General features: G+C 42.2%; 1 protein-coding gene and 1 pseudogene across 1 annotated transcript; one reads left to right on the forward strand and one right to left on the reverse strand.

Annotated features, from left to right (window-relative positions):
- Positions 1 to 9,471: 9,471 nt before the first annotated feature.
- LOC145403998 (SCAN domain-containing protein 3-like) lies at positions 9,472 to 65,979 on the forward strand (annotated as a pseudogene).
- Positions 65,980 to 138,207: 72,228 nt separating this feature from the next.
- Positions 138,208 to 138,963, reverse strand: LOC145404004 (uncharacterized). The gene is made up of 2 exons (XM_080275608.1): positions 138,589 to 138,963; positions 138,208 to 138,255 (listed from the first exon to the last, which is right to left on the reverse strand). The coding sequence occupies exons 1-2, from the start codon at positions 138,961 to 138,963 to the stop codon at positions 138,208 to 138,210; spliced, it is 423 nt and encodes a 140-aa protein (XP_080131734.1).
- Positions 138,964 to 144,179: the final 5,216 nt, after the last annotated feature.

Below are 144,179 nucleotides of genomic sequence, written 5' to 3' on the forward strand. Positions count from 1 at the left end.
TGGGAGTTGTGAATGTACATCAACTACTAGGTTCATTCCGCTCTCCTGCCGCTCTTTCATAGCACGACTCGCAGACCTTTGAATGCGACCTATGTGACTGAGGTGGCTCTAATGCTAAGTTATGACGGTGTCAAGTTGTGCTGGTGCTAATTTATGCTGGTACTATTTTGTTCTAGTGCTAATTTGTGCTGGTGTTAATTTAAGCTGATGCTAATTTGTGCTGTGCTTATTGTACTGTTGCTAAGTTGTGCTGGTGCTAATTTGTGCTGTGCTTCTTAGTGCTGTTGCTAAAATGTGTTGGTGCTTGGATGTGATAATGCTAAGTTGTGTTGGTGCTAAGTCGTGCTGGTGCTAAGTTGTGCTGGTGCTAAGTTGTGCTGGTGCTAAGGTATACTAGTGCTAAGTTGTGCTGGTGCTAAGTTGTGCTGGAGCTAAGTGTGCTGGTGGTAAAATGTGCTGGCAGTAGGGTGGATTTGCCTTTGTAAGACGGCCTTTATCCCACTTTGCTCTCCAGTAGACAGTGTTGTGAAACAGAAGGGCAAACTTGTCTCTGCATGATTCAAGTTACATGTGTGTGTGTGTGTGTGTGTGTGTGTGTGTGTGTGTGTGTGTGTCATTAGCACTGTAACAATGTGAAAGTGCACAGTCTGTGAGTCTTGCAGTCTTGCATAACTTTAACCCTCCTTAAGGACACCTGGGTCTGACAGACCCGGACAATTTTTTTGATGGGATAATTCACTAACTTACAGATGCCTGCGATCCCTGTCCTTCTCAATAGCTTCCTAACTTTTTGTGTCCATGCAGGGTGTAGGGGATTACTTTCGTGTCTCTCTATGTTTTCTCAATATATCACTCAGAACTACATGTCGGGTCTTTGAGACGCAGGTGTACCTGAGGAGGGGGGTAGAATTTTTCACTATGAGTTTGCAAGTTGATTTTATGTTGTGTGGGACCCACTATGCCCATAATGAAGGTCCTCCATCCCTCAAGTTGTGACACAAGTGCTAAGCTCATAGTGTTCTTTGTGTATGGTAACCGAAAAAAAAACAAAAAACATTTAGTTTGGCATTCTTTTTCATCATCACCATCATCATCATCATCCAGACCTCCTTTCCCACCCTAGGGCGGGGTGAGGAGTATTAATGTCCAGACAGCCCAAATTTGCCCAATCCAATGGGCCACGCTTCCATTCACTCATCAGTCAAGCCCCCGGAATCGTGGCTCTATCGGACACGCCAAAAACATTCACCACGATCTGTAGCTTCACATAAACGTATCCGACTGAGTCAATCCGGACGCTGCCACGTTAAAAAGGGGTGCCAAATCCTTGACCATGCATTTCTCCTCACAACATTAATCCAGCCAGCTCAATCTCTTGTCAGTTCCCTAGCCTCACCGACTTACAAACCTCACACACTCATCCACCATATCTCTCCACCTTCTCCTTGGCCTACTTTGCCTCCTCCCTCCTTCAGTTTCATTCAGATATACCTTCTTCACCACTCTGTTGTTATCCATTCTCTCCACATGACCATACCATCTCAGTACACTCTCTTCGATTCTGGTGTCCACCAACTTCCTCACTCCACATCTTTCACGAATCACATTATTTCGCATCCTATCCACCCCCTGTACTCCACATACATTCCTCTGCAGTCCCATCTCCACTACTCTTACTCTTGACTTTTCATTTTCATGCCACACTATAATCTCACATCCATAGGTTAAAGTTGGCGCTAACACTACTTCATGTAAGCCTCGTGCAGCTGCAACACTCAAGCCTCTGTTTCTTATCAAGTCCTTCATTGCACCAACTACTTTTCTTCCTTGTGTCACATTATTTTCAACTTCTTTTGCACATTTTCCTCTCTTTTCTATCACTCTACCCAGGTATTTGAACTCTCTCACCAATTCCAGTCTCTCTCCATTCACTGTAACATCGCACTGGGAGTCATCTTCTCTCTCAGTAACCATCACTTTAATCTTTTCTACATTTACTCTCAGGGGACGACGGTCACACACATCAGCAAAATTCTGCACTAGCCTTCCAAGTTCTTGTCCAGTGTTTGCAAGCAGTACTGCATCAGCAGTATTCAATAAATTTGAGATATTCCATCCATCACCATTCATTACCAACACCATCCCTCTCTCCATTACTCGTGTTATTATTTCTCTCATCATCCCACTCATAACTATATTGAACAACCATGGGGACATCACACAACCTTGTTGCACAGTCACACCGATCGTGAGCCATTCACTTAGATGCCCATTAACCCTTACACATGCTTCACTACCATTGTAAAAACTTGGAGGCACCTAGCAGCTTACCATCTACACCGTCCATACGCAAAACTTTCCACGATCCTTCTCTGTCCACTTTGTCGTATGTTTTTTCCAGATCCATGAATGCCATAAACACCTTATGGTCCTTCTCACAAGCCCTCTGTGCTATCTGTCTCACTGCAGATATGTGATCCACACATCCTCTGCCACTCCCAAAGCCACCCTGTTCATCACTCACTAGGACTTCTGATATCTCTCTTACTCTCTCTATAATAATTCTTCCATATACCTTTCCTCCCAGACTTAATAAACTTATGCCACGATATTTCTTGGACTCACTTTGCTCACCTTTAGTTTTCTACAGGGGTACAATCACAGCCTTTTTTCACTCTGTTGGCACAGTTTCCCTCATCCATGCCTTCTTACATATCCTCAACAAGCACTTCATTCCACTCTCTCCACTACACTTAAGCATCTCTGCATGCACCTCATCAACCTCAGCTGCATTCCCATTTTTCAGCCGCTTCACAGCACTCTTCACCTGTGCGAGTGAACGTCTCCTGGCACTGCATTCCTTCTCTGCACACCCCCCAAAACAATCATGTTTACAGCCGCTTTGTTCTTTCTGTTCCCATTCATCAGGCTTTCAAAATCTTCTTTCCATCTGACCCTTACTTCATCCCCTTGGGTTAAAGATTTCTGCTTTCACTTCTACATTTCCGCACCTCTTTCCAGAATAACTTCCTATTTTCAGAGTAGTTCGCATTCATTTTTCTTCCTAGCTCATCATTTATCCCCTTCTTTTTCCTCTTCAGTAGTCTCGTTACGTGCTTCTTGCTGTCAGTATATTCAGTTCTTATTTCAACTGAACGTCTTTCCTGTAACCACTTTAGCCACTTCTTTCTTTTTTCCTCAACTGCTCTCTTAATCTCCTCATCCCACCATGCCGTACCTTCTTCTTTGTTGTTACTCTTGCCACACCACACACCGCTTTAACATTCCTAACTATGGAATCCCTATATGCATTCCACATGCTGTCCAGATCCATTTCATTCCAATTCACTGACTCTAACTCCTCCTCAACTTTGGTCCTGTAATTATCTGCCATTTCTTGGAGCCTCAGCTACTCAACTTTCAGTCTTTCACCCTGACTGCTCCTCTCTCTCCTGATCCACCTCACTCCTCTCAGTTTGATCTTGCATACCACAAGCATGCTGTATAATCTAACAGACCTCCATATCGTCCTCTCAAGGCCCTTGTATCAGTAACCATTCCCATCACTGACCTCTCTATGAGTACGTAATCAATCAGGCTTCTTTCAACATGATCCCCATTCCCTCTATACCATGTATATTTATGGGCATCTTTGTTTTTGAAATACGAGTTACAAATGCACAACCTCCTCTCCTGACATATGTCCTTTAGTTGCTTTCCATTATCATTTTCTCCCGGTACTCCATAACAACCTCAGGACCAGTGCCTACTCTTCCCTTCATATCCCCTAGTATGATCACCTTGTAGCTCCTAAGCATTTCTGCCACTACTTCATCCAGCTCATCCCAAAACCTGTCTTTTTTCACTCCTGCCCTCACACGGTGCATATGCTACAATTGCTGCCATTTTCACCTTTTCAAACTTGAACTTGACATACATACACCTCGAGCTGACACATTTGTAGTCTCTCATTGCACTCTGCCACACTTCATTCTTCAACATAGCAACTCCTTCCTTGCATTTTCCTCGCCCATGCATGCCCAATCTTACACATTTCACACCCTTCCAGTTCTCCACTTCGCACCCTTTCATCTTCGTTTCAGACAGTGCCATCACGGCATATCTCGCATTATTAAACACATTCACCACTTCCACCCTCTTTCTTTCCTCATTTTTTTTTTTTTTCATATTTTTTAAAATATCTGTGGAGTTCAGTGAATTAAACCTTATTCACATAGTTTTGTAACTGATAAGACGTAATACATTGCAGGGTAATCAGGAATTCATTGTATAAAACATGTGTGACGCTACAGCTTTTTAAAAGGCTGGATCTGATAACTAAGTTGTAAGGGAAACTGTAGGTCAACCTGAGGAGAGTTAAACTCCCCCCATGCCCCCCACACTCATAATCCTCTCGGCATATTCTTTCCTTGACTTTTCATGCCTCCCACTCCTGCTTCTTATCTTTTTATTCCCCTCGGCCACTCGTCGCTTTCCTTCACTTTTTCCGCTTTCTGTCTCATTCAGACCAGTCCCTCATTCTACTGTAGTTACGAGCAAGCGCAGGGAAGCGATGTTTACGTTCAGCTGACAAATGAGAGGGCCGACACGACACGGCCTGATGGCGATGGTTTTCAGAGGCTAATAATTTTTCCACTATGTGAAACAGAGAAGAGATTCTTTCAGTAGGTAGTAGATGTATTAAAGAAATTTTGTTTTTAGATAAATATTTACACATGAGACCAAAGAAACCTCTTGGAATCCCAGATCTCGAGAAATGAACCAAGGACTTCAATTGACATGCTCCATTATGAAATCGATTTAAAGCACTATATGAAGTGACAAATGTGGGGTATGTTCTGTTTTTCAGCTTGATGTGCTGATTGCGCCTGTGCGCCTGCGCACTTGTGTGCGTGTGTGTGTGTGTGTGTGTGTGTGTGTGTCTGTGTTTTAGAGAGAGAGAGAGAGAGAGAGAGAGAGAGAGAGAAAAGTGAGAAAGTATATATTTTAGCTCAATTATTCTTCTGTTATTTTCCAACCACCTCGCTACAAATGTTGAAAGTTTACACCAAGATGAAATTATGATGGTAGGCGTATGTACATACGGTTGCACGCTCATCATGTCCTCACAAAGCGCACTTTACTGGTCTCTCTTGTGTTAGTTTCCTCTGTTTTTGCAGTTTCCTTTTACTGATTCTGTATGTTGTGTATCATATTAATAAAGGGAAAAGGGTCATCCGAGTGCTTAGTGGGAATACTGATCCTACTAGTATACTGGTGTTGGAAGACGCAGCTGCAGACCAGCATTCAGCTGGAAAGCTGGGATGGGAGCATTATGGATATCAGTGTCACTGTAGACAGATTTGGACCAAAGTGCCTTTAGATCCTAGGGACGAATGTGCTGTCTGGATATAATACCATGTCTTATCCATTTTCTCACGGAAAGGTCAGTACCCTGAAAAGCTGCGGACAAGAAACATCCATGGCCTACACACTGCACTAGGATTGGAGGATGCCTTTCTTGAAGACTCAATGGAACCGGGTCAGGAATTGTTCGCAGCACTCTATGGTGTACCTGAAGGCACATGCATGAACGAAGCCAGGTACGAGATATATTTGAAGAAATAAAATACTAATCTTCCTTTAATAAAACTGCTTCCTCCAACAAAACCCCAGTCTGTTGTATGACGTTCTACGAGCCCATCTTTAGATGATGATATAGAAGGGAGAAGACCTGCAGAATCCACCCACTGATGATATCACTGAGTATGGGTGAGAGTTTGCAGACAGACTTCCATCGCCTTCCATAGCATTAACATCCATGGCTTTACCTGATAACATGGGTGTGGTCAGTTGCAATTGCAAAACTGAAGGAAAGTAATGTAGTACCCATGGATACAGCTGTCGATCATGTAAGGTATCCTGCGTACCACTGTGTCTGTGTTGGAGGAACAAGTTTTTGTAAACCTCTCACCAACCAGGCTGAAGGCCAGAATAGAGGTCTATTGTGGGAGGATGATGATGATAAGGAACGAGATCTGAGTCGTATTAATGAGGACAGTGATGAATGGGTAGAATAAGTGAAATACTCCAAATTAAATACCAATTCAAGCTGTAACTGTTGATCCATCTTTTTCACTCAGTACATTAACTTGTCATGATTTGTAATTATCAGATTTATATGTTTATGTGTTAACATCTTACATTCACTTAAGGTTACCTTCACCCCCCAAAAACAGTAGGTTTAAACACACACACACACACACACTCATATATATATATATATATATATATATATATATATATATATATATATATACCCCTTAGGGTAGGGTTTTTTTTTCAAGAATACTCCCCCAGTATCCCTGCTTGTCGTAAAAGGCGACTAAAACGGTTGGCGGAGGGTTAGTGCCCCTCCCCGGAAAACAACTAACTAAAAAGACAAACAATAAGCCTCGGACAAGGACTGACCAAAAGATGACGACCAAGGACCGGACAAAGGACCTGGTTATCGGAACTTGGAATGTTAGGGGAGCGAATGAAGAAGTGAAAGAGAGAGAGATTGTGCAGGTGCTTGAGGGTGCGAAAGTTGATGTATGCGGAATAACTGAAACGAAATGCAGAGGTGAGAGTGTGAGAGAATGGGAGTATGGATGGGGTATATGTGCAGGAGTAGGTGAGAATGAGATGGCAAAAGAAGGAGTATGTATAGTTGTGAGTAAAAGATGGAAGAAGAGCATAAGAGAGTATGGATCAGTTGGGTCAAGGATGGTGTGGGTAAGATTGAAAGTTGGAATACAAATGTGGGCGATTGTGTGTGTGTATGTGCCAACGCAAGATCATGCAAGCAGAGTGAGAGAAGAGTTCTGGACAAATGTGGAAGTGTGCATGGAAAAGTTTGGATGGAATGAGAGAGTGTTTTTGATCGGTGATATGAATGGTAAAGTAGGAAATGTGAAGGTGGATGGAATAGTTGGTGAGTGGGGTGTGCCTGCTGAGATAGATGAGAATGGCAGTGCGTTAGTGGACATTTGTGCTGGGAGGGGGTTGGTGATAGCCAATACCCTCTTCAGGCATAAAATGATCCACAGGTATACATGGCGAGTGATGAGAAGGGTGGGTGGTGAACTGAATGAAAGGAAGGCAATGATTGATTATGTGTGTGTGGATGAAAGGATGCGAAAATGTGTAATGGATGCAAGAGCTTATAGAGGTTGGGGTTGTGGACTTTCTGACCATTACTTGGTGGTGGCCAGAATTAGGATCCAAGTAAGATGGAGGAATAGAAGAAGGGAGGGACGGGAAGAAGGAGTATTTGTAAGGAGAGTGGAAAGGTTACTAGAGGATGAGAAAAAGGCAGAGTATAAGAGAGAAGTGGAGGAACGATTGGGCAAATATGAATTGGAGCAGATGGGGGACGTGGAAGGTGTGTGCAGGATATTTACAGAAGAAATATGTGCAGCATGTGATGTGGTGTCTGGGATGAAGAGAAGACGGAGGGTTGTGCAAAGGAGCAGCATGATGGAATGAAGAGGTAAGACAGGCTGTGGCACAAAAGAAGAAAGCATATAATGAATGGATGAGAAATAGGGGCGTGGAAGAAGGTGAGAGACGGAAGAGAGAGTTATATGTAGAAAGAAAGAGAGAGGTGAAAAGATTAGTAAGAGAGAGTGAGAAGAGAGCGGATGATGAATTTGGAAGGAACTTGAGTGTAAAGTGGAGGGACTGTAAGAAAATATTCTGGAAAGAAGTGAAAAGAGTAATACAGGGTGGAAGTGAAGTTAGCAGGGGAGTGAAAGATAAAAATGGTAGATTACTAGTGGAGAAGGGAGAAAAAGTGAGCAGATGGAGAGAAAACTTTATTGAATTGTTGAACATAGAGGATGAAAGTAATGCGAGTATAAATGGCTGGGGAATGGTTGGGAGGAGGAGGGAGGTGAGAAGACAGGAAGAAATCAGTAGGATAGAAGTTGTGGAAGCAATGAAGAAAGTTAAATTGGGGAAAGCCCCAGGAATTGTTGGAGTGTGTGGTGAAATGCTGAAGTATGGGGGAGAGATAGTAGTAGAATGGATGTGGAAAATGTGCAGATTGGCCTGGGAGGAAGGTAGAGTCCCAGAGGATTGGAAGTCAGGTATAATTATTCCCTTGTGCAAAGGAAAAGGGGAAAAAGAAGTGTGTGGTAGTCATAGGGGCATCTGTCTTCTTAGTATAATAGGAAAAGTGTATGGTAGGATACTTATTGACAGAGTTAGAGAAAGAACAGAGGAATTAGTTGGAGAAGAACAGGGAGGCTTTAGGAAGGGAAGACGTTGTGTAGATCAGATATTCATTCTTAGATCTTTAGTGGAAAAGTTTCTAGAGAAGGGAAAGAAGTTGTATGCGGCGGGTGGTTGTGGTATAGATTCGTCCATCTTTAATTAGAATGGACCAGGGCTCAGAGTGGAGAGTCCGCCAGAGTTTTCTAAAAGTAAACGTGGAGCAGCCTCTACGAGGAACTGGTGGGGATGGTGAGTTGTAAAAATAGATGTGGGTCCGTGTTTTTTAGATGGCCTAAAAATATGTCAGGGTTAAAGGCCGCCTTGACTATGTTTTTAATTTCCTCTCTGCTCATGGACGTGGAAGGAGGAGAGCATGACGTATCAGTCTCGGCAGGAGGCGGTGGAGACACAGGATGTTCAATCTCCATCTCGTCAGATGGTGGTGGAAGCCTGCCTTTCTTGCTCTTCTTTTTCCTCTTTTTCTTAGGCTCGCTGTCAGTAGCAGGTGGTGGAATCGAGGGCGGGGGGTCCTCTTCTTCCCGGTCGATGGAAGGGACGGGAGAAGGAGCCCTTTCCTCAACTACTGACGGTGAGAGGCGGGAATCTTCGGCTGGATCTGGCTGTGTAGGCTCGGCGGGCGGTGCAGTAGCGGTGATGCCGACAGCAGCAGTTGCCCTGTTTAAGGGAGCGTCGAGCTGCAGCCTTTTCTGCGGTGTTGTGCGGGGTTTGGGAGGCTGCAGCTTAAGGGTGCGACGCTCCTGACGAGGGGCAGCATGTGTATCTCGGGCAAAGCACTGCGGGATGACAATTCATGGAAGCCCGTTTTTCTCAAATATCTGTGGGAGAAGAAGGATCATCGCCTACTTGTCACCGCCGCAAAATGCTCGTGCAGTCGCGATACTCTTGGTGACTATCGTGTCAATCTCCCCAGTGCAACGGGGATCCTTGGGCTCACGATTCCGAGCCGAGGGGCGCCGCCGTGCATGAGCAGAGCCCTGCACAGCCGCACCTCTCGGTCTAGTAACATGTATAGCCTCAGGACCCTTCGGTGCCTGTAGGAGATCAAACACGACAGCCTCGCCCTGTCGTAACGGGCGTTTCCGGCCCCGTGAATTGGTGCAATCGATCCCCAGGCGGTGCACGAATACATCGGCGCCGGTGTCCTGGCGCCGAATGAATCCCTACCCTGCCCTGGCGTTGTACCATTTCACGATGCCAGAGGTGGTGTGGGCCCGTGGTGGCTGGGAACCTGCTGTGGGAGCCCCCCTCGACGGGTCGAAGGCTGGAGCAGGAGGTGAGGATGGAGATGTTGCTGCCATGGCTGCTGCACTGGGAATCGTGTATGCGGCTTTCATGGATTTGGAGAAAGCATATGACAGGGTGGATAGACAAGGATTGTGGAAAGTATTAAGTATATATGGAGTAGATGGGAAGTTGTTGAATGCTGTGAAGAGTATGTATGATGGTGCTAAGGCTGCAGTGCATGTGGATGGTAAACTGAGTGAATTTTTCTCTTTGAAGGTTGGGTTGAAACAGGGATGTGTCACGTCTCCAAGGTTGTTCAATCTGTACATGGATGGGATAATAAAAGAGGTACAAGGTAGGGTAGTGGATGTTGGAGTGGCCCTGGTGAGAGACGGTAGTGTTTGGAAACTCCCTGTACTGTTGTTTGCAGATGATACTGTGTTGTTAAGTGAAGACGAAGGAGAGCTGCAAGGCTTGGTGGATGAGTTTGGGAGAGTGTGTAAGAAACGGAATCTAAAGGTGAATGTAGGGAAGAGTAAAGTTATCGTGTTCGAGAGAGCTGAAGTCAGTGAATGTACAGCGAGGTTGGATGGTGAGGAATTGGAAAATGTGAGTACGTTTAAGTACTTGGGTAGTGTGATGATTAAGTATGGAGGTTTGTAGGGTGAAGTGCTTGAAAGGGTACAGCAGGGAAGAAAGGTTGCTGGTTCCTTGAAAGCAGTGATACGAGTAAGAGGCAGGGAAGTGAGCATGGAAGTGAAAAAGTTACTACACGACAGTATTGTGATATCAACTCTAAAGTATGGAAGTGAAGCTTGGACGTAGCTGGAAGGACACAAGTCAAGAGTGAGAGCAGTGGAAATGAGTTATTTAAGAGGAGCCTGTGGAGTCACATGGAGAGACAGGCTGACAAATGAGAATATAAAGGAGCGCTGTGGTGTGGATGTGGATGTGATAGGAAGCGTTAGGAGGAATACACTGAGGTGATTTGGCCATGTGGAGAGGATGGAGGGTGAAAGACTGACGAAGAGAATGTATGTGAGTGAGGTGGAGGGGGGAAGAGGGAGGGGGAGGCCGAGGATGAGATGGAGGGATGAGGTGGATAGGTATATGAGAGAGGGGTGTGTGAGTTGGGAGCGGGGCAGTGAAATGGAGGGGGACAGGGCGACGTGGAGGCGATTTGTTTGTGGCCACCCCGAACGGGATTGCGGCGTCTGGCAATATATATATATATATATATATATATATATATATATATATATCAGCAGCAGCAGCAGTAGATTGAGTGTCCACTGCAGGACTGACCAATCCCAACCAAAGTGGGGATGATACAGCCTATGTATCTCTACAAAGTGGATGAGGCTGTCTGGTATAGATTGTATGATTGCAATGTTGGAGTGGCTTTGGATGTGTATGTAGTCTGTGAACCAAGTGTAATCGGCCCATGCAAGCCGACTGGGGTGCAAGCATACTTAATAGTATGTAACACTGGTTTAGCCACAGCACCCGTTATGTCCGCCAAAGCAGTACGTGGCCGGGTGAACACTCCCAACATTTATTACCCAGGCGAGGCACGAACCCTCGTTCTCCCATGTATTAAACCGCACACTCTACCACTGTACCACAGAGGCTTCATATATATATATATATATATATATATATATATATATAGAGAGAGAGAGAGAGAGAGAGAGAGAGAGAGAGAGAGAGAGGTCTGTGTGTGTGTGTGTGTGTGTGTGTGTGTGTGTGTGTGTGTGTGTGTGTAAAATTGACAATGACACATGCAAGTATATATTTCTGGATGATTTTTCCAAAAATTTTCAAACCAAAATGGCGATCATTTTCCAATTAAATCATAATGTCGATGTGTACCGTCCTATAAACTTGCTGCATTGGATGCCACGTACCCCAAAACATAGGTCAGGATACCAAAAACTCAGTTCTATCATGCTTTATTCAAAGGATATAATCGACTCTCTTCTAGTTGGTGGTCAGGGCAGCCACTTTGATTTTCCCCAAAGAAGTCAATATGAACATGCAAAAAAAACTTTGTACTATTAAAAATTTCTAGGTTCACTTAAGGATTCATAGAAATGGTAACTGGACTATAAGGGTTGGATCCTCCCATAAGGCATGGGCACAGTTGTTCAAGAAAGTACAGTAATTCAGTGAGTGAGTCACTGAGTTAGGGACGGAGGAAGTTACACAATAAAGGAAAAACACGAATTCTGATTACCCTTCTTGGTGAAGAAAAAACAACAATGGAACATCAGTAAATGCACAGCCAGCTAACAGCAAACGTTGGATGACAAAGAACAAATGGGAGCATAGATACAGTAAGCAGCTAAATTCAGGAATAAAGACCAAACATGATAACAACAAATGATATGAATATCATTATCGCCACCACCACCATATCCTTCGTAGCCTTTACGTTTGGTGGTACTTACTTTGCTCAATTATCTCTTTCATTATCTTACTTTTGTTAGATATCTAGTCTACACGGCCTACTCGACAGAAAGAGTACCATGGCTAAGATAAAAAAAAAAATGCTGAAGAGGACGGGTAAGGGAATAATAGATAAATACTAAAAGCCACTCTTGCCAAATTAAATCAATCAAACCTAGCCCAACTCAACCCAGTCCAGCTGAACTCAACAAAAAATAAATGGACTCAATCCAACCAAACGCAACCCACAACCCAAGCCAGTTTAGTTCATCCAAACTCAACTTGACCCAACCTGACCCAGTTCAACCCACAACCCAACCAAGTTCAGCTCATCCAAAGGTGACTGGATCCAACACAACCCAAGTCACTGCAACCGAGTCCAGGACCTAACCTAGTTCAGGCCAGACAAACCCAATAAAATCAAACCCAATCAAATCAAACCACACTGCAATCAGCCTACTAACCCAGTTCAACTGAACAAAAAGCAACCCATCCAAACCAACCAGACTCAACCAAATTCAGTTTAGCCAACTCATCATAACACTCTCTCTTTTATTCCAGTTTAAACTAACTGAAAGTGCAACAGATGATGAATTTTTACCGAATGATCATTTTTACACGAGGAGTAACTTTGTCAGGGGGTCGACAAGTTTACGCACGGGAGGATAAAAAACAAAGTTATTGGAGCAAATGTGAAAAATCGCCGGTGAAATTGCAATAATGTTGGTGATAAAATGCATTAATGGGGGCAAGATAGCGTAAGGCGAAAATAACATATACTGGAAGTTCATGAAAATGATTTATGAAGGCAGCTGGGAAACGAGAGCTTTATTGGTGTTGTTTTTGTTACTATCAATATTATATAATAATAATAATAATAATAATAATAATAATAATTATTATTATTATTATTATTATTATTATTATTATTATTATTTCTTTAATGAGCAGGATGTGGGGCACAAAGTGAATATGAATTTTTTTGTCTGATATATATATATATATATATATATATATATATATATATATCTATCTATATATATATTTATCTATATATATATATATATATATATCTGTCTGTCTGTCTGTCTGTCTGTCTGTCTGTCTCTCTCTCTCTCTCTCTCTCTCTCTCTCTCTCTCTCTCTCTCTCTCTCTCTCTCTCTATATATATATATATATAGATATATATATATATATATATATATATATATATATATTTATATACAGTATTGTATTTTGGCGTATGGCAACACATTCTTTTCGGCTTTAGGCTACTTATGCAAACAAAGTTGTGCAATGAGCGCAAGTATGACAAATTTGGAATAAAGCAGTAACTACCTTACAGGACGAACGACTCAGTTTCAGTGACGCACAAAATTCAGGTAGTGTAGCTCCTGAGGTAAGTCGCAAAGCAATCAACGATACCTGGCTGTGGATGCCTAAAAGTTCCTGTGTTGTAGGTCTCCAGTGATGGCACGAGGCACCTGTCTGGCAACACCTTTTCATCCTTGTTCCATCCAACTCTCAGCTTCAAGAGTTATATGGTAATGTCAGTCTTTAATGTACACATTTAGTCAACTCTGGAACTGTCTGCCTCAGTCTGTTTCTCCCTTTACCTATGAATTCAAGTCCTTTAAGTTTAATATTTTGAGGAATCTCAAAATAACCTCTTATTATTTTGTAATTCTTTTCTCGAACTCACTTTGAAAGAGACGAGCTTTGCACAGAAGTAAATGAAAAGTGAGCGAATGAGAGGGAACTGCAAGGGAAAATATAAAAATGATGAAAAAGACATTTAACATAAAGGAAAATAAGTGTAACATGAAATACAGTACAAGGGTTTACTATTGTCGGTTTCTTTTCATCTAACGAAACTTAGTCACTCACACAGCTTGTATCCAATAATCTTGGTTGCATGAAATTCAATGAGCCTTGGTTAAGAGGTACGAATGAGTCTTCTTGGTTTCTAGACAAATCAAACCTTCTGTTTGGCTACCTTTCACCATTGCTAGGGACCACTGTCATGTCAGAATAAGCTCACTATAGGCAGTCCTCATTCCGCTTCCCGACCACCTGTTTTTTTCTCTTCTCCCCCTACCCGTTCTCGTTCTTCCCTCCCACGTACGAAGAGCAGGTAGTTTAATGGTCAGCACATCCAAGTCACGTCTGGAAAAACTCCCCCTGGTATGATCAGACTCGAGTCCATATTCTCGTCAATTAAGGAGGGTCTCTAGCACCTCCTCATTAGTGATTTATTTTTGCATATATCTGGTTAATATCATTTTGTACACTATTTATGCAGAGGATCGCAATGCCAAAAAGATTTATATAATACATGGGAGGACAAAAAGAAGTAATATAAAGCATTTAAGACAAGGTGCTTGTTAGTTTCCTTGCGTGATAAGAATATGGGCCCTGGACAAATTTTGTTGACCCTTTATCCCTGTTCACTCAGCGGTGCAGCTGGAAACCTATATGAAAATTTGATTGTTACATGTTGTATTCTGGGATAAGACTGTATGTTGGTATCCAGATAAGAATTGATTCTGAGCCTTCGTATTCTTCTTTTTCTTCCTCCCTCCCCTCTCCTCCCTTGCCAGTCGTGCACGAATCCAGCCATATGTCATGCTGTGGGTAGCCGAGCGTACATAGACACTGCTGATATGTCGCGTTTCACACCTCACCCGGCACACGGTCCAGGTGGCACTCGGAGGCTCAAGATGGAGGACATAGGGTTTACTCGAAAACCAAAGGTTGGTGAATCAAAGCTGGGGGCCCAAAGGACTGAGTCAGATGTCAGAGGATCATGGAGGGAGGTAAAATATCACAGGGTCAGTGTTTGAGGTCACATGGTTAGCGAAGAGTAGGTGGTAGGAAGTGTCTTATAAGTCCTTGCATTGAGTATTACAGGAAAATCATTTGTGGCTAAAATTAAACTGTAATATCCAATGGCTCAGAGCGTGCTGTCACTTCCAGTCACCTCACCAGTAATAAAGAAGAGGGAAGGTGCTGCCTTGTGAAATATTGCCGTGTGTGTGTGTGTGTGTGTGTGTGTGTGTGTGTGTGGTGGGGTACTGAGAGGTGGATTCAGTGTAAGGTGTGGCAGTATGATAAATGGCTGTGAGGTGAAGTACTGTGAGTTGTTTATGTTGTGGCAATGTAGAGTGTGTATAAGGAGTGGGGGTGGAGGTATTACGCTGTGAGGAGTGGCAATGTTTATGTGGCAGTATGAGGTGAGGCAGTGTGAGGTGTGGCAGTGTGAAGTGAAGGAGTATGGGGCGTGGCGGTGGTAGGTGTGACAACGTCTAGTATATCGGTGTTAAGTGTGGCAGTATTAAGTATGATGGTGGTAAGTGTGACGGTGTGGGGTGTCGCAGTGTCACGTATGGCCGTGTAAGCTGTGGTGGTGTGAGGTGTGGCTGTGTGAGATATGGCCACGTCACGTAAACATTTGTGGCAGTGTAGTGTGTATCCATGTGAGGTATGGCCGTGTGAGGTGTGGTAGTGAAAAGCATGACGATGTGATGTATGGGAGGGTGAGATGTGGCAGTGTCAGGTTTGGCAGTATGAGGTGTGGCATTATGAGGTGTGAGAGTGTGAAGTATGGCCCTGTCAGGTGTGGCAGTGTGAGATGTGTGGTGTAATAGTATGAGGTGTGGTTGTGTGAAATATGGCCGTGTGATATGTGGCGGTGTAAGGTGTGAGAGTATGAAGTATGTAGGTGTGAAGGGAGAAACCTGTACTGTACACAGGAAAAATCATCTGGTAAATTACCAATATGCCGGGAATCGAACCAGGGACTCTCAGGTGAGAGCCAGGCAGCATACCACTACACCACGACCAGGTAAAAGTTAACTCACGTTGTCACAATCTTGTAACCAACGTCCCTCCGCCCCCACTGTGGGCCAGGGGGTTAACTCATCCTCTTGATGCCCACAGTGGGGGCGGAGGGACGTTGGTTACAAGATTGTGACAACGTGAGTTAACTTTTACCTGGTCGTGGTGTAGTGGTATGCTGCCTGGCTCTCACCTGAGAGTCCCTGGTTCGATTCCCGGCATATTGGTAATTTACCAGATGTAGGTGTGAGATGTAGCAGTGTAAGGTGTGGCAGTTTGAAGTATGGCGGTGTGGGGTGTGGCAATGTGAGGTGTGGTTGTGTCATGTATGGTGGTGTGAGCTGTAGCAGTGCGATGTGTGACTGTGTAAGGTGTGGTGGGGTGAAGTGTGGCTACAAGGAAGGGAAGGTGTGAAATGTGGCAAAATGAGATATAACCGTATGGTGTATTATGGAAGCCTCTCTCTATTCCACAAATGTAAATAATTACTTCCTAAGGAAAATTACATTCTCTATTAGAAGGAAAATAATTCTATCGCACTGAAAGGATTAGCTTTTTTTGTTACTTTCTTTGTTCCAAATCATTCAATATTTCTCTTGACTTTTTCTGCTTCATCCTCCACCTAGAGGCTGCATTTTTATTATTATTTTTCTTTAATTTTTCTTCTCCTAAATATTGTTTCCACTGTTTTCCCTTATTCCTTATCGATCTTTGTTTTATTCTCTCTCTCTCTCTCTCTCTCTCTCTCTCTCTCTCTCTACCCCACCCAGACTACATCAAATGCACAGATTGATCTCTCTATCACATCGGTGTCTCTGCTTTCTCTGAACTCCTCTCTATTTCTCTTACCAGCTCCGTCGCTACCCAACTCTCTATCTCTCTCCTTGCCCCGTTTCCCTCTCCCTGTCTTCATTCGTATCTCATTCTTCCTATATTCCTATGTTTAGCTCCCTCCAGTTGTTTTCCTTCTCCTCTTCCAACCTCCCTCCCCTGTCTCATTCATTTTGTCTGCCCCCTCATACTAGTTTTGACTTTTCTACTACTAATTATTTTTTCTTTGTCCTATCTTCCTCAACGAACCGCTCTCCACATCTCGCTTACCTATCTCACCCATTCTTCGACTATCTTTGTTACTGTTGTCTACTATTCTCAGTCGTACTATCTTCATCTCCCGCTTTCTTCCTCTCTTCCTGTTTCTTTGACTCATATCATGCTGTACAAGTTCATTCCTTTCTCCCTGGTTCTCTCTCCTTCTGTCTTATTTCTTCCTCATCCCACTTTACATCTTAATCTCTCTCTCTCTCTCTCTCTCTCTCTCTCTCTCTCTCTCTCTCACACACACACACACACACACACACACACACACACACACATCAACTCAGGCCCCTCTTCTTTAACTGGTCTCGCGTCCAAGCCTCACTTCTATACGTTTGAGTTGGTATCACAATACCGTCATGTAATAGCTTTTTCAATTCCATGCTCACTTCCCTGTTTTTTATCACTGCCTTCAAGGAACCAGCAACCTTTCTTCCTTGATGTACCCCTTCAAGCACTTCATACATTACAGCACTCTCTCCTATTTGAGCATTTCTTTTTTTCCATGCAGGGAAGGAGGGGAAGGAGGACTGTTTCAGCGCTGGATATAATCTCTCTCTCTCTCTCTCTCTCTCTCTCTCTCTCTCTCTGCAGTGGCGGGTGAAGGGTTAAGTAAATAGATGGCATGAACGAGAAAAGAGCAGCAGCCTGATGACATATTACAAACGGTGGTTACCTTGGCCTGTCAGGTGTCGGAAGATTTCAGATATAAGTATAAACTTTAACACAGACTGAGGTGGTCGGTACGTATTCTTAATCATTAGAGAATTAAGATACACACACACACACACACACACACACACACACACACACACACTGCAGGACCGGCCTATCCCTACCGAAGCAGGGTTGATTCAGCCAATGTATCCCTACCTAGTGGCTTAGGCTGTCTTGTAGAGACTGTATATAGGGTGAGAAGTGCTTGTGAGTGTGATTGTAGTGTTGTAGTGGCTTTGGATGTATGAGTAGTCTGTGAACCAAGTGTAATCGGCCCGCCTTAAGCCGATTGGGTGCAAAACATACTACTGTAGTATGCGACACTGGTTCAACCACAGCACCCCTTGTGTCCGCCAAAGTAGCAAGTGGCTTGGTGAACGCTCCCCAAAGTTTTTACAACTCTGGCTGGAGGTGAACCCGCGCTCACCAGCGTGCGAAACGCACACTTTACCACTGTACCACAGAGGTTCCATATATATATATATACATATATATATATATATATATATATATATATATATATATATATATATATATATATATATATATATATATATATATATATATATATATATATATATATATATAATCATTTTGATACCAATCAACAAAAGCTTTCAGATAAATAAGGAAATGTTTAAGCCATATTACAAGCATCAAAAGATTACATAATATGACATCAGTTACGGCTGTAATGAAAGGTGGCGGTCGAGTACTTTTAGGCGTCTGTTGTTTGATTTGATAAGAGTTTCATCCCACGGCGCAGCAGGGAAAATTTTAGCTAACAGAATAAGTTTAAAAGGGATTTAATCTTCCCCAACACCCACTAACATCAGATGAAAACATCCCTGCTAAGTCCAATGTACTAATCCTGACTTAGACAGCCCTAGCATGCATTCAGTATTAAGCATGGGTATTAGTACCGAAGTGGTGACACATGAGTATTTTTGGCGCCTAGGAGGAGGGCAGAACCATTCGGAAAGGGCTATCATGTCCAAATCGAAAACCCAACACATGTAATAGAAAGACAATGTAAACTGGTTAACGGGGGTAAGAGCGCAGCAACAGACTGAAGTAATTCTGCAGATCACTGGTAGCTTGGCCTTCAGGTAAAGCACCTTCGGTATTTTTTTGAGCATAAAAATTATGTACAATGTTCTGGTATTTATAACTAGGTGAAGACTTCAGATATCTATCTGTCTATTGTCAGGCGCCTTCATCCCATACAGGGTGGCCATAAACAAATCGCCTCCACATCACCCTGTCCCCCGTCATTTCACTGCCCTGCTCCCAGTTCACACCCCCCTCTCTCATATACCTCTCCACTCCATCCATCCATCTCATCCTTGGCGTTCCCCTCCCTCTCTCCACCTCCACCTCAGATACACTCTCCTCGTCAGTCTCTCACTCTCCATCCTCTCCACATGGCCAGACCAACTCAGTGTGTTTCTCCTAACGCTTCCTATCACATCCACATCCACACCACAATGCTCCTTTATATCCTCATTTGTCAGTCTGTCTCTCAATGTGACTCCACAGGCTACTCTCAAATAAGTCATTTCCACTGCTCTCACTCCTGACTTGTGTCCCTCCAATAACGTCCAAGCTTCACTTCCATACATTAGAGTTGGTATCACAATACTGTCATGTAGTAGCTTTTTCAATTCCATGCTCACTTCCCTGTTTCTTATCACTGCCTTCAAGGAACCATCAACCTTTCTTCCTTGATGTACCCCTTCAAGCACTTCACCCTCCAAACTTCCATCCTTATTCATCACACTACCCAAATACTTAAACTTACTCAGATTTTTCATTTCCTCATCATCCAACCTCACTCTCCATGCACTGACTTTACCTCTTTCGAAGATCATAACTTTACACTTCCCTACACTCACCTTTAGATTCCGTTTCTTACATACTCTCCCAGAGTCATCCATCAAGCCTTGCAGCTCCCCTTCGTCTTCACTTAACAACACAGTATCATCTGCAAACAGCAGTACAAGGAGTTTCCAAACACTGCCCTCTCTCAGTAGGGCCACTCCAACATCCACCGCCCTACCTTGTATCTCTTTTATAACCCTATCCATATACAGACTGAACAACCATGGAGACATGACACACCTCTGTTTCAACCCAACCTTCAAATAGAAAAACTCACTCAGTTCACTATCCACACGCACTGCAGCCTTACCACCCTGATACATACTCTTCACAGCATTCAACAGCTTCCCATCTACTCCATTTATTCTTAATATTCTTCACAATCCTTGTCTATCGACCCTGTCATATGTTTTCTCCAAATCCATGAATGCCGCATACAACTTCTTTCCATTCTCTAGAAACTTTTCCACTAAAGATCTAACAATGAATATCTGATCTACACAACCTCTTCCCTTCCTAAAGCCTCCCTGTTCTTCTACAAGTATTTCCTCTATTATTTCCCTAACTCTGTCAATAAGTATCCTACCTTATACTTTTCCTATTATACTAAGAAGACAAATGCCCCTATGATTACCACACACTTCTTTTTCCCCATTCCCTTTGTACAAGGGAATAATTATACATGACTTCCAATCCTCCGGGACTCTACCTTCCTCCCAGACCAATCTGCACATCTTCCACATCCATTCGACTACTATCTCTCCTCCATGCTTCAGTATTTCACCACACACTCCATCAATTCCTGGGGCCTTCCCCATTTTGACTTTCTTCATCGCTTCCGCAACTTCCATCCTACTGATTTCTTCTTGTCTTTTCACCTCCCTCCTTCTCCCAGCCATTCCCCAACCACTTATACTCGCATTACTTCCATCCTCTACGTTCAACAATTCCTTAAAGTGTTCTCTCCATCTGCTCACTTTTTCTCCCTTCTCCACTAGTAATCTACCGTTTTTATCTTTCACTCAGGTATACATTCCTATATTCACCTAGCACTGATAACCTTACCTTACATTGTCTCTCCTGCCCCTGCCCCTCCCAACATTGCCTCATCCAGCCCTGACTCACCCTGTCCCAGCTGCCTCTGCCTTGCTGTCCTTACATATCCTGCCTCACCTGTAGTTAGGCCACATTTAACCCTGGCTTACATCACACCCCTTTTCTCAGCTCTGGGCAACCCTGCCACCTCCGTGCCGCGCCTCTCTTGAACCAAGTCATTGTTATTCATCAGATAATACTGTGCACGTCAGGTCAAACTGTTCCACCTATCAACTCCCATTTCTCTCTCTGACTCTCTCTGTATATATACTCGTGTACACACACACACATATATATAAATATATATATATATATATATATATATATATATATATATATATATATATATATATATAGAGTGGTAGGTGGGCGCGCTCACCATCCACTCACGCGATGTAGTACTGCTGTCGGGTGTCTGCCCTTTCCTCTCCTCCATCCTTTTTTCCTTCCATCCTCTTCTGTCTTCCTTTCCTTCATTCTTTCCTTGTCCTTCTGCTTATGGGTAACTTTACACTCCCTCTTCTGTCTTTCTTTCCTTCATTCTTTCCTCTTCCTTCTACCTGTGGGTGACTCTACACTGAGTGACAAGCCAAATGTTTTCATGTACACCAGGAAACCATTTACTACTCTGGATGGTAACCATATAACCAAATTTTGGCGTCTGGTGGTTTAGTGGGTAATTATTGCGCTCCAATCGGATTGGGCCTGTGAAGGTTTATATCCAAGGGATGGTTCGGGTTGATTGCTCATGTAATGCCACTTAGGGATGAGTGAGGCTGGTCACTCTCATCTTAAATGTCGGGACCAATGCCTAGCCCCGGACTCCTACGCTCCTCATGGGGCAATGTAGGATTGGATGATGAATATATATATATATATATATATATATATATATATATATTTATATATATATATATATATATGGATTTATACATACACATATAAAGACTGAGAGAAGATAGTATCTCAGCATTACACAACAAGGTAGATCACGTTTCATCGACTAAGAAGAGGTCGTTTCGTAGCTGACACTCATCTCATATAGTTCACACTATACATTTTGCATGTCTTCACTGTCCTGGCTCATTTCAATACTCCTTTCATTATACATCACCTGCAACCATTACTCCATGACATCTCATCATTCACATCACCTAACCAAACACATTCCGCCAAATATCAGTCTCAACAACATGTCATCATGAAATTCACTTCACCTCACATCACTTATAATCACCAAGTACCATCCTATTGGATATCTTGGCTTTAACTCCACGTCACCTTACACTGTCAGCTCATTTAACATCACCTCTTTCAAACGTCGAAAGCTACTTCACTTCACCATACTTCAGCTTACACTACTTAGCATCACCGTACACCATTCTCTACGACATTCTGCTTTAACACTGACTGCACCCTACACTATTACATTGCTTGAATCAATAACCTTATTCACTTACACATAATAGCATTTATATCGCTTCACCTGACAGTCTCTTGCAATTACTTAAATCATCTAGCATCATTTCTTGACGATACTGAATAAGTCTTTTCATTAAGCTTCCCCTCACTTTACATCACCTATGATCATATCAGTTAGTCATTTCTACTTTCACTTCAATACACAATCACTTCTCACTACATAATATCATCTGCACATTATCCTCTTAGAAACGTTGACATTTGCTTTTCTTTACTCAACTAATATCACTTCTCTCAAGCACCTAACCTTTCACTTTACCTCATCTCACATTGTTACCTCATTTTCATCAGATCATCTGTTACCTTTCTCTGAGACATCTGAACGTTCACATGACTACCTCACATTGCCCCTTCACATTACAGTACATTCTCTAAGTCATGTCAACATTCATTTCATTTTATATCATTTTACAGTCTCATCATCTCTCAGAGACTCTTCCACATTCACTTTAGTTCCCCTTACACTCATTTCATATGATATACACGTTTATAATGAATTCTTTCATACACTCTAAAATTCACTTTCCCGCACTGTCATTTCACTATCACCTACGGTCACCTTTTCAAACATTTTAAGATTCACTTCACTAATCCTCACACTAAGTAGTATCATCTAACACCATTTTCTGTGGCATCTCAACTTTCATTTCACCTCCCCTACACTGTCGCTTCAATTACCTAACACCTAACACCACCGCCTTCAGACACCTCAACATTAACTTCATTTTACCACACATTACGCACATATCACTCAATAACATCAATGTCAAACATGGCAACATTCATTTTGCTTCATTCCGTATTACACAAGTCAACCTACCACCATACCTATGACATCTCAGCTTTCGCTTAACATTATCCTCTCACATTAGCAGCATACATCACATATCATCACCGGTTTGTGAAATTTTAACATTCACTCACCTCACACTGACACTTCACATCACATCACGTCTCCTTAATACCATTCCCTACGACATCAAACTTTAACTTCACTTCTCCTCCCAGGGTCGCTTTACAGTACATCTAACCTAATAATACCACCTCAGACAACTCAAGGGTCAAGTCACTTCTTATTGTTACTTGATATTCAACAAAGCCTACATCACCCAATTACGTGGCTCCCGTACATCAGGACCGCCTAAGGAATCTCAAACTTCGTCTCGCATCACATTATCACTCCATATCAAAATATTCACCAAACATCTTACACTGACACTTCACGATTAAATTATCACTTAATATTATCACTCATATTTCATAATGTCCCCCCACGCATCATGCCTCACATAACATCACTTTTTTATTTTTCACATCTCACCGTGCAGTACGCTAATTACAAGAACAGAGAAGTACATTTTGATTGTAAGATATTACTGTACACTCCTGCTGGAGAGGGGCGCCCTCCCGTGAAGATGCTGATGCACCCGGATGGAGAACTTGCCTGGATGCATAACCACTCCTCAACGCTACCCTCTACCACCGACTGAAGATGGATGGTGCTCTGCAGCATTAGTTTCCTGCGGTTCACGGGTCCACTTTCAGATAAGCCTGGGCTTGTAGCTACTACTACTACTACTACTACTACTACTACTGCATAGTGTACAAGCCAATCAATCCCCAAAGAGAGTCAATCCCAGCACATTACAATCATTATAGGGACAATCAAGTTTTCCACACACACTGCCATTCACGGTGGACCGTAAATAGAGCTCCACTACAGACTCACCTTGCAGTATCTTAAGTGGTCCGGGAGGAGCAGTCTACTGGTGTGGGTGTGAATTAGGTAGTGAGGGTGGGAACTGAATGCATGAAGCAGGATGGACATTGATAGGGCTGACTGAGCCGTCCCTGCAACACACAAGCAGTCCCCCAGCGGAGTGAAAGAGGACCTTTACATATAGAATACTCTGCATATCGTTCTACATTACACAGTAAACAAGTAATTCGTATAATGGTATAGACAACTACAGTCATTCAGTCCCTCGTCTTTCTCTTTAATTGCTGGATTTATAGGCGTTAGTTTATAATGAAGAGTTGCATATTATTATCCATCTGTGGGTGATAAGATTTACCTGAGTCCGCTACCCGTACTTCAAGCATCTATTACCTCAGAGATGAGATACACAGGTCTTGTGCTCTTTCATTCCAATCACATTGCTAACGAATTTTCTGTGTTCATGGCTTGCTCGTTTTCCTTTGTCTGGGACCCTGTATCTTGTGATGTAATTATCTGTTTCATCGCACCACCAAGTTGCTGGCCTTGCAACTAGGTGGTGCGATTGTTACCCAGTCTGTTTCTATCCCTGTCCGTTATCGTGTCTTATACAAATATGACCCGTTCACTGTCATTTCTTCCTTTTTAACGATTTTATTCCGTCTTCTACTTCAGTATTTTTCCCAATCCAAGTTGGTTCTTTCCTACCATATGAAGTGATTTTAGCAACAATCCTTCCATACCTTTGTGGGCACTTCTCATCTTTCTTTCCGATAGTTCTGCCGTTGTCCATATCTCTGAGCCACAAGGCATTACGGGGAGAGTGCACTGGTTAAAAAAAATTGCACTTTCAGCACAATGGATAAGTGCTTTTTAATATACTTTGTCTACCAAACATGCTTCTTTTCAGCTTTATACGTTTATATATTTCAGGTCTGAATGACGGATTAGTCTGTACACATTGCCCTAGGTATACATATTCATCAACTACTTCTAAAGCTTCTTTTTGGATTCTTATTTCCCTAATTTTGGCTTGGTTATTAAACATGACTTTAGACTCCTTGTTATTCATCTTCAGTGAAACGCAAAGGCTTTCTCTAACAAGAAACGGTTCCAAAGCACAGCAAAGCTGTCCCCGGCAGTCATTTTAGTGCTGACGTGTAAACACAACAGGATATCTAGTCAAAGATGTCATATCAAATTTGGGATAAATCGGGTGAAAACTGACTATTTTATGACCATTTGAAATCTTAGGCCCAACCCACCAAACACTGACTCCCCTGCCGCTAACTGGGGGTGACCTCGCTGATGTAATAAGGCATGTTACAGAATGCAGATTTGAAAGATGCACATTTAGGTTTTGGTTTCATGTCAATATGACGAATTTGAAGGGAGTTATGGCAATTTGTTTTACATTTTTTTTTTTTTTTTTTTTTTTGCCTTCAGCCTGGGCCTTGGCCCAATTTGGCCCAAAATTTAATAAGATGATTAGAAGGTCATAGCCAATCATCCCTGTAATTTTTGTCAAAATTGCACCAGTAGTTTTCTCGTAAAGTTGTTAACAGACAGACAGACAGACAAACAAGCAGACAACCAAACCGAGTGAAAACAATACCCTTCCCCGAGCCCATCAGGGGCGGGGACGACCTCCCTCCATCTATCCATCTGTGCATCCATTCTTCCATCCATCTATCCATCCATCCTTTCTTCCTTCCTCACTTCCTTTCATTCTCTTGCTTTACCCTTTCTAAGTCTCCGCCATGACAGCAATCTAGGCATTTATTGACACTAATCCCCCCTTTCATCCTGCTATCCATCCATCCATCTTTCCTTCCTCCCACCCTTCCTTCTCTCTCTTTCTCTCTCGCTCTCTGTCTGTCTGTCTGTCTGTCTGTCTGTCTGTCTGTCTGTCTCTCCCTCTCTCTCTCTCTCTCTCTCTCTCTCTCTCTCTCTCTCTCTCTCTCTTTCTAAGCTTCCTTATTCATCACCATAACAGTGCGATAAGCAACTATTAACATTAATCCGTTTAGTAGTTTCTTCCATCCACCCGCCCATTCATCCATCCATCCATCCATCTAACCATCCATCCATCCTTCCTTCCTTCCTTATTTCCCTCATTCACTTATTTATTCATCTTTTTGAACCGTTTGTTGTTCATCATCGTAATAGTAATATATGCAGCAAATAACATAGGTCCTTTTCTCTGGCTTCTTGTACCTTCCTTTGTTCCATCCATGCATTCATCTCCCTTCTTGCTCTGCCTTGCTTTTCCTTCACTATAACTGGAAAATAAAGTTTAAGCTTAGCCTATATTCATACTGATCCCTTCCTCTATCGTCTAGTTCCTTCCTTCCTTAATTTCGCCCGTCCAGCATTTCTGTCACTGATCCTTACATCTTTTTTCTTCTTTCCTTACTTTCTTCCCCCGGTTTCTGTCAGTTTTCGTTCCTTCTTTTTTCTCTCTTTCTTGCTTCCAGCTTTCATACCTTCCTTTCTGTATTTTCTTATTCTTTCCTCTCTTGGTTATTTCTTGCCTACCTTCGTTGGCGTCAACATTATGCTTCCTTTTCCCACCTTTTCCCACGATATATTTTCTTCCTGTCCTTCCTTCCTTCCCTACTTCCTTCTTTCCATTCGTCCTTTCGTATTCATCACCACATCAACATTATTATTATTCACGCTGGCGTGGGTAAGTGGTTAGCATCACTGACAACTAAGCTGACTGTACGTTTGTCCATGGCTCGAATCCTGGTGCGGGCAGTTGGCGTCATTCAACTCATGTTTCCCATCCAAACTTTGTGCTTTAGTAGGTAAAATGAAGGCCTCGGTATTGCCTGGAGGAGGTAACTGTGGTAGCCTGGATGATGCAGTCACCTTGTATCCCATTATATTGGGCCAATAACCCACCGCAGCTCAAAGGTCTATGTAACTGAGATGAGCATCTTGGCCGTGTCTCATGGAGTCTAACCCCACCTTTACCTAACCTTCCTCAGCTTCATTTATTAAATCTCTCTCTCTCTCTCTCTCTCTCTCTCTCTCTCTCTCTCTCTCTCTCTCTCTCTCTTTCCACATCAACTTTACGTCCCCATCCACTTCCTTGTCTTCTTATTCTTCCTCCTAGTCTTTTTCCTATTCCTTTTCATATCACTTCTCTTCCACCTCGTGTCCATGCTCTTCTTGCTCTTCTTCCTGTTCTGCTTCTGTTCATTGTTACTTTCTTTCCTTTTCTTCAGGTTTTCTTCTGTTCCTCATATTCTTCCTCCTTTCCCTTATCTTTTCGTCTTCCTCTCCCCTCTTCATTTTTCTTTCCTCATTCTCTCATCCCCCTCCTCATATTTACCTCACTCCTTTCCTTGATCTATTCTTCTTCATTCTCTTTGCCTTCCTCATCCTCCTTTTCCTTCTTTTCTTCCTCTTCCTGCTCTCAGGCCTTCTATTCTCATTCTTCCTCCTCTTATGCTTCTTCTTCCTTTTGTTCTTTCCTCTTCCTCTTCACTCTAATTTCTCTTCCTCCTCATCCTCGTCTCAACCTTTATTCTTGTCTTAACTGCCTTCTTTCCAGTTCCTGAAAATAGCCTTCTGTTCCATCATTTCCTCTTTTCCATCTTTCCTTCACTTTATCTCTTATCTCTTTCTTTTTATCTCGTTATCTTCATTTATTCGCAGTCTCAGCATAATACGTCCCAGGTCCTTTTGGTTGCCTACTTTATTTCCTTCTCTCTTCTGTACGTTTTAGCATTCCGTTCCTTCTTCTCTTCCTTTCTTCCCTTCTTCCTTCTCTCTGTTCCATCCATCTGTCAATTAATCTCTCTTCCTATCTTATCCGCCTCTCCCTCCTTCCCTGTTTTCATCTTTCCGCATGCAAGTAATCACACCATATCGGGTTCATTCCCTTCTTTTTTTCCTTGTTTCCTTATCCATCTCTCTTTCTCTTCACCTGCGGATTTCACCTTCTTACTCCTCATCACTCCCTCTTCCTCTTCTTCCGTCATCAGATCAACTTTTCCTTCCTTCCTTCGGTCCATCTCTCTCCCTCATCCCTCCTCCTCTCACTCCTCCCCTCCTTCCTTCAGTTCAGTCTCAATGTCTTTCTACCCAATTGGTTCAGATTATCATCTTTTTCTCTCTCTGTCTCACAGATCGACTTCTTTCCTTCCCTCACTCACTTCGCTTCTCCCCATTTCACTTAATCTCTCCTCTCCGTCCTCGTTTCTCCCCCTTCCCTCCTTCACCCCCTCCTCGTCCCCCTGTCTTCTCTTTATCCTGGCTTCTGCTGCTGCTTCTCCTCCTTCTGTCTTCTCTTCATGCCCGTTCCTCCTGTTCCTCAACTTTCACTCTATCCCCTCCTCTTCTTACATAAGGCTTTTCTTCTCCTTTATTCTTTGTCCTCGCTTCCCCTCTCCTCCTTCTGCACCTAGATTTCCCCTTTTTTTGTCCCCTCTGCTCCTTTCTTTCCCCTCTTTTTAGGCCCCCTCCGTCATGGTCTCCTTCTGTAAAAAAAAAAGTCAGAATAATCTACTCTAGGTCGAATACTTGGCATTATCCGGGTCTTTATTGCCATATAATTACGTCAACCGCTACCCAGAACATTGATTCACGTCATTCTGTTTCATTAAACATTTGGACCCACTTTCTCTTTAAATTTAAGGTAAACTCAGTTTCATTCTTTCCATTTTCCCATCAATATTATGAATTAGTTAACGCAATAGCATTTATTTGCAACCATTGATCAAATCTTTGATTTACATTAGTGTGAATTAATTATTATGCCTGCAATCCTGGTACAGTGCTTACCATCTTCCCCTCCCCCCACCCTCTAGAGCCATGTTTGCAGGCAGGCATCAAATGTGGAGTGGAGTGGCATCGCTGTGTTTGTTTTGCTGCTACTGAATGAGCCTTCATTTACAGGCAGCCTTCAACTGTGAAGCAATGTGACAACGCTGGGTTTGTTCCTATTCCCCTGTATGGATCTCTTTATAAGAAAAATAGGATAAAATTTGAGAAATCATAAAATGCTTTCGAAGTTCTCAGTCCTCTCTCCCCCAGCCTCCTCCTCCCTCCCCCTCCCTCCCCCCCGAAGTATGTCACAGGCTTAAGTATGGTAAGACCTTGATAAATCCCTTCAGTAACATGTGGCTCGTCTAAGCTGAATAAAAGCGTTTGGTAACTACAAGAATTAGCCACCCAAACACGCCATGTTAATGAAGAGAGTAACACACTCCTTTTTACAATTATTTCACGCCTCATTTTATCACCAATATGGGCAACAGAGCATTATCTTCTCGAAAGTTCTTCATTTCTCTCTCTCTCTCTCTCTCTCTCTCTCTCTCTCTCTCTCATTGCTTGTCATACTCCTTCCTGCTTTCCTGCTTTCCTCATCTTCCTCTCTCCTTTCCTTCATTTTTTCCCTCAACTCTCTTCCTTTCGTTCATTCTCTCCCTCCCTCCCCTTCACAATTTCACTCCCTTTCCGTTATTATTTCCTTTCCCCTTCCCGATTCTTTATCCTCTCCTGTATTTTTTTTTCTATCTCAGCTTTCTCTCTCCCTTCCCACTCACATTCAGTTTCTTACTTTCCCTTCTCCCCTCCCCTTCCCTCAACCCCCTCCATTTTGATGGGTACACCTCATATTATCAAGTGGTGTAACACTTGCATCTATTTCAGAGTCGTAGGTTCCGACTGGGAGGACTGGGAATCATACCAGTAATTCCTTGTGTTGTGAGTAGTCTCTTACCAAGTAAAAATTATCTTAATTTCGTCAATAAAGTGTCATATTATTAGATGTGGGAGTATCTGTACCAGTAGACAGAGCCTTCCCTAAAGATACTCCCACAAAAATATGAAAAGATACCCTCGGGGAAGAGAGAATAACGATGAATGGCTGCTTGGCCCATTTCACTGGGTACTCTGCTGACATTTTTCTGATTTCCTACTTAGCTTCCTGTCTGTAGATTCTGCTAACTAGCTACTTTTATTGGAGTAGGTAAGAGCTCCAGTGATTGCGATGATTATGATGATGATGGTACGATAGTACTGATGACTGCGACTACATTAATTATGTTAACGATGACAAAGACAAAGATGATGATGGTGAAGTGGCAGCGAGAACGATGATGGAGATGACAATGACGGTTACTGTTCAAGAGACTATGTTGATGCAGATAATGGCGGTGATTATCATGATTATGATGATGGTGAAGATACCGATGTTGATGTAATTATTTTTCCTCTAGTCGTCACAACACATATACACCAAAAAAATAATTAAATAAATAAACAATAAAGTCCAGTTCCAGCAGAGGAAAAAGAAATGAAGAAACTTCAGCCGAGCAGCCAGACAGAATGAGGTCGTTCGGCATTACTGAAAGTCACCTCCATACTCCTGAGAGAGAGAGAGAGAGAGAGAGAGAGAGAGAGAGAGAGAGAGAGAGAGAGAGAGAGAAACGGCATTACTGTGGGTCACCTCCACATTCCTGAGAAGAGAGAGAGAGAGAGAGAGAGAGACAGAGAGAGAGAGAGACAGAGACAGAGAGACAGAGAGACAGACAGACAGACAGAGAGTTAAGTGGGAAAAGGAGATGAGACACTAATAGTGGTAAAATCATCATCAACAGTGTGAAACAGTTTAGTACAGGATGAAGGCTTCTCCAATCTTTTATTTCTTACCTAGTGGTCACTAGCCTATTATGCCCAGTGTTACATAGCCTATGATTTCATCATCCTTTGTATAATTCTAATGTACAGTATGCTGCATGTTTCATCACGATTCGCCACGTGGCTTCCATAGTGACCAGGCTTGTGTGTTCTACCTCACATCCCCCTTCTTCCCCTTATAGTAGAGTAAGTCGTTCTTTCTGTTGTTCAGAGCAGGAGTGTCAACTCTTCGTCTTCTGTGCCTTCATTTCCGCGTCCTTCTTGCAAGTTGAATCAAGCTCTGCCGGCCCCCTGTATAATGAGCTCAGTCTCTGCATTAGTTGCCACTTAGATCTACTCCTCATTTTGTTCACATCTCTGTCCTCCCCTGTATAGTGTATTATTATTTTTGTGAGTGCTCAGGAAGTCTCCAGCCATCTAGCCGCTGTATAATTTGAGTATAAGTGTTGTTACCATTTTTCTTGTACTGTATGGCCTAAGGCGTTAATTCGTAGGCCTGGTAAGGTTTTTGTGATTCATGTAGAGTTTTTAATGTCAGCCAGTATTAATAATGGTTTGTATCTGCAATATATTGCTTTTACTGAGCATTATCCGGTTTTCTCATTTATCATGGCTGACTTAGATAAATTTGCTTTTACTAAATTCGTGTTAATAGAGGCTATTGCAGTTAACCATATATGTAACCTGTTTTGCCATTACATTATCCTTATGAGTCCTGAATGTTTAGTTGTTAATTTGAGTACTAAACTTTAACTTGTAATTTTAACTAAGTCTTTTGTTTTGAACCTGGAACTTTATGGGACAGTAGTAATTTTAGTATTCTCACTTGAAGTGTTCATTATCTCTCTCTGTTCCGTAACACCAGTCCCAACAAATCCTACTTTCATGTCCATTTTGTTTTTTCCCTCTTCCTTTCACAAAATTTCGGGGCTGCTGCTAAGTAACCCTAGCTGTCCACCGGTTCTTGTTTTGCGAAAGACCTGACCTGACCATCTCCATTCATGCACTTTCTTTTAATGCCTGCATCGAAAGACAAGAGCAATGCCAGCTTATTTTAATAAATGCCTTGAAAATACCTTCATTGCACTTATACCATGAACCCCACAGCATTACTTTTCGCAGGGTATACTCTCATATCCAGCCACACCCCTCATCGTAACTGCACCTTATTCCACCTGCATCTTTGTCCCCCACGTCCATTCCCTTACCCTCTGACGTTTCCACTTTTTTTGCATTCAAACCACAAACTCCTACATTATCCATTTCTTCAGGGTGTAATTTCCTGCCCCAGATCCGACCACGTACATTATTTCAGCCCATCCAGCCAATTCTGTGCTGAACAAGCCCGTTTCTTTGACCACCATCGACGATATCATGGTGCAACATACTGCAGGTTACTCCGTCTACCAACTACATTGTTATTATGACGGTTATGGTATATCTATCTTCTGCTCTCGTCTGTTCCTCTATCCAACGAGGTCTCTTTATGTGACGATTTCTCGTTCATTTCCACAAACCAGTTTCTTTTCCACCAGCTAAACAGTACGATACAGGATACAAAAACCCACATTGGCGGACGAAAAAAGATGTATATCCAGCAAGATGCGCCTCCAGGAAAAAGAAAGAGGGGATAAGATGGGATGGACAATTTTGTGAGTCATCCCTTTAGCTGACTCAGGTTGGCGAATGACTGTCGGGATGAGTGTGATGTGAGACGAGTGGGTGTGCTAATGTCAGTGTTTTTGGCAAGTGTTTGTTTATTTAATTTAGAGTGTTTTTTCTTCCTTAAATATTTGACGTATAATATGTAATTGTGTGTAAAAACTAATTATGTATTTACCTGTGTTTGTGATTTCGCTTTGTTTATGCTTGTGTTTATCTTTGCTTTGTGTGATTTATGCCTTTGTTTTCGTAGGAATTTGTGAATAATTTCGGGGATTTCGTTTTACATTGTGTTTAGTTATTATTCTTTTGTATGTAAATGTGTTCTACTCTTATTGTACTCGTATGCTTGCTTACATATCTATATCTGTACAGTAGGTTACTTTATATGTTTTTCCATTTTCTTCTTGTTATACCTTTCGCAATTCGCACTAAGGGCACTTGTGAATGGTTTGGTACATATGTCTGTCTGTCTCTCTGTCTTGATGATGATGATGATGAATGATGATGGTGATAATGATGATGATGATGATGCAATGCTTTAATCTATATTATTGTTAGCTAAGAAAGACCCCGTAGCATCTGTCTTCAACGCTTTGTTTTGCGCATATCATCCTGTGGGTTATCCTTTTATATACAGTATCAGTAATGTTCCCACAATCAACGGGCAACACCAGCTACCGTAACACCACCATATACAAAATTAAAGGGTACTTCCTGGGAAGCCTACTGTCACACAGATATATACGGCCCTGGAGTTGTAGTATTCTGCCAGCCAAGTGTTAGTCAGCCCTAACTTAATTAGCGACCTGTGTGTGTGTGTGTGTGTGTGTGTGTATGTGTGTGTTCATATAGTAGGGATGATGGATTCTGGACGCGGGGCAGACGAAGCTGGTGGCTGCGAATGCATTATCTCCTGTGAATATGTGTTTGTCATATTGCTACTGACGGTCAGTTTAATTACACTGTGGGGAGATGGTCTAAATTTTATTCTTGCTGCCACCTGCCGATTGTGGGGGACCTTTCCTAGTGACAGGGTAAAGTTCCCAAGTCAACTTCACCATGACCTTTACACCCAGCGATCTGTTACTTAAAGGATGATCAGTAATCCTCAAATGGGCGGGGCAACTCAAGTGTTGCATTCCAGTTTAATCAGAAGGTTTTATTAAGATCAGAGTGTATATAGGAGCCTGAGAAGGTTCATATTTGGAGCAGTTACCCTTTCTTGGTTGGGATAACTGTAGCATCCTACTTCAACTAACGTCAGACGATTTTCTTCAGGAGAGAGAGAGAGAGAGAGAGAGAGAGAGAGAGAGAGAGAGAGAGAGAGAGAGAGAGAGAGAGAGGATACTTAGAGTTAAATCCTGAAAATCAGATGCTTCATGACTCTTGAAGCATATCTGTGATATGTGCCATTACCCAAGACCCTGACTGGCATGAGAGAAGGATGAGGTAAGAATATCCCCTACCTCCCCGCATCTGCAATTTGCCTATGAGAGACTGGAGATCATAAAAGGAATCGACGACTGCATTTGATCGGGTGGGTGATGGGGGTACAGGTTGACGATGAGGGCAAGAAAATGGGTGAGGGGACATGGTGAGGGGGGTGAGGAGGGGTTACAGGGGAAGGAGGGTGAAAGGGCGAAAAGAAGTCGGGTGGTAGGTTAACCAGGCAGGAGGTTGGCTCAGGGAAGAGAAACGAGGCCAGGTTAGTAAGTGATGATAGGAGGCAGGTTGGTGAGTGGTGAGAGGGAGCAGGTTGGTGAATAGTGAGGGGGGAAGTTAGTTTGAAAGTGAAGAAAGTGTAAGGCTGGATAGCCATAAATTGCATGTAGGTTGGTGACTGGAGAGAGGTAGCATGTTGGTGAGTGGTCAGAGGATGGTATGTAGGCATAATATAACACAATACTATATGTAACAATATAGCTATAGGTAACAATACGTAAAACAGGTAGTTATGTCTGAGGATTCAAGGAAGAGTTACAGAACACATCCTCTTACCTAGATGAACCAGGAATGTCAATTCACATAATGTATATCCACAACCTTTGCTGTCCCAGACCATCAAGAATCCTTAACCATACGATGTATTTCAAAACTTCCTCATAGTCCAGACGACCAAGAATTTCATGACGTATTCAAACACGTGGAGTAACCAGCCCTAGCCAGTTAGACCACGTAATAGTAAATTTACCCGACATACACATTCTTCCCACGCTGTATATAATGTCGGAGAGATTCCCTTCAGATCAGAAAAAGGGGAGAGAAGGACTACAGAGAAGGTCCGACATTAGGATCACGCTCCACTAAACTATAACTTACTTTTTACAACTGAGTGCAATAAACTTAGTAACCCAAGAGTGCTGTAACTCACCTCGTTGACACTACGTCTCACTACTTTATTCTGGCTGAGCTTAACGATCCATAATCGATTACCCTATGTCCCTACAAGTACTTAAGACCACACTAGCGAGATTGGTGAACAGCGGTAATAACGAACCAACTACGATAAACTACGGCACTCGAGACTGGTGGTGAGTATCGAAAACGAACCACAATAAAGGTACGCATTACGAGTTTATACTACGATATGTACCTCACTACGTTCACTGAGAGTGATGGCGAGCTGAAAACGAAGCTGATTAACGTCTCGGTCACAGCAATCTACGACTAAGCTCTACTTGGCGACTTCACGCAATCAAACAAAAAATAAACAAGCAAAGCAGACACCGAGTGGTGACGTCGCATCAGTGCTGCTTAACTTCATCCCTAATCGCTCCTAAACCACAACTCCAAGATTATGAGAAATATATCAACGATAAACTACGTCGATCAACAGCTCTACAAGCCTACAAGTTAATCTCAACGAGTAAGGAAAATCAAACACTACAAGTGAAGACAAAGAAATGAATAAAGAAAATGTGAAAGGAGGAAGTGCATTTGTGTGTTGACCCAACATCAGCACAATTTCTCCCTCCTTGAACGTCCACCACCCTCTACCACGACCCCCACCTTCTCCACCACGACCCCCACCATCTTCTCCTCCACCACTACCACACTGAGGAAAGCAGGTCAGCATTGTCATCATTTGCTAAGGTCGTCATAACCCGTCAATCAGTCCAAGTGCCTGACTACACCTGTCTGCCTGCCAGCCTGTCTGCCTACCCTAGCAACGACACCGACTGCTGACGCTGTCATACCAGGACCTGACCTACTTCAACCCAACCCTAAGTGACGTGTGTGACATCTGACCTCCACCACCAGGAAGAGGAGAGCGAGTGTCATGACCGAGTGTCTTGACCCCAGATGTAATCAACAAACAACAAACACCACGAATGGATCTCCACTGCTGTTCTAGTGAGTTGATTTATTCTAACAAAGGTTGTATTAGTTAACACTTCACCACTTACATAACTATCCATTAAATACTATCACTTAGTTAACGAACCAAGCAAATATATATATATATATATATCATAAATATTACAAACTACACAGTGAGAGAAAATTACACAATTTACACTTACATATGTGTTTCATAATTTTAATTTTATAAGCAATCAAGAGAAAAGTATAATTTGATTCATTGTTTAATCCCATTATGCTGAGTAAAGTTCCACAATTAGTGCCCAAAGGATCAACATTAACAGTGACAAATACTCCGACACAAACACCAGAAAACGATCAGCAAAATATAAATTCCGAAACACCATCAGAAACACAAGAACGAGCGGAAAACCAGACTCAGGAAACAAGACACACACTAGATAAAGAACAGCAAACAGATGCAATTTACGCTGAAGTAAATGATGATGACACTTCATCAGAAATTTCAGCTGTAGATAGTGAACTTTATAAAAATTTACTTCCAGTTTACTATAACTTAGATCATAGAGTATTAAGGTCAGGTAAAAAAACTAATAAAAATTGTCTGTAAATGACGATTGCAAGAAAAACACGATAAAGATGACTAATGTAGATGAAGCAGTACCTTCTCCACAAAATCCCAGTAATACTCCATTTCCAGTGTATATTTGTCATGAAGACAATGAACTACCAAAATTCTCTGGTACGGAAAAAGATAAGATCGACATATACACACTTACTGAACAGTGTCAGCAGTATTTCATTAGAAGACACATTACAGATGAGAAAGGAAAAATAGCTGGTTTTTCAGCTAGAATAAATCAAGACCGATGCCCAGCTGGCAATTTGCTCAAGTCAGACAAGCTGTTGAGAGCTTCAACATTTGAGCAGTTTAAGACAGAATTCCTTAGGAAATCCTCTGGAGGCAATAATTTTCTTGGTGGTATAATCCCAGAACTTCACAAAAATAGTAGACCTACTTAGGCAAACACACTCAAGCTCAGATCTAAGGGAAATTACAGCAGATATTTCCACATTAAGAAGACCCTTTTATCTAGCCTAGAAAACTCAGCAATGTGTGATTGAATGGATGGAGGTGTCATCGAGACTGATGTGGGTGCAAGCGAAATTTGAACGTGAGTTGTGGGTGTTTGTGAGTGCATACGGGCCTGGTAGTGAAAGGGATGAACAAGAGAGGGAGTCTTTCTGGAATTATGTTGATGAGTGTCTGCAGAGTTTTGGAGAGAATGTGAATGTGGTAATGATGGGAGATCTGAATGCTAGAGTGGGAAATGTAGCAGTTGAAGGCGTAGTTGGTATGCATGGTGTGCCTGGAAGAAATGAAAATGGGGAACGTATGATAGCGATGTGTGTTGAGCGAGAGATGGTGATTGGGAATACGCTGTTTGAGAAGAAAGATATTTATAAGTATACATGGGTGAGACAGGAGGGTGGAAGGGTTGTTGATAGAGCTTTGATGGACTATGTGGTTGTGTCTAGGAATGTAATAGGAAGATTGTTGGATGTGAGAGTTCTGAGAGGGGAGGGTGGAGGTATGTCTGACCACTACCTGGTGAAGGGAAAGTTAAGAGTAGGTAAGAGATGGGTGAGAGATAGGAGGGTTAGGTATGGCAGGGAGGTTTTGAAAGTGAGTGAGTTGGAAAAAAAGAGAGAAAAAGATAGAGTATCAGGAGAAATTCAAAGATGAGTGGAACGCAGTGAAAGATCGGGAAGATGGCAGCGTGGAGGAGGAATGGCAGTTGTTTAAGAGTGCTGTGGTGGGGCATGCAGAAGAGGTGTGTGGTGTGAGACGTGTGGGTGGTGGTGTAAGAAAAGGAAGTGAATGGTGGTGCGAGGAAGTAAGTATGGCTGTGGCTGAGAAGAGACGTGCATATGAAGTGTGGCTGCAGAGGAAGGATGAGATGCCATATGAAAGGTATAAGGAAAAGAGGAATAGAGCGAGAAGGGCTGTGCGTGATGCTAAAGTGGCAGCAGATGAGAGGTGGGGTAGGCTTCTGACAGAGAATTTTCAACAGAAGAAGAAAATGTTTTGGAAGGAGGTGAAAAGGGTGCGAAAGGGAGAGTCTGGGAAGGAAGAACGAGTAAAAGCAGAGGATGGAAGGATGTTCATTGAGATGCATGCAGTAAGGAAGAGATGGGCAGAGTATTTTGAAAGATTGTTAAATGGAGAGGAGGAAAGAGTGGCTGAGATTGTGGCGGATGGAAGGGTGCAAGGAATAAATGTGTTGGGAGAGTTGAATGATTCTTTGATCACGAAGGAGGAAGTGGAAAAGGCAGTAAAGGAGATGAAAACAGGGAAAGCTGCAGGTATGGATGAGTGTGCTGTGGAATGCCTGAAGGGTGGTGGAGTTACTATTGTTGACTGGTTAGTAAGATTATTGAATGTGTGCTTTGTGAAAGGTATGGTGCCAATTGACTGGGCAAGTGCTTGTGTGGTCCTGTTGTATAAAGGCAAGGGTGATAAGTATGAATGTACTAGCTTTAGGGGTATAAGTCTGTTGAGTGTTGTAGGTAAGGTGTATGGTAGAGTGTTAATTATGAGAGTTAGAGAGGGTACAGAGGGAGTGATTGGTGATGAGCAGTGTGGCTTTAGGAGAGGGAGGAGATGCGTTGATCAGGTGTTTGATGTGAGACAAGTGTGTGAAAAGTATTTAGCGAAAGGCCAGGATGTGTTTTGGGCATTTATGGATTTAGAGAAAGCGTATGATAGAATTGATAGGGAGGCTTTGTGGACTGTTTTAAGATTGTATGGACTTGATGGTAGGTTACTAAAAGGGGTGAAAAGTTTTTATGTAAATAGTAGAGCGTGTGTAAGAGTGGGAAATGCTGTGAGTGATTGGTTTCCCGTGAGAGTGGGGCTGCGACAGGGATGTGTGATGTCACCTTGGTTGTTTAATATTTACATGGATGGTGTTGTAAGGGAGGTGAATGCAAGAGTTTTAGGTGGAGGTCTGAGTCTGATGAATGTTGATAGTGGAGAGTGGAATCTGAAGCAGCTGCTCTTTGCAGATGATACTGCACTGGTGAATGATTCAGAGGAGAGATTGAGACAGTTGGTAGAGGAGTTTGGAAGGGTGTGTGAAAGGAGGAAATTGAAAGTAAATGAGAATAAGAGTAAAGTGATGAAGTGTATGAGGTTGATAGATGGTAGGGGGATGAATATAGTTTTGAATGGTGAGTTGCTTGAGGAGGTAGATTGTTTTAAATATCTAGGGTCACATGTTGCTGTGGATGGAAGAATAGATGCAGAAGTGAAGTTTAGAATAAATGAAGTAGGAAAGGTGCTGGGAGGAATGAAAAAAGTGTTTAAATGTCGTTCGCTTAGAATGGATGTAAAGAGAAGGCTGTATGAGGGTGTTGTGGTATCGACTGCGTTATATGGGGCTGAAACATGGAATATGGGTGTAGCAGAGAGGAAAAGTTTGAATGTAATGGAGATGAGGTGTCTGAGGAATATGTGTGGAGTGACGCTTACGTATCGGGTGCGAAATGATGAAGTGCGAAGGAGAACTGGAGTTGTTCGGGAGTTGGCTGGTAGAGTTGAGCAGAGGGTGTTGTGATGGTTTGAGCATATGGAGAGAATGGATAATGAGCGATTGGTGAAAAAGATAACTAGATCTGATGTGAGAGGTGTAAGGCTGAGAGGAAGACCACGAATAGGATGGATGGACAGTGTGAAGAGAGCGCTGGATGCGAGAGGGATGTCTGTTGAGCAAGGAAGAGTGGCTGTGCGTGACAGAAATAAATGGAGAGAAATTGTGAATGAATAAGTGATGACGCAGCCTTGAGGGGATAGTCTCCTGCATTTGGTCCGATCAGCTAGTCAGGTCAGGTGCGGGTAAGGGGATGGGTCTGTTATGATGTGACGGGGGTAAACCAGTTCTGCTGTTGGGTCCTGCTGCGGATGTCACTGATTGCATTGCACAGTTGACCCTTGTGCGGTGTGGTGCGGTGAGGATCTGTCCGTTCTCCCCTTTGGGGCTAAGATGCGAATGAATGTGTTTGAATGGATGAGTAAATGGGGAGTGTGTCGTCCTGTCTCGGCTACTTCCCTTTCCTTGGGGGAAGCAGCCTAGGTATATCGATAGATATAGATAGAAAACTCAGACTGGGTCACAGATGATGGTAATATGTCACCAGTGCATGTCGTTGACATCATTGACTACATATCAGCTCTATGCCGATCTCCTGACAGGATATTAAAATTTTCTAAAACCATCCCATATAATCCAGGGGCGAGTTTACTTGATTTCATTTATGAGGTGGAATTAAACTGCAGTAAAGCTGGCGTGACTGACACGTCACAGACAAACAGGACACGGATCAAAGTGCCAGAAATCGTAGCAGGGATAAATAAGTCCTGGCAAGGACCGGAGACAATCTCGACCACTTCAGCAACAAGCACACAATCAGATTATCTCAAGGATTTATTGCTGCACACCAGGTAACAAGGCAGTACAAAAAACTGACCAAAGTCCCAGTAGACAGTGATCGGTACAAAGACAAGCAAATGGAAGATCACCTCATAAGTCAAACTCAAGTAACACCCTCTGTTACTATTGCGCAAAGCCTGGTCACACAAAATCGGAGTGTTACAGGAAAACGAAAGAAGATAGGCAAAAGGCAAAAGGTTTCGAGGCATTTTGCAGATATCATAGGTCCTCCGGTCATTGGACCTCAGGTTGTAGAACGATAGAAAAATTGTTATCCATCTATAGGTCGGGGGAATGTCGTACCAGCACAAAACACGACGACACATAAAACACCCAAATAAACAAATAGTCAACATAGGAAGTCTCTTTGGAAATGAATGCATTTGGGCTTTATGTGAGGAGGAAGAGATTCCATTATTTTTGGATTCTGGCTCACCAGTGAATTTAATAATGCAAGATGAGTTAGCAAGAATTTTTAGAAATAGAAGAAAAGTAACGTTTTTGGAATACTCGGACTTAAATTTATACACAGTGGACGGTAAAGAAATACTCGTTATTGGTATGACTGAGTTAAACATGAATTTCACAGAGACCACAAAACCATTCACTACCACCTTTTACGTAGTAGAAAAATTATCAATTAAAGGAGATATGTTGCTTGGACTTAATAAAAACACAAAATATAATACTGATGCCACATTTCAATGGAATTCATTATGACAGCGAATCCATAGAGGAAATTTCACCTCCTGATAATACAACCAGCAATTATAGTAAAAATAGCGTCACAAGAAGGATTACACACAAAACACAAAATGGGGGAGTCCGATGTACAACTGCTCAAAGAAAATGGGCGCGTAGACCAGCAGTCACAGCCCAAACCCCACTCCTCACTTGCTCACAGTGCAAACGTGACTCATCCACTTACCCAGCCAGCATTAATTATGATATAAATTTCCCACCAAATTCATTCATTCAAGTTACGATTAAGAGTAAACTGAGAAATTGTAATGTCATTGCATTAGAAGAGACGGTTAGAATAAATGGCCTTTTGATAGAGAGCGCCCTGTGCTGGATGAATGACAAGAGTGAGACGAATGTCATTTTAGCTAACTCTATGAATGGAGATGTGAAGATTAAGAAAGGAACCTGTATTTGTAGGTTAGAAATTTGCCCAGCTCCTATACGTGAAGTGACAGTAGGGGGGGGGGGGCGTCGAGGAGAGTAAACTCGTCAGACGGAGAGTGCATAAAGGAGAATTTGATTCACTCAGGTCAGTTCAACGTAGAAAACGATCTCTTAGATCTATTAATGAAACATAGACAAACGGTAGCATTACCTGGAGAACAATTAGGGTGTACTAACCTGATTACATGCAAGATTAACGTAGCCTACATCCGGACACAACCAATATTTATATACCGGCTTATAGGGTCACGCATTCACAACGCACACTGGCAAATCAGTATGTCTGGAGATGTTAAAACTACATGTAGGTGTTGTTGAACAATCTATCTCCCCGTGGAATTCCCCATTATTTTTCGTGCCCAAATGAAAGAGAGAAATGCATACTGTTATAGATTATCTTAAATTAAATCAGCACACAATCCCTGACTGGTTTCCTATGCCATTGTTAAGTGACGTCTTACAAAATATTGGACCACAAAATAACGTATTTTCCACAATTGATTTGCTCAACGGCTATTACCAAATTAGCCTCGAGCAAGAATCACGCAAATACAGTACACTGCTTTCTCCACGAATACAGGGCACTACCAATATAAACGAATGCCTATGGGGTTGAACCAATATAAACGAATGCCTATGGGACTGAAGATAGCACCAGGCACTTTCCAGAGACTGATGAATTAGGTATTGTCTGGAATGCTGGGAAAAAGAATATTTGTCTATCTAGATGACATTATTATAGCTACGCCAACTATAGACGAACATCTACAAACTATAGCAGCTCCTACAAAAGCTTGCTGATGCTGGCTTAAACATTAAGCTGTCTAAATGCAAATTTTGCTTTAACCCCCCCCATCCCGACGTTCTCTGGGCAGTGGTACGCCCCAGTCCCGACATTTTTGGACCTTTTTTTTTTTTGGCTGAAACATCCGCTTTTGGTGAGAAACATCGAAAATTCATAGAGAAATCGCTCACCTGAGGTTTAAAGTACTCGATCCAGGTAGGAGTACCTCCTTACCTTACAGGGATTTCTATCAGGCTGGCTGCAAAGAAAACGAGTTCTATGGGAGGATAACTATTCCACACCACTCATAAACGGTATTTATTTATTTATTTGGTACGAATTTATATGTAGTACAAGAGTATATTCGTTTTCAAACGGTAATATAGGCATTATAAGCATTGTTTCACTCACTAACTCATCACCATTCCTGACCTTTTTTTGCCACATTACCTGATCATCATTTCTGACTGTTTCTTCCTCTAATGTTTGTCCTCCACATTGTCATCGATTGGGGAATCACTCTGGCCCTGAATTTCGTACTGTGGCATGACATGGCTTTACTGGCCAGGTCACTGATAACAGGTGAATTGCTGAGAAAAGGGCATGCAGGGGGTGGAGGAGGTCATGCTGGGTAAGGCATTGTCCCTGCCTGGCATCTTGTAGAGGAAGGTGTCCCGTGTATACGTGCCAAAAATCACTTGCGAAAATTGAAAATTGTGCATATTAAATTGAAAATTGTGCAAATTAGGGACCTTGCAATGTTCCCGCGTTAATTTACGTCTCCGAAATGTGAGTGCACATCATGTGAGGATGTGAATTCACGTCTCCGGGACGGGGCGGGTTAAGGAAATAAAATTCTTAGGCCACAGACTTTGTGCCCAAGGTATTCACACGTCTGAGGACAAGATACAGGCAGTAAGGAATTTCCAGAACCAACAAAAATAGATGAAGTAAGACAATTTAGGGGGCTAGCGGGATATTACCGCTCCTTTATTAACCGGTTCTCTTATACAGCACAACTGCTATTCATTCTACTAAAAAAGGATGCTGTATTCCAGTGGGAAGAGGAACAAAAAGTAGCATTTAATGAAATAAAAGATAATTTTACATGTGCCCCTTGCGTGGCCTATCCTAACTTCACAAAACCATTCATAATTTGCACAGATGCCTCCCTCAAAGGTTTAGGTGCTGTATTGATGCAAGAGGATAACAGGGTATATACCAACCCATTGCTTTTGCCAGTAGACAAGTAAAAGGAGCAGAGAAAAATTACTGTTCAACAGACTTAGAAGCCCTAGCAATAGTATTTGCTCTACAGAAATGTCGTGACCTCGTGTACAGATACGAAAATCACCTATACACAGACCACAAGGCTCTCGTGGTCATGTTCCAAGAAAAACTCCTCTCTGGGAGGAGAGCACAATGGAAATGTAAAATCCATAATTACAATGAAAACGTTCACTACATAAAAGGTAAGGTAAATTTAGCAGCGGATGCCTTATCAAGAAACCCGTTAGCCAATGTCAACAATGATGAAACGATCCTCACAAATCAAAAAATTTCACAGGCAAAAAGACAGGACCCAGTGTGGTCTAAAGTAATATATCATCTCGAGTCAGGCGATGATGTACCATTACCCAGGTTATGGGTACCACTTGAACAATTCACAGTGGTAAACAGTGCCTTATATAGGGTAAATCCAAGACAAACAAATCACAGGAAAAATATTAGGCAGTTAGTTATTCCTAGTACAATGATACCTCACATTTTAAGGGTAATACACAGTAGTCCACATGCAGGGCATCCTGGCAAGGACAGGGCAGTCAGGTAGGCACGGATGTCATATTATTGGCCAACGTTACGCAAAGACATACATAATCACATAGACATGCGAGTCATGTGCGAAACATAAAGGTTACACATTATCACCTGCACCTATAGGACAATATCCTGTACCTAGACAACCGACTGTCGTGGTTGATTTACTTAACCCGTGCCATCCCGGTGAGGTGAATTAACATCCGCTCATGATGTGCACTCATGTCCCGGCGACGTGAATTAATGCGGCAACATTGCAAGGTCCCTAATTTGCACAATTTTCAATTTTCGCAAGTGATTTCGCGAATGATTTTTGGCACGTATACACGGGACACCTTCCTCTATTCCTCTAAAAGATGCCAAGCAGGGACAATGCCTTACACCGCATAACCTCTCCCCCCCCCTGCACGCCATTGTCTCGGCAATTCACCTGTTACCAGTGACCTAGCCAATAAAGACATTCAGGGCCAGAGTATTTCCCCAATCGATGACAATGTGGAGGACAAAGTTTACATAGCATTAGAGGAAGAAACGGTCAGAAATGATGATCAGGTAATGTGGGAAAAAAAAGGTCATGAATGGTGATGAGTTAGTGAGTGAAACAATGCTTATAATGCCTATATTACTGTTTGAAAACCAATATATTCTTGTACTACATATAAATTCGTACCAAGTAAATAAATAAATACTGTTTATGAGTGAATAAAATAGTTACCCTCCCATAGAACTCGTTTTCTTTGATACCAGCCTGTCAGAAAACCCAGTCAGGTAAGAAGTACTCGTACCTAGATCGAGTATTTTAAACCTCAGGTGAGCGATTTCTCTACGAATTTTCGATGTTAGTCACCAAAAGTGGATCTATCTATCTATTGCCAGACGCCTCAATCCCGTTTGGGGTGGCCACAAACAAATCGCCTCCAAGTCGCCCTGTCCCCCGCCATTTCACTGAACTGCTCCCAACTCACACCCCCCTCTCTCATATACCTCTCCACCCCATCCCTCCATCTCATCCTCGGTCTCCCCCTCCCTCTTCCACCCTCCACCTCACTCACATACACTCTCTTCGTCAATCTTTCACCCTCCATCCTCTCCACATGGCCAAACCACCTCAGTGTGTTCCTCACAACGCTTCCTATCACATCCACATCCACACCACAACGCTCCTTTATATCCTCATTCGTCAGCCTGTCTCTCCATGTGACTCCACAGGCTCCTCTTAAATAACTCATTTCCACTGCTCTCACTCTTGACTTGTGTCCTTCCAACAATGTCCAAGCTTCACTTCCGTACGTTAGAGTTGGTATCACAATACTGTCATGTAGTAACTATTTTACTTCCATGCTCACTTCCCTGTTTCTTATCACTGCTTTTAAGGAACCAGCAACCTTTCTTCCCTGCTGTACCCTTTCAAGCACTTCACCCTCCAAACCTCCATCCTTACTCATCACACTACCCAAATACTTAAACGTACTCACATTTTCCAATTCCTCACCATCCAACCTTGCTGTACATTCACTGACTTCACCTCTCTCAAAGACCATCACTTTACTCTTCCCTACATTCACCTTTAGATTCCGTTTCTTACACACTCTCCCAAACTTATCCACCAAGCCTTGCAGTTCTCCTTCGTCTTCACTCAACAACACAGTAGCATCTGCAAACAACAGTACAGGGAGTTTCCAAACACTACCCTCTCTCACCAGGGCCACTCCAACATCCACTACCCTACCTTGTACCTCTTTTATTACCCCATCCATGTACAGATTGAACAACCATGGAGACATGACACATCCCTGTTTCAAACCAACTTTTCACATCTCACCAAAAGTGGATGTTTGAGACAAAAAAAAAAAAAAAAAATGGTCCAAAAATGTCGGGACTGGGGTGTACCAATGCTCAGAAAAAGTCGGGATGGGGCGGGTTAAAATTTTTTTATTTTTTATTATTTTTTTTATGCGAGGAAGAAGGAACAAAAGGCCATGAGCCTGCAGTAACAGTTCCCTCCAAGAGAAAAACAAAATACAAGAGAGAGACAAATTCAAGATCCAATCATTTTGAGATACCTGGACACACTACGTTTGAAAGACTGGAGATCATAGGCAGCAGGAAATACAGACAGAGGGAGACAGTTCCAGAGCTGACCTGTAGCATAAATGAAAGACTGGGAGTAACGGTTAACTCTTGCATTAGAGAGTTGGACAGAAAAGGGATGAGAGTTTGCTGCCAGACGGGTGCTACGCGCCCGTCGTAGAGGTGGAGGAATGCAAGCAGACAGTTCAGAGGAGCAGTGACCATTAAAGTAGCGATAGAAAAAAGATAAAGATGCAACAGTGCAGCGAAGAGACAGAGGTTGAAGGGAGTCAGTAAGAGGAGGAGAGTTAATGAGACAAAAAGCCTTTGACTCCACCCTATTGAGAAGAGTTGTATGTGGGGAGCCTCCCCACACATGAGAGTTGTACTCCACACAGGGGCGGATAAAACCCCTGTTTAGAGTCAACAATTGTGCAGGGGTAAAGAAAGAGCGGAGTCGGCTTAGCATACCCAATCTCTTTGAAGCAGATTTTACAAGAGATGTTATATGATCTCTCCAAGATAAGTCCCGAGTAAATGAAACCCCAAGCATGTTCAAGGATGATGCAGGATTAAGCTGAATATTATTAAACATTAGTGGATATACCTGTGGAAGATTTTGTCTAGTTAATAGGTGTAAGAACTGAGTCTTAGATGTATTAAAAAAAAACATATTATTTTTACCCCAGTCAGAGATACGAAGCAAGTCAGACATTAGGTGTGCCATAGCCTCATCCCTTATTTGTTGAAGTAACTGTTGAGATGGGCGTTGCGGGAACCGAATGGAAAGGTGAAGGGTGGAGTCATCAGCATATGAGTGGATAGGGTTAGATGTACAGCTTAGAAGATCATTGATGAATAAAAGGAAGAGAGTTGGTGATAGGACAGAGCCCTGAGGAACACCACTGTTGATAGATCTAGGAGAAGAACGATGGCCGTCTACAACAGCGGCTATAGAACGACCAGAAAGGAAGCTAGCGATGAAGGTACAGATAGAAGGATAGAAACCGTAGGAGGGCAGTTTGGAAATTAATGATTTATGCCAGACTCGATTGAAAGCCTTTGAGATGTCAAGTGCAATGGCAAAGCTTTCGCCAAAGTCCCGAAAGGAGGATGACCAAGAGTCTGAAAGGTAGGTGAGAAGATCGCCAGTGGTGAGTCCCTGACGGAACCCGTACTGACGATCGGAAAGAAGGTTGTGATAGGAAACATGCCTTAAAATTTTTCTATTGAGAATTGACTCGAAAACTTTTGAAATACAGGACGTTAAAGCAATTGGACGATAGTTGGAGGGTTGGGAGTGGTCACCCTTCTTTGGGACTGGCTGAATGAGAGCAAACTTCCCGCAAGAAGGAAAGGTACAATTTGACAGACAAAGGCGAAAGAGTTTGCCTAGGCAGGGTGTAATCACAGAAGCACAGTTCTTGAGAACAACAGGAAGGACCCCATCAGGCCCATATGCCTTGTTAGTACTGAGGCCAGTGATGGCAGAAAATACATCAACTCAAGAAATTTTAATGTCAGCCATTAGGAAGTCAGAGGGGGGAAGTGATGGAGGAACAACACCGGAATTGTCTAAGGTGGAATTGGAGGAGAACGTCTGTGTGAAGAGATCTGCTTTATCAGTAGATGAAATAGCTACAGAACCATCTGAGTAGAAAAGAGGAGGGAAAGATGATGAGGTAAAGTTGTTAGAAAGATTTTTGGGAAGGTGCCAGAAGGAGTGGGAAGAATTCGAGTTGGAGAGTTGAGAGCATTTAGTATGGATGAAATTATTTTTAGTAGAGCGAAGAACAGACTTAGCACGATTCTGGGCTGAAACGTAAAGAGTATGTGATTCAGGGGTGGGTTGGCTCCGGTACCTTTTGTAGGCCCTCTCCTTGTTGCAGACAGCATTAGAACAAGCATGATTAAACCAAGGCTTTCTTGCGTTAGTCAAAGGATATGAGAAAGGAATGTATGCTTCCATGCCCGAGAGAATAACCTCCGTAATGCGCAAGGCACACTCAGATGGCTCCCAGCCATGGAAGCAATAATCATTCCAGGGAAAATCAAAGAAGTACTACCTGAGGGCCTCCCAGTCTGCGGCTCCAAAATGCCATAGACGACGTTTCCCTGGAGGGTCCACAGGCCGTACCGGAGTGATAGGACAGGTTAAGGTAATAAGGTTGTGATCGGAGGAGCCCAACGGAGAGAAAAGATTAACAGAGTAAGCAGAAGGATTAGTTGTGAGGAAGAGGTCAAGTATGTTGGAGCTCTCTCGAAGGCGGTCAGGGATACGGGTAGGGTGCTGTACAAGCTGCTCTAGGTCATTAAGGATAGAAAAGATGTAGGCTTGTTCACCAGGTAGATCCGTGAAAGGAGAGGAGAGCCAAAGGTGGTGGTGAACATTGAAATCTCCTAGAATGGAGATTTCAGAGAAAGGAGAAATGGGTAGAATGTGTTCCATTGTAGAAGTAAGATAGTCGAAGAATTTTTTATAGTCAGTAGAATTAGGGGATAAGTAAACAACACAGATATATTTAGTCAGAGAATGACAGGAAAGCCGAAGCCAGAGTGTAGAGAATTCAGAAGAATCGAGTTCAGGAACACGAGAGCAAGATAAGTCGTTGCGTATATATACACAACAGCCACCTTTGGCTTTGAAATGAGTATAGAGAAAGTAGAAGGATACAGAAAAGGGTTTGCTGTCAGTTGCTTCAGACAGCTGAGTCTCAGTTAGAAAAAGAAGGTGAGGTTTAGAGGAGGAGAGGTGGTGGTCAACAGAGCGAAAGTTAGAGGAAAGGCCGCGAATGTTGCAGGAATGAAGAAGAAGAGAGTCAGACAGTGGTTCCAGGCACCTCGAGTCGTCACCGGCCACAATCAGTATCTTTTTGTTGCAAGTGATCACTTCTCACGATTTGTGATTTTGGTTCCAATTAAGGATAAAAAAGCAGAAACAGTCGCAGGGGTATTCACCAAAGGTGCTAATAATCGACAATGGTGATGAAGTTAACTCTGAAATTTTACAAGAAATATGTAAACAATACAATATAAAGAAAGTTACTATCCTGGCCTACCATCCAGCTTGCAATGGATTGGTGGAAAGCCAGAATAAAAAAAAATATTCAATGTACTACGGCACATTGTCAATTAAAATTACGCAAACTGGAATGACTGGATCCCCAGAGTTGAAGCATCACTTAATTGTGCAATTAATAAATCAATAGGAGATACACCTCATTTCATCCTTACGGGTCAGACAAACTTCTCCCTTATGAGACGTTAGAGGGCAAGCAAATTCCGACATATAATTAGGACGATTATCCTAAACTTCGCTTACATGAATTTGAAGAAATACACACAAAGGTAAAGAAACAGTTAGTGATGTCCAAGGAAGAAATGAGAGAATCATTTAAAAAGAAGGCAAAAGAATCAAATATCAGCATAGGCGATATTGTCTATAGCCTCATTCACACTAGAAATAACAAACTGTCACCTAAATTTGAAGGCCCATACAGGGTAATCAAGAGATAATAAGGCAGTGATTAAGTCACTATCGAGTGACAAAGAAAAAGAAACACATATTGATCACTTAACAAAGGTCTCAAGAAATTTAGCTTGCAACTATAAAACACCAGAAACGACCGAAAACCATAGTACACCTGGTGAAAATAAGCATGAAGCAATCAAAACATATCGGAATAAATTGCGGTCGCATACAAACAGACAAACATAGGTGCAACCAGTACAGCTCTCACCATAACAAGGCATTTACATGACTTAGGAAATGATTTAGACTCCTTTTATAGGTAATAGGATTAAACAGGCCAAGATATCTATTATTCATCATCACTATCATCACCCTTAACATAACTTGCTAACAACGGTGGATTAGATCTCTAATACAGCTGTTCTTTTGGTAGGTAAAGATGAGGCGAATAATTCCATGGATCATGTTCCCGTTGACATCAAGAGGAACACCTCACTTATATCCTCAACATGTAGTCCGACAAGGGTGCATGATAGCCCCAACAGCCTCAACAGCAATAATGCAGGATATAATAAGTACCGAAGTTTGTTTGGACATACTGGAAGACTTATCAATAATGTTACAGAAGATATCAGGACTACTTAGAACTCTGCAAGCGGTATTAAAACACCCTTCTTCACACGATCACCCCACACAGGAAGTAGCTGAATTAATTAACTGACTGGAAACTAGAACAGGCTAAGCACGTAATGATCACCATGATCCAGGCTATCCCATCAGCTGGGAGTAACACACTTGAGACAGGAAACGACATGCCAAATAAACGTAACAGACGAGGTTTGTTCGACCTACGTGGTGCAATTTTAGGCAACATTTTTGGACTAACTACAGAAAATGATCTAGAGGAAATAAATAACAATTTTAACAAAATAGCACAAATTCTCTCATACCAACATAAGTTAGCTGATACTCTGAACACCTTAATGCTGACGATTGTAAAGAACCTAAGGAAGGCAGAAACATCAACTCTAGGAATTGTGGAGAAAGTAAATGTACTAGAAGGTAACAATACACTATTCCAACACCTCTCTATGATCATAGAACGGTTTGACGTGATAATACTACAGTTAGACAAAACTAGAGCTCAGTATCAGGCCTTCATGAAAGGAATTGCTAATGCTGGTAACAGAAAGATCACCATTAATTTACTACCCATTCACTGTCTCCGACAAATAATTAGTCAAGGCATATATAAGCATGGATTGAAACCTTTGTTTGAGGAAAGTAATCTGATGTTATATAATCCATATTTGGAAGCAACGCTCACAACATCAACGGTAGTTCATGTACCATTTGCATTGGATGATTTTTTCAGTCTATCAAATATACCCTTTTCCTTCTAAAAAGATGACTCATTAGTCACCATCATTATCAAAGCAGAAGTCATCATGGTCTCCAAGAAACAGGACGCTGTCATTTTCACTAGTGAAGCAACAATTGAACACAATTGTCGCACATCATTAAATGCCGTTCACCTTTGTCCTGCGTACATCTTCACGTTTCAGCCAGCTGAGACAGTCCCTTGTGAAATGGCCATCATAAAAGATCATGACATCCCTCATCATTGCAACTTCACATTTGCTCCAGATAAACCCATCCTTCATCAATGCGTTGGACATTCACAGTTCTTCTACTTCACTCAAAATACATAAGTTTTTGTGACTTGCCCAGACACACCTCCAGCCCATACATCAGCATCCGGTTTATACATCTCACCAGAATACTGTGCAGTTCTGACACCTACACTATCCACCTTGCCCACTAAAAACCGTTATGCCATTCTCAACCACACACACAAATACTTCCAGCCATTGCCTATGATGAACTTAAATGTAAGTGCACACATTAAGATGACTTCACCAAAGTATGAAACTATGCAATTAATAAATCAGACAATACAACCTTAGGAAGAATACAGTAGGATTATGTTTAACCCATATTATGTATACAACCCAGTTCCAGTCATCTTTGTAATTTTCTCTATCATATTTACTGTATTAATTTTGGCCATGCACAGAATGCAAGCAAGGACTGCTAACCTGGAATTAGTTTTTAAGAACTGTTCTGTACAAGTGAGACAAAACTGAGTAAATGTTGTAAATATTGTATACATAATTTATATAAAATAACAAAATATGGGTTACACGTAATATAGACTTACTATATACTATCATATCTTTATATATATATATATATATATATATATATATATATATATATATATATATATATATATATATATATATATATATATATATATATATATATATATATATATATATATATATATATATATATATATATATATATATATATATATATATATATATATTAGCAGCAGACGTTTGAGTATCCACTGCAGGACCGGCCTATCCCAACTGAAGTGGGGACGATACAGCCAATGTATCTATACCAAATGGCTTAGGCTGTCTGGTAAAGACTGTTTGTAGGGTGTGAAGTGATTGTAAGTGTAAATGTAGTGTTGGAGTGCCTTTGGATGTGTATGTAGTCTGTGAACCAAGGGTAATTGGCCCATGCAAGCCGTCTGGGTGCAAGCATACTTTATAGTATGCGACACTGGTTCAACCACAGCACCCCTGATGTCCGCCAAGCAGTACATGGCCAGGAGAACGCTCCCAAAGTTTTTTTTTACTCTGGTGGGGCGCGAGCCCTCGCACTCCAGTGTACGAAAACACACACTTTACCACTGTACCACAGAGGCTCCATATATATATATATATATATATATATATATATATATATATATATATATATATATATATATAAAGCAAGTCCTTCCCATATATATTGCATAACTGACTACAGTAGCCTTGCCATTGAATTATTTTAATATTACTAGTATAGATGTACAATTTTATAATTACATTATCCCAATTATGTAACTTTACAATATTATGTATTTCACTTGATTACAAGTTGATTGTAATAGTATGCATTAATATGTGATGACAATATTTACTGTCAATAGTACGCCAGTTTCGCGTGACTGAGAAATATGTAGGCATATATAACACAATACTGTATGTAACGATATAGCTATAGGTAACTGTATGTAAAACAGATAGTTATGTCTGAGGATTCAAGGAAGAGTTACAGAACACATCCTCTTACCTAGATGAACCAGGAACGTCAATTCACATAATGTATATCCACAACCTTTGCTGTCCCAGACCATCAAAAACCATACGATGTATCTCAAATCATCCTCATAGTCCAGACGACCATGAATTTTATGACGTATTCAAACACGTGGAGTAACCAGCCCTAGCCAGTTAGCCCGCATGATTGGAAAGTTACCAGGAATACACATCCTCCATGCTGTATATAATGTCGGAGAGGTTCCCTTCAGATCAGAGAAAGGGGGGAGAAGGGCTAGAGAGAAGATCCGATGTTAGGATAACGCCCCACTAAGCTGTAACATACTTTTTATAACTGTGTGCAATAAACTTAGTAACCCAAGAGTGCTGTAACTCACCTCGTTGAAACTACGTCTCACTACTTTAATTTGGCTGAGCTTAACGATCCATGATCGATTGCCCTATCTCCCTTCAAGTACTTTAGACCAAGCTATCAAGAGGTAGGCTTGTGAGTGGTGAGAAGAGGGTAGGTTGGTCAGTGGTTAGAATGGGGTAGGTTGGTGAGTGGTTACAAGACGGTAAGTTGGTTAGTGGTGAGAAGGGGGTAGATTGGTGAGTGGTTAGAAGGGGGTAAGGTGGTGAATGGTTAGAAGAGGGTAGGTTGGTTAGTGGTGAGAATGGGGTAGGTTGGTGAGTGGCAAAGAAAGCAGGTAGATGTGGGATGAGAGGGAGACAAACTGGGGGATGAAGAAAGGGATGGTTGGTGAGACTGGGACGAACTTCGTGAATGGGTGTGGAGGGGGGGGGGGAACCAGGCTTTTGGAGGGCGAGAGAGGGAAGAGCTAGGTTTGGGGAGTGAAAGGCAGGCTGATGAAGGCGAGAGAAGCAAGATATATATATATATAAATATATATTTCCAGACGCCTCAATCCCGTTTGGGGTGGCCACAAACAAATCGCCTCCAAGTCGCCCTGTCCCCCGCCATTTCACTGCCCTGCTCCCAACTCACCCCCCTCTCTCATATACCTCTCCACCCCATCCCTCCATCTCATCCTCGGCCTCCCCCTCCCTCTTCCCCCCTCCACCTCACTCATATACACTCTCTTCGTCAGTCTTTCACCATCCATCCTCTCCACATGGCCAAACCACCTCAGTGTGTTCCTCATAATGCTTCCTATCACATCCACATCAACACCACAACGCTCCTCTATATCCTCATTCGTCAGCCTGTCTCTCCACGTGACTCCACAGGCTCCTCTTAAATAACTCATTTCCACTGCTCTCACTCTTGACTTGTGTCCTTCCAACAATGTCCAAGCTTCACTTCCGTACGTTAGAGTTGGTATCACAATACTGTCATGTAGTAACTTTTTCACTTCCATGCTCACTTCCCTGTTTCGTATCACTGCTTTCAAAGAGCCAGCAACCTTTCTTCCTGCTGTACCCTTTCAAGCACTTCACCCTCCAAACCTCCATCCTTATTCATCACACTACCCAAGTACTTAAACGTACTCACATTTTCCAATTCTTCACCATCCAACCTCGCTGTACATTCACTGACTTCACCTCTCTCAAAGACCATCACTTTACTCTTCCCTACATTCACCTTTAGATTCCGTTTCTTACACACTCTCCCAAACTCATTCACCAAGCCTTGCAGCTCCTCTTCGTCTTCACTCAACAACACAGTATCATCTGCAAACAATAGTACAGGGATTTTCCAAACACTATCTTCTCTCACCAGGGCCACTCCAACATCCACTACCCTACCTTGTCCCTCTTTTATTACCCCATCCATGTATAGATTGAACAACCATGAAGATATGACACATCCCTGTTTCAACCCAACCTTCAAAGAGGAAAATTCACTTAGTTCACCATCCACACGCACTGCAGCCTTAGCACCATCATACATACTCTTCACAGCATTCAACAACTTCCCATCTACTCCATATATTCTTATTACTTTCCACAATCCTTGTCTATCCACCCTGTCATATGCTTTCTCCAAAGCCATGAAAGCCGCATACAATTTCTTTCCCTTCTCTAGAAACTTTTCCACTAAAGATCTAAGAATGAATATCTGATCTACACAACCTCTTCCCTTCATAAAGCCTCCCTGTTCTTCTCCAACTAATTCCTCTGTTCTTTCTCTAACTCTGTCAATAAGTATCCTACCATACGCTTTTCCTATTATACTGAGAAGACAAATGCCCCTATGATTACCACACACTTCATTTTCCCCTTTTCCTTTGTACAAGGGAATAATTATACCTGACTTCCAATCCTCCGGGACTCTACCTTCCTCCCAGACCAATCTGCACATCTTCCACATCCATTCTACTACTATCTTTCCCCCATGCTTCAGCATTTCACCACACACTCCATCAATTCCTGGGGCTTTCCCCAATTTAACTTTCTTCATTGCTTCCACAACTTCTATCCTACTGATTTCTTCCTGTCTTCTCACCTCCCTTCTTCTCCCAGCCATTCCCCAGCCACTTATACTCGCATTACTTCCATCCTGTATGTTCAACAATTCCTTAAAGTTTTCTCTCAATCTACTCACTTTTTCACCCTTCTCCACTAGTAATCTACCATTTTTATCTTTCACTCCACTGCTAACCTCACTTCCACTCTGACTTACTCTCTTCACCTCTTTCCAGAACATTTTCTTACAGTCCCTCCACTTTACACTCAAGTTCCTTCCAAATTCCTCATCCGCTTTCTTCTCACTCTCTCTTACTAATCTTTTCACCTCTTTCTTTCTTTCTACATATAACTCTCTCTTCCGCCTCTCAACTTCTTCCACGCCCCTATTTCTCATCCATTCATTGTATACTTTCTTCTTCTGTCCCACAGCCTGTCTCACCTCTTCAGTCCACCATGCTGTTCCTTGCACCCCCCTCCATCTTCTCTTCCTCCCACACACCACATCACATGCTGCACATATTTCTTCTGTAAATATCCTGCACACACCTTTCACGTCCCCCATCTGCTCCAATTCATATTTGCCCAATCATTCCTCCACTTCTTTCTTATACTCTGCCTTTTTCTCATCCTCTTGTAACCTTTCCACTCTCCTTGCACCTACTTCTTCCTCTCGTCTTTCCCTTCTTCTATTCCTCCCTCTTACTTGGATCCTAATTCTGGCCACTACCAAGTAGTGGTCAGAAAGTCCACTCCCCCCATCCTCTATAAGCTCTTGCATCCATTACATATCTTTGGATCCTTTCATCCACACACACATAATCAATCATTGTCTTCCTTTCATTCAGTTCACCACCCACCCTTCTCATCACTCGCCATGTATACCTGTGGATCATTTTATGCCTGAAGAGGGTATTGGCTATCACCAACCCCCTCCAACACAAATGTCCACTAACGCACTACCATTCTCATCTATCTCAGCAGGCACACCCCACTCCCCAACTATTCCATCCACCTTCACATTCCTTACTTTACCATTCATATCACCGATCAAAAACACTCTCTCATTCCTTCCAAACTTTTCCATGCACACTTCCACATTTGTCCAGAACTCTTCTCTCACTCTGCTAGCACGATCTTGCGTTGGCGCATACACACACACACAATCGCCCACATTTGTATTCCAATTTTCAACTTTACCCACACAATCCTTGACCCAACTGATCCATACTCTCTTATGCTCTTCTTCCATCTTTTACTCACAACTATACATACTCCTTCCTTTACCCTCTCATTCTCACCTACTCCTGCACATATACTGTGTATATATATATATATATATATATATATATATATATATATATATATATATATATGTTGCTATTTCCGGGAATGCTCGTCGGCGAAGAAGTGACAGTGCGGCCTTATTCTTTACCAACATCCGATGCCATACCACAAATTTAAACTCAGTTCATTTTTTCCTTCAGTCCATATCCCCTTTGGCCCTTTTCCTCACAGAACCACAAATCTCACCCTCTACCAGTATATCTCCATTTTGTTTTCACGGTTACCATCTCCTTACAAACTTCCATAACAAGAGCGGCACCTGTTCTTATATGAAATCTCAATATGCAGTTGACACTATTTTAAACTTCACTTCATCCAGTTTTGATTACTCATTATATAAATTAAATTTTCAAAACATTACCAAATACATTTGTGTAGTTTATCGTTCAACCAATGCTTCTTCGGAACCCAGTGTATTTGAATCCATAGCCACTCAGTTGAGTAACCTTGACCTTGCCCTTGGGACCGAAATTACCATTTTGGGTGATTTTAACATACACAATGTTGAATGGTTATTGCATTCTGCCTGGACTGACGACGCTGGTCTAGAGTGCGAGCTGTTTGCGGAATCGTTTAATCTCACCCAGTTGGTAAGGCAACCAACCAGAATACCTGATAATCCTGACCATAATGCCCATCTCTTGGATTTATTCTTGACAAATAATCCAGATCAATACAGGATAGAGGTACTGTCACCACTTGGATTCTCTAACCACAATCTCATCAAAGCCTCATTAGTTAACCCTCCCACACCTCCCCGTTCTGAACCTGTCAGGGTGACCCGATGGCACTTTGATAGGGCAGACTGGGATGGATTTAGAAATTATCTTGCTGATGTTCCATGGCAGAGTTTCTTCTCTAGTGATCCCAATTCTACCCAGTCCCACATTTGCGACTTAATACTAGCTGGTATGGATTTATTCATACCAAGTCAACAGTTCACTAAAAGATCGAACTCTCCAAAATGGTTTGATGGCAACTGTGCAAGAGCAACAGCCCAAAAGTCATTAGCATATAACTCTTACTTAAAACCAAAAACATCTGCATCACTCTCCCAATTTAAAATTGCTAGAAATCATGCAAAAGCTGTATTAAATCTATCTAATCAAACTTTCTTCAAAAGCAAGCATCAAAACTACTTAACAGCCTTAATGACAATAGAATATTCTGATCAGCTCTTAATTCTTTCAATAATAACTTTAACAAGTCATCTACCATTCCCCCGTTAAAATCTTCAGATGGCAACATTGCAAATGACCCACGTGGGAAAGCAGATATCCTTGCCAGTACCTTTGGCAGAAACTCTACCATAGACGATACCAGCCAGAATGTCTCAGTACCGGAACTTGATTCTCCCGATTTTGCCCCACTTAAAATACAGACAAGATTAGTATAATCCATTCTAGACAATTTACCTATCAACAAAGCTCCAGGCCCAGATGGAATTCCGCCAATTGTTTTCAAAAAGTTTTCCCCCGAAATTGCCTCTGTCCTAATTAAATTATTCAGACTGCATACATACTTCTTTATTCCCAAATTCATGGAAGGAAGCCTTTATCCACCCAGTTCCGAAGAAAGGAAGTTCGTCTGACCCCTTCAATTACAGACCAATAGCTGTCACATCTTCTCTTGGTAAGGTATTTGAAACTTTAATTAATAAGCACATTGTTAAACATCTTGAATCCAACAACTTAATTAGTGATAGACAATATGGTTTTCGCCACGAAAGATCCACCATTGACATACTCAATCTCTTAACTCATACCATTCATCAATCAATTGATCTCTTTGGAGAAACTCATGCAGTAGCTCTTGATATCTCTAAAGCTTTCGACAGAGTATGACACCGTTCCCTGCTGTCCAAACTCCCTTGCTATGGACTAACATCTTTTGTTCCTTTGATTTCTTCATATCTTAGTGACAGGAAAATAAGAGTAAAAGTAGATGATGTATATTCCAATTTCCACTCAGTTAATGCCAGCGTGCAGCAGGGATCAGTTCTGGTGCCAACCCTATTTCTGGTTCATATTAATGATCTCTTATCTGTCACCCACAATCCCATTCACTCATATGCAGATGACTCAACACTACATAGTTCATTCACACGTAGACATCCATGTACAAAGTCTAATATCTCCACCTCTCAACTCAGTACAGCCATCTCCATAAATCAAGATCTATCTACAATCAGTGAATGGGGACAAAACAACCTTGTCTCTTTTAATGCTAGTAAAACATTATATACAGTTTACTAATAGACAGATATTGCCAGATTCGTACATTACCTTCAGTGCTACTAATATTCCTATCTCCAAAAGTATTGAAATTCTTGACGTCTCACTTAACAGTGCCCTCAGCTGGACCTCTCATGTCAGATCACTTGCTAAAACCGCCTCAAAGAAACCTGGATTATTGTACAGAGTCCGTAACTTCTTCGCTGATGAGCTGTTAGCTATAATTTGTAAGAGTCCTGTGTGCTCTTAGCTTGCATATTGCTCACCCTTGTGGAATGGTTGTCGAGAGGTTTAAGACAACTAGACAAAATTCAGAACAAAGCTGTTAGAATCATTAACAACCCTGCCATTACATATACACTATTTCCCCTTCAAGTAAGAAGGAATGTTGCCTCCCTTGCATTATTTTACAGATATTATATGGGCAAATGCTTAGACGAAGAAGTTTCCATGGTGCCACCTGTCCATGCCTTCCCTCGTGCTACAAGGGCATCTGGTAGCGCTCATGATTGGAATGTCACTCAGCCATATTGCAGAACTTCTGCCTATCAGAATTCTTTCATACCCCGAACTGCATCTCTCTGGAACTCGCTTCCCCAGAGTTGTTTCCCTCCAAATTTCAACCCACAACTGTTCAGGTCTAACTGTTACAGATATTTTAATATGAACAGAGGACGCCAGTAATCTGGTGTATGGATTATTTTTTTTTACTCATTTGTTTTTCTTTCCTCCGTTCTGTTATTTATAAATAAATAAATAAATAAATAAATATATATATATAGTGGTAGAGTGTGCGTTTTCGTACACGGGAGAACGAGGGTTCGCGCCCCGCCAGGGTAACAAACTTTGGGAGTGTTAAACGGCCACGTACTGCTTTGGCGGACATAATGGGTGCTGTGGTTGAACCAGTGTCGCATACTATAGTGTATGCTTGCACACAGTCGGCTTATGCGGGCCGATTACACTTGGTTCACAGACTACACACACATCCAAAGCCACTCCAACCTTACAATCACACTTACAAGCACTTCTCACCCTACAGTACATACTGTACAATCTCTACCGGACAGGCTAAGACAACTGGTAGAGATACATAGGCTGTATCGTCCCCACTTCAGTAGGGATAGGCTGGTCCTTTTACCCCTGGGGGTAGGGGGTTTTTTCAAGAATACTTCCCCAGTATCCCTGCTTGTCGTAAAAGGCGACTAAAAGGTTTGGCGGAGGGTTAGTGCCCCTCCCCAGAAAACAACTAACTAAAAAAACAAACAATAAGCCTCGGACAAGGACTGACCAAACGATGACGACCAAGGACCGGACAAAGGACATGGTAATTGGAACTTGGAATGTAAGGGGAGCGAATGATGAGGTGAAAGAGAGAGAGATTGTCCAGGTGCTTGAGGGTGCGAAAGTGGATGTATGTGGAATAACTGAAACAAAATGGAGAGGAGAAAGTGTGAGAGAATGGGAGTATGGATGGGGTATATGTGCAGGAGTAGGTGAGAATGAGAGGGCAAAGGAAGGAGTATGTATAGTTGTGAGTAAAAGATGGAAGAGGAGCATAAGACAGAATGGATCAATTGGGTCAAGGATTGTGTGGGTAAAGTTGAAAGTTGGAATATATCGTCATCACCACCATCAGCCGTTTCAGCATCCACTGCAGGACTAGCCTATCCCAACCGAATTGGTGACTATACAGCCTATGGAACTCTACCAAGTGGCTTAGGCTGTCTGGTTGAGATTGTATGTAGGGTGAGAAGTGCTTGTAAGTGTGACTGTAATGTTGGAGTGGCATTGGATGTGTGTGTAGTCTGTGAACCAAGTGAAATCGGCCCACACAAGCCGAATGGGTGCAACCATACTATATGGTATGCAGCACTTGCAGAACCACAGTACCCCTTATGTCCCACAGTTTATTACCCTGGCAATGCACGAACCCTGGTTCTCCCATGTACTAAAATGCACACTACCACTGTACCACAGAGGCTCAAATATATATATATATATATATATATATATATATATATATATATATATATATATATATATATTGTTACGGAACAGAGAGAGATAATGAACACTTCAAGTGAGAATACTAAAAATCACTACTGTCCCGCAAAGTTCCAGGTTCAAAACAAAAGAGTTAGGTAAAATTACAAGTTAAAGTTTAATGCTCAAACTAACAACTAAACATTCAGGACTCATAAGGATAATGTAATGGCAAAAAACAGGTTAAATATATGGTTAACTGGAATAGCCTCTATTAATAGGAAATTAGCAAGAGTAAATTTATCTAAGTCAGCCCTGATAAAATGAGAAAACCGGATAATGCTCAGTTAATGCAAGATATATTATTACAGATACAAAATATTATTACTACTGGCTGACAGTAAAAACTTTACATTAATCACAAAAACCTTACCAGGCCTACGAATTAACACCTTATGCTATACAGTACAAGAAAAAATGTAATAACACTTATACTCAAATTACACAGCAGCTAGATGGCTGGAGACTTCCTGAGCACTCACAAAAATAATAACAACTGTACAGGGGAGGACAGAGATGTGAACAAAATGAGGAATAGATCTAAGTGGCAAATTAATCCAGAGACTGAGCTCATTATATAGGGGCCGGCTGAGCTTGATACAACTTGTAAGAAGGACGCGCAAATGAAGCCATAGGGGACAAAGAGTTGACACTCCTGCTCTGAACAACAGAAAGAACGACTTACTCTACTATAAGGGGGAGAAGGGGGAAGTGTGGCAGAACATGCAAGTCTGGTCACTATGCAAGCCACGAGGCGAATCGTGATCAAACATGCAGCACACTGTACGTTAGAATTATACAAAGGATGATGAAATCATAGGCTATGTAACACCTCCCCACAAAAAAAAAAGAAATTTACAAAAGGAAATTTCTTATTACTCTAAAACAATCTGTCTAAAGTCTAGATAAGCAATCTGCAATAACATTTTCTTTCCCCTTGACATGTTGTATGTCTAATGAATACTCGTGAAGAAGTAGACTCCATCTTGTCAATCTCTGATTTTTATCTTTAAACTTACTAAGGAATTTCAGTGGGTTATGATCGGTATAAATGACTATGGGGTCAAAACCAGAACACAAATAAAATGAAAAATGCTGTAAACCCAAAATCAAGGCCAAAAGCTCTTTCTCAATAGTGGAGTAGTTCTTTTGAGGTGGAGTGAACTTCTTACTGTAATAAGATACAGGGTGTTCAATACCCTGATCATCCTCTTGCAGCAAAACAGCCCCAGTTCTTGTATCACTTGCATCAACAGCCATCTTAAAAGGCTTAGCAAAATTTGGAGTAGCAAGCACTGGCTGACTTAATAGGATAGCTTTAAGTTTGCTGAAAGAGGATTCACAGTTATCGGTCCAGACAAATTTAACTCCCTTTTTCAGTAGGTCTGTAAGTGGTGATACAAGAATTGAAAAGTTAAGAACAAATCTCCTGCAATAACCTACCATTCCCAAAAATCTTTGTAGCGCTTTCCTACTTTTAGGTCTAGGAAGATCATGGGAGAACTTCACTTGCAGACTAGGGTGGAACAGCTACAGTGCAGACTGGGTTATTTTCGTCCCGCCCTTGATATAACTTTAGCATGTGGATGTGACAAAGTTGCTTGTTCTTTCTATGATCTGGTGTGGCGATGACATAGTTGACATCACTGAGTTTCTTCTCCAGGAAATAAGAACCACTAAACTTGGCTTGAAGACGTTGCCCATGCACCGGTAGCAGAATCAAAACCTGATCTCCTGGCTGAAAGTGGCGTAACCTGGACTTCTTATCATACCAGGTCTTCATCTTCTCCTGAGCAGCTCCTAAATTCTCTCTCGCCAGCTGTAAAGCAGTGGACAGCCGTTCTTTGAACTTCATCACATGCTCCAGCAGATTGACGTCATCTTCCTCCGACAGCCAGCATTCCTTGAGTAGCTTAAGTGGTCCTCTTACTTCATGGCCAAACAGTAGTTCAAAGGGTGAGAAGCCCAGTGATTCATTTGGAGATTCTCTTGCGGCAAATACAACGAATGGAAGACCTTTATCCCAGTCTTTCTGATGTTCCAAACAGTATTTCTTGAGCATCGATTTGAGTGTTTGATGATATCTCTCCAACGCTCCTTGGGTCTGGGGATGGTAAGCAGAAGATGTGATCTGGGTGATGCCCAACTCTTTCAGAGACTGCTTGAAAACATTTGACATGAAATTACTTCCCCGGTCTGACTGTACCTCCTTGGGCAGACCAAACTTTGTGAAGAACCCTAGCATTTCCTTAACCACGTTCTTTGCTGAGATATTTCTAAGTGGAATGGCTTCAGGATAACGAGCAGCCATATCAATCAGGGTCAACACATAAGAAAATCCTGAAGAAGTCTTAGGAAGAGAGCCCACAATATCCACCAACAAACGGGTGAATGGCGCCTCAAAAGGAGGAATGGGAACTAGAGGTGCAACCTTTTCGGTCTGATTACACTTCCCCACAACTTGACAGGTGTGACAAGACTTACAATACCAGGAAACATCTCTGAAGATACCTGGCCAGTAGAAGTGTTTCAAAATGCGTGCCACAGTCTTCCTCACTCCAAGGTGTCCTGCCAAATTGGAATCATGAGCCACTCTAATGATATCCTGCCTACAAACACGAGGGATGACAACTTGATGTACAACCTCCCATTCACAGTTGGCTGATGCTGTTGGGGGTCTCCACTTTCTCATAAGTATTCCTGACTTTATATAATAACAAGTAGAAGCACCAGCTGACTCTTCCTCACTGCAAGCAGAGTTAGCTAGACCTTTCAACTCAGGGTCAGCAACCTGCAACTCAATCAACTCCTGACGAGACAAATTATCAACACTACGGGGTACTGCCTCATCTGGTGAGTGGTCCAAATTAGCAAGAAAAGTGTCAGCTAGGATAACATCATCATCATCATCATTATCCTCTAAGTCAGTGCTACTCAAAGTGTGGTATGCGTACCGTCACCGGTACGCGAGCCATCGTCTGCCGGTACGCGGAGATTTGTATTATTATGGCTACATTGTTCATTTACTCACTCATGTTAAAAGTCATTGCTATCCAACTAACGAATGCGATATAATGAACAGCAAAACAGTGAACTGAATACGCATGAGACCCCCCCTCCCAAAAATAATAATAATTGGAATGAGAATACAGTATGGTAGTTAATTTATTTTGGAAACATTAAACGTATGCATCCAATTAAAAGATTTGGCCGATTTTTTACTATGAGCGGCAGCCATGAAACATATCACACATCTGGCAACCTTGATCCACACGTGTGGAGCAGTCAGTTAGTTACCATGAAGAAGTGGAACAGAGAGCATCTGCGTGTTTGTCATTTGGGACCACGTCCCGACCCACTGATCAGAAATAGTAAGTACTAATAATTTTAAAGGCTGGTTCACACTATTTATGATGTATTTGCTTTAGTATCATTTGTATTTCTCCACAAAATTAATTAAAAATAAATAATTAAACAATTAAATAAATATTTCTCAATAAAAGCATTCCCACTGCATTTATTCGGCTTTCATCCTAATATCATAAATTAAGTATATACCCGGGTTATGGAATTTATATACATTATTTTTATCCCAAATTTACAGATGGCAAAGCGAGGCCCAATGGACATGTTTATCAGACCAAAACATCCGGTTGCTGAACACACAAATAATTCTGAAGCAGATGACAGCGATGTAATTGAAACCGAAGTGTTGCCGGCAAAAAGAATTCGTACTGGCTTTACTCGGAAATATGACTCCTCATACGTTCAATTCGGTTTTGTAGCCACGAATGATGGGGGAGTGCCTAAACCGCAATGTGTTATTTCTGGAGATGTGTTGGCTAACGACTCAATGAAGCCGTCAAACCTCAAAAGGCATTTAAATACAAAACATAAAGAAATGAGTTCGAAGTCGAAAGAGTTCTTTGAAAGAAAGCATGTTGATTTAAAAGGCCGTCAGAAACAGATCTATGAAGTGTCACACACAAATACTAGTGCTTTGCGAGCTTCTTATAAAGTAGCACTTCGAGTTGCTAAAGCTAAAAAGCCATACACAATTGGTGAGACGCTAGTGATAGGCTGTATTAAAGATGTTTGCACAGAAATGTTGGGTGAGCCAGCAGCAAGGAAAGTGGCTCAGGTTCCACTTTCAAATGACACTATAGCTCGACGAATTTACGATCTGGCACACGATATGGAAGATCAGCTCATAGGACGGATTAAATTAGCAAAGTACTTTTCTTTGCAGCTTGATGAATGTACAGACGTTGCTAATCAGGCAGTTCTGATGGTGTATGTGCGCTGTGAACATGAGGGCGATTTGAAAGAAGAGTTTTTTTTCTGTGCTTCACTACCAACAAAAACAACTAGTTCTGAAGTGTTCAAGACTGTGAGCGACTATATTGTTAACAAATGTGGGTTGGATTTCAAGTTTTGTGTAGGCGTATGTACTGATGGTGCTGCCGCAATGATAGGACGGCATTCAGGTGTGGTTACCCAGATCAAGGCACTTGCCCCAGAATGTAAGTCAACACACTGCTTCCTTCACCGAGAAAGTCTTGCAACAAAAAAAAGTCAACAGAACTAAATAGTGTGCTCAGTGAGGTTGTAAAAATTGTGAAACATGTAAAAGCAAATGCTTTAAATTCGAGACTATTCACAGCATTATGTGATGATATGGGAGCTGATCATAAACAGCTCCTATTGCATGCCAATGTACGTTGGTTATCGAGGGGAAAAGTTCTGTCAAGAGTATTTGAGCTACGAAACGAACTTGTCTTGTTTCTTCAGGACAAAAAAACAAATTGGTCACAATTGTTCCGAGATGTGGATTGGCTAGCCAAGCTGGCTTATTTGGCTGATATCTTTGCCATCTTTAATGATCTCAACATCTCCATGCAAGGAAGGATGGCATCGTGTTTTACGATGGCAGACAAGATCGATGGGCAAAAACGAAAGCTAGAAGCATGGAAGAATCGAGTGTCAAGAGATTGTTATGACATGTTTCACCAACTGGCAACAGTCATCGCCGATGCAGGCGAAGACCTTAATGTTGCATCTCTAAGAAATGTCATCAAAGAACACTTGATTAATTTGGCAGATCATTTTCAGCATTACTTTCCAGCAGAAGAAGATCCACGGAAAGGGACTGGATGGATCCGAAATCCGTTTATGCCACTGAGAGATGACTTCGACCTAAGTGTCACTATGGAGGATAAATTGTTAGAGCTGGCTGCTGACGAAGGATTGAAGACAAGTTTCGAAACTTCAACATCACTTGCTTCCTTTTGGATAAAAGTGAAAGCAGAATATCCTGAGCTTAGTGAAATTGCCCTGAAAACTCTTCTCCCTTTTCCTTCAACCTACCTCTGCGAGACTGGCTTCTCAACAATGAGTGTCATTAAGACAAAATACAGGAATTGTATGGATATTCATTCTCCATTGCGAGTGGCATTGTCCTCAATTGAACCACGATTGGATAAGTTGATAAATAAGAAGCAGGCTCACCCTTCACATTAGTAAAGGTTAAGGTTTTGCATTGCCTGTGTATTGTGTTAATAGAATAATCATTCATTTAAATTTAATGTTACCTATTCCTTTCAAATTTGTATTTTAACATTTATTCATTGGGGTTTGAAATAAGAAAAATATATAATTTTCAAGCTACTTTATTCATTATAATTTTTCGTTTTATTACTCATACACATGTTTATATTTGTTCATAAGGCTTTGCTAGTTTGATTTGTTAATAATGGTTTTATTTATATTGTAATATTGAATTACTTGTTTACAAAATCAATTTAAAATAAAAAAAAGTCAACTTACTTTTAATATCTATTCATTATATTTTTCCTGTATAAATGAATATTACTACGAATGTCTCGGATCGTAAACAATTAATTATATGGCACAAATATGGTACTGGTCAATGGCACACTGGGAAGACTTGTTACGTCAATGATGACTGTCCTTGGATTGGCTTGCTTCGCTTGCACATTGAAAAAAAAAAAAAAAACTGCCGGTCCGCCACATAAGATAGTTTGAGAAGCACTGCTCTAAGTCACCAGTAACTTTAGACTTAGCCCTAGTGACAGCACATGCAGAGAACACATCAGGGACATCACAATCCTGGGTCGCAGTCACTGGTTCACTAGACAACTGAGGAGCTGGACACACTTGACTTCCACCAATATCATTTCCAAGTAAGAAAGTTACACCTGACATTGGGAGTGTCTCAACCAACCCAACCATAACGGAACCATTAACAAAACCAGACTCTAAATTCACTCTGCACAGAGGGACAGAGAAGTAATTATTCCCTACACCTTGTAAGATTACAGTTTCATCAGAGGAATTAACATTAGAGTCTAGAACACTGGTCAGCATAAGGGATTGGCAAGCACCTGTATCACGATATATTTTAACTGATTTCCTGTCATTATTGTCCAGAGGACTGACAAAATCATCAGACAGGAAATTAGCACATGAAGTCTTGAGAGTGTCACCCACGTTACTGCTCAAAAGAGGAGCTTCATCATGAGAATTTAAGTTACCCCTCAAAGCAGGTTCAGTTAACTCGGTTAAAGAATTCTGGGAACTCTCAAGGGTGGACACTAAACCAATTGACTGAATATTGAAAGACTCCTTTTTGTTCACATCACGCTGTCTCCTGAAACATTTCTCCGTAGTATGACCAAGCTTACTACAATAAGTACATTTACTTTTCTGAAATCTAGAGGTGAAGCTGGTATTTACTTCCTGAGAAACATCATCTTTATTCTCTTTCCTGTTACTTGTACTCTGAGTAGAGGCAACGTACTTACTCACAGCTTTCCTTTTTTCTTTAGAATATCTCTTGTGAGTGAGAACATATTCATCAGCTAAAACTGCAGCATCAGACAAATTATCTATTCTTCTCTCATCAAGATATAGACTTACATATTTATTAATACACCTTTTGAAGTCCTCCAGCAAAATCATCTGCTTAAATTTATGAAAATCAGAATTTACATTCTTAGAATTTAACCACTGGTCTAACAGATCTTTGATTTTTGCATACTCAACATGGGATTGCTTATCTTGCTTATAAGTTGTCCTAAATTTTACTCTATAGGCTTCAGGAACAAGCTCATAGGCCTTAAGAATCAAGCTCTTAACTACATAATTATCAGATTGATCCTGAGGCAAAGATACATAAGTTACTTGAGCTTTACCGGTGAGAACAGTTTGAAGGAGTACTGGCCAATACTTTTTGGGCCAATTAAAACCTGTAGCTACCCTCTCAAACAACTGAAAATACTTTGTTAAATCAGATTCATTAAAAGGAGGGACAAGTTTAATATTTTTAGCCACATCAAAATCATCAGAGCTAGATGATCCAGTTCAACCTTGTTTCATGCGATACTCATGATCTGCCTAAATCCTGGCAAATTCAATTTGTGCCTGAGCCTGTGCCTGTGCCTCCTGAATACGAGCCTGAGACTCAGCCTCCTTAGCACGTGCCTGAAACTCAGCCTCCTTAGCACGTGCCTGAAACTCAGCCTCCTTAGCACGTGACTGAAACTCAGCTTCCTTAGCACGAGCCTCCTGCAGGGCTAGCTGTAACTTAGCTATTTCAATCTGCGTTTGCTCATCTGGAGGTGTTGCATTAAACAAGCTTTTATTAATCATGCCAACAATTTGATCTTTAGAATGATGAGAGCGAACAGCAATTCCCAATTGTTGAGCAACAAGCTTAAGTTCATTCTTTGTTCTGTTTTCTACATCACACACTGTTTGCACATTTGACAATAAATCTTTGGCTTCATCAAGCGTAGTAATAGTAGACATCATAAATAAATCACAGTCACAAAATATCAAACAATATCCTTATGATAATATCCTGAATATCCTGATAAGAGGTCGCCAAATTTATGTTACGGAACAGAGAGAGATAATGAACACTTCAAGTGAGAATACTAAAAATCACTACTGTCCCGCAAAGTTCCAGGTTCAAAACAAAAGAGTTAGGTAAAATTACAAGTTAAAGTTTAATGCTCATACTAACAACTAAACATTCAGGACTCATAAGGATAATGTAATGGCAAAAAACAGGTTAAATATATGGTTAACTGCAATTGCCTCTATTAACACGAAATTAGCAAGAGTAAATTTATCTAAGTCAGCCCTGATAAAATGAGAAAACCGGATAATGCTCAGTTAATGCAAGATATATTGTTACAGATACAAAATATTACTACTGGCAGACAGTAAAAACTTTACATTAATCACAAAAACCTTACCAGGCCTATGAATTAACACCTTATGCTATACAGTACAAGATAAAATGTAATAACACTTATACTCAAATTACACAGCAGCTAGATGGTTGGAGACTTCCTGAGCACTCACAAGAATAATAAGAACTGTACAGGGGAGGACAGAGATGTGAACAAAATGAGGAGTAGATCTAAGTGGCAAATTAATGCAGAGACTGAGCTCATTATATAGGGGCCGGCAGAGCTTGATACAACTTGTAAGAATGACGCGCAAATGAAGCCATAGGGGACAAAGAGTTGACACTTCTGCTCTGAACAACAGAAAGACCGACTTACTCTACTATAAGGGGAGAAGGGGGAAGTAAGGCAGAACACGCAAGTCCGGTCACTATGGAGGCCACAAGGCGAATCGTGATCAAACATGCAGCACACTGTACGTTAGAATTATACAAAGGATGATGGAATCATAGGCTATGTAACAATATATATATATATATATATATATATATATATATATATATATATATATATATATATATATATATATATATATATATATATATATATATCGTCATCACCATCATCAGCCGTTTGAGCATCCACTGCAGGACTAGCCTATCCCAACCGAAGTGGTCACTATACAGCCTATGGAACTCTACCAAGTGGCTTAGGCTGTCTGGTTGAGATTGTATGTAGGGTGAGAAGTGCTTGTAAGTGTGATTGTAATGTTGGAGTGGCATTGGATATGTGTGTAGTCTGTGAACCAAGTGAAATCGGCCCACACAAGCCGAATGGGTGCAACCATACTATATGGTATGCAGCACTGGCAGAGCCACAGAACCCCTTATGTCCGCCAAAGCAGTATGAGGCAGGGTGAACACTCCCAGAGTTTATTACCCTGGCAATGCACGAACCCTGGTTCTCCCATGTACGAAAACGCACACTATCACTGTACCACAGAGGCTCAAATATATATATATATATATATATATATATATATATATATATATATATATGTGTGTGTGTGTGTGTGTGTGTGTGTGTGTGTGTGTGGTAAGTGGTGGCACTCGCCATCCACTCACTCAATGTAATGCTGCTTTACGTGTCTGCCCTTTCCTCTCCTCCTTCCTTCCTCTTCTATCTTTCTTTTCTTCATTCTTTCCTCTTCCTTCTGCCTATGGTTGACTCTACACTGAGTAACAAGACAAATGGTTTTCTATAGATCAGGAAATCATTTAGTACACTGGGATGTAACCATATCACCAAATTATGGCGCCTGGTGGCTTAGTGAGTAGTTATGGTGCCCTAATCGGATTGACCCAGTGCAGGTTTATATCCAAGGGATGGTTAGGGTTTATGGATCAAGTAATGCCATTCAGGTATGCGTGAGGTTGGTCACTCTCATCTTAACCCAGCCTATGCCAGTGCCGTTTTAAAAAGGTCTGATGTAGTTGTGCGCTCAGTGCCAGTGGCATTTTAAAAAGGTCTTGATTTCAAAAATTCATTGTGACCGCAATTTTCAAGCTAGGTGCGCAAAAATTGGTGTGCTTGTAGGGAAACCCTTCCTCTATCTGCCTTCAGGCGGCCTGGCCCATACACCCATGCCCTTCCATCATGCTCGCTCTGCCTCACTCTGCTTATGTCAGTCATACAGTGCTGTGATGTCTCACCACTGTCTCTCTGATGAGGAGATTCAGGACCTCCTGAGGGTTCCCTACACTGGGGAAAGCGATTTGAAGGATGACAATGTGCATGATATGGACTACATCCAGCCTGAGGAGGAAAGTAGTAATGATAATGAAATTTCCTCACCTAGAAAATCCAGGTATGTGGGCTACACTAGAGCAACACGTGGTAGGAGGCCACCTGCACATCGTCGTCTTGCACATCATGACGATGAGGAGGAAAGGGAGAAGGAAGGTAGTCCTGCAGTTGAGGGGTGGTTGGGGAGGCAAAGGATTTCACCACGTGGGAAGGAAAGTGTGAGAAGGAAGCATGGAAGATTTGGGAAAGTTCCATTGTTGGGGGAGAGTGACTCATCTCGCCCGTGCACTCCCTTGCCCCCACGTGACCCAGCTCAGCCCAGCACCTCAGCACAAAGTCTTCCCGCCTTCCCCACACCCAGCACCTCACGTGAAACTCTTCCCCGATTCCCCACACTTCCCCATGCTTCCTCACAGCCCGAGGAACACGGCGAGGATGATGATGAGGAAACGACGTGGGAGTGGGAGGACAGTAGTGACTTTGTTCCCCTTATTCACCTGTTCACCCATGAAAATGAGGCAGGGTGTAGTGTCCCTGAACTTCACCATACCTCCAGTAGGCTTGACATTTTCAGGAACTACTTTCGTGTGGAGTTTGTTTTGAAGATTGTGACCCCTGACCAACGTCTTTGCTTCATTTGAACATGGGGGAACAACACAGACATGACACAGCCGATTGTTTGAACCTGACTTGACCCTGAGTGAAATGTATGTGTTCCTAGCACTTGTGCTTTTGATGGGGATATTGAAAAAAATCAGCTTCCCTCATATTAGACTATGGATCCAGTAATGGTGACACCATTTTTTGGCAAGGTGTTGGGAAGGAATCGTTTTCAGTACATCATGAGCTGCCTTCATTTTTTGACACCCTTGACCTGCTAATGCAAACAACATCGACAGGATGAGGAGGATACATCTGGTTTTTGATCACCTTCCAGAGAAATTCTGTACCTTCTTCTCTCCATACCGAGACCTCGTCACAGACGAGTGTCTAATGCTAGGGAAAGGTAATATTGCTTTTCGTCAGGATATCCCCAGCAAAAGACAGGTTTGGCTTCAAATTCTTCATGATGTGTGACTAAGACTGGGTATGTGCAGGACATAGTCCTGTACACAGGTGTTCAGACAGACATGACAGAAAATAGAAGTTTGGGACTCTCAGGGGCTGTGGTAAAAACGATGATCGAGGAATACCTTCATCATGGGCACATCTTATACCTCAATAATTGGTACACAAGCCCCCTTCTTGCCAGGTACCTTCACCTGCAGGAAACTGGTCTGTGTGGCACTGTAAAGAAGAACCGTTGGCACATGGTGAAGGTGGGGAGCAAACTTCAGAAAAACGAGGTTACTTTTACAAATCACATACCGTAATATCCTCGCAACAGCATGGCACCACAATCGCGAAGTATTCTTCCTCTCGTCTCTTCATCAGCCCCTTGTACACCACACAGACAGTGTGGATTACAGGGCAGAATGGCGGTGCCACATCTAGAAACAGAACCTGTCTTGGCGTACAATGTGAATATGCGACAGGTGGATAATTCACATGCCATGATTTCCAGTGCTGACTATGCCAGGCCCACGATGAAGTAGTATAAAAATTATTCTTCCATCTCCTCAACATCACCATCCTCAACACTCAATATCTCCATGCACATACCACTTGCATCCAGGTGACCCTTGAGGGCTATGTTCGTGAGCTGGTGCGGGAAATAGTGGGGGAATATGGGGAAGATAGAAGTGCTGATCGCCACCACCAAACCTGCCACACCTCTCCGCCTCACCTCTAGACACTTCCCCAAAATCGTTCCTCCAAGTGGAACACGTCAGAATCCCCAGCGGAGGTCTCACATGTGTGCAAACAGCACTGTAAGGCCATGTACTCAGTGGAAGGACTCAAGGTATATGTGTGCAGAGTGTTGTGTAGGAATGTGCGTATACCCATGCTTCGAGGAGTATCACATTCTCGCTAACTATTGAGAAACAATAGTGTGGTATTGACGAGCGATATACAGACGCTCAAAAAGTGTTATAAATACGAAAAAAGATTCTCAGAAAGTGTTATAAGTACTGCATACAGTGATGACATGTTGTAAATATTTTCTTGCAAGTGTAAGGACTGAATGTTGTGGAGTAAAGTTTTATGTATGTTCTCGTAAGTGTTAGACGATGTATTCACAGTGAGATGATCAAAAATACTCTGGTAATGTCTGTGTATACTGAAGGCATGTTGTAAATAATTTACTGTAAGTGAAAGGGCTGTACATTGTGAAGTCAAGTTATGTATATTTTCTTGTAACTGTAAGACAATGCATTCACAGTGATAAATATAATGTTGCATGAGTAAGTGATTTTTTTCCCCAAAAAACACCATTTCTTTATGAAAAAATAAGATTTTTTTTTTGTGGGTGTGAAGTGGACAGAAAAGTGTTAACACCATTCCTATACTTTCCCTGAGTCACGTTGGCGAGAATACCTGACTTTACCTTGCATAGAAAACGGGTTTTCTCTCACCGCTGCTGAGGATTCCCCGCTCGCTCGCACATGCAGGTGGCCAGAGGGACTTAAAAAAACGCACTTCCAGCCTCCGATGATTTTTTTTAATGGTCATATTCGTTTTTTTCACATCGAAATCTATCATTTTAGCCTAAAAAAAAAAATCAAAAATAGGCTGCCACGGGGGTGACACTTAGGGCTTGAAGTGGCTGGCACGAGGCGGGTTAAATATCAAGACAAACTTGCCTAGCCCCTGGGTTCTATGCTCCTCAGGAGGAAACATAGGATTGGATGATGGATTGAGCGATGGATTCATAAACCGGCATATATATATATATATATATATATATATATATATATATATATATATATATATATATATATATATATATATATCATCAGCCGTTTCAGTATTCACTGCAGGGCCGGCCTATCCTAACTGAAATGGGGACAATATGGCCTATGGAACTCTACCAAGTGGCTTAGGCTGTCTGGTAGAGATGTATATAGGGTGAGAAGTGCTTGTAAGTGTGATTGTAATGTTGGAGTGGCATTGGATGTGTGTGTAGTCTGTGAACAAAGTGTAATCGGCCCATGGAAGCCGATTGAGTGCAAACATACTTTATAGTATGCGACACTGGCTCAACCACAGCACCCCTTATGTCCGCCAAAGCAGTACGTGGCTGGGTGAACACTCCTAAAGTTTATTACCCTGGTGGGGCGCAAACCCTGGTTCTGCCATGTACGAGAACGCACGCTATACCACTGTACCACAGAGGCTCCATATGTGTGTATATATATATATATATATATATATATATATATATATATATATATATATATATATATATATATATATATATATATATATACAGAGAGAGAGAGAGAGAGAGAGAGAGAGAGCAGACCAAGAGACAGAAGAAGAAAGTAAGAAGGAAAGACGCATGGCAGTAAGGGAAGCTGATAAATGGAGAAATGGGACATGGGAGGGATGGGTGTCGTGTGAAGGATAAGACCTAATAAAATAGAGCTTAGCCATTTATGGGTGGGTGGGATGGGGGTATGTGGATGTGGGGTGGCGTGTGAGTGTGAGTGTAGGGTGCGTGATTTTGAGTGATTTGGTGGAGATGGGGGGGGGGGGAATTCTGACTGTTGAGTGGTGTGCTGTAGGGTAGTGGAGGTGTGTGTGGGAGTAGGGTGTGGTTTGTGGGAATGGGGTGAGGTGTGAGGTGGGCCATGTGGTTGAGTGTAAAGTAAAGTTGAGGGTGTAGAGTTGGGTGTGTGAGTGTGGAGTCGGATGTTTGGGTGTGGTGTGGGGTGATTGGATGTGGAGCAGGGTGCGTTGGTGAGTGTTGGATGTGAGGTATGGGTGTGATGTGTGTTTGGGGAGGGGTTGTTGGGGGGGTATGGAATGAGTGTTTAATGTTGACCGACTCTGTTAAGTCGAGGCATGTGTACTGGTGATATTTATACGGTTGGTTGCGTGTGGAGGGGGAAAAGTGAAGGAAAATGGGAAAAAGAAGAGGATACACTGGAAATGAAGAATGATAATGGGGTGGAAACAAAAGGGAAGGAATTGTAAGAGAAAAAATAGGAAAGGGGAAGAAAGAACAGATAGAGAATTGGGTAGAATGAAAATGAATGCGAGTGAGGGTTTGACACGAAATACGAGAGAAGGAAAGAGAGTGCAAGAGAAAAGGAAATATCGGGGAAGGGAAAGGAAGTAGAGAAAAGGAAGTGGATAGGATGGAAATAATGGAGGATAAGAGAGTGGCAAGAGAAGAAGGAGAAGGAAAGGAAATACAAGGAACATAAAACATGGAGAAGGGAGGGTTGATTTCCGGGGGGGGGGGGGGAGCTAGTGAATTAATGGGACGGATAGGAAGTGATCTAGATAATGCGTGAGCCAGATTTACTGCAGATATTATTTATGGTTGGGCGGTGTGGAACGAAATTAACTGAGTGAAATAGATGGGGTATGGAGGGAAAGAGTGAGGAGGGAGAGAGAGCGGAGGGGAGGGGAGGAATAGGGGTTGGGAGGGAACAAAGTGGGTAAAAAAGAACGAAAGAGGAGCATGAGGGTAGCAAGGAAAATGATTGATGCGGAGAGGAGGGGGTAGAATAGGAGAGAAGGGAGCAAAAGAAAGGCAGGGAGGAAGCATTGAAGGAAGAGGAAGGAATGGAGTGAGAAGAAAGCGGAGGACACGGGAGGGGAGAGAACAGTAGAGAAAGCAGATGAGATGAAATAATAGGAAGAGAAGAAATGGAGGGATAGAAGGATATAATGGAAAGGTAATAAAAAGCAGAATATGAATGGTTGGGGTGAGCTAGTTAGAAGCGGGACGGTATGGCAAGGTATCTAATATACTTCGGGGGTAAATGTACTGGAGACATTTTTGTGCTGCGGGATGTGAAAGGGAAGGGATCACTTGAGCGGAAGAGGAGGGGTGATGACTAGCAAGAATAGAGTGGGTAGAGAGGGGAGTGATAGGTCAGAAAAGAAGTGGAATGAAAGAGGAGAAAGGAAACGTTTGTACTTTGCCGACTTTGCACAATTCGTACAAAGGGAAAAGTTAACATGAAAATGATATGTGATTTTTAGTCTCCGTAAAATTATAGCAATTACTTTTGTGTGGTATTTAAGAGTAGATATTTGCCAAACGATAAACAAGGAAGCGTGGGAGACAGAAGGTGGCAATGAAAAGGACAGATTGTGTGGGGGAGGGAGGAGATAGAAGGGTAAGACAAAGGAGGAGATACAATTGCAAAAGCAAGAATAGATAGGTAGGGTAGAGAAGGATGGAGGGACTTGCGGAGAAAGTAAACAGGGACGGGTAGGAGGAGTAGAAGGAATAAGAGTAAGAAGGAAAAGGCAAATGATTAGGTGACAGGGGAGAAGGGAAGGGATGAGAAGTGAGGGAATAGAGTAACAGGAGAAAGGAAGGATGGGCATAGCTAAGGAAGGAAGGAGGAAGATTTGGGGATGGGATGACAAGAGAAGATAGCGGAGTGGGCGAGAGCTACTTTAAGCGGGTTGAAGAGATAGATGAATTAAGAATCCCCCTTACCTTACCATCTCATCTCTGCCTCATCTCTTCGCATCTCGTCTTTCCCTTCACATTTCCCCCTCCCCCTCCATCCTCACGCCTCATCACCTACCTCCCCTTTACCCACACCATTATTCATCCTTTACTTTACTTTCACCCTTCTTCACCACCCATTCCCTTCACCGTCACGCCTAAGTTCACCGTTTCACCTCTACTTCTCATCCCATATCCTTAGCCCTCCACCCACATTCATACCCTTTCTCCCTCACTGTTATCCTCACCCTCACCTTTTCCCTCACCCTCACCTTTTCCCTCACCCCCACCTCTTAACTCACACTCTTCACCAACATTCGCTTTGTGTTTACGTTCTGTTATTCTTTCTCCAGATTTTTTCTTTTCTGTATTAAGCCCAAATTTACAGCCCCGCTATTCGTTCAGATACGTACCGGGAAACATTTACACAAAAACTAATTCATACACATACGAATACACGCATAGCAACACAAAAAATCATCGCTACCCTAACCTATTATTACTAATATTAACCCGTTCAGTGAGATGACGTCTTCTGTAACTTACTCTTGCTGCCTCCAGACGAATTTATTAAGCTTAGAAGAGCAGCCATATTGAAAGCTAGTTCATGATGCTGTACTTATTTCGAAAGGTCTATCCCAAGCTGCATAAAATCCTCGGAAATGTTAAGAATAAAATCTAGATATGTCGCCACATCGACTGGCGTTAATTGCAATAAAATACTTGAGTTGTCCCGACCATGAGAGGGTTAAGGGGGTAGGTGTGATAATGAAACAGAAAAAATGGGGAAACTGCATAAGGAAAGTTGCCTCCATGTTCCTAGTGAAAATTACTTTCGCATGGAAAAATGAGTTGAAGAAGTTAATGGAGATTATATGTAGCAACTTCACTATTTACGTCTATACTGTGCCCACTTTAACCGGACATAAAACCTCCAGTGATTTATTTTGAACGCTGAGGTGTAGCAAGAAATTAAAACCGCATTATGCTACTAGACATGGAGATGAGGCATGGAAAGGATGGAGAGCCAAAGCATTGTTTTGGTTGCAAAAGGACAAAAATCATTGCCATTTTAAGGTGGTTGCAGCAGATTTTCTCCCGAGCTGAACAAAAGCTTCTGCCAATGAAAAGAATTAATGCCATCACAGAATAGAATTGAATATGACTATCAGACAGTATCTCAGGAATCAGGCGTGGGAGGAAATAATACACAGCTGTCTCCATCCTAACCTCATTTCACCTTAAATTAGCCCGAATTTTCACCCTTTTGCGGCATATTTAGTGCAGCTCAGGGACAGGAAAAGACAATGCTTGGACTTTGCATCCTTTCCATAACACTTCCTTGTGATTACCATCATATTCTACTAATAATATACTGTTACAATTCAGCGTTCACTGTGGCGAGATGACCGTTTTATATCAAGATAGAGTAAAATGAGTATAAACTAAATGGACTAAAATTGTTTGGCAGTAGCAGTTAAAAATATAAGGAACGTTGTGCTGAGAAGGACAAAGGAGATAAATGTAAACCCTCTTCACAATAAGATGTTTCTCCCAACCTAAGTGCAATCACCTAGACGTACAATTCGTTCTCCTTAACTTGGCGGATATTGTCATTCCTTGCAGCTTTTTTCACTTCACAGTGGCAGCATTAGATAATATTACAGTTCTACATCCTCTCCATAACACTCCTTTGTACCTTGCATCACGTCTTAACGTTATCTTCCTGTAACAACATGGTATTCAAGGTATGGATGATATTTTTCTACACTAACCTAAAGTGAACAGAGTACAGTATGCGTTGTTATATCATCGTGTGGTAATTATAAGACTTAATGGGACTAAAAGGGTCGGTGGAGAGTGTATGTATTTCCATTCCCGGTGGAATCATATAAGCGTAATTAATGTGAGTTGTTTTAATCAGGTAATGGGTTAGATGGCTTCTTGTTAGTCACCCACAGATGTATGGTCAAAGTTACGAGTAGGGTGGCCCAGATCTGGAGAAGCCCCCCCTCCACTTCTCCCTCCCCCTCGTGTACTGCCCCCTCCCTTCCCCAACTTCCCTCCTCCCCCTCCATCACTGCCTTCCCTCCTTCACTAGGGCATTCAGTATGGCTTTCTCTGCACCTTCCCTTTGCCCTTTGCTTCTGCCTTTTTTTTTTTTTTTTAATACTCTACTTAATCTCTGTCTCACTTCCCTCATGCCCTGAATCTTCCTCCCTCCCTCCCTCTGTATTTCACTCTACCTTTTCTGCCTCTCTTTCTCAACCTCTCCTCCACCTGACCTCTTTTCTCGCCCCTCTACTTTCCCAGTATGGCTTATGTCCTCCTCCTTGCCTTTTGCTCCCCCTCTCCTCCTTTTCTTTCTTCTGGTATGCCTTGCGGCTCCCGTACACCCTTCTACCAAATATGCTTCTTTCTGCTATTTGCCCCCCTCCCATACGCCTTTTATTCATCCGTTTTTATATTATGCCCCTTCCTCCCTGTAAAAATCTTCCTGCTGCTCAGATTCTCCCACTCCTATCCCCATTCCATCCTCCTACCCCAATCTCATCCTCCTCCTATTATCATCCCCTTCCCCTCTTGTCCCCACCCCTCTTCCCCTTCTATCCCTATCCCCTCTTCCCTCTGTTCCCACCCTTTCCCGCTCTTGTCTACATTCCCCCTTTCTCCTAGCCCCATCCCCTTTCCCGCCTGTCCTCGTTTTGCTGTAGGAGGCGAGGCCATATTTTTCTATAAGCTTGGAAAATAAATGGACGTCCTTGCACCTGATGCCCACCACGGGGTTATTAGCAAGGCTAATGTCAGGGTCGTTGTTGTCAGCTGCTCATGCGTGCTAATCACTAAAGGTTATGTCAGGCGTTGTGGTTATCAGCTGGGCTGCCACCTGCTGCACGTATCACGCTCGTTATGTCAACAGTCGTAGTTATTGGGAAGACTTAGCTATTAGGTGGACACAGTTACAAAAATAAAGATTTTCGAAGATTAAATTCACTTGCTCCTTTTCTCCTCTTCCTCCTCGTACTCGCCCCACACGTTCGTATGCCATTTCACCGTGCACTCCTGATTGCTATCCTTCTTGTGTTCTCAAATTTCCTGGTTCTTTATCAAACTCTCCGTAATTATCAGCTGGATGTAGGTTTGGATGACGAAGATGATGATGATGATGATAAGATGATGATTTTCAGTAAAAGCTCAATAGTCTCTCTTTGGCTCATAACAGTTTAAGTCGGCTCACAGTATGAGATCAATAGCTATTGCTGTCATTATGGCCTCAGGCTCATCCAAGATATGAACCTGGTGGACTGCCCGCTTAATATGTCCTTATCCTCCAGGCATGTATCCTCCTTTAATGTGATAGAGGAAGTAGTTGTGCGATGTTTTATAACCAGGCAGTTGAACCGATTAGTCGGTGCCACCACATGAAGGCGTCCCTCTCGAACACCACACCTACTGGCAGCTTTGATCACAATATACTGTACCAAGGATGGTCAAAGACATGCTGGCGATCAACACGTTCTTGTATTATACTTTTTCTTCCCGTTAAAGCTGATAGCCTACTGCTGGATCAGTAGTGAATCACACAGTAAAGTCCGATTAAGCCTATATCATAAAGGGCGATAGAATTTGCCTACTGCTGGATCAATAGTGAATCACACAGTAAAGTCCGATTAAGCCTATATCATAAAGGGCGATAGAATTTGTGATAATTAATGTATAGTATTTACATATGTGTGCACAAAATACAAAGCCTGCTGCGAATAACAAAGCACGTGTCAAAGGCAAACGATATTATGCCTAACAGTAAGTGCAAGATTAAGGATACCAGGCACGTTGCAATAGTCATCATCTGTGTTGTCAGAGTATTTCGTGGGAATTTTACATCATTATTTATACTACTATACTATCAAGTGTACAAGTCCAGCACGAACACTCTGCCCCCTCGTCATTTTCAAGAATATCTTGTCATTTCTTTTAACACTGGTAAAAACTGATAGAGCTCCAAGGTATGATACTTATAAAACTCCGGATTCAGTGTAATAATCTTCTTTAGAATGAGTACCGCAACATTTTCTTTGTGCTGTACTTAGGAGAAGGAAATGGATTTGTGGAATATTGACTGAAGTCTAGTGAAGAAAGCAACTTGTGGCTATCGGATATTCAACAAGTACAGTGATGATTTGTGTGAGTGATTTAGGGCCCCTCGGTTAATATTTTCTGTGGTGTGGTGTACTGTGGTGTGGTGTGCTATGCTGTGAGAGGAGAAACGTATGTGACAGAATGTGAAAGTGTGGAATGGTGTGGATTGACTTTGCTAAAGTTGCTAAAGTTTACCGGAGTGAATCACCTCGTATCTGAAGACAGTTGATAAGAGACTTTGGAGAGAGTAGCTCCTAGAGATGTTCCCACACTTAGAAATTGCTGTATGTCACTTATATCCCTGTTGCCTTGTCAACAGTCTCCCCGGAGTTACTTTAGTGGAATGAATACACAAGTGTGTTGACAATGTGGTCATTATATTGTAGATGAAAACGGCTGAGCATGAGGATTTGCATACGAAAATTTGAATGAAAGAGAATAATGACTTGTATGTATTACGAGGTGCTACCCAAAAGTTCCAGTAATTTGAACACAGGGAGCCAACTGTTTGCAGTTTTGCCTTTTGCTGCTACCAGACGTCAGCAGCACCCTTTGTGCGTCAGTGCGGCTCCGGCCGTGTCTGTAAGCGGACGTGTTGTTGAGGTACGCTTACTATTGTAATATGATGTGTAGGTGGTTTGGTGGTTTTGCAATGGCGGACTTCACGGAACAAAGAACCTGCATCAAGTTCTGCTTCAAGATCAACAAGACGGCTGCAGAAACTCACCAGTTGCTTCAGCAAGCCTTTGGTGACAATGCCATGTCTCCAAAGCAGAAAATTTTTCCGGTACACATGGTTCAAGGAAGGACGAATGTCCGTCAAAGACAATGACCGTCCTTGACGACCGTCAACAGCAACAACACCAGAAAACTTCGGAAATGTTCCCCAGGCTATCATTCTATCTATCTATCTGTCTACCTACCTATCTATCTATATAGGTGGCTGTTCTGTATATATACGCAACGACTTATCTTGCTCTCGTGTTCCTGAACTCGATTCTTCTGAATTCTCTACACTCTGGCTTTGGCTTTCCTGTCATTCTCTGACTAAATATATCTGTGCTGTTTACTTATCCCCTAATTCTACTGATTATCAAAAATTCTTCGACTATATTACTTCTACGATGGAACACATTCTATTTCTCCTTTCTCTGAAATCTCCATTCTAGGAGATTTCAATGTTCACCACCACCTTTGGCTCTCCTCTCCTTCCACTGATCCACCTGGTGAACAAGCCTACATCTTTTCTATCCTTAATGACCTAGAGCAGCTTGTACAGCACCCTACCCATACCTCTGACCGCCTTGGAGAAAGCTCCAACATACTTGACCTCTTCCTTACAACTAATCCTTCTGCTTACACTGTTAATCTTTTCTCTCCGTTGGGATCCTCCGATCACAACCTTATCACCTTAATCTGTCCTATCACTCCGGTACGGCCTGTGGACCCTTCAGGGAAACATTGCCTGTGGCATTTTGGAGCTGCGGATTGGGAGGCCCTCAGGCAGTACTTCTTTGATTTTCCCTGGAATGATTATTGCTTCCGTGGCCGGGAGCCATCTGAGTGTGCCTTGCGCATTACAAAAGTTATTCTCTCGGGCATGAAAGCATACATTCCTTTCTCATATCCTTTGACTAACACAAGAAAGCCTTGGTTTAATCACGCTTGTTCTAATGCTGTCCGCAACAAGGAGAGGGCCTACGAACGGTACCGGAGCCAACCCACCCCTGAGTTATATCATCTTTACGTTTCTACCAGGAATCGTGCTAAGTCTGTTCTTCGCACTGCTAAAAATTATTTCATCTGTACTAAATGTTGTCAACTCTCCAACTCGAATTCTTCCTGCTCCTTCTGGTACCTTGCCAAAAACCTTTCTAACAACTTTACCTCATCATCCTTCCCTCCTCTTTTCTACTCTGTTGGTTTTGTAGCTATTTCTTCAATTGATAAAGCAGATCTCTTCGCACAGACTTTCTCCTCCAATTCTACCTTAGATGATTCCGGTGCTGTTCCTCCATCACTTCCTGCCTCTGACTTCCTCATGGCTGACATTAGAATTTCTTCAGCTGATGTATTTTCTGCCATCACTGCCCTCAATACTAACAAGGCATATGGGCCTGATGGAGTCCCTCCTGTTGTTCTCAAGAACTGTACTTCTGCGCTTACACCCTGCCTAGGCAAACTTTTTCGTCTTTGTCTGTCAACTTGTACCTTTCCTTCTTGATGGAAATTTGCTTTCATTCAGCCAGTCCCAAAGAAGGGTGACCACTCCCAACCCTCCAACTATCGTCCAATTGCTTTAACGTCCTGTATTTCAAAAGTTTTCGAGTCAATTCTCAATAGAAAAATTTTAAGGCATCTTTCCTATCACAACCTTTCTGATCGTCAGTACGGGTTCCGTCAGGGACGCTCCACTGGCGATCTTCTCACCTACCTTTCAGACTCCTGGTTATCCTCCTTTTGGGACTTTGGCAAAAGCTTTGCCATTACACTTGACATATCAAAGGCTATCGATCGAGTCTGGCATAAATCTTTAATTTCCAAACTGCCCACTTACGGTTTCCATCCTTCTATCTTTGCCTTCATCGCTAGCTTCCTCTCTGGTCGTTCTATAGCCTCTGTTGTAGACGACCATCGTTCTTCTCCTAGATCTATCAACAATGGTGTTCATCAGGGCTCTGTCTTATCACCAACTCTCTTCCTTTTATTCATCAATGACCTTCGAAGCTGTACATCTGACCCTATCCACTCATATGCTGATGACTCAACCCTTCACCTTTCCATTCGGTTCCCGCAGTGCCCATCTCAGCATTTACTTCAACAAACAAAGATGAGGCTATGGCACACCTAATGTCTGACTTGGCTCGTGTCTCTGACTGGGGTAAAAATAATCTTGTTTTCAATGCATCTAAGACTCAGTTCTTACACTATCAACCTGTCAAAATCTTCCACAGGTATACCCACTAATGTTTAATAATATTCAGCTTCATCCTGCATCATCCTTGAACATGCTTGGGGTTTCATTTACTCGGGACTTATCTTGGAAAGATCATATTACATTTCTTGTAAAATCTGCTTCCAAGAGATTGGGTGTGCTAAGCCAACTCCGTTCTTTCTTTACCCCTGTAAAATTGTTGACTCTATACAGGGGTTTTATCCGCCCCTGTGTAGAGTACAACTCTCATGTGTGGGGAGGCTCCCTACATACAGCTCTTCTCAATAGGGTGGAGTCAAAGGCTTTTCATCTCATTAACTCTCCTCCTCTTACTGACTCCCTTCAACCTCTGTCTCTTCGCCGCACTAATGCATCTTTATCTTTTTTCTATTGCTACATTAATGGTCACTGCTCCTCTGAACTGTTTGCATGCATTCCTCCACCTCTATGATGGGCGCGTAGCACCCGTCTAGCAGCAAACTCTCATCCCTTTTCTGTCCAACTCTCTAATGTAAGAGTTAACTGTTATTCCCAATCCTTCATTTATGCAACAGGTCAACTCTGGAACTGTCTCCCTCTGTCTGTATTTGCTGCAGGCTATGATCCCCAGTCTTTCAAATGCAGTGTGTCCAGGCATCTCGAAATGAATGGATCTTGAATTTGTCTCTCCCTTGTATTTTGTTTTTCTCTTGGAGGGAACTCTTATTGCGAGCTTATGGCCTTTGGTTCCTTCTTCCTCGCTTAAAAAAAAAAAAAAACGCCTTAATCCCGTAAGGGGTGGCCACAAACAAATCGCATCCATGTCGCTATGTCCCCCGCCATTTGACTGCCCTGCTCCCAGCTCACACACCCCTCACTCATATACTTCTCCACTCCATCCCTCCATCTCATCCTCGGCCTCCCCCTCCCTCTCCCTCTCTCCACCTCACTCACATACACTCTCCTTATCAGTCTCTCACTCTCCATCCTCTGCACATGTCCAAACCACCTTAATGTGTTTCTCCTAACGGTTCCTATCACATCCACACCCACACCACACAGCTCCTTCTCTTCCTCGTTTGTCAGCCTGTCTCTCCATGTGACTCCACATGCTCCTCTCAAATAACTCATTTCCATTGCTCTCACTCTTGACTTCTGTCCTTCCAACCTCGTTCATGCTTCGCTTCCATACGTTAGAGATGGTATAACAATACTGTCGTATAGTAGCTTTTTCATTTCCATGCTCACTTCCCTGTTTCTTATCACTGCCTTCAAGGAACCAGCAACCTTTCTTCCCTGCTGCACCTTTTCAAGCACTTCACCCTCTAAACTTCCATTCTTACTCCTCACTCTACCCAGGTACTTAAATGCACTCAAATTCTCCATTTCCTCCCCATCCAGCCTTACTGTACATTCACTAACTTCATTTCTCTTGAAGACCATAACTTTACTCTTCCCTATATTCACCCTTAGATTCCGTTTCTTACACACTCTCCCAAACTCATCCACCAAGCCTTGCAACTCCCCTTCGTCTTCACTTAACAACACAGTATCATCAGTAAACAACGGTACACGGAGTTTCCAAACACTGCCCTCTCTCATTAGGGCCACTCCAACATCCATTGCCCTACCTTGTATCTCTTTTATAACCCCATCCATATCCAGATTGAACAACCATTGAACGACCATGGAGACATGACACATGCTTGTTTCAATCCCACCGTCAGATAGAAAAACTGGCTCAATTCACGATCCACACGCACTGCAACCTTGGCACCCTCATACATACTCTTCACTGCATTCAACAACTTCCCATCTACTGTCACGGGGTTTTTATAATATCACTGTGTTTTTAAAATAAATGCTTAAATATTATTTAATTGATATTAATATTCAATAATATTAAAGAGCAGGGACAATGATTGTCTTGCTACATCAAGCAATGATTACTTTACGCTGCTTCTCCGCACGATTCTCTAAGAACGAGAATTTATAAACTTTCTCTACAGTACACAGCAGAGACTAATTACTCACAAATGCTGAATTAGTACTGTTAGCCTCTGGAGAAAGTTACTTCACCCCTGACAAAAAATAACTAATACTAATAATAATATCAGGTCCTTGCTGATGCTTAACTCCTAGGTGGCACAACGGATTTTAAGTTAATACAACAAGACTGGTCTAAGTACCAGTTATGAATAGTAAAACGTCTATGCAAGCTAGGGGCTATGTGGGAAATAAGCTTAATTATGGAGAAATGAAACAAGAGTTTACTTTACATTAAGCTCAAGAAAAAGAACTGTTAAATTTATTGATTACAAAAAAATAAATTTAACGTTACAATTCAAAATCAAATTAATGAGATCGCACTCACTCACTCACGCAAAAGCTAAATACTTACGCCTAGGAAAAACACCTTAATTAAACTCTTAAGACTAGGGAAGTACAAGAAGGAAATACTATAGTCGATGAATGCTTTGTATCACCAAGGTGGGAGCACTGAAGACTGTGATCTTGTTGAGCTTGGGTGCTAGCTGACCTCTCCTGTCACACTTCTGGAGCACAGGACCTCTCTCCGTCAAAGCAACAACTAGACTGCCCCAGTCGTGGGAACAAAGGGGGAGCAGTAGGCCGCATTTTCTAACGGTCGAGGCAAGCAGGGGCAAACAATAAAGAAACAATAGTATCGCTCAGTACAGCACTTAGTGACGTGCATTAAATCGGTCACTTTTGAAAACAGTGACGAATGTTTTGAAAAGTATACCCCGAAATGGAGAGAGAAACGGTTAACTGAGCGATACACAGTGAGTTTTCCACTAATAGTTCGTGGCTTCTCACAAAAGGGGAATGTCGCGAATTTGATTCGTGACATTAAGCCCCTACAAAATTAAATTTTTTCCTTATGGGAAAAAATTTGTGGATATATATATATGTACACATCCTAACTCAGTCACACAAGATTCACACTGTGGTGTGTGTGCTATCCTGCTACAGGACAAAGTCACAGTCGCCAGTGAGCGAAAAAACCTCGTATTTACGTTAATAGAAGCAAGCTTGAGGGAAAAACTTCGTGACGACGGTGAAAATCCTGTACTCAGGTCAACTGAGCGAAAATTCGCTACATTTACACTGACAACTAATTGTTGTGTAGCGTGGTGTATGTAATACACGGTGTAGGTGTGACAGTTGTAGTGCAACTGTACCTACGTGTAAAATGACACAGTAAATAATAATATGGCGACGACGAAGGCAGAGGAGAAGAGGCGGCAGCGTGCGGCAGACGATCAGCTGGTCCGCACAGCAAAACTGCTACACCCATTGCTGAACCTGCAAAAGCAATTAAGGTGGAGCATCAAAAGTGTCAATGAGACAAAATTCTTATTACGTTACAATTACTCTCTCTGCCTAGCAATCAATACATGCTATGAAAAGTACACTCGAGGTTGCCATTAATTTTAGTACATGATTAGTATCGGCAAGTTGAGAATCCTTGTGCAAACTCGGGTCTTCCATAGCCTCGAACTGCACATGGGTCCTCAACCTGTGCCTTAACCTGCAGTTCTTATATTAATATTGAGAAGCTGAGAATCCTTGTGGAAACTCGGGTCTTCCATAGCCTCAAGTCGCCTCTGTGGAGTTCTCACTTCCCCCTTAACCTACAGTACTTATATTAGTATCGGGGAGCTGAGAATCCTTGTGCAAACTCGGGTCTTCCATAGCCTCAAGTCGCCTCTGTGGAATTCTCACTTCTCCCTTAACCTACAGTACTTATATTAGTATCGGGGAGCTGAGAATCCTTGTGCAAACTTGGGTCTTCCATAGCCTCGAGTCTCTCTCGAACTTCCCCCTTAACCTACAGTACTGATATTAGTATTGGGGAGCTGAGAATCCTTGTGCAAACTTGGGTCTTCCATAGCCTCAAGTCGCCTCTGCGGAGTTCTCTCTCGAACTTCCCCCTTAACCTACAGTACTTATATTAGTATCGGGGAGCTGAGAATCCTTGTGCAAACTTGGGTCTTCCATAGCCTTAAGTCGCCTCTGCGGAGTTCTCTCTTCCCCCTTAACCTACAGTACACGTGTATGTACAGGCCCTGGACATACTGTGTCCTGTGGGGCCAACAAGTGAGACGTCAGGTCTACACTTTTGACTGGGAACCAGGCTGGTCCTTGGATTTCTCAAATCTCTGAGGATGCCTATCACGGAACCCAGCATACAACAACTGCCCATGTTAGTCAGCAGTTAGTAGGCGAGACATCAGGTCTGCACCTACGTTATCACTTCCCTTGATGTATCTCACAACAAGGTTAAACTGCTGTAAATACAGTGTCCAGCGTGTCAATCTTGTATTAGCTGTCTTGGTCGTGCTAAGACTAGTGAGTGGCATATGGTCAGTTTCCAGAGTAAATGATGCCCCAAATAAATAATAATAATATTTTTTAACACCATCAACCACAGCCAAGAGTTCCTTCTCAGCAGTACTGTAATTCCTCTCGGCGGATTTTAGCCTACGGCTGTGGTATGCCACTGGGAAGATTCCACCTTCCGATTCCTGCATCAATACGGCACCTACTCCATCTTGTGAAGCATCAGTGCGCAGTATGAAAGGTTTGCTGGAATCAGGCAACTGCAAAATGGGCTCCTTGCACAACATATTCTTGAGGGTCGCAAAAGATCTCTCTTGCACTTCTCCCCATTCAATGGTGTTCGGAGCACATTTCCGTAGCACTTCGTACAACGGTTGGGCAATGAGAGCAAAGTTGGGGATAAATCTCCTATAATATCCCACTAGGCCAAGAAATGCCCTAACCTGTTTCTTGGTCACGGGTCTCGGGGCTTCTCTAACCTTCCTGATCTTGTCACCCTGACACCTGCAGTGATTGTTGCCAACAATATGACCGAGGAACTCCACCTCACTGTGAGCAATCTTGCATTTGCTAGGCTTCACAGTCATGTTGAAACTCTGGAGTCTACTGAAGACAATTTCCAAGAGTCTGAGGTGCTCCTCCAATGTGGCGGAATGAATGAGGACATCGTCAACGAACATCTCTACTCCTACAATACCATGGAGCACTTGTCTCATGGCACGATTGAATACTGCTGGGGAATTGGTAAGTCCAAATGGGAGGACTTTATACTGGTACAACCCCCTAGGAGTAGCAAAGGCAGTGAACTGACGACTCTCAGGATGAAGGGGAATCTGGAAGAATCCCTTTGCTAGGTCGAGCTTCGTGAAATATCGTGACCCTGCCAGCTTGGAGAAGATGGCAATATGGTCACCCATTGGCTCAGCATCCACTCTGGTGATTGCATTGAGCCTTCTATAGTCGCCACAAATCCTGACTCCACCATCTTTCCTGCGGACTACTACCATCGGACTACAGTAAGGAGATGAGGACTGTAGTCCGATGAGGACTTTTCATGCCTGCAGTCTCCATGTCAGCAATTTCCTTATCTACTGCACCCTGTAGTCGCATGGGGATCGGATATGGCTTAACCTTTATAGAAGCATTGCTGGTCAACTCAATTTTATGACACGCAACCTTTGCAAGTCTAGGTTGGTCTGAGAAGACGTCAGCATACTGACAGAGCAGTGACCATAAGGCATTTTGGTCTCCTACTGCTAAGTCAGGGTTAAGTAAAACATCTCCGACAGTCTCTTCCTGACGGGACTGAGCGGTTAAGGGCTCGTCATCATGGTCATCAGCTGGGATCACCGCGGCTGCCCCAGTTTCTTCCAGTGGCTGATCACTATCATCAGCTACTCGTAGGCCAGTCTCCTCGGGGTCTGACTCATGATAAGCCTTCAACATGTTAATGTGGAACCTTTTACGAAGATTCCCCATCTGAATTATGTAGTTGAGGTCTGAAATGCGCTCTACTACATCAAATGGACCCTTCCACTGCGCCAACAACTTGTTCTGGGCAGTGGGGAGTAATACCAAGCATTTATCGCCTGGACTAAACTTCCAAAGTTTTGCCTTCTTATCGTAATAAGCCTTTTGAACTTCACGCACCTTGATCAGTTCTTCCTTAGCTAACTCTCACGTCGACTGGAGGCGGTCAGCCAAATCAAGGACGTAGGTGTAGGTGGTCTTGACTTCAGGGTCGGGTTCTTCATCGTAACATAACTCACGAAGGACTTGAAGTGGGCCCCGGACCGACCTCCCATACACCAGTTCAAAGGGTGAGAATTTCAATGAATACTGTGGGGCTTCCCGATAAGCAAATAGAAGAGGAGCAATGAACCGCGGCCATTCCTTTGGCTGTTCGGCGGTCATGCTCCTCAACATCTTCTTGAGAGTTCCATTGAACCTCTCACACAACCCGTTACACATGGGATGATACGGCGTAGTTCGTAAGCCTCGGATGGACAGCAGCCTGAACGCTTCGTTCATCATTGCTGAAGTGAACTGCGAACCCCGGTCGCTTAAGACCTCCTTAGGGATACCTACACGACAGAACACTTCAATTAATGCCTCAGCAACAGTGACGGCCTCTATATTCTTAAGGGCCATGGCTTCAGGCCACCGTGTGCTGAAATCAACAATAGTGAGGATATACTTTGATCCATCACTAGCCCTAGGAGAGATTGGCCCAACTGTGTCAACTGCTACTCTCTCGAACGGTTCAGAGATTATAGGCATTGGCTTCAATGGCGCAGGACGGACACGTCCCCGGTCAGTGGTACGCTGACACACATCACAGGAACGTACGAGCCTCGTTATTTCCTGTCCCATTCCTGGCCAGAAAAAGTCAGCATGGATGCGGTCAGAGGTCTTCTTTTGACCCATGTGACCTCCCATCGCTGAACAGTGACCTAATTCAAACACTGCTTGGCGATACTTTGCAGGAACGACAAACTGCAGTTGAACCTCACCCTGGGGTGTCTGTGACTCACGGTACAGCCGTCCTCGCTTACGAAGGAACCTGGCTTGTCCTCCCCATGAATACTTGATCACTTTACCCTCCAGCTTCTTGCGCACTGAGGCAAGTGTCAAGTCAGTCTGTTGCTCTTGGACAACATCTTGACTACAAATCAGATCTTGCGGTGTTGCGACGGTCAACGGAGTGACGCGATTTGGAGCCTTGGCCATGGCTCGTGTTATCGCAGCAGCCGAAGTCTGAGTAGCAACATCTACGGCGCAACTATTTTTGATGCCAGGTATGTTGCCTAATATGAGGTCAAAGAAAGGTTCTGGCATGACAACTGCAGCTGTCAGGCCAGTGAAAAATGGAGACGCCACCTGGATACGTGCCTCAGGGAACAATCTCACTGATCCATCAATAAGTCTAACTTGGATCTGTCGACCTGTATACTCATCAGGCTGAACTAAACTCTGCTTAACAGAGCAACCTGAGGAACCATTGTCCCTCAGGACATTTACAGAAACACCTCCCACAGACCCTGGCTGAACAAGAAAGGCAGTGTTGCTGGTGGAAGAGTCTGAGGAGGTAGCAGCCAGTCATTCATGAGACTGCGGAACAACCGATGCAGCAAAAGTGGCGCCCTGGGAACTAGGTGTCTGAGGAGAGTTCATGGTCGGAGGGGGACTTGTGAACTGTTGGGAAGTACCTGTACTGGTAGAGATGGCACCACTGGGTACTTGTGGAATAAAGGCTGCATTTGCCTCCTGCCTCCGATACACTAATTGTCCTGACTGAGGGTTACGTGGCTTGTCCTTGTATTGCTGCTGCTGCTGCTTGGCGTGCTTGTTGTACCGCTTCCAAGCAGGCTGCTGTGTATTTTGCCCCTGGTCCTTCTGTGGTTTGCTTGGACCTTGACCATTACTCTGAGAACGGCCTTGGTGCTGGGATTCAGTCTGAGACGGCTTCCCAGACTTGGCAGTATCTTTTCTGCTCCAGGTGTTTTGCTTACGAGTTTGATACCCGTATGCAGTAAAGAATGCGTCAGCCTTTTCTGCCATTTGGCTGGCATCTTTCACCTGGCAGATCTTAAGCTGTGCTATGAGCTCATCAGGCCACGACCTCTCTAGCTGTGTACGCAGCATAAGGTCAATTATCCCCTCACACGTGGAAGGAGTTTCATCTTTCTCCATCCACTCATTTAAGTAAGCTGTGAGACAATCAAGGAACTGAACAGCTGTCTCCTTGTCTTGGAGACGAGCTCGCATGAACTGAACTTTGGCGTCGTCTACTGTGAGACCATACGCCTTAATGAGTGCAGCTTTCATCATCTCATACGTGAGATTGTCTCCACGAATTCTGTGGAGAATATCGAGGGCAGGGCCCTCAAATAAACTAAGAAATTGGATCCGCTTAGCTGCCTCATCCAGTTGATACATGTCTGCCATGTCCTCAAAACGAGTTATGTACGGCTCAATTCGCTCGCTTTCCTTGTATGAAGGAAGCTTGATGCGTGGGGTCGCCAGGACATGTGCAGGGGGAACGCTCGTGGGGCTTGGACCAACTGCACCAGACGTGTCTGAAGCCAAGGAATCTCGCTTGAGCTTCATCATTTCAAGTTCATGTTTTTCGCGTGCTTCTCGCTCGGCACGTTCGTGTTCTCGTTCTCTCTCTCGTTCCTCATGCTGTTCTCGCTCATGTTCCAAGTCGAGTTCGCACTGTTTCTGCTCGTTCATGTTGTTCACGCTCGTATTTGCGCTCTTTCTCACGCTGCTCTTGTTCATATGCACGCTCTCTTTCACGTTGTTCGCGCTGTTCTCGCTCGTATTCACGCTGAATCTTACGCTCTTCACGGGCATCATTCTCACGCTGCTACTCCTGATTATGCCGTGAGAGTATATACTCTTTAATTTCGGTTGGGTCTGTAAGACCCATATCTTTGGCTTCCTGTAAAAATATGGTGGTAGCCATGGCGCTAATTTACTAAGCAAACCGAAACTGAGTACTGACTGCTTCGCAAACGAATACTAATAAACACAAGTAAAGAGTACAGACACAAGTTAGTGGTGATCAGTCTTATCTAGTTAACTGGCAAAGATTAAAGCAAAAATGCGAATAACTTAGAACTCTCAATAATTAACACAATGGGTACGGCGGCTACCCAGGAGCGAATAAAATCGTCTGGCGTTACCAAGAACAAACTAGAGTTAAGTACTCTATTGATTAATAAAGCAAAAATTCACTTGCTAAATTAACGGTAAACACCAGTAAACTTGTGCCTATAAACTTTAATTATAAATACCTAAATATGAACGAGTGAGCACTATCTCGTGAATAGCTTTATAGCTAGGAGTTAATATCCTGGAATGAGGTCGCCAATTGTCACGGGGGTTTTATAATATCATTGTGTTTTTTAAATAAATGCTTAAATATTATTTAATTGATATTAATATTCAATAATATTAAAGAGCAGGGACAATGATTGTCTTGCTACATCAAGCAATGATTACTTTACGCTGCTTCTTCGCTCGATTCTCTAAGAACGAGAATTTATAAACTTTCTCAACAGTACACAGCAGAGACTAATTACTCACAAATGCTGAATTAATACTGTTAGCCTCTGGAGAAAGTTACTTCACCCCTGACAAAAAATAACTAATAATAATAATAATATCAGGTCCTTGCTGATGCTTAACTCCTAGGTGGCACAACGGATTTTAAGTTAATACAACAAGATTGGTCTAAGTACCAGTTATGAATAGTAAAACGTCTATGCAAGCTAGGAGCTATGTGGGAAATAAGCTTAATTATGGAGAAATGAAACAAGAGTTTACTTTACATTAAGCTCAAGAAAAAGAACTGTTAAATTTATTGATTACAAAAAAATAAATTTAACGTTACAATTCAAAATCAAATTAATGAGATCACACTCACTCACTCACACAAAAGCTAAATACTTACGCCTAGGAAAAACACCTTAATTAAACTCTTAAGACTAGGGAAATACAAGAAGGAAATACTATAGTCGATGAATGCTTTGTATCACCAAGGTGGGAGCACTGAAGACTGTGATCTTGTGGAGCTTGGGTGCTGGCTGTCCTCTCCTCTCACACTTCTGGAGCACAGGACCTCTCTCCGTCAAAGCAACAACTAGACTGCCCCAGTCGTGGGAACAAAGGGGGAGCAGTAGGCTGCATTTTCTAACGGTCGAGGCAAGCAGGGGCGAACAATAAAGAAACAATAGTATCGCTCAGTACAGCACTTAGTGACGTGCATTAAATCGGTCACTTTTGAAAACAGTGACGAATGTTTTGAAAAGTATACCCCGAAATGGAGAGAGAAACGGTTAACTGAGCGATACACAGTGAGTTTTTCCACTAATAGTTCGTGGCTTCTCACAAAAGGGGAATGTCGCGAATTTGATTGGTGACATCTACTCCATATGTTCTTAATACTTTCCACAATCCTTGTCTATCCACTCTGTCAAATGTTTTCTCCAAATCCATGAAGGCTGCATACAACGTCTTTCCCTTCTCTAGAAACTTTTCCACAAAGGATCTAAGAATGAATATCTGATCTACACAACCTCGTCCCTCCCTAAATCCTCCCTGTTCTTCTCCAACTAATTCCTCTGTTATTTCCCTAACTCTGTCAATAAGTATCCTACCACATGTTTTTCCTACTACACTAAGAAGGCAAATGCCCCTATGATTACCACCCACTTCTTTTTCCCCTTCTCCTTTGTACAGGGAAACAATTATACCTGACTTCTAATCTTCCAGGACTCTACCTTCCTCCCATGCCAATCTGCTCATCTTCCATATCCATTCTGCTACTATCTCTCCCCCATGCTTCAGCATTTCACCACACACTCCATCAATTCCTGGGGCTTTCCCCGATTTAACTTTCTTCATTGCTTCCACAATTTCTATCCTACTGATTTCTTCCTCTCTTCTCACATCCCTCCTCCCAGCCATTCCTAAGCCACTAATACTTGCATTACTTTCATTCTCTATGTTCAGCAATTCCTTAAAGAGTTTTTTCCATCTGCTCACCTTTTCTCCCATCTCCACTAGCAACCTACCATTTTTATCTTTCACTCCCCAACTAACTTCTTTGATACCCTGTCTGACTCTCTTTACCTCCTTCCAGAAAATTTTCTTACATTCACTCCACTTTACACTCAAATTCCTTCCAAATTCCTCATCCACTCTCTTCTTACTCTCTCAATAATCTTTTCACCTCTCTATTCCTCTCTACATATAAATCTCTCTTCCGTCTCTCAACTTCTTCCACACCCCTGTTTCTCATCCACACACTATATGCCTTTTTCTTTTGTGCCACAGCCTCTCTCACCTCTTCAGTCCACCATGCTGTTCCCTGCATGCCCTTTCGTCTTCTCTTCACCCACACACCACCTCACATGCTGCACAGATTTTTTCCTTGAATATCTTACACACACCTTCCACATCCTCCATCTGCTCCAGTCTATACTTACCCAATCGCTCCTGCACATCCCTCTTCTATTCTGCCTTTTTTTTTTCATGCTCTTGTAACTTTTCTACCCTCCTTGTAAGAACTAGTTCCTCCTGTCCTTTCCTTCTTCTATTTCTCCATTTTGTTTAGACACTGATTCTGACCACCACCAAGTGTTGGTCTGAAAGTCCACTCCCCCAATGCAAGAGTATATATACTCTTGCATCCATCACACACCTTCTCATCCTTTCATCCACACACACATAATCAATGATTGCCTTCCGTTCATTCAGTTCACCACCCACCCTTCTCATCACTTGTCATGAATACCCGTGGATCATTTTGTGCCTGACAAGGGTATTAGCTATCACCAACCCCCTCCCTGCACAAATGTCCTCTAAGGCACTGCCATTCTCCTCCACCTCTGCAGGCACATCCCACTCACCAACTACTCCATCCACCTTCACATTCCCCACTTTTCCATTCATATCTCCAATCAAGAACACTCACTCATTCCTTTCAAACTTTTCAAGGCACGCTTCCAAATTTGTCCAGAACTCTTCTCTCACTCTACTTGCACGATCTTTTGTTGGCGCATACACACATAATCACCCACATTTGTAGTCCAACTTTCACTTTTACCCACACAATCCTTGAACCAACTGATCCATACTCTCTTGTTTTTCTTCCATCTGTTACTCACAACAATACACACTCCTCCTTTAGCTCTCTCATTCTCACCTTCTCCTGCACATACTGTGTACCCCATCCATACTCCCATTCTCTCACACTCTCACCTTTCCATTTAGTTTCAGTTAATCCACATACATCCACTTTTGCACCCTCAAGCACCTACACAATCTCTCTCTTTCACTTCATCATTTGAATATATATATATATATACTGTATATCTATCTATCCATCTATCTATCTATATAGATATATATAGATATATATATATTCATATAGATAGATAGATACATACATTAATGTAGGGAAGAGTAAAGTTATGGTCTTCTAGAGAAGTGAGGTCAGTGAACGTACAGTGAGGTTGGATGAGGAGGAAATGGAAAATGTGAGTTTGTTTAAGTACTTGGGTAGTGTGATGAGTATGGATGGAAGTTTGGAGGGTGAAGTGCTTGAAAGGGTACAACAAGGAAGAAAGGTTGCTGGTTCCTTGTGACAAGAAACAGGGAAGTGAGCATGGAAGTGAAAAACCTAGTACATGACAGTATTGTGATACCAACTCTAACGTATGGAAGTGAAGCTTGGACCTTGTTGAAGGGACACAAGTCAATAGTGAGAGCAGTGGAAATGAGTTATTTGAGAGGAGCCTGTGGAGTCGAATGGAGAGACAGACTAACAAATAAGAATATGAAGGAGCGTTGTGATGTGGATGGGATACGAAGCCTTGGGAGAAACGAGAAACACACTGAGGTGGTCTGGACATGTGGCTAGGATGGTGAGTGGGTGACTGACGAGGAAAGTGTATGGGTGTGGTGGAGGGGGAGAGAGGGAGGAAGAGGCCAAGGATGAGATGGAAGAATACAGTGGAGAGGTATATGAGGGAGGGGGGGGATGAGCTGGGAGCAGGGCAGTGAAATGGCGGGGGACAGGGCGATGTGGAGACGATTTGTTTGTGGCCATCCCGTATGGGATTAAGGCGTCTGGCAATAATATATATATATATATATATATATATATATATATATATATATATATATATATATCTATATCTATATCTATATCTATATCTATATATATATATATATATATATATATATATATATATATATATATATATATATATATAAGGAATAGGAACACTAGTGTAGATACGACCCACAACATGTTTATTTCTGGCCAACGTTTCGAAACATACACGTTTCATCATCAAAGCCTGTACACAGGAACAGCACCATTAAAACAAAAGAAGAGAATATTAAACATATATACCTAAAACTTATTTCCATTTTTTTTTTTTTACAAAAAAAAAAGGTAGTTTCTTCAAAATCAAAGACAAAATTCCATGTGATCTTCAGTCGTCTCTTGTATATAAATTCACTTGCGATAACTTGTATTGTATAGTGGCATTGTATTGTGGCAAAACAAAGAGACACTTAAAATCACATATCGCAGAACATTTTGGTCGGTCTGTCTGAACAGAGGCTCTATTAACCAAACCTCCATTTTCCGTCATTAGAAATTAGTCATTATATTATGATCATCCCATCGCCGGGACAATGTTTTCAGTTTTGGGCAGAAGTTCAGGGGAGGAGGACCTAACAATTATGGAGTCACTATATACATATATTGAGAGGCCCTCCATTGGATCCCATGAGACCAGTGCACAACTACTTTGTTTTTAACCGGGTTTGGTAATTATGGTTTTATTTTTTATCTTTTTTATCTTTATTAGGTACTAGTGAGTTTTAGTATATTATTTACATTGTAGGATTTTTATCGACAAGTCTAGACATAGATATTAATTTATATTACATTGCTGGTATCGTCTTTTTCTTTTTCTTCATAATGTTTGTGTTTTCATTTTGGTCTTTCCGCACCTCTCCCCTTTTTTTGTGAAAAAAAAAAAAAGAAATAAATTTTAGGTATATATGTTTAATATTCTTTTCTTTTGTTTTAATGGTGCTGTTCCTGTGTACAGGCTCTGATGATGAAACGTGTATGTTTCGAAACTTTGGCCAGAAATAAACATGATGTGGGTCGTATCTACACTAGTGTTCCTATTCCTTATACGGCTGCACTTTCCAAGCGACAAGTCGATTGCTGATGTATATATATATATATATGTATATATAGGAGGAGGCCGTAACACGGGCCGAACAGGGGAGTACTCACGAGGGGAATGGGAATGCTGGTGATAGGGAGAGCTGGAGCTCCTGTTTCACTAGCTATCTAACCATCCCCCTTTGCTGACCTTTTCAGTGTGACAGTATTCACGGAGAGTAGACCAGCATACTCTCCCAAACATTGCCTCTAACTATCTATCCACTACACCACATGCACTTTACATTTCACACAACGTATCCCACTATGTTACAGGGGTTGGTGCCAGCAAGGGCATGCGGCCAGAAAACTTTGCCCCCGCTACCTAGTGGCGGACTTCTGGGGGGAGGCGTGGCGGGGGTTCCGCCGGCATAGATCGTGGGTCCAGGGCGAGATGGGGCTCGGGCCTATGCTAGAAGGTACAGGGCATTGCGGTTCCCAGGCTGCCGCTTCCGCCCAATAGAGAGGGGCCCGAACCTGGGAGTAGAGCCCCAGGAAGCTGCACTATCAGTGGGTGTATAATGGCGGGATAGTTGCAGTGCCAAGGCGCGCTTGGAGGGTGTCCCTGCAGTGTCCCGGCAGGGTGCCCCGAGGCCACTACCACAGCCACTGGTAAGCTGGTGGGCTAGGGGTCCCAGATCCATTGTCTGGACCTGGGACTGTGCAGTGAGTGGGACCTGTGCTATGTCTGTCCCCCTTTATTAATACTGAAGATGATAAAACAAAATAGGTTTCAAAGCAAGCCTGAGGACAGTAAATCACCCATGGGGATGAGGGTGGGTTCATGGAATGTGGGAAGTTTGAGGGGAAGAGCGGGGGAAGTCGTTGAGGCATTCAGCAGGAGGTGGGTGGATGTGGCGTGTTTGCAGGAAGTCTAGCACAGGGGTGGATCAGCCAGAAAGATTGTTGGGAAGGACTGTTGCTATAAGTTGTTTTGGCAGGGGAGGACAGACGGATATGGAGATGTTGGTGTGATGGTTGCGGAGAAATGGGTGGAATATGTTATGAATGTTTTGAGAGTAAGCAATGGGATATTGGTAGTGAAAATTCTGTTGGGTAGAAAGGTAGCTGTGATTATATCGGCATATGCACCATAGGCAGGATTGGATGAAGCAGGGAAAGATAGATTTTGGGATGATTTAATACGTGTAGTGGGTGGTATGCGGGATGATGAGATAGCGATTTTGGGAGGGGACTTAAATGGTCATGTAGGTGAACCAGCACAAGGTTATGAAGGAGTGCATGGGGGATGTGTGTATGGTCTAAGGAATGCAGAAGGGGAAAGGATACTCGAGTTTGGGGAGGCAACGGACATGATTGTGTGCAACACATATTTTAGGAAAAGAGACAGTAGGTTAATTACGTATGAGTCTGGGGGAAATAGCAGTCAGATAGATTATTTTCTGGTTAGGAGGGCCGATAGGAGGTTAGTGAGGGATGTTAAAGTTATAGGAAGTGAGGAGTGTGTGCAGCAGCACAAACTATTGATTTGTGATATGGTGCTTAAAGAACAAGTGATGAAAAAGAGGACTTATGTACCTAGAAGGAAAATATGGTAGCTGAAAAACCAAGTAGTAAGGGATGCCTTCTATAGCGAGTTGAGGAGAGTGGTGGCTGAACAGGGAGCTGTAGACAGAGGCGTTAATGAACAGTACAGAGCCCTCAAGAACAATTTCTTGAGAGTTACTGATGTAACATGCGGTTGGACAAGAGGACCACCAAGACATAAAGTAACTTGGTGGTGGGATGAGGGTGCAGAAGCTGCAGTTAAGGAGAAAAAAAGGCTTTTCCGGGAATGAGGAATATTTGGCTGCCAAGCGTAGGGCTAGAAGAGAGGTATACAGGGCAAAGTCTGAGTCACAGAGACTATTACTTGATAACCTAAATCATGGGGAAAGGAAAAATATGATATTTAGGGTGGCAGATCAAGTGAAGAGGGATAATCGGGATATTATAGGTGAGCAGTGTGTGAAGAATGATGAAGGAAGGGTAGTGGTGAACAGTGAGGATATTAAAGATGCATGGAGAGAGCATTATAACCAGTTGTTGAATGAGGAGTTTGACTGGGACAGGGAATGTTTGGAGCCAGAAGATCCAGTGTCTGGCCCTTGGCCTTTGATTGATACTGCTACTGTGAGTGAGGCAATAGGCAGGATGAGGGTGGGGAAGGCAGCAGGTGTGTCTGGGTTGACTGCCGAAATGCTGAAGGCCTCAGGCGATATAGGGGTGAGTTTAGTTGCTGACCTGATAAATAGGATTATTTATGAGTGTGTTGTCCCAGATGATTGGCTGAAGAGTGTAATTGTAAATTTGTATAAAGGGAAGGGTGATGCCCTGGAAGGGGGAAATTATAGAGGTATAAAGCATTTAGATCAGATAATGAAGGTAATGGAGAGAGTTTTAGAAGGTATGATTAGAGAAAGAGTGAATATTGATGAGATGCAGTTTGGGTTTATGCCAGGTAGGGGGACCACTGATACCATATTCATTGTTCGACAACTTCAGGAAAAATATATTGGTAGGAGAAGGGATCTTTATTTAGTTTTTGTTGATTTGGAAAAGGCCTTTGACAGGGTCCCTAGAGATGTGGTGAAGTGGGCAATGAGAAAGCTTGGCTTGGAGGAGTGGCTGGTTAGGGTGGTTATGGCTATGTATGTGGGTGCTCACACCCAGGTAAGAGTGAATGGAGATTTGAGTGATGAGTTTTCCGTGAATGCTGGTGTGCATCAGGGGTCAGTCTTGAGTCCCATGTTGTTTATCATGGTACTTGAAGCCCTTTCACGTGACTTTAGAAACGGACTCCCGTGGGAGTTGTTGTATGCTGATGATTTGGTGTTGATTGCAGAGAACGAAAGGGAGGCAGAGGAAAGGTTTAGGAAGTGGAGAGATGGTATGGGGCACAAGGGTTTAAGGGTAAATGCAGATAAAACAAAAGTGATGATATCTAGGGTTGGTGGCGGTACTGTCAAAGACGAGGGAGAGTGGCCATGTGCAGTTTGCTACAAGGGCATGGGAAGTAATTCCATCTTGTGTGGCGTGTGTGATAAATGGGTGCATAAGAGATGTAGTGGTATCAGAGGTAGACTGCGAGGTAATGCTGATTTTATGTGTATGGTGTGTCGGGGTGAGCAGGTGGAGATTGTGAGACGTGAAAGGATTGAACTTGCTGATGAATCTCTTGGTGTGTGGAAGAGTTTTGTTATTTGGGAGATATGTTGTGTGCTGGAGGTGGGGCTAGGGTGAGAAGTGGTTGGAAGAAGTTCAGGGAGCTCTTGCCTCTCCTGACATTGAGAGGACTCTCCCTACGTGCTAAGGGGTCTTTGTATGCAGCATGTGTTAGGAGAGAAATGCTGTATGGTAGTGAGACTTGGGCAGTAAAGGAGGAGGATGTTCGCTGGCTCAGATGTACAGAAATGACAATGATTAGGTGGAAGTGCGGTGTGTCCCTGCGTGCAAGGCCTGGGGGGGGCTGGGTTTATGAGGGAAGAGTTGAGAGTTAGGATAGGACTGGAGTGTATTGGTGTTGTGATGAGGAGAGGTAGATTGAGATGGTTTGGGCATGTGGAGAGGTTGGGGGATGATAACTGGGTGCAGGTGTGAAATGTATTGGGGGTGGGTTTGTGATGGGTAGACCGAGAAAGATGTCGGGCAAGGCCATTAAATGTGACCTCAGGGTTAAGAGACTGAACAGGGAGGCTGCAATAGATCATGCAACATGGAGAGCCGCCATTAGGTGACCAAGGCCGACTCATGCAAGCGTGTTGGAGCCTTCAAAAACGAAATTGAAAAAGTTATATATATATATATATATATATATATATATATATATATATATATATATATATATATATATATATATATATATATATATATACATATATATATATATATATATATATATAGTCATGGCCCTACCATCTTACCCCAGGAACGACCCAAACTAGGCTGGCAATCCCAGATGTTGTTTAAGCCAGCTCATACAAGCTATCTTACAAACTGCCTCCTCCTACCTGACCAGCTCTTGTAAACTACCGGTGGGAGCACCAATCATCATCTGGCTGGTCTTGCTTCTGGCCAATGGCAGACCAGCTGGGGGGTATGTAATCTCCTCCACGACTTCTGGAAGTCGGACTCTAATGGATGGTCATGGAGAGCGCAGACATGTATTCGTTGATCTCTCCTCTAGCGTTCTAGGGCTGCCTCATTGGCAATAGTTTTGTACATAGACTTAATAAAATTAGGTTAGCTAGATCTCATTTTCCTCCCAGGCCTATTAGAGATATAGTAGGTGTCTATATCTACTTACTGAGATCGCCTTTGCTTACTCACCTCTGGAGTGTACCCCCCACTGATCGCTCTGGGGTGTGAGTTACCCACAGGCGCATCCTCCCGAGAGTGGTTTGAGAGGGTAATCTCAGACCAGGTGTGTCTTCCCCAGGTACTTTGTCCCTTGCTCGCTTTTCTCTTTCTTCCCACTTCCCCCGCGGGGGAGAAGTGGTACCTATGTCGGACGCCCCTACTGCCTCCCCCCCTTTCAGGGGAGGAGGTAGTCCTGACCGACCCCCGATTGCTGCACAGACAGACTGCCCCAAGACAGAACAGCCCTAGACGTGTACACCTCTAGACATAAGTATACATAACGCCTCATTCGTCCGCATTCATGTGGTTGGTTCTATTCCCCTGTCCAGCCTCAATCCCTTCATCATCAAGAAGGTGATTGATGGGTGTGCAGGTGAGGTGGAACATGTGGAAAAACTTGCCAGTGGAGATCTCTTAGTAAAGACAATAAATTCTGCCCAGGTCAAGGATTTGCTGAAACTGAGGAAGTTCCACTGTTACGATGTCCAGACAACGATCCCGCTTGCCATGCATTCCTGCAATGGTGTTATCACCTGCAGGGATCTTGTGCTTATGGAGGAGGAAGAAATCGTACAAGAACTTGCTCAGCAAGATGTAATACAGGCCAGATTCATTACAAGATTTTCGGAAGGCAGAAGAACGAAGACCGCAACCGTTGTCTTGACTTTTGGAAAAGTATCTCTTCCAGCTAATGTGAAAGTTGGATACGAAATTTTCAATGTCAGACCATACATCCCGAACCCCTTTCGTTGTGCAAAATGTCAGATTTATGGACATCATAAAAAGACTTGTCGAGCTTTGAATGTGGTGTGTAGCAAGTGTGCGGCTGTAGGCCACTCTGCTGACAACTGTACATCAGAGACTGAATGTTGCTTTCATTGCCAGGGTGCTCACTCCACTTCCTCTAGGGTTTGTCCCAAGTGGAAGGAGGAGAAGGAGGTCTGCACAGTGAAGGCGACTGAGGGCATTTCCTTTTACGATGCAAGGAAGAAGGTGAAGGAGTTGCATCCAACTCCCAAGCCTAATATCTCTTATGCATTGGTGGTTGTGTCCCGTCCTGTGATGTGCACCGTGGAAACGCAGACTGACCTCACATTCGTTCCTCATGCTCCATTCCCTACCTCTCAGTCTAAGCCTCCTGTATGCTCCAGCTCTCTTACGGACATCCCTGTTGCTACCTCGTACTCTCAAGCTGCCACTGCTCCTTCGCAGTCAGTGCAGCAAAAACATAAGGCTGACAAGTCTGATAAAATTAATTTGACCACCCTCACCAAGCCGGCATGTCTTCATGTCCTTCCCGCTCCTGGTCCAGCGAGGGAGAGAAAGAATAGCTCTTCCTCGGTGGAGTCTGGGAGCCTTGTTATAGACGAAAATATGGAGGTCTCCATAAGCAAGCACCGGGAAAGGTCCCCTGGCAGCCACTCGCCTGTTGGCGGGCAGCATAAAAAAACTAAGAGCACTGGCCACCCTCGTAAATCTTAAACCGTCGCTTTCACTATATTACAGTGGAATTGTAGAACGTTGGAAATAAGTTACAAAATATATCAATCTTGCTTTCCTTACACAGGCCAGATGTTGTTTGTTTACAGGAGACGCGCCTGGAGGATCATCCTGATCCTCCACAGTTCAGACACTACCACTCATAAAGAAGATATGAAGGTCATGGAGTTGCCATACACACACACAAATCACACCCACAAACAGAAGTGATTCTAAATTCTACTCTGGAAGCTGTCACGTGTAGAGTAAAATTTAATAACACGTATCTGTCTATTTGCTCTCTGTACTGTCCTCCACATGGCCCCATTGATAGTGATGCTTTAAATTCACTATTTGACCATCTTCTTGGCAATAAGTTAGTGTTGGGTGATTTTAACCCTTTAACCGCAGGTGTCATCCCAGAATGACATTGCAAAAACTGGACCAAACTGCAGGTGTCATTCTCGAATGTTTGTGAATATTTTGAATACCGCACGTTTTTTCCATGTGCCAATTGTTTCAAGGGAGAATAGCTATTAAGTTCTTTCACTCCAGCCGACCCCCACCTCCCTCCTCCCACCCCCCGGGCCCCCCACCCCACCCCTGACCAAACACGCATCAGTATCTGTCCAGCTGTGTGAGTGACAACACCGCTGATGTGGCAGTGAAGTGCAGTCAATTTTCAGTACCTTTTACCTGCCTCAGTGAACACAGAGTGGGTGTTTATCGTATGTGCAGTGTTCATATATGTTTATAGTATTATTGTCAGAATGAGGTTGGCATTTGGTAATGGTGTGTGAGTGAGAAATAGTGATTACAACACAGCTGATGTGGCAGTGAAGTGCTGGCACTTACAGTGCCTTTTACCTGCCTCAGTGAACACAGAGTGGGTGTTTATCGTATGTGCAGTGTTCATATATGTTTATAGTATTATTATCAGAATGAGGTTGGCATTTGGTAATGGTGTGTGAGCGAAAAATAGTGATTACAACACCGCTGATGTGGCAGTGAAGTGCAGGCAATTACAGTGCCTTTTACCTGCCTCAGTGAACACAGAGTGGGTGTTTATCGTATGTGCAGTGTTCATATATGTTTATAGTATTATTATCAGAATGAGGTTGGCATTTGGTAATGGTGTGTGAGCGAAAAATAGTGATTTTAGATCGCTCACTTCTAATGGCACTGCCCATCCAGTGATAGTCAACGAAATCATGAAACCTACATCATTGCAAAGCCGAAGATTAGTACTTTCTAATGGTACCTTATTTTTTGCTCTAGATTTATTCTGTGCAGAGTTATAAAGGTTTAAAGTTTGTTTACATTTTGGCTGGAACCCCCAGGGGAGAGGCCAGTCGGAGCAAAACAGTGCCTGCGGTTAAAGGGTTAATGCCCATCACTATCAATGGGGTAGCTTGAGGATCGATGGTCGTGGGGAGCAAGTAGCCGACCTAATACTACAGTCCAGCCTCTTTCTTCTGAACGATGGTAGAGCGACTCGTGTAGATGAGCGTACTGGTAAATTTTCGGCCATTGACTTATCTTTGGCCTCCCCTGGTATACATCAAGATTTCTCATGGGACCCTTATGACGACTCATTGGGAAGTGATCATTTACCCATCCGTCTTTTTTATACACGCAGTATCGTTTTGGACCCTCCACCTCCAAAATTTAAGTATAAGAAAGAAGATTGGGGATCCTTCTCAAGGATCGCCACTTTAGATAAATCTGGGGAGACCATAGATGTTAAGGTCGAAAATGTAACTACTTCCATAGTACATGCAGCTGAGGCTGCTATTCCCAAGACTTCTACAGTTCATGCGAAGCATAGAGCACATTGGTGGATGCCGGATTGCCAACAAGCATTAAGAAAACACAATAGGAGATACAGGATTTTTGATCATCAGCCCACTAAGGAAAATTTTATTGCATACAAACAGGCTCCGGCTGAGGCAAGGAGAAAAATAAGAAGGGCCAAACGTGACTCCTGGCGGTCCTTTGTGTCCACGGTGATTTGTACAACACCATTAAGTAAAGTCTGGTCCACCATAAGAATATTAAATAATAAAGGCCCATACTTCCCTATCACCACCCTGCAGGTGAATAACACCATCTATGACGAGCCCGTGGACGTTGCTAACATCTTTGTCAGGAGTTTTTCCCATGTAAGTAGCTCAGCCAATTATGACCAGCGTTTCCAACATCATAAACGCACTGCTGAGCTACAGTTAATAGACTTTGCCACAGAAGACGTAGACTCCCCATGCAACCAAGAGTTTACGAAAGATGAACTGCTCCTTGCCCTTAAATCCCGTAAAGACACCAGCCCTGGACCAGACACCATCATGTACAGTATGATTCAGCATCTTAATCAGGACAACCTGATTAAGATGTTAGCATTGTACAATGAGATCTGGGCTCATGGCACTTTGTGCATGTCATACCGATACCCAAAAAGGCTGGTCGTCTTATGAATCCCACTTCATTTCGTCCTATTGTGTTGACTTCCTGTCTATGTAAGGCCATGGAACGCATGGTTAATAATAGGCTTCTTTTTGTTAAGTCAAAAAATTTGTTAAATGATCAACAATGTGGCTTCTGTAAATACAGAAGTTCACTAGGCCATTTAATGAATTTGGAGCATTGCATTGCAGAGGCATTTGCCAATAAAGAATTCATGATAGGGGTGTTCTTGGACATCCAGAAAGCCTATGACATGACATGGCGACAAGTTATACTAATGAAGCTCCATGCTTATGGTTTAAGAGGTAATTTGCCTATTTTTATTTCAAATTTCTTAAGAGATAGAACTTTCTCTGTCAAATTGCCCCATAACGCAACATTGGATATATTTATCCAGGAAAATGGGGTGCTGCAGGGAAGTGTTCTTAGTCCCACCTTATTTAGTATTATGATCGATGATATTCTGTCATCAGCCCCCATCCCGAGGAATCTTAAATACTCGTTCTACGCTGACAATTGTGCAATATGGCACTCTTCCCATAATGCACAATTTTCGGTTGGGCGGATTCAAGCAACCCTTGATTCCGTCCACCAATGGGCCTTGCAGTGGGGATTTAAGTTTTCCATCCCTAAGTGTGCCGCTGTAGTCTTTACTAATCGTAACGTACTTACCTTGTGCTTCTATCTATCTATCTATTGCCAGACGCCTCAATCCCGTTTGGGGTGGCCACAAACAAATCGCCTCCAAGTCGCCCTGTCCCCCGCCATTTCACTGCCCTGCTCCCAACTCACACCCCCCCTCTCTCATATACCTCTCCACCCCATCCCTTCATCTCATCCTCGGCCTCCCCCTCCCTCTTCCCCCCTCCACCTCACTCACATACACCTTCTTCGTCAGTCTCTAACACTCCATCCTCTCCACATGGCCAAACCACTTCAGTGTGTTCCTCATAATGTTTCCTATCACATCCACATCCACACCACAACACTCCTTTATATTCTCATTCGCCAGCCTGTCTCTCCATGTGACTCCACAGGCTCCTCTTAAATAACTCATTTCCACTGCTCTCACTCTTGACTTGTGTCCTTCCAACAACGTCCAAGCTTCACTTCCATACGTTAGAGTTGGTATCACAGTACTGTCATGTAGTAACTTTTTCACGTGCCTGCTCACTTCTCTGTTTCTTATCACTGCTTTCAAAGAATCAGCAACCTTTCTTCCCTGCTGTACCCATTCAAGCACTTCACCCTCCAAACCTCCGTCCTTACTCATCACACTACCCAAATACTTAAACGTACTCACATTTTCCAATTCCTCACCTTCCAACCTCGCTGTACATTCACTGACTTCACCTCTTTCAAAGACCATCACTTTACTCTTCCCTACATTCACCTTTAGATTCCGTCTCTTACACACTCTCTCAAACTCATCCACCAAGCCTTGCAGCTCCCCTTCGTCTTCACTCAACAACACAGTATCATCTGCAAGCAACAGTACAGGGAGTTTCCAAACACTATCCTCTCTCACCAGGATCACTCCAACATCCACTACCCTACCTTGTACCTCTTTTATTACCCCATCCATGTACAGATTGAACAACCATGGAGACATGACACATCCCTGTTTCAACCCAACTTTCAAAGAGAAAAATTCACTTAGTTCACCATCCACACGCACTGCAGCCTTCGCACCATCGTACATACTCTTCACAGCATTCAACAACTTCCCATCTACTCCATATATTCTTAACACTTTCCACAATCCTTGTCTATCCACCCTGTCATATGCTTTTTCTAAATCCATGAAAGCCGCATACAACTTCTTTCCCCTCTCCAGAAACTTTTCCACTAAAGATCTAAGAATGAATACCTGATCTACACAACCTCTTCCCTTCCTAAAGCCTCCCTGTTCTTCTCCAACTAATTTCTCTGTTCTTTCTCTAACTCTGTCAATAAGTATCCTACCATACACTTTTCCTATTATACTAAGAAGACAAATGCCCCTATGATTACCACACACTTCTTTTTCCCCTTTTCCTTTGTACAAGGGAATAATTATACCTGACTTCCAATCCTCCGGGACTCTACCTTCCTCCCAGGCCAATCTGCACATCTTCCACATTCATTCTACTACTATCTCTCCCCCATGGTTCAGCATTTCACCACACACTCCATCAATTCCTTTGGCTTTCCCCGATTTAACTTTCTTCATTGCTTCCACAACTTCTATCCTACTGATTTCTTCCTGTCTTCTCACCTCCCTCCTTCTCCCAGCCATTCCCCAGCCACTTATACTCGCATTACTTCCATCCTCTATGTTCAACAATTCCTTAAAGTGATCCCTCCATCTGCTCACTTTTTCTCCCTTCTCCACTAGTAATCTACCATTTTTATCTTTCACTCCCCTGCTAACTTCACTTCCACCCTGTCTTACTCTTTTCACCTCTTTCCAGAACATATTCTTACAGTCCCTCCACTTTACACTCAAATTCCTTCCAAATGCCTCATCGACTCTCTTCTTACTCTCTCTTACTAATCTTTTCACCTCTCTCTTTCTTTCTACATATAACTCTCTCTTCCGCCTCTCAACTTCTTCCACGCCCCTATTTCCCATCCACTCATCGTATGCTTTCTTCTTTTGTGCCACAGCCTGTCTCACCTCTTCAGTCCACCATGCTGTTCCTTGCACCCCCCTCCGTCTTCTCTTCCTTCCACACACCACATCACATGCTGCACTTATTTCTTCTGTAAATATCCTACACACACCTTCCACGTCTCCCATCTGCTCCAGTTCATATTTGCCGAATCGTTCCTCCACTTCTCTCTTATACTCTGCCTTTTTCTCATCCTCTTGTAACCATTACACTCTCCTTGCAACTACTCCTTCCTCTTGTCTTTCCCTTCTTCTATTCCTCCATCTTACTTGAATCCTAATTGTGGCCACCACCAAGTAGTGGTCAGAAAGTCCACTCCCCCAGGCGGTACCTTTTCAGAATTTTGTAAACCTTTTGGGAATACATTTTGATCATCATTCGACCTTAAAAATTTATGTTAATAATTTGCTTGCTCGTTGTGATAAATCATGTAGTTTTTACTAATCGTAACATACATAACTTATGCTTAACTTTGGATAATCAGGCGGTACCTTTTCAGAATTTTGTAAAGTTTTTGGGAATACATTTTGATCGTCATTTGAACTTCAAAATTCATGTCAATAATTTGCTTGCTTGTTGTGATAAATCAGTATATGTCCTCAAGTACCTAGCGGGTACTACATGGGATGCCGACAGAAAATCTTTATTAATGGTGTATAAGTCCCTTATTCGATCAAAGCTAGATTATGGTGCACAGGTGTATGGCTTGGCATCCGATGCCACGCTGAAAGGATTGGATGTGTTGCAGAATAAATGTTTGCAAATGTGTCTTGGAGCCGTCCGGTGTACCTGTGTAGCTCGTATGGAAGTGGAGGCGAATGTGCCTCCCCTCCATATTCGCTGTGACCACCTGGCTTGGTCCTATGGACTTAGAACATTTAGGAAACGTAATATCGGCAATGTGGCCTGTACTCCCCTGCGTCAATACCACCACCTTCTGCGTCGGCCACTTGCCGTTCGCGTCCACTTACTGACTCAGGAGCTTGGTGTGGACCTCAGTGACTGTGACAAGTTGGTTTTAAAAAATATAGTGCTTTGGGAGCCACCCGGCTTTACCGTTGACATATCATGGCTCTCAGTACTAAAGACCAAGGCGCCGGAGGCCGAGGTCCACCACTTGTTTCGTAACATCATCGTGCATCACTTGGGGTCCCACCAATTGTACACCGACGGTTCCAAGTCGAGTGAATGTGTGGGTGCAAGTGTATGGTCAACCGAATGTGCCCTCAGGTATCGGTTGTCGACTCACACATCTGTGTTTACCTCCAAACTTTTTGCTATTGGACAAGCCATAGACTATGCTCTCAATTCTGGGCATGACTCATTTGTCATATTTTCAGATTCAAAATCAGCCCTTCAGGCAATTGCATCTTGTACTACGGACTCTCATGAGATCCAGGGCCGCATCGTTAATAAGTTGCAATCGTGCAACAAGTCATTCACGCTGATCTGGGTGCCTGGTCATTGTCGTATCTACGGCAATTAGCAGGCTGACTTACTTGCAAAGTCAGCTGTAGAGCTCGAGGAGACTTGGGACGTTCCTCGTGATCTATGGTCGAGTCTCTCTGTTGGAAAGAAATCAATAACTCTTCTGTGGCAAGGTCAGTGAACCAGACTAAATATTCGGACGTGTAAACCGTACCTGGGGGACTGGGCCACTGCCAACTGTCCCAGTCGCCTAGAAGAAAAAGTGTTGGCGTGATTACGGCTTAATGCCACCATGCTTACGCACATGAAACCTTATATGGAAAAATGATTCCCACCACACTGTGATATCTGTGATGCAGTGTTATCTATCAGTCATATCATCCTGCGCTGTCAGCGATTTATTCGTGAACGCGCTCCACTTATAAATTACTGCAGCGCAGCAGATGTCCCCATCAACCTTTCCACCATCCTGGGTGATGGGGTCATTGTTATGACCGATAAATTGATGGCTTTCTTGCGAGGAACCGGACTGATCAGAGTGATGTGACTTTTTTACTGTATGGTTATGGTTTTTATTGACTGTAAATATGTATATATTGTACTATTAATTAGGATTGACAGTTGACGTATTTGAAATAATTCCTCCTTCCCACTGATCTATTTCTAATATTGATGTCCCCTACATTAAGCCCTGTTCCTCGACTGACAGTCACCTGCTGATGAGTGCAAGTGTGCAATATAGAAAGGCATTGGGCACTTACAGTCGATGGTGTTCTGTTGGGCGAGGTACTTCACTTTTTTGTACAAATTATGTAAATACATTTTACCATCTTGTTCAACTTGTGCTAATTAGAGCCGACAGCTGACGTATATGGTAATGTTCCTGACTCGTCTGGTTCCCTTTCATATATTGATGTCCCCCAAATTAGGTTGTGCCTCGACTGACAGTCAGCAGGTGATGAGTGCAGGTATGTAATGTAGAAAGGCATTACATATCTGTAGTCGATGGTGTTCTGTTGGTCGAGGTATTTTTACCATTATTGTAGGTCTAGCTATTTGTCTCTGTAGGATTTAGTATAGGTTAGCGATTTGTCTATTAGGTGATTAGTTTTAGGGTCTTTAGATTAGGCTTTTCTTTATAAGTAATATAAAGACTAAAAAATTTAAAACCAAGAAAAAAATATAGAAAATGAAAAAAATAAATAAATAAATAAAAATTATATATATATATATATATATATATATATATATATATATATATATATATATATATATATATATATATATATATATATATATATATATATATATATATATATATATATATATATATATATATGTGTGTGTGTGTGTGTGTGTGTGTGTACGGCCTTAATGACCAGGGGCTATGGCCCTAATGGTCGATAGACCATAAAAAAAAAAATAATAATAATAATAATAATAATAATAATCTGGAGGTCAGTGCTAGTTAGAGCTAGTACCCATCACTGCAGTATAGACTCTGCTCAGCTTTTGTGTTAACTTGACCCTGTTCCACTTTGTGTCATTTAGTATATTTCGTAATTATTCATGGTGATGAGTATAAGTTAATTGTGGGTATGTCTTAAAATAATATTAGATTAAGAATGGTACTCTTGTTTTCCTATTCATTTTCTAATATACTTTTCCCTGCTTGGGTGGGGTGTGAGCAAGGGTCTAAATAAGATTGTTACTGCCTCCACCATCCCCCAGACTGCATTGAGGTTGTAACAAGATTTGGGGGCCTGTTCGGGATATTGCTCAGAATTTTTGTTGTACTTCCGTGATTTAACCTTAACTTAAATTTGTTTGCCGTGAAAAAATATTCATGCCATATTTATTAGCTCAGTTTTGTTTACTTCCACAGTACTCATGTTATGGTTGTCATAGTTGTCCAATTCTTCTCAAGCTGGGAGGCAAACACCAACAAGTTCGAGCAGATTCGGTACTGTAGCTCTTTTCTCCCACGTCAGCTACAAATTTACACTCGCTCAGCGTAATTAAATACCTGAGACAAATATTCATTCGTTTAAAACGAATCGTGTCTTATTCAGTGTCCGACTTACTAAAGCTCAAACCTTAGCCTACCCCATCACTTTGTACTCTTGTTCCAGGGAGACATAAGGGCACGACCTCTTGTAATCATTGTCCTGGTTACCTTAAACATATCGTGGGATGTTTATATGAAGAGATCCACTTAGTTAATCATGTCATCACCCGTGATCCCTTAATGATTACTTATATATCCCAATTAATTTTTGCATTCCTGTATTTCTTGTTTCTCTTAATAATTTAAGAATGTCTTTCAACGTTAAGAACTTTGAGAAAGACCCTATTGGTGAGGTTGGTAACTTTAAATACACTACTAAGGATGAAGTGACCTATCTACTTTGTAGATGGGACATACCGTATAAGAGTTCCATGACCCGAAACCAACGAGCCAACTTAGTCCTAAAGTATTTGGTGAGCTCAGAATATCTGACAGAATCCGATATTAGAATGGGAAGGTGATAATGAGGAAAACAGTGGTAGTCAAGAAGTGATGAAAGATGAGCAACTTGCTCTGGAAAGATTGCGGTAGGAACTGGAACTAATAAAAGAAAAAGGAAAAGAAAGAGAGAAAGAAAGGCAGAATGAGAGTGGGAAAAAGAAAGAGAGAAAGAAAGGCAGAATGAGAGTGGGAAAAAGAAAGAGAGAAAGAAAGGCAGCATGAGCTACAACTAGCTCAGTTGAATAATCAAGTAAAGGAAACATCTGAAAAAGTGGACAACTAGCTCAGTTGAATAATCAAGTAAACATCTGAAAAAGTCGCTCCTCGAGGTTTCGATTTGGCCAAGAACATGAAGCTTGTTACAACGTTTGTGGAGGCGGATCCGGATGGATTTTTCCGACTGTTTGAAAACACTGCTCAACATTCGAACTGGCCACCTGAGCAGTGGAAGTGGCTACTGCAACCGAAACTAACTGGTAAGGCTGCTAAAGGTTTTCTCACCCTGTCTCTAGACTCCGACTACGAAGCAATTAAGGCGAATTAAGATGCATATTCCATTACAGTTGAAGGATATAGACAGTCTTTTCGGAATTATATTAAGAGTTCAGCCAGCATATACTATGAGTTTGTAGTTAAGAAGTTCAAACGGTTTGATTAGTGGTTGAAAAAAGCCAACGTAACCACTTTTGAGGAACTCAGAAATCTCATAGTCCTAGAAGAGTTTAATAGGAGGATTCCCCATCATGTGATGATTCATATTTCTGACAAACGGGAAACTAACGCAAAGAAAGCAGCCAAACTGGCTGATGAGTATTCCTTATTACACAAAGCTGTCTCGAGTCTTCGAAGTCAACAAAATATGTGAACTCCTCCTCAGATACTTCTGTGTCTTATTCCAGTTCTCACCCAGTAGGGTCTGCGGCTAACAAGCCCTCTCCCTTGTTTTGCTTTTATTGTAAAAAGGAAGGACACAGCATGAAATTCTGTATGGATCCCAAGTGTCGTCAGTCAAAAATGAATGTATCTTCTACCAACTCAAGTGTAGAATCCAAAACCACTTCTAATAACTCTAAGATAAAACCAGAATCACCAGAGAAACCTGTTGCTCATGTAGTCAATATTGCTTCATTTAACGATCCATTTGCTGAATTCAAATCCCATGGAATAGTTGCCTTGAGTAGTGATTCACCCAGAGTACCAATAATGGTCCTGATGATACGAAACTGTTTCCCAGATGTTGAAGAAAATTCCACGGGTAATAAGGTATTATTGAGGCAGTTGGTCACTAACATATCTTCAGCTGATATAGTCAAGGTAAAGTCATAAGAAAAAGTATTGTTACCCCAGGAATGTTCGATGCTAAACGAACGTTAGCTGGTCTATGTGGGCGGGTCCATGCTGTTCGCCCCTCCCCTATCTAGTGTTGCCATATCACAATCCCATTACAAGAGTTGGAATAATGAGCAAGAATGAGCCATATAGCGGGGAAATATATAGGACGTGTTTGTATTACCCTGAGTGTCCCGCCGGGGATTAATAATGAAACTCGGCAGGTTTATTATTTTCCTACTATTCAACACTTATTATCCATAGAATACAACAAGTAAATTATTTTGAAGTACTAAATCTATAGGCATCGATTTTTTTTTTTTTTTTTAATGATAGTCTAGCAAGGGTGTATGAGTTCATTTGTTTGCTTTAGATGGGTGGTTAAATGCTTCAGATGGATGCTTCAGATGTCTAGAGGCTGTTTTGGATGCAGGGAGTTGGTATACAAAATATTAAAGCAATGAGACTAAACATTTATTTTCCTTCTACTCAACATTTATTATATGTAGATAGCAATACATATCATTATTATACTGAAATTTACTGACTTGGTTTGTATCGGCTGAAGTACTATCATACGTCTGGCATGGGCGCACATACTCATTGCCCGTCTGCATGTGTGTTGCCGACTTCAGACCATTCGGTTATATTTTTATTTAATGAATTCGGTGCCGGATAATAAAGCATATTGTCTCTATGCACAGAGACCAAACGATCTAATTAGTTTTTATTAACTCTAGCACAAATTCTAATATGTCTCACATAACCGACATTGACGGGTTTGAGGTACAAGCTTTCCTGTCCCGTCATTCCACAAGACTTTGTCGTTGTGTCATAGTGCATAGCTCTGAAGGGTAACGATAGTTTTTCTTATGACTGTACATCTGGATACTAACAAAGTGGTGGGAGATGTAACAGTGGGGTTGGTTGATGCTCTACCATTAAACAACGTTCACTTTATTCTAGGGAATGACATTGCAGGTGGATCAGTTGTGCCTAATGTCTTGGTTCGAAGCACTCCCTTATACTACGCTCCGACTCCTTCCCTTGACAAGGAGCAGCCTGACTTATTTCCAGCCTGTGTTGTGACGAGGTCCCAGACACGAGCTCAAAACACCGATGATAATGAGGCAAGTGATAATTCTTTAGTTGATCTAGCCACCCAACCACTGTCAAAACTAGACCTAACCACAGCCCAAACAAAGGATGAGACCCTTAAGTGTCGCCGTAATCAATCTGTGATGTCAATGAAAGGTGTAGTAAAGATACCTGGATTCTATTATGAAGGTGGCGTATTGATGCATCTTTACAGATCTCCTCGCTTGTCCTCAGTTGATGTCTGGGCTAACATCACACAGATTGTTGTTCCTTGTTCACTGAGACAGTCCTTGCTTGAACTAAGTCATGACGGAGCCAGTGGTCACCTGGGTATATATAAAACTTACCACAAGCTTTTAGACAAATTCTGTTGGCCCAATATGAAGAGGCATGTAAAATCATTTGTTCAGACTTGTCATGTGTGCCAAATGGCAGGTAAAACAAATTAGCCCACACCCCCAGTCCCTCTTCAGCCCATACCTGTTACATCTGAACCATTTGAACGCCTCATAATCGATTGTGTAGGTCCTCTACCACGTACAAAGAAAGAGAATCACTATATATTGACTGTCATGTGTCCCACTACTCATTACCCGGAGGCCTTCCCTTTGAAAAAACATCTGTGCAAAGACCATAGTCTCTCAGCTCACAACTATGTTCACTTGGGTCGGTATTCCCAAAATTATTCAGTCTGGCAGAGGTAGTAATTTTACTAGTAAATTATTTTCAGAGGTACTCGATGAACTTGGTATCCAACAACAGCTGTCCAGTGCATATCATCCTGAGTCACAAGGTGTCTTAGAACTTGGCATCAGACCATTAAATCCATGATGAAAATATTCTGCCTTGAACACGAGCATGATTGAGATGATGCACTGCAGTATTTGTTGTTTGCTTTACATAGGCGAGACAGGAAAGTTTGGGATTTTCCCCTTTTCAACTGCTGTATGGAAAACAGGTATGGGTCCTTTAAGAGTAGTTAAGGACAAATGGTTGAGTAAAGATGAGGTAAGCCAGGAATCAGTCACGAACAGTGTAAGTAAATTAAGAGCTATACTCTCTGAGGTACGTGCCTATGCTCAGGAAAATCTGGAGGGGGCTCAGAAAAAGATGAAAAGTAATTTTGATAAGAAGTCTAAAGTAAGAACTTTCAAAGTAGGAGACCAGGTTTTAGCACTGATACCCACCCAATCAAACCCTTTGTCTGCAAAGTTATCTGGACCATATAAGATTGAAAAGGTACTCCAGCAGAACAACTATGTGATATCTACCCCAGATAGAAGAAAGTCCTAGCAGTGAAGGCTGTGAAGCCTATGCCCAGAGTCGGCCACAATAAAAAAAGAAAAAAAGTTGATTCACTTGAACTGCCTAAAGAAGTATTCTGTGAGATCTGAGGAGGAGGGCAATTCTGTTTTATTGTGTAATACCAGTCAGGAGGAGAAATCTGTTTTATTGTGTAAACAAAGTCAGAAGGGCAATTTGTTTTGAACAGTACCTCCAGTCAGGATGACGAAGACCCCATCACCACTTGGTCATCTCTCAAAAAACTCTGAAATACTGTCAGACCTCTCTTCTCATTTTGGCTCACTAAATGAAGAACAGCAGCAAAGGTTAGGAACTCTCTTAGTAAGGTACTCTGACCTGTTCACAGACTTCCCTAAGAGGTGTCCATACATTCACCATGATATCATACTGGTCCCAGGAGCTCATCCCATACGACAACCTGCCTGTCACATAGGTCCTAAGATGACTGAACTGATGCATCAAGAAGTCGACTATCTCCTGCAAAACAACTTGGCCATACCCAGGTGTTCTCCGTGGGCATCTCCTTCGCTTCTCGTACCAAGAGAAGGTGGACGTGTAAGGTTCTGTGCAGACCATAGGCAAGTAAATCTTTTGACAATACTTGATGCCTACCCTCGGCCTCGTGTAGATGATCTGGTTGATAGTGTGGGACAGGCTAAGTATGTGACGAAAATAGATTTGTTGCAGGGGTATTACCAGCTACCACTCACTCCAAAGGCCCAGGAGATCTCTGCTTTCATTATTCCCTTTTGGTTATTCAAGTACACAGTGATGCCGCTTGGTCTACGGAATACTCCTAGTACTTTTCAACGGATGGTGAATGGAGTTATACGAGGTCTTTCTGGAGTTAGCATCTACCTTGATGATATTCTGGTGGTGGCAGATGACTTGGAGCAACATCATCACAGACTGGATAAGGTGTTCAAGGCCTTGAGTGAATGGAACTTAACTGTTAATTTGTAAAATCCATGTTCTTCTCAGCAACTGTTACTTACTTGGGACATATTGTGGGAAATGGAGTAGTTAGACCCAAAACAGCTGATGTAGAAGCCATTTAACTTTTCCCATTCCTACCAATAAAAAAGAGGTTCAACATTTTCTAGGTATGGTAGAGTTCTACCATAGATTTTGTCCCAACTTTGCTTCTGTTGCTTCTCCCCAAACAAGGTTAACTAGTAACAAGGATAAGTTTCATTGGCGTGATGATTGTCAGCAGGCATTTGGTGCCCTTACAACTTCCTAACTAATGAACCTGTGCTGAAGTCCCTTATTTTCTCCTTGCCATTTGTCCTGCATGTGATACTGGGACAGGCGTAGTGTTGCTGCAGCCCCAACCAGATGATGGCCTCTTACACCCTGTCTGCTACCACTCCTCTCAACTAAAGCCCCATCAATGCACCTATAGTGCAGTAGAGAAGGAGCTGCTGGGGCTAATTAATACCCTACTGAAGTTCAGCAGCTACATCTTTAGGGTGTGGCTGTTGGTGGTTTATACAGACCACAACCCTTTGATATTCCTTCAGAGGGCAAAACACACCAATCAGCGTCTCTTACACTGGTTCCTCTTCCCTCAACAGTACCCTCTGGAAATATGACATATCAGCGGTACGCAGAACATCTTGGCAAATACCCTGTCCCAAGCTTTCCTGCGTAAACAATCCTCACCCTCTCCTTAACCCGTCATGTCTTGACCAATATTACACCTCCGATACCCCCCAATCCCGAGGTATTTTGGATTTTTTTTTTTTTTTTGGCTAAAACCTTTACTTTTGTTGAGAAACAAAGGAAAATCACCAAGAAAGGGCTTACCGGGGTCCATAAGTGGTCGGAGCAGGTGAGGTACACCGTGCCAGGTATCGTACTCTGTCACTGAAGTGTGAGGCGTTCACGTTTTCTATGGTAGGTAATTTTGGGAGAAACATCAAAGAACACATCTACATTTATTGATTTTGAACTAATAAACAATAACAACAACAATATAATGGTTTCCAATGATATATATAAGAAAAATAAGCATTGTTCCATCACACTAGCATAGCGAGTTTGGTCATATTGGTCACACACTAGTTCCTAAGTTTCTTGTTTCAGTAAACATATCATTTTTCCTACTTGCAAAATAGTTTCAATGCCATTTTACCATTTTTTACGGTATGTAAATGTTTTCAGTTCTTTTCATTCATTACGATGACATTTAGCATAAGTATTGTCACATCTGCTTACTCAGCGCACTCGCTATGACTCTTCTATCAACATACATTATCATTTTTCCACATTCATAGTATTGTTTTTTTTAAATTGAACCTTTTAGCAACCAATGTAAATGTTTTCACTTATATACATTTCTTTTGAGGGTATTTAACGAAATGCTAACGCATATTCACGTAGCAATCACACTCGCTACCACTCGTGTTTCAACTTCTACTTTATTTCTTCAATCCCAATATACTTCCCCACTTACATTACACTCGTTTCCACCTTATACTACTATTTACATAATTACGGGCCTTATTTATTCCACTGAGCGTCAGAATATCGCATCAAAATACCCTCGCCAGGAATGTTTCGACTTAGGTAATATTTATACACTTACATACCGTAATAACTTTCCACTTACATTATACCCGTTTCCACTTTATACAACTGTTTACATATTTACGGGCCTTATCTATTCCACTGAGCATCAAAATCTCGCATCTATATACACCTCCTTGGAATGTTTTCACTTGGAAAATATTTATTCACTTGATAATAATTTTCCACTTATATTACACCCGTTACCACTTTCATACTACTATTTACAGATCTACGGGTCTTATAATTACACTGTGTGTCTGTATGTCGCATTTATTCCTGAGTATGAGCGTCATATCGCACTCACACCTGATCAGAACTGCATCAAGGTGTGATACTCACTAAAACAAGGGTGAATGCAGAGACACACGTCACACTCTACGCACTCATAGTGGGTGTCTTTTCTCTGAGTGGTGGGTCTCACCCAGGAATACTACACACATAACACCTGCATTGGGGCCTAGGTCTCTTTGGCTGTGGAGGTATAGGAGTGGGGAAATGGTGGGTGGATATTCTCAGGGGAGTTTGGGCGGCAGGGGCAATGCGTGTGTGTTCCTGGGGCCTCTCGACCACATACCTTGCAAAAATCTCACGTGTAAGCTCCCTCACAAACCCTTCAAAGGTTTCCTGCACTCCTGTTGTCATGACGTGCAGGTGGTGGCAACTGAGGGCAGTTATATCTAGCATATGAAAGAATAGCTTTTTGTACCACTTCATCGTGGTTCTGGCACACTCGACAGTGGATATCATGGAGTCTGACTGGTCCACCAGGCACATGTTGATGTTGTAATCAAGGACACACTCAGGTTTCCAGATGTGGCACATCCTCTCGCTGCGGTAATCCATGAACTCTGTACGGTGCATCAAGGGGCAGTGAACCGTGGACAATAGGCTGACTTCTCTTTTGTGGTTCCACATTGTTGCTAGGATATTGTTAGCCTGGAAGAATACCACCTCATTTTTTTCTAGTTTCCACCACCTTGACCATGTGACGCCAGTTCACCTTGACGGTACCACAGATTCTCGTGTCATGCCTGTGCAGATAACGAGCAAGAAGAGGGCTAGTGTACCAGTTATCCAAGTAAAGGACATGACCACGATGAAGGTAGTCTTGAATTATTGTCTTTACCACTGCTCCAGACAGTCCAATACTCCGATCCTCTATTACGTCTGTCTGTGCACCGATGTACAAGACTATGTCTTGCACATAACCAGTCCTACAGTCACACATAACAAAGACCTTGTACCCAAAACGGTGCCTTTTCCTGGGTATGAACTGCCGAAAGGAAATATTGCCTCTCCACAACACGAGACTCTCGTCTATGACAAAGTCTCTATAGGGATTAAATGAGGAACGGAATGTTTGCCTTAGGTGATCAAAAACCAACCTAATTCGCCTCATCTTATCTGTGTCATTTGCATTTGCAGGATCATCAGCATCGTAAAAGTGGAGGCGACTTAGAATTTGCTGAAACCTATTACGGCTCATAATTTTACCAAATATTGGTGTCTGCATGATAGGGTCCCTTGTCCAGTATGCCGAAATTCTGTTTTTTTGTACAATACCCATCAAAAGTACCTGGGAAAAAAACAAAAACATTTCTGCAAGGGACACAGGGTAATCATAAATGATGGAATGCCTGCTCCTTGTGCCAAGTCTTTCACTCTCACGCCGCTGGCTGCTAGCAAAACGGTTGGTTTGTTCCACTATTTGCTCCACAAAACCCTCACTGAAAAACAGGTAGAAAAAATCCAGCTTAGTGGAACAACGGTGAATTCCTGGAGCCGTGCAGCAGCGTGCCCCTGCTCAGTGAAGGGGTGAATGATCAGGGAAAAATCACTGCCATCCTCCCAATTCCAATTCACATAACCCTTGCCCCCATCATCTCCATCGTCGCCTTCGTCGGGGTGGGGAGGAGATGCTGGTGGGGGAGGTTGGGGAGGAGCAGTGAGGAGGGCTTCCCCACTCGCACTCTTCTTCCCTCAGCTTTTACCCTTCCCCTTTCCCTTACCCTTACGGCCTTGGGGAACATCAGGGGGCTGTCGGGAGGAAGTCTGGGAATATTGGGGAGCATAAGACGTGCTGGGGAGTGGTTTCTCCTCACTTCCCCCTCCCATCACCACACCATGTGATTCATCACGCACCTTCACTGCCCCACGTGATACTCCCCGCTGCCTCACACCACCAGGGGAGAGCGATGACTCACTCCCGCCACTCTCACTTTCAATTGTCACCCCAGAACTTTCGATTTCACTCCCTCCACGCCACTTCCACCCTCCCCAAACAAAAGACTAGGGCCATACCTGCTAGGACAACATGCTGTGTGCTCGGGGCCGCAATGAGTGATAATTTCGCTGCTGTACCAAGTGGCAGCACGTCCCACGGCTCCGTCCTCATCATCATCCTCGAAATCGGGCTCCACATCACGTAGGGGCTGCCTGGAGGTGGTTGCACACTGCTTTGGAGCAGGGTAGTCCTCTCTAGCAGCACGATACGTTACGCAGCGCCGCTTCCTGGGGGACGTGACCTCCTCATCACTGCTGCTTGTTTCCTCCTCCTCTGGTTGGACATAATCTTTGTCCACTACCTCGTCATTGAGTGGCGAATCACTGTCGCCTGTGAAGGCGTCCAGGGTGGATTGGACTTCCTCCTCCGAGAGACCTTTGTGCACCTTCTCTGACCTGGTTCACTGCTAACAGGTGAGTGACCAAGCCAAGAGTAAGTGCAGGTCGTGTGGGGTCGCTGAGTGTCCCCGCCTGATGGCAGTTAGGGGAAAGTCGCGCGACCCACATACCAAAAATCAAGCACGAGATTTGAAACTTGTGAAAATTATGAACCTTGCAATTGCACTCCGTACCAGCACGTCCACAGGACTGGCAATTACATAATGTTGCAACGTAGTCATACGTTGACAGGGCGCCTCAGGTTAAGTCTTCCTCTGGGAAGCCTTATCTTTTGGGTGGAGGTGTCAAGGCCCTACCATCTTACCCCAGGAACGACCCAAACTAGACTGGCAATCCCAGATGTTGTTTAAGCCGGCTCATACAAACTATCTTACAAACTGCTTCCTTCTACCTGGCTGGCTCTCTTAAACTACCGGTTGGAGCACCAATCATCATCTGGCTGGTCTTCCTTCTGGCTAATAGCAGACCAGCTTGGGAGTGTATTATCTCCTCCATGACTACTGGAAGTCAGTGTTAGTCTTGGAACTGGTACTCATCATTGCAGTATAGACTCAGCTCAGTCTTTGTGTTAACTTGACCCTGTTCCACTTTGTTTCATTTTGTATATTTTGTAATTATTCATGATGATGGGTATAAGTTAATTGTGGGTATGTCTTAAAGTAATATTAAATTAAGAATGGTACTCTTGTTTTCCTATTCATTTTCTAATATACTTTTCACTGCTTGGGTGAGGTCTGAGCAAGGACCTAAAATAAGAATGTTGCTGCCTCCACCATCCCCTAGACCAGTGGTTCTTAACCTTTATTGAGTCATGGACCTCTTTGAGAATCTGGTTAAAGCTATGGACCCCTTCCCTAGAAAAATGCACATTAGCACATACAATATTTTGCATACAATGAATATACATTGTTTTATTGAAAACTTCCTCATGCAGTGCATGACATACACAAAGTATAAAACAATCTTTACAAAGAATTATGTTCGTCACTCTTTTTCTAGCAAAAACTAAAGGTCACTCACTGAAAAGGTGAAATACATCCAACTTGTGAAAATTTAACAAAACAAAACTATAATTCAGCTAAAAAGTTCATTTTAGTGAGAAGGTTCCTGTTCTGTTGTTTGGTATGAGAAAGAAGATGAAATTGTGGAGTGGTCTTTGACAAGGTAACATGCTTGCCATCTTTGAAAACCAGTTGATTTCGACTTTTCGTTTTGATAGAAACAAACGCTGAAAACCCTGACTCTCAAAGGTATGTAGTACCAAACTTGTGTCAACGAACACCTGAATTTTTCAAGACTCTTCAATTTTTTTTTGGGGGGACAGCTAATGCTGCCAAATGGTATCACGCAATATCCCAAAATTATTCTCAGTTGTTCTGACCTTCACGGACCCCCTGAAGCCCATCCATAGACTCCAGGTTAAGAACCCGTGCCCTAGACTGCACTGAGGTTGTAAGAATATTTATACCGTATATATATATATATATATATATATATATATGTGTGTGTGTGTGTGTGTGTGTGTGTGTGTGTGTGTGTGTGTTTGTGTGTGTGTGTGTGTGTGTGTGTGTGTGTGTGTATGTCTGTATGTATAAATGTATAAATTGTATGTGTGTGAGACACTGCATGGGTGAGCAAGTGGAAATTATTGTTGGTACAGAGAGAGAGAGAGAGAGAGAGAGAGAGAGAGAGAGAGAGACAGACAGACAGACAGAGAAGGTCTGCGAATAGCTGTAGTAGAGTTGGTACTTCTTAGATGCGAGAGAACATCACTAGCAACGTTCCGGCCAGTCAGTAACCCTGAACAGGATTTTCAATATTTCCCAAAGGATTTTCGTACAACGTACTGCACTATAGAGTAAGAAAAGTTGGATTAGGGCAGGTAAAGCTACTGGGTTTGCATTAGTTAGAAATATTCATTGGGTAGACTGGTATTAGGAAGTATAGCTTGGCATTAATGGGTAGGTAAAATCAAACTACAGCTCAGGTACAATAATCCTTGGGCAATCAAACTTAACGTGTGGTGCTGAAATGCTTTCACTTCATCAATATGCATTAGGGTAAGGATTGTAATTGTTCTCCCAGGATTATCTGGGTGCAGACTTAATAGACTGCAGGCTCATGTTTGTCTGTAGTACAATCAAAAGAAAAACTATCGTTACCCTTCAGGGCTATGCACTATGACACAACGACGAAGTGTTGTGGAATGACGGGACAGGAAAGTTTGTACTGCAAACCCGTCAATGTCAGTTATGTGAGAGGCAGATATTAGAATTTGTGCTAGAGGTAATAAAAGCTAATTAGATCGTTTGGCCTATGTGCATAGAGACAATACGTTTTATTATCCAGCACCGAATTCCTTAAATAAAAATGTAACAGAATGGTGTAGAGTCGGCAACACACATGCAGACGGGCAGTGAGTATGTGCACCCATGCCATATGTATGATAGTAATTCAGCCGATACAAGCCAAGTTAATAAATTTCAATGTAATAATATGTATTGCTTTCTACATATAATAAATGCAGAGTGATTGTAGCCCCTCGTGCACTCTGTGATGTCTCCACAATACATAACATGGATATACCGCACCCCTTGCAAATTAACTCTGAAGTATCCATCTGAAGCATTTAACTATCCATCTAAAGCAAACAAATGAACTCGTGCACCCCTGCTAGACTATCATAAAGAAAAAAAAAAAGTCGATGCTTATAGATTTAACCCACCCCATCCCGGCAAATTTTTCACCAATGACCTCCCCATTCCTGGCAGATTTTTATTTTTTATTTTTTGGCCAAAACCTCTGCTTTCTATGAGAAACATCAAATATTCAGAGAGAAAGTGCTCAGTTGAGTTTAGAAATACCAAATACAGGTACCAGTACCCCCACCTTGGTACCGTGTTCTCTCATGCCAGGGTCCAGAGAAAACGTCATCTTGGGAGGGGTAACTATTTCAAACCACTCATTATATGTAAATATTTATTTATTTGGTACGAATTTATATGTAGTACAAGAGTATATTGCTTTTCACACAATAAAATATGCGATATAAACATTGCTTGCTCACCAAAAACATCAACATATGGCACCTTCCTTTATGATGTTACCGCCTCATCACTTCTGCTTGTTTGTTCCTCTGGCTTCTTTTTTCCTTTGTCCTCCACCTCGGGAATCACTTTCACCTTGAATTTAGTCATTGGAGAGACCGTGGTGCGACATGTCTTTACTGGCCAGGTCACTGCCAACAGGTGAGTTGCCGAGAAAATGGCATGCGGGGCGGGTGGGGGGGTCAGGTGGGGCCAGGCATTATCCCTGCCTGGCGTTGGGTAGAGGAAGGTATCCCACATATGCCTACCAAAAATCACCCTTGAAACTTGAAAAATATGCAAATGACGGACCTCGCAATTGCAAAACGTATGGATACATCATCAGGTGTCACCATGACAAAGTGTGGTGACGTATCCATACGTCAGTGGGACACGGTGGGTTAATACTCTTCAAAATAATATATCTGTTGTATTCTGTAGATATTAAGTCTTGACTACTAGGATAATAATAAATGTGGCAAGTTTCATTATTACCCCCCAGCTGGGCGCTCAGGGGTTCATTCTTGCTTGTTATTCCAACTCTTGTAATGGGACTGTGATATGGCAACACTAAATAGGGGAGGGGCGAACAGCAAGAACCCACCCACATATCCCAGCTAAAGTTTGTTTTGCATTTATAATTCCTGGGGATAACAATAGTTTTTCTTATGACTGTACACTTTCTTATATTCAGGTGAGCGGGAGGGCATTGATGGTCCTAAGGGTGGCCTAATGATGAAGATAGGAAAGTAGGAGAGGTGGGGGACGGGCCAGAGGATGTGGGGAAAGAAAAAGCATGATGACTAGGCTGAAGGGGAAGAATGCGGATGAATATATATGACAGAAACATTACCAAGAAGCCTTAAGTCATTTCGCCCATGGACGTCTTATATATATATATATAGGCACTAGTATATACCTCATAATCACAATGTGCAGTATGTAATGTCTGCTGGAGAGTTACACAGCTTCTCACTAGGAATGTCAATCCACATTATGTATATCCACAATAATGTCGTCCCACATCATCAAGAATTAACACAAGATGTATCTCAAACAATCTGTTTGTAGTTCAGACAACCAAAAATTTCGTGACGTATTCAAACACTTGGGGAAACCAGCTCTAGTCGGTTAGTCCATGTGAATGGAAATCTACCAGACACTGCATCACACACACACAACCCCTCCGAGCTGTATATAATGTCAGAGAGATTTGGGTCGGAATGGGTTAGAGAGAGCCCAAGACTACGATCCTGGGCAGAATGGAGGAGATAGGGTCAGTTAGGAGGTTTGCCGTCATGCTACGTTACGCTGTCAATCACATTTCGATATAACTGTGTACAATAAAATCCGTAACCCAGGAGTACTCTGTAACTCACCTAGCTTACGATACACAGAAGGGGAAGGTGAGAAGGAGAGAGACCTACCAATTCACTCAACTCGATGATGCAAAATTTTACTAAGCAACAGTTCACGTTACATTCCATTGTAGATAAAGGGGAAGCCATTAATCTATGATACACCTACAATCGCTCCATCTGATCTAACTCCTCGGCTTCATTCATCGATATTGGTGACAGTGGTAACTTCGAGCCGTACGACGCTTCACGACTCTGTACTGATGGTTTCCATGATCTACAATTGCAACCAACCTCCTGTCTCTCAAAGTCTGTCTATGGCGATGTCATCGATATTGGCAGCAAAAACGAACCAAGTACACTCAATCTGGCGATTTCACTCAATCACAAGAAAAAAAAAAAAAAAAAAAAAAAAAGGCACACCAGAGAGTGAGAGCTGGCAGAGCATCAACGGAACTTAACTTCACCCCTAACTGCTCCTGACCACCTCAACAACAACTCCACAATTTGAGAAACAAAAACAACGATAAGCTGTGTCTATCGACAACCCTACAAGTTTACAAGTTAATTACAACATGTACGGATAATCAAGCACTACAAGTTAAGAAGAAGAAGAAGCAAACAAGAAAGTGAGTGAACTGTGTGACAGCTGAGCTAAGCACAGCACAGCTGATCCCCACCTCTCTCCACAATTTGTCCCTCCACCATTCTCTCCACTCTTCCCCACCACCACCATATTCTCCACCACCTCGAAGGGAGGCAATGATGGCCAAGCGATGCTGACATGTTGAGTTGGGTCAGCAATACTGAACATCAACATCTCCCTCGCCACACCTCATACCATGAATGTATCTTCAGTACTGTTTTAGTGAGTTGATTTATTCTAACCAAGGTTGTATTAGTTACCAATAACATTCATCACTTACATAACTGTCCATTCTATACTGAGTTAACGAACCAAACAATTATATATCTATATCTATATCTATATCTATCTATCTATCTATCTGTCTGTCTATATTGATAAATAGATAGATAGATAGATATAGATATATTCATCATTCAAATAAATATTGCCAACTACACAGACAGACAATTACATAAAATACACTGACATATATGTTTTATAGTTTTGATTTTTTGAGCAATGAAGAGAAATGTAAAATGTGATTTAGTGAGTAATCTCATTATGCTAAGAACACTGCCTAACTTAGTGCCTGAAGAATCAGCATTAGCAGTGCCAAATATCCTGACACAAGAACTAGAAAACGATCGACGAAACAATAATCACCAAACACAATTAGAAACTCAAGAACACACAGAAAACCAAACTCAGGAAACAAAAAACACATTATATAAAGACAAAGAACAGCAAACAGATGCAATTTACACTGTAGGTAATAATGATGACACTTGATCAGAATTTTCAGATGTACATTGTAAGTTTTATAAAAATTTACTACCGATTTACTATAACCTGGATCATAGAGTATTATGGTCATGAAAAACATATGAACTCCCAGTAAATGACGATTTCAAGGAAAACACTGCAAAGATGGACTCAGATGCAGCAAACAGCAGTGCAGTACCTTCTCCACAAAATTCCAGTAATACGCCACTTCCAGTGAATATTATTCATGAAGACAAAGATCTCACAAAATTCTCTGGTACTGGAAAAGACAGGATCAACATACAGACAGTAATCGAGCAGTGTCAGCAATATTTCGTTAGAAGACACATTAGAGATGAGAAAGGAATAATAGTTGTTTTTCTGCTAGAATACACCAAGAACGACGCCCAGCTGGCAATTTGCTCAAGTCAGACAAGCTGTTGAGAGCTACAACATTTGAGCAATTTAAGACAGAATGTCTGAGGAAATTCTCTGGAGGCAGGAATTTTCTTGGAGGTAGAACCCCAGAAATACATAAAATTGTAGACTTACTAAGGCAAACACACTTAAACTCGGATCTTGGGGAAATAACAGCAGATATTTCCCCTATTAACCCTCCCGTGCATGGTAAGTTTCAATAAGTTTTCCGGCGCACGACTTTATCTGCGAAGCCGCCCTGCCCATCTGCCCCCGCTCGGCAAATAACACGTATTCTCTCCTGATTTTCGCCACCCAAACATCAATATACTGCCATGAAACCTGTCATCTTATTCGTCGATGTTTGTTCTACCTGATATGCATCACAAAAAAAGGGGTAAACCCGAATAAAACAACATTAGGCGGCCGTGAATAAACATTTCGCTACGTCATGTTCACTTCCCAACATCACCATTTGAATGTTTTCCAACATACAGGAAATAGTTGTTAGAAGTTTTTATAGAGAATTTCATCAGCTTTCTAAAGAGATAAATCCGGTTGTGATACGATTTGTGGTTTTCGATTGAAAGCCATTTTTGAAAAAAATTCAAGGAGCTCAAACTCTGAAATTTTCTCGCACATGTTATGTTTTATTGCATAATATTATGCAGAATTTCACCAGCTTTCTAATGACCTAAAGATTATTTCGATATGCCTCATAGTTTTCGAGTAAATCGCCTAAAACGACGGAGAACTCACGTCTGTACATCACTTTCGTGATGTGCGCATAGCATACGCAATATTTCCGCCTATGTAACAACGAATTCTTATCATAGATATTACATTGTTATGTCTTGTACAGACGTAGAATTTACTGCTCTTTATCATGGTTCATACAGGAAATCGATACGTCCAATAGTGTTCGAGTAATTGGTCGACAAAGTGAGATTACTCCTCTGAGAGCTTCCGAGTTTACCATTAGCAAGGAAAAAAAACAAGTCTGTTCCCCCAACTTTTCCAACAGAAAATGCTCCCAAAGGCTTATATTCTGCAAATGAACATACCTAGAATTTACTGCTCTTTATCATGGTTCTTACAGGAAGTCGATACACCCAACAGTTTTCGAGTAATAGGACGACAAAGGTAGATTACTGTTCCGGTCGGTACCTACTTTTACCGCAAACGAAAAAAAAAAAAAAAAAAATTCTCCTCGTTTGCCTAAAGACTATGCTCCCAAAGTTTTTTTTTTTTTTTTTTTTTTTTAATGTACAGACTGGAAAATCTTCCAAGGTTGTTTTTTTATGTTTGTAACCTACTACACATGAACACTACTTTTTCCAAGTTACTGCTAATGAAGCTTTACTTTCTGTCATATGTGTAATATGTAGAAGACGGTTATTTGCCTGAAAATTATAGGGGTAATGATAATAGGTCAATATACATATCAACAAAATTTGGAGAAATCACTTCATCCAGGGGTGTTGCTTGAGTTGTAGGACCTTGTGGGACTGGAAGATGAGGAGATATGTAGTGTGTGTGTGTGTGTGTGTGTGTTCTTACCTAATTGTATCTTTACAGGAATGAGTCATCTTCGTACTGTCCTGTGTCTTAAACCATATTTATCGTACATATCCTTAAATTTGTGAATTGTTTTGGCACACACTATTTCATTCGGCAGTGCATTCCATTGACCAGTTGCTCTGTTTGGGAAACTGAATTTCCTTATGTCTTTATCACCTCTCTTCTTATGCAGTTTTTTGCAGTGTCCTCTTGCTGATGCTTCTCCATATGTTAAGTAATCATTTATGTCTATTTTCTCATTCCCTGATATGCACTTATATAGCATTATCATGTGACCTCTTTTCCTTCTCTCCTGTAGTGTTGGTAGATTCAGTTTATTTAGTCTTTCTTCCTAGCTTAGATCTCTTAAGCCTGGTATCCATCTTGTAGCGGCCCTTTGAACTTTTTCAAACTTGTCTATGTGTTTTTTGAGATGAGGACTCCAGACTACTGATGCATACTCCAGGGTTGGTCTAATGAATGATGTTATTATCCTTCTTAGCATGTCTTCATTTATGTATGTGAATGCTATTCTCATATTTGCAAGCAGTGTATACAAGTTCCATACCTTCTCGCTGATGTGATCAGCCGGATAGACTGTTATTGATAATCACACCTAGGTCCTTCTCTCTTTCTGATGTGTATAGAGTTTTATTTCCTAACTTATAATCCCAATCAGGTCTTTTTCCACTTTTACCAAACTTGATTACATGACACTTGTCCACATTGAATTCCATTTGCCATGTATTACTCCATTCATGAAGTTTATTTAATTCTTCTTGTAGCTCTTTACAAGAGTCTGTGTTAGTAATTCTCCTTTGTATTTTTGCATCATCTGCAAACATATTCAGATAGCTCTCATTTCCAGTGTTACTGTTTATATCATTTATATACACTAAAAACATGATTGGTGCCAGCACTGAACCCTGTGGTACTCCACTAGTCACTTCTTTCCATGATGAGTAGTTTCCTCCTAGTACTGTTCTCATTTCTCTTTTTATGAGAAAATCTTGCATCCAACAAAACAGTTTGCCTCGAATTCCTCCTTGATGGTACAGTTTCCATAAAAGTCTTTGGTGTGGTACTGTGTCAAAAGCTTTCTTGAAATCTAAATAGATACTGTCCACCCATCCTTCTCTTTCCTGTATTGTGTTTGTTACTCTCATAGTACCTCAACAGATTAGTAACACATGATTTTCCTTTTCTGAAACCAAACTGTCTTTCTGTTATCATACTGTGTTCTAGATGATTTACCCAAGCCTTTCTTATAAGCTTTTCTAATACCTTGCTTACAACACTGGTTATTGATACTGGTCGGTAGTTGAGTGGTTTTTGTCTATTTCCTTTCTTGAATAAGGGGACAATATTTGCTTTTTTCCAAATATCAGGTAGTTTACCTTGACTCAAGGATTTCTTGAAAATTAAAAATAATGGTTTACTTAACTCCTTTGCACATTCTCGTAGTACCCAACATGAAATTTCATCAGGACCACTTGCTTTTCCTCTGTCTAATTTACTTAACTCTTCCTGTATTACTTTTTCTGCTATTTGTATATCTGGTAGTATGTGTGGACATGCATGTTCCACATAGTCCCTCTCAAAATTTTTTTCTTCTGTAAAAACTAATTGGAAATTCTTATTTAGTGCTTCACAAATATCTTTCTCTTGTGTATAAGTGATTCCCTCATCCTTAATGGATTGTATTATATCTTTTACTTTGGTTTTGCTTCTGATGTAGCTGTAAAACAGCTTTGGTTGATCACTACTTTTATTTATTATATCCTCCTCAAACTGTTTTTGGGCTTCCCTCCTTATTCTTGTGTAATCGATTCTTGTCTGTTTGTAATTATTATACGCCTTTTCACTATTGTGTCGTCTGTATCTATTCCACAACAAATCTTTCTTTTGATTTTTTACATTCTGTATTGAACCATTTCTGTATTTTCTTATCTGCTTCTTTGTGCTGTGGGATGTACTTCTGGACTCCTATTTCATAAAATTCACAGAATTTTTTGTATACAGCATTTAAATCTTGTCCTCTAAGCTCATTTTCCCAATCAACTTCTAAGAAATACTTCTTTAGGTCTTGATAATTTCCCGTTTTATAGTTTAGGCTCTTTTTGTAACTTTCACTGCTGTTAACTATGTCATATGCTATCCTGAAGTTGTAATTTAGTACTGCATGATCGCTTTTGCCGAGTGGAGGGTGATATATTAAACTGTCAATATCATTTTCTTGCCTAGTAAATATTAGATCTAACACTGAAGGTACATCGAGTCCTTTTTCTGGTGGTTTCTCTTACATGTTGCGTTAGGAAAAACTCTTGCACGAGATCCAGGAGCTTTTGGTCCCAACAGCTTTCTTGGCTAATTATATCTAGAGTATTCCAATTTATATTTGTATTAAAATCTCCAGTTAGTATAATTCTTTCCAATTTCTCTTCCATTTTATGTAGTAATGATCTTAGACTCTGAATTGTACTCTCTGCCAGGTCCTCATATTCGTCTCTTTCCCATGTGTTTGATCTGGGTGGCATGTACAAATTGGCTACAATTACTTTCCCTTCAGATGTGTTGATCTCTACTGCAATCAGTTCTACTTGTGATGGTATATCTAGTTTTATTTCATTGACTTTTAGATTTCTCTTAGTTAATATTATAATTCCTCCTCCTTTTTTTAAATTTCTGTCTCTTCTCCATATATTGTATTCCTCTAAGTTTAGTATGTCATTGGATATCCTTGGTGTTAATTTTGTTTCATTTAGGCATATTTTTTGTGGTTGATTTTCATCTCTAGTAATTTAGATACCATTCCAACCACATTTGAGTACATCAACTTTATCATCTTGTTTATATACTTGTCATGACATGGGTTTACTACCTTCCTCCTTTTTATTACATTCTGTTTGTGTACCACTTTCGTACCTGCAATCCTATTACTTTGTAAAAAATTTCTTCTCCCCTTCTGATCTTCCCTCATTTTTTGTTTTTGCTTCCTCCATTTTCTCTTTCAGTAATTCCAGTTCCTCTTGTGTTTGGCATCTTTTTATCCATACATTTTTGAACTCCTCTTTTTCCATAAGATTCTTAACATTTTTTAGTATCTCCTCCACAGTGTTTACACTCTGGAAAGTTACCTTTAGAGGTCTTGTCCTGCTTTTCTCGTATTTCCCTAACCTTTTGTGTTCCTCTGTCTTTACTACAGATTTCCTCTGATACTTCTTTCAGTAAGCTCATTACATTTGCCATCTCCTTTTTGTCTCTTGTGATCTTGTTTTTTACTTCTTCCTCTTCTATATGTGTGTGTGTGTGTGTGTGTGTCTGTGTTAATGTGTGTGTAAGAGTGTTAGTGTGTGTGCGAGTGTGTGTGTGTCGGTGTGGTAGTGTGTGTTCTTACCTAATTGTATCTTTACAGGAATGAATCAAGCTCGTACTGTCCTGTGTCTTAAACCATATGTATCGTACAGATCCTTAAATTTGTGAATTGTTTTGGCACACAATATTTCATTCGGTAGTGCATTCCGCTGATCAATTGCTCTATTTGGGAAACTAAATTTCCTTACGTCTTTATCACCTCTTTTTTTATGCAGTTTTTTGCAGTGTCCTCTTGCTGATGCTTCCCCGTACGTCAAGTAATCATTTATGTCTGTTTTCTCCTTCCCTGATATGCATTTATATAGCATAATCATGTCACCTCTTTTCCTTCTCTCCTGTAGTGTTGGTAGATTCAGTTTATTTAGTCTTTCTTCGTAGCTTAGCTCTCTTAAGCTTGGTACCCATCTTGTAGTGGCCCTTTGGACTTTTTCAATCTTGTCTATGTGTTTTTTGAGATGAGGACTCCAGACTACTGATGCATACTCCAGGGTTGGTCTGATAAATGATGTTATTATCTTTCTTAGCATGTCTTCATTTATGTATGTAAACGCTATTCTCATATTGGCAAGCTGTGTATACATGTTCCGTACCTTCTCACTGATGTGGTCAGTCGGAGATAGTCTGTTATTGACAATCACACCTAGGTCTTCTCTCTTTCTCATGTGTGTATGGTTTTATTTCCTAATGTATAATCCCAATCAGGTCTTTTTCCACTTTTACCAAACTTGATGACATTTGTCCTCATTGAATCCCATTTGCCATGTCTTACTCCATTCATGAAGTTTATTTAATTCTTCTTGTAGCTCTTTACAAGAGTCTGTGTTAGTAATTCTCCTTTGTATTTTTGCATCATCTGCAAACATATTTAGATAGCTTTCATTTCCAGTGTTACTGTCTATATCATTTATATTCACTAAAAACATGATTGGTGCCAGCACTCAACCCTGTGGTACTCTGCTAGTCACTTCTTTCCATGATGAGTAATTTCCCCTTAGTACTTTTCTCATTTTTCTTTTCATGAGAAAATCTTGCATCCAACAATACAGATTGCCTCGAATTCCTCCTTGATGGTACAGTTTCCATAAAAGTCTTTGGTGTGGTACTGTGTCAAATGCTTTCTTGACTCTAAATAGATACTGTCCACCCATCCTTCTCTTTCCTGTAATGTGTCTGTTACTCTGTCATAGTAGCTCAACAGACTAGTAACACATGATTATCCTTTTCTGAAACCAAACTGTCTTTCTGTTATCATACTGTGTTCTTCTAGGTGATTTACCCAAGCTTTTTTTATAAGCATTTCTAATACCTTGCTTACAACAATGGTTATTGATACTGGTCGGTAGTTAAGTGGATTTTGTCTATTCCCTTTCTTGAATAAGGGAACAATGTTTGCTTTCTTCCAAATATCAGGTAGTTTACCTTGACTCAAGGATTTCTTGAAAATTATAAATAATGGTTTACTTCGTTGCACATTCAGGTAGCACCCAACATGAAATTTCATCAGGACCATTTGCTTTTTCTTTGTCTAATTTACTTAGCTCCTCCTGTATTTCTTTTTCTGATGTTTGTGTATCTGGTAGTATGTGTGGGCATGCATGTTCCACATAATCCCTCTCAATTTTTTTTCCCTCTGTAAAAACTGATTGGAATTTCTTGTTTAGTGCTTCAGAAATATCCTTCTCTTGTGTACAGGTGATTCCACCGTCCGTAATGGATTGTATTTTATCTTTTACTTTGGTTTTGCTTCTGATGTAGCTGTAAAATAGCTTTGGTTGATCACTACTTTTATTTATGATATCCTCCTCAAACTCTTTTTGGGCTTCCCTCCTTATTCTTGTATAATCGTTTCTTGCCTGTTTGTAATTATTATATGCCCTTTCACTATTGTGTCTTCTGTATCTATTCCACAACAAATCTCTTTTTTCTTTTGATTTTTTGCATTCTCTATTGAACCATTTCTTTATTTTCTTTTCTGTTTCTTTGTGCCGTGGGATGTACTTCTGGACTCCTATTTCATAAAGTTCACAGAATTTTTCATATATAGCATTTAAATCGTGTCCTCTAAGCTCCTTTTCCCAAGCAATTTCTAAGAAGTATTTCTTTAGGTCATGATACTTTCTCTTTTTATAGTTTAGGCTCTTTTTGTAACTTTCATTGCTGTTATCTGTGTCATAAGAAACCTGAAATTGTAATTTATTACGCATGGTCGCTTTTGCCGAATGGAGGGTGATATATTAAATTGTCAATATCGTTTTCTTGCCTAGTAAATATGAGATCTAGCATTGAGGGCACATCAAGTTCTCTTTTTCTGGTGGTTTCCCTTACATGTTTCGATAGGAAAAACTCTCGCACGAGATCCAGGAGCTTTTGGTCCCAACAGCTTTCTTGGCTTATTATATCTAGAGTATTTCAATTTATATTTGTATTAAAATCTCCAGTTAGTATAATTCTTTTTCGAATTCTCTTCCATTTTATGTAGTAATGCTCTTAAACTCTAAATTGTACTCTCTGCCAGGTACGTCATATTCATCTCTTACCCATGTGTTTGATCTGGGTGGCATGCACAAATTAGCTACAATTACTTTCCCTTCAGATGTATTTATCTCTACTGCAATCAGTTCTACTTGCGAGGGTATATCTAATCCTATTTCTTTGACTTTTAGATTTTTTTTTAGTTAATATTATAATTCCTCCTCCGTTTTTTAAGTTCCTATCTCTTCTCCATATATTGTATTCCTCTAAGTTTAGGATGTCATTCGATATCCTTGGTGTTAATTTTGTTTCAGTTAGGCATATTATATGTGGTTCATTTTCTCTGACACAGTCACTCATCTCTAATAATTTAGATACCATTCCATCCAGATTTGAGTACATCAACTTAATCATCTTGTTTATATACTTGTCATGAATTGGTTCTACCACCTTCCTCCTTTTTATTCCCTCCTGTTTATGTACCAGTTTCGTACCTGCAATCCAAAAACTTTGTAAAATAATGTATTCTTCTCCTCCTCTGATCTTCCCTCATTTTTTGCTTTTGCTTCCTCCCTCTTCTCTTTCAGTAATTCCTGTTCCTCTTGTGTTAGGCATCTTTTTATCCATACATTTTTGAACTCCTCTTTTTCCATAAGATTCTTTGCATTTTTTAGTATCTCCTCCACGGTGTTTACACTCTGGAAGGTTACCTTTAGGGGTCTTGACTTGCTTTTCTCGTATTTCCCTAACATTTTGTGTTCCTCATGTCTTTACTACAGATTTCCTCTGATACTACTTTCAATATGCCCATTACATTTGCCATCCCCTTTTTGTCTCTTGAGATCTTGTTTTTTACTTCTTCCTCTTCTATACCGGTGATTACTATAGATTTGTTAATATCTACTGAATCTCTAACTTAGGATTGTTTGGGATTATTCTTTTCACTTCCTTTTCAATGTTTTTTTCTTCCACCATTGTTTCCAAGTCTGTCTTTACTTTCACCATTTCAGCATAAATGGTTTCCACATCATTTTTGTAGCTTTGCACAGCTTCCTTCATGTGTGAGTGTGTGTGTGAGTGTCTGTGTTTGTGTGTGAGTAAGCGTGTTAGGGTGTGTGTGGGTCTGTGTGTGTGTCTGTGTTAGTGTGTGTGTAGTTGTGGTAGTGTGTGTCTGAGTGTCTGTGTTAATATGTGTGTGTGTGTGTGTGTGTGTGTGTGTATTGTGTGTGTGTTGTGTGTGTGTTTGTGTGTGTGTGTCCTTACCTTACCTAATTGTTCTTACCTAATTGTATCTTTACAGGAATGAGTCAAGCTCGTACTGTCCCGTGTCTTAAACCATATTTATCGTACATATCCTTAAATTTGTGAATTGTTTTGGCACACGCTATTTCATTCGGTAGTGCATTCCATTGATCAATTGCTCTGTTTGGGAAACTGAATTTCCTTACGTCTTTATCACCTCTCTTCTTATGCAATTTTTTGCAGTGTCCTCTTGCTGATGCTTCTCCATATGTTAAGTAATCATTTATGTCTATTTTCTCCTTTCCTGATATGCATTTATATAGCATTATCATGTCACCTCTTTTCCTTCTCTCCTGTAGTGTTGGTAGATTCAGTTTATTTAGTCTTTCTAAGTAGCTTAGGTCCCTTAAGCTTGGTATCCATCTTGTAGCGGCCCTTTGAACTTTTTCAATCTTGTCTATGTGCTTTTTGAGATGAGGACTCCAGACTACTGATGCATATTCCAGGGTTGGTCTAATGAATGATGTTATTATCCTTCTTAGCATGTCTTCATTTATGTATGTGAATGCTATTCTCATATTTGCAAGCAGTGTATACATGTTCCGTACCTTTTCGCTGATGTGGTCAGCCGGAGATAGTCTGTTATTGATAATCACACCTAGGTCTTTCTCTCTTTCTGATGTGTATAGGGTTTTATTTCCTAACTTATAATCCCAATCAGGTCTTTTTCCACTTTTACCAAACTTGATTACATGACACTTGTCCACATTGAATTCCATTTGTCATGTACTACTCCATTCATGAAGTTTATTTAATTCTTCTTGTAGCTCTTTACAAGAGTCTGTGTTAGTAATTCTCCTTTGTATTTTTGCATCATCTGCAAATATATTCAGATAGGTCTCATTTCCAGTGTTACCGTTTATATCATTTATATACACTAAAAACATGATTGGTGCCAGCACTGAACCCTGTGGTACTCCACTAGTCACTTCTTTCCATGATGAGTAGTTTCCTCTTAGTACTGTCCTCATTTCTCTTTTTATGAGAAAGTCTTGCATCCAACAAAACAGTTTGCCTCGAATTCCTCCTTGATGGTACAGTTTCCATAAAAGTCTTTGGTGTGGTACTGTGTCAAAAGCTTTTTTGAAATCTAAATAGTTACTGTCCACTCATCCTTCCCTTTCCTGTATTGTGTTTGAAACTCTGTCATAGTAGCTCAACAGATTAGTAACACATGATTTTCCTTTTCTGAAACCAAACTGTCTTTCTGTTATTATACTGTGTTCTTCTAGATGATGTGTGTGTGTGTGTGTGTGTGTGTGTGTGTGTGTATGTGTATGTGTGCGTGTGTGTGTGTGTACAGTATGTACACTGCATTCGGGAGTACTTCGCTCGGCATGGAACCGTTCGAAGCAATCACCCATGCACAATGCCACATCACAAAAAGGACATATGTGACTTGTGTCCCTCCTCATCTTCGCCAGGGAACACAGGGTGTACCGCAGCCTCCTCTGGTTGGGGATCCTCTCCTCTCAGTGGCCCAGTGTCTTATCCAGCCGCACTCTGTCATCGATGAAACGACGATGCTTGGCTGGATGTCCTCCTGGCATTCCCTGGTCCTGTTGTCCTGGGTGTGCAGCTGCAGGCCCGGGCATGGCAATGGCAGCAGGTTCTCCCAACGAACCATGAACCATTGAAGGTTCTCTCAGCACCTGTGCTGGTCCTGCAGGCGATGGTGGTGCTGACTCCTTTCCTGGCCTCCTCTTGGAGATGGTGACGTTGGTGCAGGAGCCGGTGGTGATGGCACCTGTACTGGCACTGCAGCAGGTGCCACAGGTGCTGGATGTCCTGCTGGCCGTCGGGTTGGAAGGTCAGGGGCATGGTGGATGACGTGTCCTGATGCAGGCCACTCTGCTTCATCAAAGTAAAGGAGCTTGTCCACTATCTCCTCCACGAATTCAAGCAGACTGACTGACCCGCGTGAGCACTTCTTGTACAGGGCGAATGCGTTGAAAATGGCCTTGTGAATGAAGTAGAAGGTGATCTTCTTGGACCATTTCACGGTCTGCCGCTGGATGGGGTAGTATTGGACCATCTGGTCTAAGTGGTCCACCCGACCCATGTGTCAATTATAGTCATCCACCACGATGGGCTTGTCCACGGTCTTCTGGACATAGGTTGTCCTCTCATCAGGAGCCCTGGTCTTCCTTTGAACCTGCTTCTGGGTGGTCCTTGTGCTGTGGAAGGTGGAGACCATGTTGACAATGCGTTTGTCCCTCCATAGCAACACCATCACGTTGTCCTTGTGCATCGCTGTCATGCCCCCCACTGGCAGGTTCGTGGTCCTGGTGATGTCCTGCAGCTGCTTTGGTGCTCCTCTTGCCAGGCGTAGGGTCCCACACACTTAGGTTCCTGAACTGAAGAGGCGTTCACACGGGGATATAGAGTTATAATAGTTGTCCATGTAAACTCTGTATCCCTGATCCTTCTATGAGGCTCCACACGGTGGTCTCCAGCGCTCTCTTCTGCCCCGTATACACCTCAAAATTCCAGATGTAACCCGAGCAAGCCTCAGCCAGGATATACAGCTTGATGGAACACTTTGAGGGCTTCATTGGGTTGTAGACGCGGAAGCTTAGGCGCCCCTTCCACTGCAGTGAGCCCTTGTCCAGGCTGAGGTGCTCCTTGGGTAAGTAGGTGTTCTGGAACCACTGAAAGAGGTACTCCATCACTGTGCGAACCCTGATGAGCTGGTCTTCATTGTCCTGGGGTATCGCAAGTGAATTGAACGTATGGAAGTGTCTCAGGATTGCCCTGAAATGCCTTCCACTCATCACTTGTGTAAAGAGGGGGTAGTTGTAGATGTGGGATCTCACCCAGTAGTGCCAGATGCTCGGGAGATTAAACACCCCCATGAAAAAGTAAAGCCCCAGGAACTTGGCCATCTCCTCTTCATTGCAGATGAACCATGCGTCCAACGCAGTCCCCAGGAAATACGCATAGCCGTTGGTCTCTTTGGTGAAATACGTCAACAACTCCCTCATGAAGAACAGCTGGAAGAACTGGAGAGGAGTTATTGGCGGATCCACCTTCATTCCTGGGGATCCTGTGAAGGGCCCATTAGCTGGTGTGAAGGGCCACTGCTCCATCCTGGATCCGTTGCGGCAACACCTCCCGCAGTGGTTGCAGTGGGTTGGCTTACCGACACCCTTGTTCCTCTTCAGACACCCCTTGGCCGCCCCCCATAGCCGGGCCGTGGACCACACCGGCTTCGTCGAGGTGGTGAGGGTTCCAATGATGAGGAGGACGAGCTGTCTTCTGCTGCTGGAAAACGTCAGGGGGAGATGATCGCTGTTGGAGACAGCATCCTTGTTGACCAGGCAGGGGACAACACAGTCGCCTTCTGCACCAGTTGCGCCACAGACAATGCGTGCTGTGCAGGTGCCAGTGTGGTGTAACTAGGCCTTGCTTCCGGTGACATAGGCTCGGCCAAGGGGGAACTAGAGGGTTGAGGTGGAGAGACCATGATGGCTGTAGGAGTGAGAGGTCCAAGCCAAGGCGATGTCTGTCGTCCAAGTGAAGACGATGATTGGGCCGATAGTCATGACGCTGGTGGTGGTGGTGTCTGCTCCCGTCATTCTGCACGTGTGGGCACTGCCGCCCGAAGGGAATCCTCCGGGACCTCGTCCCATTCTTCCTTACTGGGAACATCTCTCAACTCGTCCTCTACTTCGCTCTCGGTCTCCTCCTCAAAAAAAAACTTTTGCCACTGGTCAGAAGACAGACCTTTCTTCTCCATCTTGGCAAGCACTGACACAGAAAGTCAAGTATGAGCTTTTTAGGTTCTCTGCTGAAATAGAAGAGATATTATTCACTGTCAGGCAACACCTTCCATTGAGAGTAGCACTACATTCGTCATGTTATATCTTTCTGGACAGCAAATCTCTGAACCTTTACGAACAGTTCACATAAAGGATAACTTTTCAGTGTCTTTTCACGGTCTCATAACTGTTCACTGGCGTCCGTGGGTGTGTGCCATGTATGTATATATATATATATATATATATATATATATATATATATACATATATATATATATATATATATATATATATATATATATATATATATATGTGTGTGTGTGTGTGTGTGTGTGTGTGTGTGTGTGTATTTTTTTCCGCCCTCATTCCCCTCAGTTTCATGACACACATACTCCCTCACACAATCTTAAGGTTCCCCCCACACATGATATAGTCTCCCTCACATATATATATATATATATATATATATATATATATATATATATATATATATATGTGTGTGTGTGTACAAACATATTTTCCCCTCCTTCTCCAAACGTTCCCCCAACACATGATACAATATTTTCCACGAACACACGTGGCACATATCACAAACATTTTAGATAAGAATCATAAATTTCAACAATTGTTTTTGAAAGGTACACTACCTGTCCACTGATGTCTGTGGTTGCCCGGCGTTGCAAGGTACAGTACCTGTTCAATGACGTCTCTCGTTCCTTGCCATCGTTACCTTTCACAGCACATCTGCCACTAAAGTATCGCTCACCTACACCATGCACCTAAACGAACACTCGCAGCACAGTTCACGTATATTTTACATAAAGTATAATTTATTACTAAATGTCAGACCAAGGTACAGTACCTGTTCAATGACGTCCTTCATTCCTTGCCATCGCTACCTTTCACAGCACACCTGCTGCTAAAGTATCGCTCACCTACGCCATGCACCTAAACTAACACTCGCGGCACAGTTCACGTATATTTTATATAAAGTATAATTTATTATATATGTGAGCAGGAGAAAGGAGGTTAAGAGACTGGTGAAGGAGGGTAAGAAGAAAGTGGATGAAGAGTTAGGAATCTGAGTGTGAAATGGAGGGAGAGTAAGAAATTGTTTTGGAAGGAGGTAAAGAAAGTAAGGCAGTATGAAAGGGGAAATAGTAGGGGAGTGAAAGATATGAATAAGAGATTGTTGGTGGAGAAGAGAGAGAAATTGAGGAGATGGAAGGAGCACTTTGAGGATTTGTTGAATGTAGAGAGTGAGAGCAGTGCGAGTATAAGTGGTTGGGGAATGGCTGGGAGAAGAAGAGATGAGAGGAGGGAGGAAGAGATCAGTAGGGCGGAAGTAGTGGAAGCGATGAAAAAGATTATATTGGGAAAGGCCCCAGGAATTGATGGAGTGTGTGGTGAAACGCATAGGTATGGGGCTGAGATTGTTGTGGAGTGGATATGAAAGTTGCGTAGATTGGCTTGGGAAGAGGGAAGGGTTCCAGAGAACTGGAAATCAGGTATAATTGTTCCTTTATACAAAGGAAAAGGGGAGAGAGAAGTATGTGGTAACCATAGGGGTATTTGCCTTCTTAGTGTGATTGGTAAAATATATGGTAGAATACTCATTGACAGGGTTCGGCATGTGACAGAGGAGCTAGTTGGAGAAGAACAAGGGGGATTTAGAAAGGGAAAAGGGTGTGTAGATCAGATATTTGTTCTAAGATGTTTAGTGGAGAAGTATCTAGAGAAGGGAAGGAAAGTGTATGCTTCCTTCATGGACTTGGAGAAAGCTTATGACAGAATAGATAGGCAAGGTATGTGGAAGGTATTAAGAATATATGGAGTGGAGGGGAAATTGTTGAGTGCTGTGAAGAGCATGTACGAGGGAGCTAGGGCTACGGTGCGAGTGGATGGTGAGCTGAGTAAGTTCTTTGATCTCAGTGTAGGACTGAAACAGGGTTGTGTGATGTCTCCATGGCTGTTTAATATATACATGGATGGGGTTGTAAAGGAGGTGCAAGGTAGGGCAGTGGATGTGGGGGTGGCCCTAATGAATGAGGGTGAGATTTGGAAGATTCCGGTGATGCTGTTTGCTGATGATACAGTATTGTTGAGTGAAGATGAATGGGAGTTGCAAGGTTTGGTGAATGAATCTGGGACAGTGTGTAGGAGGAGGAATCTGAAAGTTAATGTAAACAAAAGTAAAATTATGGTGTTTGAGAGGAATGAAGTCACAGAGTGTGCAGTGAGGTTGGATGGTGAGGACATGGAGAATGTGAGTGCATTCAAGTACTTGGGTAGTGTGATGAGTAAGGATGGAACTTTGGGGGATGAAGTGCGAGAAAGGGTACAGCAGGGAAGGAAGGTTGTTAGTACACTGAAAGCAGTGATGAGAAATAGGGAGGTGAGTATGGAAGTTAAGAAGTCACTGCATGATAGTATTGTGTTCCCAATCCTGACGTATGGAAGCGAGGCGTGGACCTTGCAAGAGGGGAACAAGTCAAGAGTGAGAGCAGTGGAAATGAGTTACTTGAGAGGAGCATGTGGAGTGACGCGGAGATACAGGTTGACGAATGAAGAAGTGAAGGAACTTTGTCGGGTGGATGTGGATGTGGTTGAGAAGATTAGGAGAAATACACTGAGGTGGTTTGGACATATGAAGAGAATGGAGAATGAAAGACTGACTAAGAGGGTGTATGCAGGTGAGGTGGAGGGAGGGAGAGGGAGGGGTAGACCGAGGATGAGGTGGAGGGATGGAGTTGAGAGGTATATGAGGGAGGGGGGGGTGAGCTGGGGGGAGGGTAGTCAAATGGTGGGTGACAGAGCAACTTGGAGGCGTTTTGTCTGCGACCATCCTTTGCGGGATTAGGGTGTCGGGCTATAGATAGATAGATAATTTATCACTAAATGTCACACCAAGGTACAGTACCTGTTCAATGGTGTCCCTCGTTCCTTCCCATCGTAACCTTTCACAACACATGTGCCACTAAAGTATCGCCCACCTACGCCATGCACTATAATTTACATCGTCATGAGGATACATGGCACATTTCACTTACACTTGACACAATATCATACACAAATACAGGACTACCACAATGATTCCACCCTAACCTCCGCAATTATTCCCTTCCTTAGTACGGTTCAACGTGGCTGTGATGCAGCATCCTTTGCCGGGAGAGTGCAATGCAACTCTATTTTATTGGGTCACACCACACTTCTTCACGAACACCCGCAGCATGTTTGATGTATATTTCACACAATTCCATACGCATTTTCACTATCAGAATCACAATAATTCCATCTTTAAACACCTCTAATTCTCCCTTCCCAACTATAAAAACTGTACATGATGCCTGCCCCATTCCACACTATGGTTCATGGCGTCCATAATGCTAACAAGTTCCATAATTTCACCAAGTCACCCACAATATCTTTCACACAAAAAACAGTTTAGGCATTGGCTTCATTATATACTTATTTGTAATCACGCCTTAGGGCCTTGAGGAGGGCGAGAGGTGAAACCCCGCAACAGTGAACATGCATATCGCCTCTAAGCCTAACGATTGCTAACGAACACAATTCCTTTTCGTGACATATATCTATGTTCCATTGACAATATCACATACAAATATGCTCACAAATACTGGATTATCACACTGAGTCCATAGGAGCTTCAGCTCGGGCAGAAGGGGGAGAATTAGTAGGAGTTTAAAGGGACAATACACGCGACGCAACCCTACAGCCTGGCTGCTTGGAAGAGACTGAGGTTTATCGTTACATGCTGGGCCCCGTGAGGCAGTTCAGTGTTGCCAATGCCTTACCATTAGAAAGTGCTGCAGTCACTACGACGTGTCAAAGGTTGACGCGAATCTGCCAGAAACTTAATTTTTGGCGAATTTTTTGGTGCTTAGGAACGCGATTCGAGTGACTGAACATCTTTAGAACAATCCACATGAAACGCGAATCGAGTGAGTGACCCTGAGAGGGTTAAGAAAATCCTGCTAGCTAGCCTAGAAAACTCAAATTGGGTCACAGCTGATGGTAATATGTCAGCCACATGCAGACTTCCTGACAGTGTGTTAAAAATCTCCAAAACCATCCCATACAATCCAGGGATGTGTTTACTTGAATCAGTTTATGAGATGGAATTAAACTGCGGCAAATCTGGTGTGACTGACTCACCACGGGCCAACAGGATAGGACTGAAAGCGCTAGATATTGTTGCAGGTATAAATAAATCAAGTCCCAGCAAGGACCAGATAATCTCGATCAGAATATAAACAAACAAACAGTCAAGTTACTGTACCTCAAAGACTCATTCCCACACACCAGGTAACTGGGTGGCA

The sequence above is a fragment of the Coenobita brevimanus genome, chromosome 7 (genome assembly GCF_032717465.1).
Source record: "Coenobita brevimanus isolate Jiangsu-jjx chromosome 7, ASM3271746v2, whole genome shotgun sequence".
NCBI lineage: Eukaryota > Metazoa > Arthropoda > Malacostraca > Decapoda > Coenobitidae > Coenobita > Coenobita brevimanus.

Coding starts and splice junctions, on each gene's coding strand:
- LOC145404004 (XM_080275608.1), bottom strand. CDS start 138,963: ATGGCCAAGTTCCTGGGGCTTTACTTTTTCATGGGGGTGTTTAATCTC. Junction 138,256..138,588: donor AGCTGTATATCCTGGCTGAG/GCTTGCTCGGGT, acceptor CACCTTCCACAG/CACAAGGACCACCCAGAAGC.